This window comes from Notechis scutatus, chromosome 5 (assembly GCF_049901735.1).
Source record: "Notechis scutatus isolate UNSWTSFEM ecotype Mainland chromosome 5, rNotScu1.2, whole genome shotgun sequence".
Taxonomy (NCBI): Eukaryota; Metazoa; Chordata; class Lepidosauria; order Squamata; family Elapidae; genus Notechis; species Notechis scutatus.
Window position 1 is genome coordinate 19,813,655 of NC_142013.1, and position 144,179 is coordinate 19,957,833.

The following is a 144,179-nucleotide window of genomic DNA, read 5'->3' on the forward strand; positions in this document are numbered from 1 at the left end:
TAGTTACAGAAGTAACATAAGATGAATCTGAGATTTTTCCGTGCAAAAAAACACAAAGGAAAGTTCTCTCTTCCCCCCTCCCTCCCCCAACCATCTCCTGGTTATCTGCAAATGTCCAATCAGGTGCTTGTATAATGTTCAGGAAACAGGTGCTTGGTTCCCAGCTCTGCATATTGTTACTTGACACACATACACAGCCACTAATGTCAGGCTGTCAGCTCATGAAGCTTGGATAGGTGAGATGCAGCCATGACAATGCTTTTTAGATGTCAGTGAAACCATTTTCCATAAATCATTTCAGTACTACCACTATTAAAAGATTTTTTAAAATTATTGGCAAGTTTGACATATATTTTTATGCAGTCTTTTGTTACTGTTCCAGAAGTTTCCAGTTATGTCCTTTATGCAGATCAGCTCCCCTATATCATCTCTTAGAAGCTGTTAAGAGAGACTAGACTACCAAATACAGTTGGCAATATATATCAACAGCAAATTGACACACCTGTCCCTATAATAACTTTCCAAAAATTTGACCAACAGTAATTTTTTCAACTATACAAGGTGGTTCTGTTTTTCTAAGTTTAAGATTGATTAATCTTATAATAAATTCTTCTTAAATATTTTTCATTAAAACTAGAATACTTGCTTCTTTATTTTCAAAACTGTATGGGGATTATGTGATCTAATAGTATGGTTAAGTTCTTTACACTTGGTTGCAGGTTTTTTTCTTCCAGTGATTCACACCAATATTTTACTGATTAATACAAGATGTGCATGTTGTGTTTATTTTGAGTAGCTTTCCTACCAGTATCAGAAATGTGGAGATGTTAATTTTTCCAAAACATTTGACAGTGTTGCTCATTACGTTATGATTAGCAGGTTAATTATTTATTGGCAAGATGGCATGTCTATTAGGGAATTGGCTTGAAACTAATCTCAAAGAAAGGTCATAAAGCTTCCTGAACAAATTAGAGTGAAAGATCAAATGGAATGCCACAAATTTGGTTCAAGACCTATACACCAAAATTTTTAGGTGGAATGAATGCTTACCAGATTCACGGGTTACACAACTGGGTGAGTAGCTACTACAAGAGAAATGGTTTGAAAATAAAAGTGAATTTTAATTGTCAAATGAAAGAATTATTTAGAAAAAAAATTGTTTAGTCTTTAAAAAGGAGACGTGGATTTTGTTCCTAATATAGTATACAGCAATGTTAATATAGAAGCATTAGACATGAGTTTTAAAAATTATTTATTAAGAAGTTCATTACATGTGTACAAACATAGAGCTTTTAGATTTTTATGCAAACAAGACAACATCTAGAAAATGTAACAAAGAAATGTTGATAAATATTAAGATACAGCAAAACATAAACATTCAGGGATGAGTGTCCATGACAACATCACCATTCTTATTTTTAACTCTTAGTCTACCAGAGGCATATTGAGTCTCTTGATGTCCATCAGCATAAACAGTTTTGATTGTGCCATCAGGATACTCACGTCTTTTGAAATCAGCTGTATGCACTTCTTGCTGACCGTTGCTGAACTCTATAATCTTACTTCCATCTCTGAATTAAAATACAAAAGAATACCAATACCTCATCTTATTAAATTCTGCGGAAAAGAAAAATTAGGAACTGGGAAAAAGAATATGATTTTAGCCTAGTTACTGTTTGAGTTCAATTGCTATGCAAGGTAATTTTCTATAAAATGTGCATACTTCAAATACTATTTTGTGTTTCTGGTATTGATAATCTTCCTGTGAGACCCAGGGTGGGATACAAAATAAACACAGTCCCAAAAAAACAGGTGAAGCCCTTTTTATTCCTTCACTTTCCTTCCAAGCTCCAAATATCCTTGACTGGAGACAAAAAACTCTCACACAAAAGCAGTTACAAGAAGGAGGAAATGCCGGTTAAATAAGAAAGAGTAAAAAAACAACACAAACCAGGCAAGATAAGGGCTAGAAGACATCCACAGATATCGGAACACACACTGGGAAGGACGCCAAACTCAGAGAGGAACAATAAACTAGAGATATTTCCATGCTTTGTTTCCAGCACTCGCCCATACACATGTCCGACAACATTCAGTTGTCACAGCTGCAGCCCATGAAGAGGATTAAGGCCCTCTCCTCCCCAGTAAACCATGTCTCTCCCTTATCCTCTCCTCCCTGCGTGCCCTAGGATGGAGAGGGGATGGGCCTGGGTCCTTCTCAATTGCCCAGCTGGCCTCTGCCCTTCCCCAGCCTCCTCCATACAACCTCCGGAGCCACATTTCCACTCCCTGTAGGCTGTTCCTCCTCTCCCACAGAGTCAGTCTCCACCAGGGGCATGACACTTCCGGCTATATATTTTCCTTTTCTCTTTTCTCATTTTGCCACATTATGTGTCTATTATGCTCAGTTGTAATGACTAGAATCGGCCTAATTTTTTTCAACTGTTTACATCTCAACTGCCATCAGTCCAAGAAAGTAGTTAATAATACCGGAGTTGTCAAAAATATGTGGGAGGATACATTTAGAATAAGTGGTAACTCTGGCCCATAATTCTTCCTCATCCTTTTTACTCTTCAATATGGGCAAATGGCTGTGGATTCAAAACAAATGGTCACTTGAAACACTACCAGTGGAATTTGATTGATTATTCTTCCCACCTAGCACTTACCCTGGGTTGCTCCCAAAACTAGACTTAATGATATCCCTCCCACCATACGCTTGCAATTGAATTTAGATCAAACTTTCTTTAAAATTATATTTTATCAGGGTAAAAAAACTTACTGTTGCATGTGGACAATAGTGCCATCAGGAAAAATGTTTACTTCTCGCCCATCTGTGAATACATTCTTAATGGTTTGATCAGGGAATGTAATTTCTTTTTTTCCATCTGGGAAATGCTTTTCTGCAATATTATATTCATCATCAGATTTCTCTTACATTGTATGTACAAAAGAAATTGAATTCACAATAACGGCATGCAAGTACTCCCTCAGCTTACCTATCTGTCCATTTGAGAAATGGAGAACCTCTAAACCTGTAGGATAGGTGGTATGTGTAGTTTTTGCATCAGCATAATAGTATATCTGTTGAGAAACGTTTTAAAGATAATGTTAATGCTAGTGCATAGTTCTGATTATGTAAGATTTCCATATGATAGATACATACAACTCTCTGATCGTCCAGGACTTGTTTTACATCCCCGTTAAAAAAGGTTACAGTTGTAGTCTTTCCATCGCAGCTTACTTCTTTCCTTGTGCCATTAGGGAAGATAATAAGATGGCAACCATTTTTTAATACCTTTTCAACCTGAAAGGAAGCAAGTAAAAGGTTTCACTACTAATAATTCTAATCAAGGAAAGTTTAAATGAAGCATCATACAGATTTGCTTTTATAAAGTCACACAAGATTCAAAATGATAAACAATCCCAACATTTTAAAACAAAGAACTGGAAAAAGAAATGTCTCCTTCTCCCGCAAAGAAATTAATCTGATTAGGATCAGTTTCCTCCCTAATTCCAAAAAATCACGGATAAGACTTGCAATATAAAGTATTACTATTTTGACTCCTCCAGTCTGGGTTCAGCCTAGGCCACGAGTCAAAAACACTGGTTAGGCTTGTGGATGAGCTACAGTAGAAGTTGGATGGGTGTGATATTTGTGCCTTTATCTTACTGGATCTCTTGGAAACACTCAAACCAATTTTGGCGCACTTTTGGACCATCTGAGGATTACGAATCAAGGTAATTGCTCCTCCCTGAGTGGGCAATTCCATGTGGGTATTAATGGGGAAAATGTTGGACTATGGATGTATCGGTGTCAAGATCCCCAAGCTCTCTTTTTGTCAATAGCATGAAATTCCTGCGAGAGCTTGTGCATAGATTTTGAGTTAATATATCAGTTTGCTAATGATAACCAGCTATATATCTCCAAACTGGAGATATAGTGCAAATCTTGAATCAAATCCTGAAGAACTGCAATAGCAACAACTGAAGGAGGTGATGAAATATAAGAAGCAAGATGGAGTTCCTTTGGTTTGGCAATTGTGACCATTCTTGGAATAGGAAACAGTTATACTCATATACATCATCTCTTGAAATGGAAAACACTTATGAATCTTTGCATTTACTTGTTTATTGCAAGTATTTGGATGCTGCCTACTCCATGGGATCAAGGGGGTTTACAATCATAAATTACACAAGTATAATGTCAGTTGTTTAATTGGGTTCTATCTAATTTTAGCGCTGCTCTGGAGAGCAGATCACATCTTAGGTCACCTTTTTTGACCCTTTTAAATTTTCAGTATTTCTGAATACATGAAAAGCTTTGTAATATTTTCCAAGTAGAATGTAGCCCACCTTATATATTACCCCATCATGGATATACAGCAAAAAGATAAGTGCTTTCACATTTCAAATCTTAAGAACAACAATGAGCTAAATTGCAAATGTTCAACATTTAGTTCTGCATCTGTTCATTGTAAAATTATATTGGGGCCAAATATGAGCAGGTTCCATGTACTTGGCATTGCATGAGAATAGCTTCAAAGATTGGGAAAATGGCCACCTGCTTTATTCTGTTCAAGATAGCTCAAACTTAAATTCCATGTTGTGAAAATTTACCAGACTGAGTAAATAAACTAGTACGCTTTGAGCCAGTATAAAAATCTGTATTGTGTCCATTCTGAGTTTGAATTTCAAAACTTCGAGATAATGTAGCACCCTATTAGACTAGATATAAAGGATCTGCAAGATTAGCATTCTTTATAGGTCCAGATATGGAACAAGGAAATGTTCCCACTGTACTTCATGTTTTAGCAAACGAGAGAGGAACTTACCTTTCCATCAGGATGACTGGCTTCTCTCTCAACTTCTTCTTCGCCTTCTGAAGAATCAAACGTTACTGCTGCTGATTCGCTAGTTCCATCAGCAGGAAAATTCTACAATGATAAAAGCAATAGTTTGTAACTTCCCAAGGAGGCAAACTACAGTATATTGCTATGGATTTTGTGCAGATATGATACTGAGAACGTTTAGATTGACAGGAAACTCTGCATGTCATGCAACTATAGAAATCAACGCTCAAGAAAATAGTGACCTCATTTTCCAAAGAAAACAGTGTTCCAAGAATATATCATGAAAATCAAAGGTGAGAGTAAAAATTATTTAGTTGAATTTCTGTCATATCTGAGCTCCTCAGAGGATAAATTCTGCCTATTCATATTCTAAGAATAAAAACTAGGGGTTTCTAAAGTACATCTTTATACATCATGTAAGTATCAACCAATATTTCTCTTAACACTTTTTACAATTTCATCATGGTTAAAAGTTGCATATAATGGGCATAAAGATATATTTTGTTTACACCATTAAATTATCACTGCCATAGTTGTTGTAGTCATTCTGTGGTCAGTTTTAGGTATCAAATACTAGCACGCCCACTTTCAAGAAAAAACGAACTTACTGCCATAAATGTTTTGGAGGAACCTTCAGGTGTGATTACCTTTTTGTCCAAATAGGCTTCATGTGCTTTTGTTGGTTCACATTTTGGTGACAAGCTTCCTATTTCAAATACAGATTCATTAATTAATAGGAATATAAACCTTGCAAAATCTTATCAATGACATTAATCCACTTACATAGAACAATAGTAAACACTGATAATTGATATGGCTGAACATATTTAAAATCAAATGGATTTTTTTTTTAAAAAATGATTGTTTAAGCCCAGGAAAGAAAATGCCTAGCAGCTTCATATACTCATACAGACAAACATAAATCCATTCTAACACATTCAAAATTCTGAGGGGATAATAAACTGCCACATCTGGCTACTAGATCCAACTTTTAATCAAACAGTTTACCTTCTGATGGCAAATCACTTTTGACATTTATTTTACTGCTCTTTTCTACTTGATTCATTGAAGATCCACTGTGAGATTTTGGCAATGCTGCAGGCAAATGCTAGAAAGACAAAAAGAAAAAAAGGATTTCTTCTTCAAATGTCTACTATTCCAAAAGTTAAGATTCCTCAAGAAACAAACATTGGTTAAAAATTCACAAACCAACAAAATATGGTAAATATTAATATTCATGTTTGTATATTTAACAAAAGCAATCAAAAATAGAATTTTATAATAAAAACATTTAGAAATTATTTTAAAAAGCTACAATTTTTGTACTTCAGTTCTGGTCTTTCTGCAAACTTCACCAAGATCAAAGTGATCACAAAAATTGCTAATATTTCTAGCTGTTTACACAGAACACTGAAAGGCAGTTTATATTGTACTATAACAAAAACAACATTGGATTTTTAAAAATCTCCTGATAGCTGGCAATGCATCGCAATACAGATCACTAGGGGCTCAACAAATATCCTGGAAACAAAGCCATATTTTTAAAGACTTATAGGATGAGAGCCTGCAAATCTCTAGGAAAATGCTATTCCAGAGGATGGGTACTGTACAAGAGATGGCACATTACTGGAGTCCCATTGATGGCACTATTTAATCAATGTGATCCAGAGCACCTCTGCTTATCTTACTGGCCCGACAGAAATTACTGAGGCAGTCCTTCAGATATCCCAACGCTATCAAAATACAGTAGTACCTCAGGAGTCTTTGCTAATTGGTTCTGGGAGGTGTGATGAGTACCAAAAACAAGTACTGAACAGATTTTTCCCGTAAGGAATAATGTGAATCACCAGGCAACCAATACCTACAAGTTCTAACTTGTGCATTAAGTACCAAACAAACAATGAATACCAGGACAAAATTTTCATATCAGAAATTAGTTGAGTACCAAATTGATGAGTTTCAAAGCAGTTGAATACCAAGGTACCACTTACTTTACTCAGGATTGCTTTAATAGTGAAACATACAAATGCAATAAAGTTTGTTATCTTTGTCATCTTTGTTATAAGAGAGCAAAGCAGATGCTTTTAAAGAAACAGCTGTCTGTAAAAACCACGAGTTGAAATGTAAACCACTTGTCACCCATTTAGGGAAGCATTCTCAATTTCACCTGTTCCTATGAAGGAAAGCTGCATATGTATCAATGGACCTATCACTTCAAACTCCGAGTTGGGAATATGCTGATGCCATGGTTCATAGAAAATGAAAAATAAAGTGCCAACTAGCTCTGAAGACTGTTTTTGCTGCAATTTGATACATGCAGTGGAACTCCAAATAAATTCTCTCGGGTCTGGAAAACGTTGCATGCCATGGGAGCTTCTTTTGAAGCAGTACAAAATCTTTGTGTCTCTAGTTTTCTGAAAACATTTTTTTCCCAAAAAGAAGAAACTCACTGTAGGTTCATGCTTGTCTGAGTAACCAGAATTACTATTTTTCTTTTTCTTTGTGCAGGCTTCTTTTCTCTTCCAGGCCTCCAAACGGAATCTTTCCATAATTTTGATTTCTTCTCGCAGTTGTGTATTTTCTTTCGTTAAGGCTTCAATCTGATCCCTCAGACGAGTGTGAGTTGCTGACCATTTTGTTTCTCTCTTTTTTACATCTTCCTGCAACGTTGCTATTTGTTGCTTCAAAGCCTTAAGAAAAAAGACAGATGAACATCTTTCAAAAAAAAATCAAAACGATATTAGAATTACATTTATTCACTTCAGATACAACCAATGTACTCTTCCCCGAAAGACTTCTACACTTTGGTACTTGCTTTTCATTAACCTGTGTTCCTCACTTTTAACACATAATTGGATTTCGCCCTCCACAGATTGTGAGAATCACGAGGTAAAATTGCAGAAAGGATGTATCAGGAGGCGCTCGCAGCAAGGCCTATTGGACTAGAAGAGGGGAATAAGCTGCAAAGCATAATTGTGCCAGAGATACACAATCACTTCTATAAGCAATAACTGAAGCAGTCTTTAAAAAGTGGTAACTGCCTTCCATCTTCCAAGGCAAGTGCTGGTGTAGAAACAGTTATAATGCTTCAGTTGTGGTGTCAGTGATAAGACAACCAGGGAGCGGCATCTACCAACTTCCTGTGAAGCAGCTGCTGTGAGAAAAGTCCCTTAGCTCCATCACCAAGTCCTGCCTGCCATGGTCATTCAATTTATGATGCAGAAGAGACTGGACACTGGTTTCTGCAGAGTATCTATCTGCATTAGGTCTTCACAAAGTACTATTTATAGACCCTCCTTAATATTCATGGGCATACTAGTTTTCTGGTATTAAATGAGTCCGAGGATCTTTTTCAAGATCAATAGGCTTGTTTTGAAGAAAAAAAAAAGGGGGCTAACAAATTTACCACAGATGTGCCATTGATTCTCCCCTAATTAATGCCTAGTAGATTTTTACCCACTTTTGCAAACAAGGGATTCAGTCTGGCCAAGCTTCTTAGGTTTCATTATTCTGTTATATTTCACTAATATTAAAATATATATGTAAGTGATTATTCAGTAAACACGACAATGGATTTTTACAGGGATTAAAATAAATCGAACATAATTTTAAAAATAGAAAAAATAAGACCTATGTAAAATATAATTCAAGTTGTTAAATCTAGAGTCTACAGAAACACTTCATCTTTTCATTTTTAGAATATAAACATTTCAAAAAGTGGTAACACATATCTGGAATTCATTATTTTAACATCCAAAAATATGTTTCTTGTTTCTTTACATCTACATAAAATAATTGCTTTTGCTGGACTGGACTGTTTTATTACTGAGGGTGGGACAATACACCATTTCACATGTGTCCGTGGAATACCTCCATGAGGTATGGCTAACTCCTTCCCAGCCTTCATTGTGAAGTGAGAGCTGGATGAAATTCAGTGCTAGCTTCCCCTTTTGGCCCAAGTGAATGGAACTGATGTCCAAACAGTTCTGGTGGCAACTGTCCCAGGATGAAAGGAGAGCTCTCTCCTTCCCAAGGTCTGTCACCTCGTCTACATTTTGACACTGCCTGTTTTTCAGAAAACTGGTAAACCAATCTGACTGGTTGTTATTAATGCTCACTCTTCCCATAGGCAGCTTGAAACATGTCATCCTTTTAGGTACACATCCATATGAACTAAGCCTCTCCCACCATAGTTTGATCTAACTGCTAGTGGTTTGTTTCTGCCAGTTAGTGACACTGGCCAGGAGAAGAAATAAAGATAGGAGAACTGGCCAATTACTGTCTTTAAATTCTTCTGTAGTAAAACTGTCAGAACTACTTGCAGCCCTCATTACTGAGGCAGATTAAAGGCCAGCGATTGGAACAGGACAAGTTGTGCCATCTGCTTCTTTGTTGATTCAAGGACTGGAGAAATGCATGGTAGCATGGCTGTGAGGAAGGTCCCACAGTCATCCATAATTGGGATAATTATTGGCTGAAGAGATTTTAGCTGTAATTAAAGTAGGATGTACTCTGTTTCCAAAGACTAAGAAGAAACAGTTCATATAGCAATAGTTTCACAGGTAAGCTTATTGAATGAGACAATTTGTTCTAGAACAGGGGTGTCAAACTCACATCATGGTGGTATCACATGACATATTGGGACTTTCCCCCTGTTCATTAAACCGGGTGGGGTGGGGCCAGCATGTGACGCATCTGGCCTGCGGGCCACGAGTTTGACACCCCTGGTCTAGAGGTTAAGGCACCAAGCTGGAAAGCAGGAGATTGTGAGTTCAAGTCCTGCCTTAGCCATGAAAGCAGCTAGATAACTTTGGGCCAGTCACTCTCTCAGCCCAACCACTGGGTTTTTGTTGTAGGGAAAATAAAAGGATAAAGGTGTGTTAGAAATATTTGCCGCTTTGAGTTATTTGTAAAAAAAATAATAAAGGTAGAAAATAAATGTTTTCTCCTAAAACCTTCACGGTTGGAACAATATATAGGAGTATAATAATTGAATCTACTGCAAACCACATTGCCTATTCTTTTTATTAGCAAACTAGTTGTTTCACAGGAAAAAGGTGAAAACAGAGAAATGAGAGAAATCTTTTCAACTCTTGATGCACTGTTCTGGTCACCATGACATAAAAAAATGAATTTCTTTGGTATTATGGTCATATTTGCTCTTGTGAAAAAATGTCAACTCCCCCAAAATGTATCTGATGCTTTAATTTCTGTTGTTAGGCTGAAGTACTCATTATTCACTTCCCTCAATTAGGTTGATCATTTATGTTGCATTCATACCTGAATTTCATCACGTTCTTTTTTATCTGGAATGGCTCTAGCTGCCTGTGCATACTTCTCAAAAACTTTACGTTCTTTCTGCAGTTTTCTTGCTTCTTCTTTTTTAAGTTCTTCTATTTGAACAAGCTCTTGTGTTTTATGATGTTCAAAGTCAGATTTTTCTTTTCTGGAAGTTTATAGAACAAAAATTACAAAATATTTATCACACAAAATTCAGACACAATATAACTTGGAAACATTGGTCCATATTTTTTTAAAAAAAGGATGTGTACTGAAGTTGAATTCTTCAAAGATTTTAAGAAAATCATTTTCATTAATTTATAATAATAGGCTTGAGATACTTTGAGAAATCTGTCCACAGATTGTTGGCTGGAAAAATAAAAGAGAATTTATATTTATATTTCTCTCTGCTAAATCAAAAAATGTTCGAAGTAAAAAATTCTTAGATAATTGATGAGTGAATACTGTGCTAATGTATGATCAATTCCTTTTTTTAAAAGACCCTTATAACATTTGAATATTAAATTCATACATTAATTATATTATTTTTAAATCTGGAAAAAGTTACATACTTTGACAAGATATAGAAACAATGACTGAATTTTGACATGTAGTGTTGCAGAACATCGAAGATAAAACAGCCTTTCCTGTTAATTATCTGGAGTAAATGAGGACGCCAAAGTCTCTTGTACAAAAAGACATAACTTGTTAATCATTAATGATCCTCTTTCCCTCTCTGCATAAAGATGGAATAAAGGAATAAAGAAAGAAAAGTCTACAGGGGAAAACATAATCTGGAACATTTAGCCTATAGAGACAGTACTTAAATTACCTAAGATTTTCCAGGGCAGTTTCATGCTCTTCTCTAAGTTTTGTTAGGGATGCATTTTCAGTCCTGAACCTTTCAATTTCCATTTCCAATTCAACAAGCTTCTCTTTCAAGAGCTGTGAACGCACACTTTCCCCTAAATGGAACAAATTATACAAATTATACAACATTTGAATATGTATCAAATCTCATCTACTCATCTTAAAATGGGATTAATACCTAGAGCTTTGCTGAGGATTTTATAAGATTAATGGAGTTTTAAAAAATCATTATTTAAAAACAATATTCTAGGTGTAGCTATTATAATTAATGAACCATAAAATCGGAGAGGTTCTAACAGGTCATCAAGTCTATGCCCCTACTCAGGACTCAGAATTCAGAGTTCAACATCTTGTTCAGAAACTAATAACACTCACATTTCAATCTGGAATTTTTCTGCATCATTGAGAACTTGGTCCGGAAGCCATAAAGGACAGACACAAGTATTTATTTACTAGTAAAGCTATAGTTTCCATAACCTTATCACTTATCACTTGTTGCTTGTGTGTATACTGAGAACTTATGCACCAGAGACAAATTCCTTATGTATCCAATCACATTTGGCCAGTAAAAAAATCTATTCTTTAACTGGACAAAGTGATATATCATAGGACAACAATATTTGTATCAGGGTACTAATGGGTTGGATTACAGTGTGTGTCCAAAGTCCAGGAACCATGACTTCCATGGAATTGAAACTGGGCAAATTTTATAAAACATTTTATGATATCTTATCATGAAAGAGTTTGTGACATAATACAAAATGTCATAAAACATTCCCTGTGCTAATCAGGGGTGTCAAACTCAAGGCCCAGGGACCAGGTCTGGCTCGGGGGGTGCTTAGATCTGGCCTGCAGGGCTGTCTGGAAATAGGTGAAGGACCGGCCTGCAGTGCCTCTGCCAGCAAAAACAGAGCTAGGGAGGACTGTGTATGGCCTGCCATTTTTGCTTGCAGAGGGTTGCAGGTCATCGCAGCCGAAAAGGGAGCTTGGGAGCCCATTTTCACTGGCAGAGCACTTGGGTCACCACAGGCGCCCCCAAGTGATGTCGAGCTGGCCGTGCCCATCCCAGCCACACCCACCTCGGCCCACCAAGGTCAAACACAACCCTGATGTGGCCCTCAATGAAATCGAGTTTGACACCCCTGCACTATATGGTTCATCATGAGTTATTTTCAAGGCAGATACATGTCTGAATGTATCCCAGCTTGTAAAGTGAAGGTAGAACATTTGAAGTTCTGTCATTGAGCAATCTGCTAAGAAAATAACTGAAAGGATCATCTAAGGGGTCATGGGTTGTCTAGTTTTGATTAAAACCATTCATGACAGACTGCAAAATATGCATCAAATAGTTCCCTAAAGCCTCTATGTCTTACATAAAACTGCTACACAATTTGAAAACCATGCTTTATATATGCATTCCATAATTTCTGGCTCTTAACAGTGGTTTATAGTGCAATGAAACTAGCTTCATATAAAAAAAACCCATACATATGTATGACATTCTGTATAAAATGATATAGAGCTAATTCTTACATACGGTAACTTGATACTTCTCTCTTCCTTACCACTTGATTCTTCCTGAATTGTATTCGATTTGCTCTCGTGTCTTGATAGTGCATCTACCTTCGGTTTAGGTTTTAGGGAAGGAAAGAGTTTTAGCATCAGATCTGAGGTAGGAGGCTCGGTTTCTTCATTAACAGTCATATTTTGTTTCAGCAAAGCATCTCCTTTCTTCACCATGGCAATCTTTCTCTTTATTACTTTATCATGAAAAGGCGTCTTAGAACAATCAGGAGTCAGAGGTACTTTAGAAAGCATATCCCCATCTGGAATTTGTGTACACAGATTGCTATTCTCAAAGTCAGTCCATGAGATTTCATCATCAAACTGAAATTTACTTCTGTCACTACAGAACACACTTGGATATGCAGTATCTCTACATAGCTCATTAGACTGGCCACCGTCCTTTTCTTTTGAATCAGGACTTTTAGCACTCTCTGTGTTCTCTATTTGTTCTCTGCACTCTGAAAATTCAGGATAGTCATTTTGGTTTTTCAAAGTGGTCTTTTCGACTCCCTCACTTGCAGGTTTTATGGTAATCTCAAATTCTTCTTCACTTTCAGAAGTCATCTCACTGCTTTCATCAGAGTTATCATCATCTAATTCAGTGTTTTTAGAATCTTGAAATTCAGCTGAGGAAGAAGTTTGAAGTGTTTCATAGTCAGCTGAACTTCTATGAACCATGAATGGTTCTGATACTTGGGAATTATCCTTGTGCCTTTCATGGTTAGATACTTGGGAACCCCAATTTTTTCCATTTAGTTTAGCTGCAGCTGTGACATTTAGCACATTCATTTGCTGCTCCTGCAACCTTGATTTAATAGGAGTAGAAGACAGTCTGTGCCCTGATGAAATTTGCTGGCCTTGATCCAAGATCCTTATTATGAGTGAAGAGTTACTGGCAAAAGATACTTCATCAGCAGCCTGCTCTAAAAACAAAAATTCATCCAATTCCTTTTTTTCTTTTTCTTTTTCGGTTTCCCAATTTCCCAACTTCTTTTGGAAAGAAAGTTCAAAAGACAGCTCTTGGTCTCTTTCACCTGGATTTATAAGAAATTCAGTTACTTCTGAAGGTGCTTCTTTTCCTACTGGTAATTTGATATCGATTTCATGCAGCTTTGCAAGTGGCATTATATTTTCTTCTTTCTTTTCTTTTTCTCCATTTATTTCTGATCTTAGAGAATTTCTCAGTACTTCCGATTTCATTTCATTAGTGTTTTGCCTTGCAGATGAAGAAACACCTTTTCCAGTGCAATTTTTGAGTCTTGATGTCTTTCGAGCAGAAAAAGACACATTCTTTTTTGTTTTAATATTCTGATTTACAAGTTTAGGCACAAAGTTGTCAGAAATTTTATTCGAAGAGGCAGTTTTCCGATGAAGCTGCAGTTTGTCTGCTTTAATTGTATTTTTAATTTCTAAGGGATCAGGCTGTAGAATTGTCTTACTTTCTTTTTCTTTAGCTACTTTATATTTGGCATTGGTATATCTATTTAAGCCTTCACCTCGTTTTAAAAAGGGTTGTTTTGGAACTGGTTTCTGGAATGCTGCTTTTTCAGCAACCTAAAAAAAAAGCAATTTATATATATGTAAGAAATTATATCTGTTAATTTATTGTTATCAAAATAATCTGAACAGATTCCAGATTTGCTAAAATCTGTACAACAGCTACATGAAAAAATTATTCTCACATTATGAAACTGGTAAATTTTGTTTACTGTAACTATTAACCTTGAGATTTGCTTTTTCATTCAGCCTCTGTTCTTCCAACCTCATCTGCTCTTCTAAAAATTCTTCAAAAGTTTGCTTTCTCTCTTGCATACTAGCAATAGGCCTGTTTCAAGAGAATAAAAACATAGTTATAATTTTGTATATTTTTCTTGTTGTAATTTGTTAATTAAAAGAATTAAAAATTTTAAATCCTGCAGCACGATAACACTGTTCTAATGCACCTAATATCACAAATAAGGGCAAATATACTGCCCCAAGATTATGTTTCAGGATCCAATCTGGGTCGAATGTGAAGTTTCCTGAGGAGAGGCTCCAGCAGGAGTCTGAAAGCTCAGAAGACTAAACCTCTGGTCCCAATGACCAATCTAGCTTGGATCCTGTACCCAAAGCTATTGCTTGTTTTAATACATTTTAACCTTTTTGCCATTTATATGATGCTATTACTTCCCTCTACTACAAATCTACTATTAGTTAGGCCTTTCCTTCAGAAATAGATTTAACACAACAGCATTGACTGGTATATTAACTCTGCTCTTTCCTGGACAAATGCAGCCTAGTTACAATTGTTCGTGTGCTGGCCACTTCATATTTAGATTGCTACCATATCCTTCATGAGCTATCTTATGCTCGGTTCAGAGATTGCAACTTCAAACTATCATAGCCAGATTACTGAATGGAGCACTTGACCATATACTACCTACTGAAACAATGAGTAACTTATCCAGAGAATCAGTTATGTTGTACAAGGCCATCATTATTGCTGTTTTGATTGTAAATTGCTTTGAAATTCTGAATCATAAGAAATGCTATATTAATATATTAAATAACTAATAATATTTAGTTCTTTCTTGCTGTCAGCCTTCAAGATCTTCTACTATTGCTTTGCATCTTTTGGATGCCATAAGTAATGGGGGAGGAGGGGATAAAGTCTGGGAAGCGAGCTGGAGGTGTTACATTCTACTGTTGTGTAAAATGAGGAGGGGGGAGTATAAATTCTTGCTTAGGTTTCTATTTCTCGCTTAGCTTTCTTTTCTCTGCGCAACTGCAAACTTTTATCAAAATATGCCAAGGTCAACGGACAGAGGCCTCATCATCACCTGAAGATGTCCACATGATCATATTCACAACTTTTAATTGGAAGAATCATTTGAACTATTGGGGGTGGGACCATTTCCATCACTTTGTATATGTGATTTGCGCGCCTAATTTCCCAGATTCAGAATTCTATGGTTTCTGCCACTTCAAATTCAGTAAAAGAGATCTTTTCTCTAACCCAGAGAGTCTAAGTATTTCTTTCTTGAATTTTGAATGGAGCTCCATTTGACATTTGCTCTCTTTTTAAAACTTGGTGTTACATTGACTACCTCCTACAATAGGTTACCATTTTATTATCCATTTTAATGAAAAAATGCAAGTGGAGACTATTCTTGCCCTGATAGTTTAAAATTTCAAAATGGATATAAAGATTCTGGAGTAACCTAGGATATAGTCAAAATAGTAGTACTGAGCTTTTTAGTAATAGTATTCCATTTCTCCCCACCATTTTATAGATCAAATTTTAACAAGATTATCCTTTTGAAATTCTGCTTTTTTAAAATTTTATATTCCTGCAGGTGTCTATGGAGATTCTCACTCCTCCAGCTCATGGTTGTCCCAAAATTGCTTTTCAAAAGGCAACCGGACTTTTCTATTTTTTCCCTTGAAAATAATTTGCTTCTTGGCTTTTTTTCGTTGAAAATGTTTCACTTCTAATTCAAGAAGTTTTCTCAGTTCTGGCTGAATGGTGGGGAATAGAAGGGTTTACATTCTTAGTAGTTATCTAGTCATTAGTACTCTGAAGGTTAGTTGTTAGCTTTCAGAGATTTGTTGAAGCCATTTGGGGATTTATCTATACCCTCAGGATCACCTGCATCAGGGTGCCAATGAGTATGGACCTTTTTGGGATTGCTGAAAGGACTGTGTTGTAGTCAACAATTCTCCGAGAACTAATGACCAGCTTTCAGCCTGCTAATGACCAGATGACTGCTAAGGAATGTAAGTCCTTGCATTCCCCAACATTCAGCCAGAACTGAAGAAGCTTCTTAGATGACAAGTGAAACGTTTTCAATTAAAACACCAAGGAAGTCCAGCTGCAGCACTTTTGGGATTCCTGCAGATGGATCCACTGGAATTTTCTTCCAGGCAAATAATTTTGCTGTTGCCATTCTTTCAGCTTCAATTAAAATAAATATAATCAAAATTAATAAACTTAATTGCTTTTACATTTTTATTAGCATTTGTAACACTGCACTTTTACTTTTTTACCTTTCTTCTTCATTAACAACTTCTGAACACTTCCCTGCAGTCAGATTTTTAGAAGCCTCCGTGTTCCTCTGATCTTCACAATCGCTGTCTCCTTCTATACTTCCTTGTAGACTTTGTTCTGGAGATTGTTTAGATCTGCCTACAAAAGTAAAAGTCATGCATAGCTATTCCCCACTGTCTTTTTATGCACAAAAATATTTCTTGTGCAAGCTTTGTCAAGAAAGCAGTGAGGATCTTGCCCTTCTAGCCAAGATCTTGATTTTTCTCTTTTCTAGCTTTTGTTAAAATTAACTTTATTTTCCTTAGAAAAGAAATCTAACTACAGAAACAAGGTGAGGGACATATGACTTAGCAATAGATAATAAAATATATTTTGAAACAATATCAGAGGATAAATGACAGGATTTAAAATTTTAAAATATCATAGAGTAATTTATTTAAAAGATTGAAAAACAAATTGAGAGCAAGTTTTGATGTAGTGGTTAAGCCATCAGGCTAGAAACTGTCTTAGGCACATAACCAATTGGATGACCTTGGTCAAGTCATTTCTGAAAAACCTTGTAAGAAAATTGTGCAGGCTTGTCCAGACAATCCCCAAGAATTGTACATGTCAAAGGGGAGAAAAAAAAGAAATCAAGACTCTAAAAAATATTTTTTCTATAAACTGGGGTAAACAACGATAATTTGGACTATTAGGTTTTGCAAAAAGAATAACTCTTTCCCAAACTAAATCAAAGGTAACTTTTCTAGTATATCCCAGCATCTGCTATCTTTTATGCATCAATTTATGAGCTTTATAACTAAATTTAGTTATTTAGGAGCATAGAAGCCTTGGATATTAGACTTTTAGAAGATTTTCAAATCTGTTAATGGTCGTGATTCTATCCTATTATAGATTTTATTTTTAAGAAATCCTCCCCCATTTTACCACTCAGCAGGCAATTAAAGTTCATACGTGACAGTTACTGCTTTAAAATATCTTCTGTATTAACATCATTGTCTCCACACATTACTGGATAGCCCTGCTAGGTTTTTGGAAAAAGTGCCACGATCCTTAATAGGTATTAATGAAAAAGGAGCCAGAATTAATTTTTCTCCAATATTTCCAAATCCTCAGAGAACAGTCAAAAAACTTGTTAATACATGTTGGATTTATCCACTTTTGAAGTATATACAGAGCAATGTACATCTCAAAGATTTTCACCATATTCTTCAATCAAAGGAAGTTAAATTTGGTTTATACAAGAACAAAGGAAATTGTCTGTTCCTACAATCTAACAGTGTAACATGCAGACCATGAAAAGAAAAGAAAAAGTATACAAGTATCTGAGATTCTGTCTCATGGTAAATACTCTGGATTTTTAATTGGACCGCTTCTTTCATCTATATTATGAAAATCAGAAATTAATCTGTTTGTTAACCTTTGAGTACATAGAATTACTTTACAGAAATTATTTTAAGAAAACCCATGTGTCATTTATATAAAATAGAAGATCCACTGACTTCCTAAGACCCATGTCTGTGAAGATGTGGAAAACAGGATAGAAAATTGAATCTTCTATATAAATTCTCATGTATTCAACTGAGAAAACAATGCCAAATTATTACCAAGGTAGAATTGGTTGAATTTGGGTTGAAAAAACAAAAATAAATAACATTCTGAGTAGCCTTCATTGCTTGTTTTTAGAAACTTGTCCTTAGGATTTGGAATACATTTCCTAAAAAAGATAAAATGAATCATTATCGTAAATCTGAACACCTCTGAGGCTCCAAGCTCACCATATCTCTCCATCTAGCTCCAACCAATATAGAGAAAGATATGGAAGCTATTTCCTTATGCTGAAATTTGTAAAGACTCTGAAATAAAGAAAAGATTCTCACTGAATTGAACTCTTAATGCAAAAACTAGGAAAAATCCATTTTTTGCAAGATTGAGGGAAACACTGGTAATCTCCCAGTAAGAGAAAATCATAATCTCCAATGGTAAACAAATTTCTGTATCATTACATATATTAAATTAATATCCCTAAGTTGGCCAGTGTTAGACATACATGTATTTTTAGTTAGGATACAGGTTTGCTTTACCTGAAATGGTCTTTTGGTCTTCAAGTTTCAATTCATTGTTTCCTTTCAAAGAAATGTCTGAAGACTGCTTCTTATAAAAAGGGTCTGCAGAGTGGTTTTTCTTCAATATTTGATTATTATTGAAATTTTGTAAATAATCTCTTTGGTCCACAGGAGAAGAAACACGAGATGCACTGTCCCAATCAGTGTTGCCTCTACTGGGACATAGTGGAAAATAAGGGACAGGAGACAAACAAACCGATCCAGCATAGTTCTGGGTTCCATCATCTTTGGTTGCAGGAGAGCCTTTCATTTAAATACAAAATGTCAGATACTAAATTGATTTATGGAAAACTGGAACATTCACCTTTTCCATTCCTTTCTCCATCTGCTATTTATTATCAAGGAAAGCCTGAAACACTCAATACTTCGCAATTTTACAGATACATATTTTGAACTAACTGTATAGTAGGATATATCTATCTACAGTAGAATAAATCTGAAAATCTTGGGCTGAGAATTTTTTGCATTTTCATTCATATGTCTCTTACCCTAATTTTTAAAAATATTTTCAAAAATACAAATGTACCATTTTCCTATAGTCAAAACTATTGGATCATGTGAATCATATTTATTTCAGAATTCTGAATTTTCCACACCTATTTAAAAAGAAGATCTACAGGTAATCCTTAACGAATGACTGTTCATGTAAAGTTACAATTGGAAAAAGTGACTTATGACCTGTGCTTGCACTTATGACTATCTCACCAACCTTGCGGCTATGTGATTGCAATTTGAGTGTTTGCAATTGGTTCACATTTATGACTGGTTGCACCTTCCTGTTATCAAGTAATAATCACAATTTCCAATTTTTTTGCTGACAAAGAACTCCACACACATTGGGGATGTTGGGGATATTTAACAGCCCTGTGATTCACTTAACAACATGGTTTCCTTAAAAACTGTGAAACTGTAAAAATGTCATAAAATCGGGCCCAACTCAAGTTACAATAATGACTTACAAAAGAAATTCTGCTCCTAAATTGTGTTCATAAGTCAATACAGTCACCTGCATTGTGATTTTTATAAGAAGGGTATGTCTTAATAACATGAATTCTATACATGAATTAAAATCTGAACATTTACATTTCTAGAATTTGTTATGTTTAAAACAGAAAGCTATAGGTCTTAATAGTAGCAGCCACAAAATGTCTTTCTAATCAACGCTATGGAAAAGGGCCATAGGGTGCTTAAGCAAGTATATAATAAAAAGAGAATTATGTCACATATTTATACACTAATAGGGATGTCTGAAAAAAAGAGGTATCAGCATCCATTTTCCGAAAATCTTTAGCAAGATTCATATATCTCAATTTAGATGTTTACAGATTAGCTAGACAGCAAGAAAAATAGATTTTATCAACTATCTCAAAACACATAAAAGCATATGTAAAATGAATGTCTACTAAAAAATTTAAAATTAAGTCACCACTCATTCACCTGTGTGTTCTTGCTGCTCAGCAACCAGGGAAAGTAAGTTTTGTTGCTCTTCCATTAATCTCTGAATTTGCTCCATTTGCTGCCTTCTCAGAAGTTCCTTCTTGTGGTGTTGCAGTTCTTTGAGCTGTTTGAGTATAATTAGGCAGATTTATTCTTAGATCTTATGCATTAGACTAATTAGCTAATACAGTTAAGTGAAACGGTTTTCAGAAAACTAAGAATATACTTTAAAAGCATTTCTAGCATTGAAGGCTAAGCACAAGTACCACCTGACTCTTGCAATTTGTACAGTAGATTCTAGCATTAAAACAGGTGAGAAAATATACTTCGTTACTGGTTGATAAATACCAGACTGAAATTCAAATGAAACTATAACATTTCTCCTCAGATTTGGCAAGAGTAGAGAAACCATAACAAAACATAAAGAAGTGGGTTCATGAAAGTTTCCCTGGCAAAAGGATAGAGCTATATACCCAGTTTTCACAAGGAAGAATATTTTTAATATGTATGTCTAAAAAACATACAAAATCATCTTAAGTGTTTTTTTTACCTGCTCCAGCTTTTGTAAGAGTAATTCAGTGCAGCATCCTTCATCCAGATCATCTAATTGATCAGAACCAGGCTTAGTTTCAGTGGCAGTCCAATGAGCTGGGACATCTTTAACCATTAATGTTTGCTCTTTGTTAGAAGCTGAAGTTGAAAAAAGTGTCTTGGAGGAATCCACTTTTTCCTCAAAAGAACTTTTAAGGTCCAGCGTTTGCTCTTTATGCATAGTGTCTTCACTTGGAGAAATGCTACTTGATCTGTGTACCAAATTAACACCATGACCCGATGAGACACTTTCAGTACTGATTGCTTTGGTGGTTATCAAACCAGGGAAAGCAGGATTTAATATGACTCCAGCACGGGCAGCATTAGACATCCAGTGCGAAATCAAGTTTTCCTCCCAATTCAGATCTGTGGAGGTGGCCATCTGGAAAAGTAAAACAGTCCAACCTTAAATAATCTTATTGCTGGAGAAGTTTGAGAAATCCATTGTCTCCCTCTCAGTTCCTGAACAATTTTAAAAAGAAAACAAGAACATAATTCACATACAGATAGTTATGGTGGCAATTGGGACTGGAATTTTTGTCACTAAGTGATGGGGTTGTAAAGCATGATGGCAATCTCTGTCGTCCCAATTGTCATCCTTAACTAAATCCCACCATGAAAAAGCAATTTCCATCCAGCTTCGCATAATCAAAGTCAGTGGGAAATCTGGCAAGATGCTGCAAGTCCCAGGCCAACAGGTATAATACTAATAAATAGTATTATTTTTCTGTGTCCAGAGCTCATATGAAACCCAAAGGTGATATAATGATGTTTGTGTGCAAATTCTTTGCTGTGTCAGTATTCAGCAAAAAATTATGCAAGTTATGTTTGGTAATTCTTGAGGTAGGATGGGGATCTGGTGATTTATCTAAAAATTGCATACGGATTCAGGCTAACCTGCTCCATTATACAACCCCTTCCCCCAAAAAACAAAAGAAGCTTGCTATAGGATCTGGATCATTACCACAACTACTAGAGAAAAAAAAGAAAGCAAAAGACTAGTGTCAACCTTGAAGTTGGCCATATTGTGGCCATTTTCTTCTTTGTAGTTTTCTCTGGGGAGGTTTCTCTTCTCACTGCTTCCGGGCTGACACAGCCTGGGGCAAAGGGGCCAGAGAGGGGAGTGTAGGCAGGGATAGCTGTGGTTTTGTAGCTTAAATAAAATTATTTCCCCTGGGAATCAAGGATGTTGGTGCAGGTGTTCGAAAGGTGGAGACTGAGGTCACCTAGCAACTGGGCTGTACGCTGATTGGACCATGTGACTGGAGACTGGGGGGGGGGAGTGATAAAGTTTTACTTAGGTGAAAAACTGGGGACTACTTAGAGCCGGTTTTCCACCATAAACCTGTCCAATAAAATGTTCTTTAAAGAATTTGCCTGCCATGGAGTTCTTATTGAATGGCATGCATTACTTGGAACCTTGACAACTAGTTCATGTGCAGCAATTTTTTAAATCAAGATGAAGGATATTATATAAATCTTATACTGCTAAGGTTGAACTATTCAGAGAATGTTTATTTCCAAATAATTGTCTCCATCAGAGATTTGCTGATTATCAATACACAATTGTACTTTTTCTGTGTTTTGGCTGATGCTAACAAACAAATTACAATGCAGTTGAAGCAGGTGTTAATTTATTAGAGTTTAGGTGGAGTTAAAATGTATTCATTCACCCAGGCCTTTTAATGTTTTAGTTTAATTGTTTCATACGCTACTTTCAGGAGCAGAATAGCTTTAGGGGAGCAGAATAGCTTGAATAAAAGTATCTGCAAGACCACCTTCCCCTACCCATCCTATCATCCAGCTAGGATCCCTTTGTTAGGAATATAAGTCACCTAACAGGTATTTGGGTTAGAAATATATAAACCAGGATAAACATTTTAGTACTATATCTTTAAGGGAATGCAAGAGCATGCAATTGGGTGTGGTTACTCAAACGGCCATAAGATGGAGCCAGAAACCTGGGTTGTTTAGTCTTAGTCTCAGAAGAGAGTGTGTCTGAGTGTATCTCTATTTCCTTCTGTTGGAAAGTTGCCGTTGCTCCATTTCTTCTAATTCAGTGGGCCCCAACCTTTTTGTACCAGGGACCAGTTTCAAGCACAAACACTTTTTCAAGGACCGGGGGAAGAGTCGAGTTTGGTGGTTTGCTTGCAGACGTTTCATTACCTGACTAGGTAACATCTGATGTTGTTACCTAGTCGGGTAATAAACGTCTGCCAGCAAACCACCAAGTTCAGGAGCGCCTCGGCCCTGCCTCCCTCAGCCCCATCCCTCAGGTGTCTCCCTCCCTCCCTCAGGTGTCTGCCTCGTTCCTCTCTCAGTCGCTCTCTCGCTGCTCCACCAGCCCAGGAAGAAACTGCTTCAAAGAAGCCGGGGAGGGGGTGGCTTTCCTGTCGCCGCAGCTCCTCCGAAGCGCCCGTTTACCCCCACCCCGCCCGCCGCGCACGGTTCAATCCACAGTGCTCCGTTCTGCCTGCCTGCCTGCCTGCCTTCTTTGTTTCGGAGCAGCTTCAGCTGATAAAAGAGGCGAATAGTTATTATTCTCAGCCAAAGCTGCTCCCAAACAACCAGACAGGCAGAACGGGGCACTGAATTGAACAGCAGCGCGGGCGGGCGGGGTGGGGGTCCCGGTGGTTGAGGACCCCTGTTCTAATTGACTGATATTACTGGATTTAATGTAAGTCTGATACTGAACTGTTTCTGACACTGGAATTTGATATTTGGATTATCCCTGGATGAAAACTGACTGATTTTACCTGTGAATGACTTTGGACTGCTTATTTTGGACTTTGCTTAAACCTTTCTGGAAGTAAAAACCTACATTTACTGTACAGTGTATCTGTGTGCTCTGTGTGTATTATTCCTACACTACTCTCTATACGTCTCCCTGTATGCGCTCATTCTCCTAACGGGGAATTACCTTAACACCCTTCCCACAAATCTTGTCATCTAATAGAAGCGAGAAAGCATGCCAGCAAGGCAGCCCCTGTCTTGCAGAACACCTTATTCCTCAAAGTTCAGCAGGTCTCCACCCATTTATTCATTTATTTATTAAATTTATTTGTTGTCTAATTCACCATGGAGCTACTCTAGGCTGCTTACAAAAATAAAAACGGAGAAATGAAAAGAAGTGTAAAGACAACAGTAGTAAAGGAATAGGTCAATAGACAAAACAATGAAATAGAAAAGACCTGGCTTTTCTCCAAGCAATGAGAGGATTAGATGATCATCGTTAGATGATGGCACGTTAACACGGATTGGCACCAGGTTTTGTTTTTTTAATGTTTCATGTTTTAACTGATTGTGTTTTATAGTTTTAAAAATGATTTTATGTACCTTTTAAATTTTGACCAGGAACAGGTCAAAGTTGCCTGAAAGGTGACCAGCTATATCAAAAAACAAACAAACAAAATACCCTTCTAGATAGCCCAAGAGCTTTGGAAATGATAAGTTTTACTTTGGTCATCTTCCTCTTGAGTGGATGTTTCACTAAGTAGTGATGGAGAAAAGAGAAGTTAAGTCCCAGGGCCTTCTATTATGGATGCCCCAGGGTTAATAGATTTGCTCCTCTTATTTTATATCTACTGTACAAGAACCACTGAGAGTTCATTTGCTGACAAGTCAGGTATGATTTGTAAGCTAATAAGGATTTTCCTATGTGAATGAAAGCAGCCATGTAGTGCCTCCTGGTGGTTACTACAATTGAAAATACCACACAGTATATACAGTACCGCGATCCCCCACTAGGAGGTGGTGTAGAACTCAAGATAAACCCCATACATAGGAAATGACATAATGTAAGGATTGGTAGCTCTCTTCATAGGGAAGGACTTCTATATAATACTTCAGTAAGTTAACTCTCAGATGAACATCATGACTGAAGGCAAACAAGAGAAGCAATTGTAGGTCTTTCCTGATGCCTGGAAGCTACTAGAATACGGACAGAGACAAACACTTAGTCTCAAGGCAGAATTACTTTGTGCATGAAGGCCTTCTGATACCAAAGACCATCTTAATTCTGAACAGGCCATTCGCAAAAGTAGATTGTAACCCACAGTTCCTGCTGAAAAACCAGGTACTTTGCAGGGACCTTTACAAAGACCTTTCTTAGATTAGGACATCCTGATCAGTGTCCCTCATGCCTTGGTTACTCTGATTTGGACTATTGCCTCCCCCTGAAGACTAATCCGAAGCCTCAGCTTGTCCAGAAGAACACTGTGGATACTTAGGGGTGCCAGTCAGTTTGACCCATTTAACATTATTGTATTAACATTAGATGTAATTTGAGGTAAGGATTCCCACCTATAAGACTGGACTATCTTCAGAACCGTATTCCCAGCTGCTTTGCTGTATGTTTTAAAATAGGAAAACAGAGTATTTTCTGGGCCCCTACAGCTAGAAAAAGTCATTTCTAAAGACTATCAGTCATTGCCCTCTTTGAAATTACCATACATCCGCCAGAGGTCAGGTTGGTTTTCAAAAACCCAAGAGAGTTGGGGCCAATTAAAACTTGCTTTTTAGTAAACCTGAAGTGAACCCTCAAGATCTGATGTACTGTATACCAGAGGTCTCCAACCTTGGCAACTTTAAGACTAGTGGACTTCAACTCCCAGAATTCTCCAGCCAGCATAGCTGGCTGGAGAATTCTGGGAGTTGAAGTCCACAAGTCTTAAAGTTGCCAAGGTTGGAGACCTCTGCTGTATACAACAGGAGAACTGTTTGTATTTGAATTGGTTGTTCCCTAGTACTTGGGATAATTAGATTATATAAATTTTTAAACTAAGTTTTAGTTCTATTACTTAGGTAGGTAAACCACTCAGAATCATATAAACCAAGAAAAAATAAACAAATACATAATTACTCATGTATTATTTTTCAGCTTCTTGGACCATATTATCAGACTCATAAGGGACAATTCTGAACTAATTTGGGCTGCCTCCTCTTTTGATGGAAATATAATTTGACGGAAATATAAAAACAATAATTAAGTGACCAGTGTTTTACAAATCTGTTTATATTTGTGTTTATTTGGCTACCAAATTTATTTATTTACAGTATCTTAATGCCAGCCAACCTTTCAGTTCTAACTGGATTACAATTAAAAAATAATTTATGAAAAATCTATAAAACATATACCAAAAACAGATAAAAGCAATATGATAATATGATAATCTCACAAGATAGACAAGTAATCCATATTGCTGTCCAGTTGGTGTGGGACAGAAGTTACTGTTTCTGCATTTCACAATTACCTTGACATAACCTTGTTTCACATTCTGATTAAGGTAGCTTTCATAAAGTTTTTTTGTGTTGGTTCTGATAATATTTTTTATTTATACATCTCCAGAGTTTGCAGTGTCTTTCCCCACTTTATATTGTGTTGTTGTAAGTACTGTTTGGTATCATTTTAACAGTGACGCTTATATAATCAAAGATAATTAACATTCTACTATTTAGATAGTTTAGAATATTGAGAAAAGAGACGAAAACAAAAAGTTATTATTATTCCATTAACATTATTTACAATTTAGGATGTCAATATTACAAGCATAAAATTATTTGCCTTTTTCATCTAAAGTTGAGTAAAACTTTGAAAAAAACACAACTCATATCGAAGTATTTGTTGTATAATGTTTTGATCTTAAACCAATTAACGGTTTAAAAAAACAGTACTATTGTACTGGCTTTCTTATTATGTGCCTTTACTATGTGCCATCAAGTCGTTTTTGACTCCTAGCAACTAGATATCCCTCATGACCTATGCTTAACCTCCTGTCAAGTCTCCCAAATGGTGCATTCATCTACACAGCACTGTAACTGAGTCCTTGCAAACAATTATTAATAATCGTGGATTCTATTGTGTTCATGTTAATGAAAGGAAAAACAAATGAGGCAAATTTAACAATAATTAAATATCAAACAAGTAGAAAAAAAGAAACAGGATTTTTTTTAAAATGGATTTCTTTCTGAAATCCATTATATGCATCTGATTATTTGCATGTTTTTAACATGGAAAGATAAAATAGAAGCGTCATCCCATAAATACGATATGCACCCAACTAAATCATAAACTTTTAAAACTCTGGTATCTCCAAGGACAATGGAGTCCCAACTCCAAGAATTCTCCAGATCAGATTTATTCCCCATACATTTGGATGGCACCATTGCAGCCGTCCCGAAGTGCCGTGCCTGACTCAGTACCATAGGGATCATGCCAAAGATGCCAATATATTCATTTGGGGAGCCTTGGGGCCTTTTTGACTTCTTAATTAAAAACTCTAATCATCTGGTGCGAGAACGAGAGGAGAAGGCAGACAGGAGGCAAACACAAACGTGGCGGCTGGCCTAAAAAGTGGGCTAGAAATCTAAATAAAAGTGGGCGAGTTCGCCGTCGCGACCGTTTTCCTCAAACCCTGAACACGAATATATCTTGGGAAAAGGTAGAGGAAGAAAAACAAACTACAACGGCCTCCATATCCAGTCTCTCAGTCTCTTCACTCACCTCGCTCGACGTCCAACCTTTCCGCAGAAAGTGCCGACAGTCAGATCCTTTACAGTACAAACCTACCGCCACCTTCGAAGCGATCAGCGCCACAGGCTGAAGAATAGGGAGCGCAGAGCGTTCTGGGAGTCGTAGTTCGCCGCCGGGAAGGTCACCGTTCTACGAAGCAGGCCGGCTGCCGCGTAGCTGACTACGATTCCCAAGAAGTTTCGGAAAACATTGCTTGGCGTCATGGCTCTTGGCAGTACTTAGTGGCAGTTGAAGGGAGGGGTGGAGGCCCTCCTTTTGAAGGAAAAGGGTAGCTCTAGGCGTGCATTATTGTAAACATCATCACCACCGCAACGATATTGAATTTTAAAGTGGGGAAATAATTTTAACGTGCGATGTAAAAGTTTAGAAAGCTTTAAAAAAGGATAGCAAAATATTGTGGTGGTCTGTCAGGGTGAAAATAAGTTGTGTGTTGCCTTCAAAACCAAGAACAATTTTGTTCTGTTGATTGTGATGTTGCCTAAAATTTTAGACTTCATTATTAGCGTTTTAAAAGGTGACATTAAGGCACTTAAAAGGCACTTAACATAGCAGTCTAGACCTCTTTTTAACTTTAGGAAAACACAGGGTATTTTTTTTCTTCTTAACAGATTTAACAGATAATCAGAGTTGGAAGGGACCTTGTAGGTCATCTAGTGCAACCCTGGCCCAAGCGGGAGACCCTACACCATTTCTGACAGATGGGAGTCCAATCTCTTCTTGAAAGTCTCAAGTGATGGCTCTCCCACAACTTCCAAGGGCAAGGTGTTCCATTGGTTGATTGTTCTCACTGTCAGAAAGTTTCTCCTTATTTCCAGGTTAAATCTCTCCTTGTTCAGTTTCCATCCATTATTTCTTGTCAGTTTCTATCCATTATTTCTTGGCCAATGCCAATTTCTTTTGATATGCAACAACTTGTCATTTCAGCGCTAAAAAATAGATATTGCATTCTGAAAGTCCTTGAATAGATTTGCAAGTTTTATGAAAGATACAAACCCAGCTGGGAAAGAGTATAATCCATACATTTGCACTTGTGGAATGTTATCTAGAATCAACTTTTTCTATGCTCAAGTATCACATGTAATCAATGTCTTTTATTCTTTAATCACTTGCTTTCTGTTGTATCACACATTCAAATACATGTATCATTTGTTTCTGTACCCTAAATGCTTTTTGCTTTGCCTGAATTACTTGGTGATTCATATTTACTGATGGGGAAAGAAGACTCTTTTTCAAAAGTAAAACTCTCAAAATCAGGGATGAATGAATGAATAAATTCTTTATTGGCCAAGTGTGATTGGGCACATAAGGAATTTGTCTTGGGGCATGTGCTCTCAGTGTACATAAAAAGAAAAGAGACATAGGTCAAGAATGTCTGGAATACTCTACCTGACTCTGTGGTTTCTTCCCCAAACCCCAAAAACTTTAACCTTAGACTGTCTACTATTGACCTCACCCCTTTCCTAAGAGGTCTGTAGAGGACATGCATAAGCGCACCAACGTGCCTACCGTCCCTGCCCTATTGTTTCTTTTTATTTTTATATGTATCCATTTCATGTATCCATAACTATGTTTATACTTATACCTGTTATCTTATAATTGCTTGACAAAATAATAAATAAATAAATCATAAGGTAAACACTTAATGATAGTCATAGGGTACCATAAGCAATCAAATCATACTAGGAAACAGTCAATAAAAATCATAAGGATACAAGCAACAAGGTTACAGTCATACTGTGACAAGTGGGAGGAGATGGGTGATAGGAATGATGAGAAGATTAATAGTAACAGTAGTGCAGACTTTGTAAATAGTTGGACAGTGTTGAGGGAATTATTTGTTTTGCAGAGTGATGGCGTTCAGGGGAAAAACCGTCCTTGTGTCTAGTTGTTCTGGTGTGCAGTACTCTATGGTGTCATTTTGAGAGATCAAGTTCTTATCAGCCCCATGCTAAACTGGGAGTGCAACAGTGGGGATTATGAGTGCAAGAATGAATCTGGAGGTAGCAGTGGGAATTGTAAACAATAATGGTGAAAATAATACAAAATTAAATACAGTGACTATGGTTTTCCAAACATATACTACTTATTTGCTTTGAACACTGTCTTTCTACCTGGCAAGTATACCCTTGGAATAACTTTAAAAAGAGAACTAGTTTGGTCTAGTGCAAGGAACTTCAAACTTGGTAAGTTTAAGACTTGTGGACTTCAACTCCCAGAATTCCGGAGCTAACATGACTGGAGAAGGAATTCTGGGAGTTGAAGTCCACAAGTCTTAAAGCTGTCAAGTTTGAAGACCCCTGGTCTAGTGGATAGGTCACTAGTCTAGAAAGCAGGAGATTTGAATCCTAGTCCCATATTAGAGATGAAAGCTGGCTGGATGACTTTGGACTGGTTATTTTCTCTCAACCCAACCTACATCACAAGGTGATTGTAGGAGAAGGAAGAAGCATTATGTATGTTCGCTGGCTTAAGTTACTTGTAAAGTAATAGAGGCATGATTAAAAAATCAAAATAAAAGTCTCATTCTTTGAATCATACAGATGTGAGCCTTATCCAGAATCATGTTTCTGGTAGGTCAAATTTCATTCTGCTTTATGTGCCTCTCAAATCTCCATAACAAAACTCCAGAGAATCATTAGATGGCAGCAGAGCTTTATTTATTTCTTTGCTGCAATCTCTTGGTCATCTGGATATTTGCAACTTAGATCTGGCAATCCTAATCTTTGAAATCTGATCAAAATGGTACCTTAATACAAACAAACAATTATTTGCAATATTGACAGAATATTGTTATTCTTCTTACTATTCCCCTGAGAGATTTTTCAGAATGAACAAAATTCAATTTCATACTATGGCTGTGTTGGCATAATACAGAGTACCACAAATGTAACCAGCTGCATTTCATTGTATAGTATTTATAGTATTGTTTGAAATAAACTTAGATGATATTTATAGATCTGTGTGTCATACAAATTCAGAACATGAGAGAATTACTTTATCAGGGTAAGGTATCACTTTTATGAAATATTTTACTATTGGCCAATCTCCACTGTAGACCAATGCTTTCATTAAAATGTAAGATAGCCAAAGTAAAAAAGAGGACGAAGAATGGAGAAGAAATCAAGAAGTCTAAAAATTAAGCCAGATGATTCAGCCAGATTTGACAGAGGGGTTTTAACTTGCATTTTTCCCTTCTACTAAAACTTCTTGCAACAAATTAGCTTCCATCTAGGACAAGGGTCTTCAAACTTGGCAAGTTTAAGACTCGTGAACTTCAACTCCCAGAATTTCTGAGCTAGCCTGACTGGAGGAGGAATTCTGGGAGTTGAAGTCCACAAATCTTAAAGCTGTCAAGTTTGAAGACCCCTGCTAGGACCATACTAAATGCAGCTAATTAAGGATAAAATTAACAGAGTAGGGATGCTCTGACTATGTATTAATTTTGCCACAGGTTTCCGCCCCCTCCCCTCCGGCTTTACAGGGTAGGAAAAATGAAATATCCATATAGCTCATGAGAGGGCGCACGCTTTTTTTTTTTTTAAGTTTGTTGTTGATTCGCAACCTGGAACAATTTTATTGGTGGCTTTGCTTCCGTAAAGCTGAGTGTAGCGCCCTCCCTTTCGAAACCTAAAATAACTTGGTTTGAACTTCCCTTGAGGTAAAGGAACCAGGAAGTCTCTGCTGCGAAATTGGAATAAAGCATCCAGCAGGCAAGTAGCTTTTTAAATCTCACTCTCGTTTGGATTTTCAGATGAATCCCTACAGGGGGAAGGGCATTTTAACTGAATCTCATAATTTGCTGAAACGTGATGTTTTGTTTGATAATTTTGCAGCTGTAGGACCCCGTGTCTTCAATAGTGGAATGATAAGCAGGAATTTTACAGAACTAGGCAGAGGAAAGTTCATGCAGAATGCATACGTGATCTATAGACATTAAAAGAACTAATTAAGACTGGGAACAGCACTACATAAGGTGAAAGGATCTTGTTCCTTTTCGGATTGTGTTAGTTTTTCTTATAGTTGGTTACCAGAATCTTTCATTAATAAAGTATATGATATGAGAATTATAAATAAAAAGAATGTGAATTAAATTAAGAGGCACCTCTGTATTAATACTAAATAATATACATACTTGTTACCTACATTGAAAAACATACTGTATATACTGCAGTGTCAGTGCAACAAAGAAATTTTATTAGGAACCGCAAAATGTACAATCAATTCCCCTAGTCAACAGTTATTTTACATCTATTTTCATGTTTGCATTAATCCACTGTAGCCTTTTGCAATAATTAAATCAGAATACCTGGTTTTGCATAACACTAATTTTTGTATAACTTTAGTTAACATAAATGTTCTAATAATCTTATAATGAGCTTTGAACTGTTCTATTGTACATGCTGACATCCCCCCCGCCCCCCCCAAAAAAAATCTCTACAAAATGACATTAAATTAATTTTGGCTCAGGCCTTCATTGTGTGAAAAACACTGTTAAGTATATATTGGTGAAACACCCACTTCCCCTCCTTTTTTCCCCTCCCCTAAAGTACTTTAGTTATTGGCACAAGTATGGCAACATGATAGTATTTTGTATGCTAACAAAGAGCTGGACCAAATAAACCATATTGCATTTTCATAACATTACTTAAAGTGTCCCTTAAAGCAGGGGTCTCCAACCTTGGCAACTTTAAGACCTGTGGACTTCAACTCCCAGAATTCCTCAGCCAGCAAAGCTGCCTGGGAAATTCTGGGAATTGAAGTCCACAAGTCTTAAAGTTGCCACGGTTGGAGACCCCTGCCTTAAAGTGTATTCTGTGATATTTTCATCTACAATTTTCCCCCCTTCAGGTAGCAATCCTAAAGATACACATTTACCTTAAAGTGTTACACTCATTATGACTTCTGAGTAAATAAGATTTGCTTTCAGAAATAATATAGTATGATTACTCAAAAATAAGTGGCACTAGAATTAGTAGTGATTGTCCTAGGCATTGTACCAATGAAATTTAGAACATTTGAAAATATTAGAAATAACTGAATTCTGAAGACGGGAGATTCACTGTGTAATACACTTATAGAACTTTGTCCTAAGGCGTGTAATGTTTGCTCTTATTAATCAGTTTTTAAATGACTCTTGAAATCTACTTCATTTCACTGTTAAAATGTACTGGATTTCCAACTGATATTGTTGCTAACTAATTCAGATTGCTTAACTTGTTAGACATTCACTTCTGGACTATAGCAATATTGGAAAGGGAATATTATCTAGAAATTTAACTATCTAGTATTTGTTTAATTTTCCTCACAAGTTTGTTCCCTAAAGCTTTTCTGTTGGATTCATAAATGACACAAAGCTGAAAAAAACCCATTGTCTTGTTCAAATTTGTTAATTCATTTGTGCTTAATTCAGTAAACTATAGATAATGATATCCTAATTTATCCCAGGATGTAAGCCAAGCCTCTATTTTAATGTACTTTCACATTTTCTTTTGTTTTTTACTGTTGTTATTCTTTAACTCTCTGGAAATGGAATCAATTTATTGCTTTATTTATTTATTCCTCCTGCCTGCTAGTAAGATACAAATCATTATACAACAATGGAATCTGAAAAGTACAGATATAAAAACTAACATCAAACCATGATAACAGTTTAGGCTAAAAAACTAATACAGAAAACAAACCAGTTAAATAGAAGTTGTGCTTTGAATGCAGAAACTCACAGTTTCAGTCCTTTGCATCTTCATGTAGGAGTGAAAAAATGGATTAAAACTAGTCATGCCATCCTGACAACTAATCTAACAATTAACAATTCCAACCAATTTTCCTTTACATACTGAACCTTTAGATCAAGTAAAGGGAGTTCTCCCCAACTAAATGATAATAATGCTACCAGCTAGCTTAAGGGTCTTCAAACTTGACAGCTTAAAGACTTGTGGACTTCAACTCCCATCATGGCCCAAAGTAATTTTTAAAAAATCTTGCTGGAACTATTCTGATTTGAAATTTGCTTTGCAGGATGGCAGTTGCAATTTTTGCCAGCTGTATATTCTTTCTGAAAATCAAAAAGTTAAAAATTATAGAAAAGAACAGACTGAAGATGTCCATCAAGGAAAATGGTGGGCAGATTGCATTTGGATTAAATCAACAGGTATGTTTAGCCTTACATCTTTGGGTCTTTGGTAGGGAGAGCAGCAAATTCAAGAAAAAAGTTCAGTATAGAATTAATCACAGTTGGATAAACAGAAAAAAATATTTACTTAAACTAATGCTAATTATGACTGATTTAGTTTAAGCCCCATGTCTTTTCTGTTATAGAGTAGATTTTATGTCACAGACACAACTTACTGCTTCTGGGATGTCAAGGCTGCAGTATCTAGAATTGTAGGCAACAAGGGAAAACACAACTCAGCCTGTTCTGGTATAATAGCACGCCATGATTTACTGTTACAGAAATGAAGAAATTTGAATTTTTGTAGGAGTTCCATAGGAAATGTAAAATCTCTTTGTATTCTACCTGTTATGAGAAAAGTATTTTAAAAAAGTTATCGACGCTATAAATTAGGTATTTTGATACACATTTTTAAATAAGGACATCTACTAGAAAAGCTGAAATTTAAAACATATATTTTGGGTTATAAGATTTATTTCGTAAATAAATTCCTCCCAAAACTAAGGAAGAGAAAACAAAGGTGAATTAATCACTTTAATACTTTGGTAAGAAACCTTCAAATATGATTCAAGGAAGAATTTACTTTTTTCTAAGAAACAGACAGATAAAGAGATGCATTAAAATTCTGTAAATGATTAAACAGATTGTCAGTGAGAAAGAAAGTATGTTAAAAATACGTCTAATTATTTAAAAACAACATGTGGAACCTGGTTTTGTAGAAGCATGGGTCAGTAAGGGTTATGCTCCATGTGATGAATTAAGTCTTAATGTAATTTTAGTGCACTCATGTTGTCACTGAAGATGCTAATGCACTCAGCCCCAGAAATCTGAAAACCATCCAGAAGTATGAGCTGCCTATAGTAAATGTTGATTTCATATGGGATTCCATCAAAGAAAAAAAACTTCTGCAATGTGAGAACTATGAGCTATCCCAAACTCTGCCCTTTAAAACAGGTAAGAAAGCTTCTTTTGAATTAGATACATTTTATTCAAAAGAATTTCCATCTATACCAGTAACCTAAAAGTACTAAACTGTGTGGCAGATAGGTAATCTCCCCATTATTGTATATGAGGATATGAAGTTAGAATTTCAATAAAATCTTCCCGGTCTAAGACATTTTGCCACAAGAAGCAAAAACCTCATATGGCACCCTTCACTCTGTCACAGCAGCATCATAAGCACCCTATTCTCTTCATGAACAGTCCAAAATTACTTTAAACCAGAAAAAAAATTAGTGTCCTTTGTGGCTGAAATGCTGTCTTACTGTGCCAGATGTTAAGATTGGCCCCGGTAATCCATCTTCCTAAGCTTTTAGAGCATCTTCTGGTTATATTTCTTATGTACTCATTCAAGCTAATAGATATAAAGTAAATATTGCATGACAAATAGGTACGCAGATGACTTTAACGAGTGGCGATGATGACAGACCTAAGGAAAAAGATGTTTCTGAGGAGAATCACAAGCATAAATTGGATGACCGCAGAAACTTAGAAAAACTAAGGTAATTCCTTTATGTATCATGTTTGCTTAAAAATGAAACCAAGTTCTCCATGGAAATCTTTTGGGGATAGGAGAATTCAGTGCATTATATGCAGAATATTCTAGTATGTTTATTGTTAAATCTTTTTTTTTAGCAGCAAAAGGCCATATAAAGTGTAAGACTAATATGATGATGTCAGTGGAAGGGATCAGGACTAGGGTTTTTGTTATGTTTATGATTGTACCCAGTAAACTCAAGATTTATTAGACTTCATGCTAATTGGGGATCATGCGTATTGAAGTAAAATAATGGAGGGTGCCAATTGGATCATTAGATGTCCTCTCTCAGCCATTGGGAATATTCTGATAAACTGACCAAAGCCTAAAAGCTTCCCCTCTATTGTTATTGTTAAGCTTGCGTGTTGCCTGATTCCTAACAATTCTGGGTGATGGACACAAATCTAACCAATGAGGGAGTATTAAATTGTTATAAATGACTATGATGTTTGTTTCCCCCCCCCCCACTTGCATCATAGTTATTGTAACAGACAGGTTTTTAAAAGTGCAGGTAATTAGCTACAAAGCTGTAGTCCTCAACTTATAACAGTTCGTTTAGTGACAGTTCAAAGTTACAATGACATTGGAAAAAGTGACTTATGACCATTTTTCACACTTACGACCTTTGTAGTATCACCATGATCATGTAATCAAAATTCAGATGCTTAGCAGCTGGCTCATACTTATGATCGTTGTGTCCCAAGGTCATGTGATCACTTTTTACAATCTTTTGACAAGCAAAATCAATGGGAAGCCAGATTCACTTAACAACCATGTTACTAACTCAACAACTGCATGATTCACTTAACAACTGTGGCAAGAAAGTTCATAAATTGGGGTAAAATTCACATAACAAATGTCTCATTTAACAACATAAAGTTTGGACTCAATGGTGGTCATAAGTTGAGGACTACCTGTCTACCAGAATTACCATGCAACTCTAAGGGCTTAATTGCTATGGAGAATGGAGAGAACCAAAAACTCTGGAAGTGGAAATTGGTGAGCTCTGGTCAGTAGGAACTGCACCATTTCCTAGCTTGTCAGATCTCCTGTGTTCTCAGTTATCAATGGGAAGCTTACCACAGCTGAGCCTGAAGAAAATTAACTTCACCTTGACAACATGTAGCACAGTTTTGGAGAGTAGCACTAGAGCCCTCTGTCACTGGCTTTGAAAAAGTTAAATCTCATTATTTCCATTAGCCTTCTGATTATTTCCAATGGTCTTATCAGTATTCAGCAACAAATAAAAATCTGACTTTTTTAAAATTCCAGATGGTATTCAGATAACGATGAATATGTTCCATATTTTCCTAAAGAGTTTGAGCTTGCAAAATATGACATCCTTGAAAAGGTAAATTTTTTTGTTAATGTTTTTCTAACATAACATACACATAAACACATCTTATACAAATTTTACAGGAACACAAAAATAAACCATACACGCATCATTTTCAATCTATAAATGTATTAAGCCACTGATTTTTGCTTGCCATTCAAACTACGTATATACGATATACTCGGGTATAAGTCGGACCGAATATAAGCCGAGGCACCTAATTTTACACAAAAAACTGGGAAAACTTATTGACTCGAGTATAAGCCAAGGGTGGGAAATGCAGCAGCTACTGGTAAATTTCAAAAATAAAAATAATTAATTTGGGAAACGATCTCACTATCATGAAAGGTTTAATTGATTCACTAACCCAAAAGAAGAAGATGATGATGACAGCGGGAGGCAGGAGTCACTCTCTTCCCCTCCCTCGGAGGCCCCTGAGTCAGGAGTCGCTACCGCCGGCGCGGCCCCAGTCCCGCGTCGCCTCGGGAAGGAAAGGCAAAAGGAAGAGCCGCGGCAGCGCTTTGCAACAGCGGCAGCGGCACCGGAGGCTCAGGCTCAGCAGCTCCTGGTTTTGCCCCACCCTTCCCAAGGCAACGCGGGACCGGAGCCGCACTGGCGGCAGCAACTCCCGACAGCCCCAGCCGGACACCTGAGCGGAGATGTAGGGAGAAGGCAAAAGCGACGGAAGATCCTTCAGGGGAAACTGAGGGGAGACTCACCCTTGGTCCAGATGAGCCCCCTTCCCGCCCCTAAGGAAGCAGAGGCAGCCAGCAAGGGCAGGCAAGCCCCGCTTCACAGACTCCGTCTGTCCTCACTCCCACCCACCCACCCACCCAAAGCCACGAAGTCCCCCAATCGCGCAGCCCAGAATCGCCCTCCCCTCAGGGGCAGCAACGACGCCGGTTTTTCCCGAGACAAGAAGCTCCGCCGTGCAATGAAAGAGCCCTGGCTCTAGGCTCGTGGGCTCAGAAAACAACGCGAGCCGAGGTTGCTTCGGCTCCGCTCGGCTTCTCCAACATCCGGCACCGCCCTGTTCTATGTGCCGGGCCCGGCAAGTCCGAGCAGCCAGCGCGTGGAGCAGGGACGGCGCCGGAGATCATTGGCTGCCTCTTTCGCAGCACGGGAGGCCTCCCCGCTGGCCAGCTGCTCTCCTCCTTCTCTGCCTGTTTGTTCTGTGTGACCGAGGAGGAGGAGACCGGCCAGCTGGTTGGGGGAGGCTTTCTGCGCCGAGGGAGGCGGCTGCTGGTGTCCGGCTTTGCTCCGCTTCTCCGATGGTCCGGTGTGGCCGTTCTTTACTTGGGCAGCCGGGCGCCCGCAACGGCGCCCACGGCGGCAACAGGCAGTTCCGCCCGGGCTCTGTTCAGGTGTCCGGCTGGGGCTGTCGGGAGTTGCTGCCGCCGGTGGCGGCCCCAGTCCCGTGTCGCCTCGGGAAGGGAAAGGCAAAGCGGAACTGCCTGTTGCCGCCGTGGGTGCCGTTGTGGGCGCCCGGCTGCCCAAGTAAAGAACAGGGCCGCGCCGGAGAAGTGGAGAAAGCCGGACACCAGCAGCCGCCTCCTTGGCGCAGAAAGCCTACCCCAACCAGCCGGCCGGTCTCCTCCTCCTCGGTCACACAGAACAAACAGGCAGAGAAGGAGGAGAGCAGCTGGCCAGCCGGGGGAGGCCTCTCGTGCTGCAAAAGAGGCAGCCAACGATCTCCGGCGCCATCCTGCTCCACACGCTGGCTGCTCGGACTTGCCGGGCCCAGCACATAGAACAGGGCGGTGCCGATGTTGGAGAAGCCGAGCGAGCGGCCTCGGCTCGCGTTGTTTTCTGAGCCCGCGAGCCTAGAGCCAGGGCGCTTTCATTGCACGGCGGAGCTTCTTGTCTCGGGAAAACCGGGCGTCGTTGCTGCCCCCTGAGGGAGGGCGATTCTGGGCTGCGCGATTGGGGGACTTCGTGGCTTTGGGTGGGAGTGAGGACGGACAGAGTCTGTGAAGTGGGGCTTGCCTGCCCTTGCTGGCTGCCTCTGCTTCCTTAGGGGCGGGGAAGGGGGCTCATCTGGACCAAGGGTGAGTCTCCCCCTCAGTTTCCCCTGAAGGATCTTCCGTCGCTTTTGCCTTCTCCCTACATCTTCCCTCTGTTAAAATCCCCCCCCACACACACACACACTTATTTTTCGGGCGGATAGATTTCGTGTCTGAGCATTCTCACATCACGGTGGGTCTTTCCCCCCCCTAAAAACAGTTAAAAAAAGAAAAAACAATATATCCTCATGCAAGAACTTTTCTGCTTCTGATTACCCCCATGCTTACAAGTTGCAAAGGAAACACGGAAGCAGGGAAGCGCCTGCCCATCTCCGCAGCTCCACACCATTTTTTTTTCAGAGGGGAATCTGACTCGAGTATAAGCCAACGGGGGTTTTTTCAGCACAAAAAATGGGCTGAAAAACTCGGCTTATACTCGAGTATATACGGTAGTTATTCTAGTTATTTCTGAAACTAGAAAGTAGTTGCACCATCATAAAAGAAATCAGGTAATTGTATAATAATTGCTGTACTAATAATTCCAAGAAGCATAATAAATAATCTGCATCTGGAAAACTAATAAATTGATGAAGAAACATATACATAATATTCTTTCCTATCCTATACAGAAGGTCTATTTTATATTCATTTAATATATTCAGATATGATTTAGCATTATACAATCTACAGAAAGCTCCAAACACTTCATTCTGTCCTCTTTTAATAAAATTCCAGAGGTGACCAGAAACATTTATTTTCTACTTTAAATTAACTTCAAATTGCTATGCTATTCTATGCAAACAGGAATTTTCATTCATTGCAATTAACTATAGTAAGTTGATCAGTGGAAGCCAGGATCAGAAATAGTTTGTTGTTTCGGGATGTAAGAACAAATTACTGAACGTTTTTTTCACCATTGCATTTATCTGTCAGATTTTTAAAAAAGCAGTTGGAAAAGAGGGCATCCCATGGAAAGAGTTCCAAAGCAAGAAACATTCCAAAAGTTTGCCACCAAATATTTTTAATATAATAGAAGGAGAACAATAATTATTTAGGAATAATTACATTGACTAAACTTAACTAATATATTTAATATATCAATAAATTAAACTAATTTCTGGTTTAATTTTTGTCCTTAATTGTATTGCTTGTAACTGAATACATTTAATGATAATGGCTTTTTTTTTCCAGATTGCAGCACATGGTGAATATGTTGTTCTTGAAATGCAGTGCTTTCAGCAAGAACGCAGTTACCCATTTTGTATAAGAGCACATTACAGCATGCTGCAAGGACACCCAGTAAGTTTGGAAGGCTTTTATAAATACGTATTAGCTTTTTTGTTATCTTGAGTACTATTGAATATGTATTGTTTAGATCAAATTTTTACATTGCTCTCTTATGTTCTGGACTTTAAACAACTAATAGTTTTAGTTACTAATATAGTCAAGTTTAAATAAAAAAAAATCTTTACTTGTTATCCTAGTAGAGGAAGCCTTTGACATGGCTTCTTTTCCTGAACATGCCTTCCAATTTTCCTGAAGGTATTTCATAGCTTGACATGGTCAACACAATCAAAAGCCTCTCCATAATCAATGAAGCTTCTCTCTCCTCCCCTCCCCTCCCCTCTAACATGCATCAGCAGTAATGTCTCTGTTCCTCAACCTTTTCTACAGCTAGCCTGGACATCTAACATATCCTTATCCATGTAGGTCTCTAATCTGCACTGAATTAGAATTAGAATTAGAATTAGAAGAGAGGAGCTGGAAGGGACCTTGGAGGTTTTCTAGTCCAACCCCCTGCCTAAGCAGGAAACCCTACAACACTTCAGACAAATGGTTATCCAACATCTTTTTAAAAACTTTCAGTGTTGGAGCATTCACAACTTCTGGAAGCAAGTTGTTCCACTGATTAATTGTTCTAACAATTAATGATCCTAGGCATTATAAGTTTGTGTTGCTGTTTATAATTATGTTTCAACTTTCTTCATCTGCAAAATGTTCAGCAATTCAACTTCCTTTATCTGCAAAATGTTTCTGTTAAAAGTAGGGAATTTGGTTAAAGCAGTAACTGCAGCACTCATTGTTACGGCAAGCCAATACTTATCTATTTATTCCATTTGTGTCCTACCATGATCTAAATGATTCTTAGCAGACTAATTAATTATAGAAACATTAAAACATTCATGATAAATCTTCTGTATCTCCTCAGCTCTCGCCAATTCCTGGTAGTGGGGCAATGAGAGCAATTTATTCTTGGCTTACCTAATAGTTCAAGCTGATACAGGTTGGGGAAGGTGATCATACAGATGCCCACGTGCTAAGAATCTGTTGGTATTAACTACTCCTCACCTCACCACTTCCCAGCTAGTTTCTTGTAGATTATTAGTATGCTGTGTCAATAACTAGATTTGTCAAGAGAATTATTATTCTCAAATGCAGAAGTTTAGAAACAGAGATTTGAAGCAGGCACCATCCTTTAAAAAAAAATGACAACCTTTTAGATAATGCCATAAGATAAATAGTGGGGTTTCTATGAACTTTCCCCTCTTATTTTTAAATTTATAATTTTAATGGCATACTTTTTTCTTAGAAACAAAAACAACTGATGCCAGCTAAGACTTCTGAAGAAGCTAGAAGACTCTATGCCCTTTGTATTCAAGATTTAAAGAAGACGGGTTTTGAATTAAGAAAAGACTTTCCATATCAAGCAGAATATTTAGTATCAGAAAAATTACAAGAGGTTAGTATATTTTTTTAAACTTCCTTATTTAATGGTTTCATTAAATTATGAAGACTTTAAAAATTTCCAAGGCTTAGATTTCAATGTGCTGGTTTTTTATGTAAAGCAAAATGCAAATACTAGTTTTTCTCCTAGCAATTGTTTATTTTTAGTTGCCAGAATTAGCTTATGTCATCCTCAGTGTCTTTCTAGTTGCATGCAGAAAGGAAAAGAAACATACCAAGAAGACACTTCTGTTTGTTTGTTTAATTCAGAGGTGAAATCTGACAGGGTTGTTATTTGAAATCAGATCCAGAGCATTTCACATCTTATACGAAGTGGTTTTGTCATACCACAAGCAGCCATAAGCAGTCTATCTCACTGGCACTATTATGCCTGTGGATTGTACCTTACTAATAATGCAAATAAAAATAGATATTTTAAACATTGATAACCTATGTTTAGCTTTGTTTCAGGAATTTTAAACATATTTTAAAAATGCATTTGAAGTTAAAATTAGAAATAAATTGATTTTGTTCATACTTTTTTAATATTTTAAATATATTGTGTAGTTTATCCTGAATGCAACCAATTCGTGCAGTTAATTAGTGAACTGGATTTATTTTCAATCTTTTTTGTTGTTGTCTTTTAGCATCTTAGTTATTCTTTATTTACAGATGCTTATAGCAGATGCAGTCAGTTCCAGTGTCTTGTCTGAAGAAGTTGGTAGGTTTGTGGAACTTATTTGGACTGAAGCAGTTGGACACCTGAATGGCCTGCTAGATAAACCCGTAACCAGAATCAGCCTCAATGATGTATGCAACTTTGCTTGAAAATATTAGTTCTTCTAGAGTCTAGAATCTAGAGCATGTGAACAGTGAAGTGTTAGGCAAACATTTTTTATCTCTAAGTTGTGACAAGGTTCTCCACAGTTGGGATTAGTATGTCATGAATCATGCATATCATGTAGTTGCATAAATTATTATTTGTCTTATTGAAGCACACATACTATTGTATGGAAAATTACTACATTATGTGGCTGTGGAATATGTGCAGATGCTGCACTTAAATGATGTCTCTTTTTTTAGTTTAACCTACTTATTATTTTGTGGCACTTAACAACCACAGTTCATTGGGAACTCAAGGCAAGGTACTTAGGGATTCATTCTCCATTTTTTTTACTCCCACAGTTCAAAGGGAGTGACTGCTTGAAAATTATCCAGTCAGTTTTGTGATCAAATGGGGACTTGGACCCAGGTCTTTCCAGTCCAGTAACCTCTCCAGTCTTCTTGCTGGAGATTGGTCATTATAGATTCTATAAGCTTTTCCCATCCTCTCTGCTCTCAGCTTCTAGAATCCCAAGCAATGTGTCATGGTTCTGAGCAATGAACCAATGAAGTGAAAGTAAATATGACTTCGGCCGAAATAGTTTCAAAGTTGACACAATGATTGTGCTGCTACTGAATTTTAGAGGCTGAAATCCATGGAACTGGCTAGTGCCGCACCACAACTTACGTATCTAATATAGCTACATGGACTTAGTTCACCTACAACATTACACCATTTGAAAAGCATATCCAGTAGTCTGAACTATATTCTATTGGCTAATGATAGAATTATGTTTTAGTATTCTAAAAGATCAAGTTAGGATGTGACTATCCATTACTAGTACGAAAAAATATTTTTCTCTCACAACATATGGTTAGGTACATAGAAGTTCACACATCTGTGAAAGGCTTTGTGAAGGGAAGTTCAGAAGGTGGTGGGAGAGTTCCCCAATTTGTTCTTTGTATATATCATAATGTTTCTTTAAATAAAGCCTTTTAATACAATATTTCCTTAAAAGGTGAGCAGAGCTGAAGGCATTCTTCTTCGGGCAAAGACGACTTGGGAAGAAACAGGATCTCTAACAGAGCTGTCTGCAATCATGTCAGAATTCTATAAAGTCATACCCCACAAAAACGTTTTGGATGATGAAGTTAGCAAAAAGTTGATATACATTAAACGGGATCTCTGTCAGGTAACAGTATCAGACTTTATTCAACTTTTCAATGTCTCATATATGAGAACAGTCATAAATATAATAGATTCCACAACAGTTAAATTGCAAATATGACCTTATGCTTGAAGAATACTCCAAAATTGTTATTAGTCAAAATCACAAAAAGAAATAAAAAAATCACTTGAGATATTGAGATCACGAGTTGAATTACAACTCTCAAAAATATTTAATGGTTGATTTTTATATTGGTCCCTCTGTGAGGAATGGCCAATGGCTAGGAATTGTTCGAGTTGCAGGTACATTTATCTGGAACATATATAAGGTGGGGAAGTTTGGCTTTTAAGTAGACATTCCTTTGTGCCTTATGTTGGTGAGTATCAGCTTTCAACTTCAGATACTTGATTGAACATCAGCCAGTGCCAGTATTTGCTGATCACTTTGTAAAGTTGATTTTAATCTGTAATTGAACAGTTTAGAAATAAACATCCCAAACAAAATGATATTAAAAAATAGCAAACAAAAAACATCTATATTCAGTAGAACAAGTTAAAATTTAACTGCATGGAATCATAATAGTCAGATTTGTCAAGACATTGATTAAAAAAATTAATATGTAACAAATACAAACATGTCTGTAATTCAGGGTTTTCAATCAAGTACCATAGAACTTTTTCAGTTGGAATGAGATAATCAAAGCTGCTGTACACATCAGCAATGTCCTAGGACAGGGCTGTCAAACTTGCTGCCCACAGGCCAGATGAGTCATGAGCTGGCCACGCCCACATTTAGCGAAGGGAAAAAGTCTCGATACGTCACATGATGCCACCCTGACAATCAGTGGTGGGATTCAAATTTTTTACTACCAGTTCTGTGGGCGTGGCTTGGTGGGCATGGCAGGGGAAGGATACTGTAAAATCTCCAGTCAGAGGTGGTATTTTCCAGTTCTCCAAACTTCTCAAAATTTCTGATACCGGTTCTCCAGAACTGGTCAGAACCTGCTGAATACCACCTCTGCTGACAATGTGAGGTTTTTTTTTAAATAAATTTTTTATTAATTTTCAATAAACAAACATACACAAACAAAACACAAAACATGAAAACATAAAACTTATTTTTGGAAAGCGGCAGAAAAGATAATAGATAATTGAAATAGAACAGACAAAAGATACAAGCATAATGATTTAAATTGAGATGAAATAAATAAAATAGAATTAAGAGAGTGCTGACAATGTGAGTTTGACATCCCTGTCCTAAGGAGATTAAAAAAATCTCAGGATGGTGACTTGCAACAATGATTGAAGCCCATTCCTTTATATTTAACACTCAAAAAGAGGTGAGCTTTTATTCCATGGTGGTTCATGTTTATATTACGATAAGTTCCAAATTTTGCAGATGTAATTTAATATTACAGTCACATCACTAACCCTTATTTTTCCAATACCTTAATTTAAAAAAAAAATTATAGAGCTGTACATCTTAAGCAATTCTGGGTGCTTTGCATTCTTTACATTAATCTAAAATGATATCATTGCAGGAATATACCCCAAACATAAGTCATATATTCCCATATATTAGACCAGGGGTGGGATTCAGTTTTTTTAAAAAACGGTTCTGTGGGCGTGGCTTAGTCGGTGGGTGTGGCTTGGTGGTCATGTGACTGAGTGGCCATGGCCAACTCAACATCACTCATGTCAAGGGGCGCTTCTCCTCGCCTGGCCTCTCATGACAGTGGGGATGCTGCAACGGTCATACGTGTGAAAAATGGTCATAAGTCACTTTTTTCAGTGCCACTGTAACTTTGAATTGTCACTAAATGAACTGTTGTAAGTCAAGAATTACCTGTACAAAAATACAAAAAGCTTCTTTGCTTGCAAAAAGCTGCCCTAAATACCAATCATTAGATTAAAAATACCTGCAAGCCAGAGTTACAAATCAGGCAGGGTGCCAGAGCACCTTGAGGAATGAAAATATTTAAAATGCATTGATAACTATCAAGCAGCCATCTCTTGGTCATAAAGTGAAACCTTTTAGCAGAGAGGTCAGTTAAGCTCTCCAGAAAAAGCAGACCCAAGAAAAGCAATCCTTAGATCCATTTGCACCACTTAAAAATACCAGCTGGTCTCACTCACCTCACAAGATATCCCAAGGAAATCACCCAGATTTTAGGAAAGGTCACATGCCTCCCTCAGAAAGGCAGTAAAAAAAATCAGTGCCAAGCCTCCATCCTGCCTCTTGGAAGTGTACCCCAAAAGGACAGTGCCAGATAGTATTAAAGCAGTGAAGGAAGACCCCTCCCCAAATAGAAAAAGAAATCATGAGGCAAGAAATAATTAAAACACAATACAAATAATTAAATCACAACAGTAGCTGTTGCTTGTTGAAGCTGAATAGGGAAAATTGTCCCATCAATAAACACAGGATTAAATTTCACCAAGCACAGAATGAACCTTCACCAAAACCCAGTTTTAGACCAAAACTTAGAAAGGGTATGTAAAGAGTATGTTAAAAAAAAGATGTTGAGACTCTAGAAAAAGTACAGAGAAGAGCAACCAGGATGATTAGGGGACTGGAGACTAAAACATATGAAGAACGGTTACAGGGACTGAGCTTGGCTAGTCTAGTAAAGAGAAGGACCAGGGGAGACATGATAGCAGTCTTCCAATATTTGAGGGGCTGCCTCAGAGAGGAAGGGGTCAAGCTATTTTCTAAAGCGCCTGAAGGCCAGACAAGGAATAATAGATGGAAACTGAACAAGGAGAGATTTAATCTGGCAATAAGGAGAAACTTTCTGACAGTGAGAACAATCATCCAGTGGAACAGCTTGCCCTCAGAAGTTGTGGGAGCGCCATCACTTGAGACTTTCAAGAAAGAAATTGGACTGCCATCTGTCAGAAATGGTGTAGGGTCCTTCCACTGATTACGCCGCGCGCCGGGGCGCGGGGGCGGGGGGGGGGGGGGGGGGGGTGGGGGGGGGGGGGGGTGGGGGGGGGGGGGGGGGGGGGGGGGGGGGGGGGGGGGGGGCGGGGGGGGGGGGGGGGGGGGGGGGGGGGGGGGGGGGGGGGGGGGCGGGGGCGGGGGGGGGGGGGGGGGGGGGGGGGGGGGGGGGGGGGGGGGGGGGGGGGGGGGGGGGGGGGGGGGGGGGGGGGGGGGGGGGGGGTTGGAGTAGATGACCTACAAGGTCCCTTCCAACTCTGATTATCTGTTATCTGTTAACTCACGTTTGAATGTCAATCCTTCTAGCTAGCCAAGAAGCCTTGCTGAATGTCACTCATCTTGGTTCCCTGTCACTGAAAGCTTTGCTTCATTATTCAACTATTTCTTCAAAGTGCTGATTGTCCAGGGAAGTATTTCCTCCTAACAGCAGTGTAAAATCTTAAAACAACCCTTCCCCTTTAAGAAAGCCAAGCCTCACAAGCTCCGGAGACAGGAAGTCTAGGCTGTCTGCCAAGAATGTAATAAGGGTGGAAAAAAACAAAGGAGATTGCTTCTAACTACCAGTTCTCCCAACTGCTTAGAAAGTTAACAAGGGGTTCTATAGAACTGGATAGAACCAGTAGAATCCCACTCCTGCTTCCAACATACACAAGTTGAAACCCAGCTCTTATTATACATTCCATGGAACATTGGGTAGAGATAAAAATACTTCTTAGGTGAATTATACTTTTAAAAAGTAGGCCTTTTGTTTAGCATTCTTTAAGATTCTGGTCCATTGATTTGTTAAAATGAACCTATTTCATTACTTCTGCCTAGATCACAGACCTATAAAATCATAATTTAAGGGTCCTTTATTGATACTGTTCTGAAGACTCCAAGCAGCTGCACTGCCTTGCTTCATACTTTTTGGTTTTCTACAGGCAAAGGGTGGAATAAATATCTTAATCATTTGATAAGTAGGCTTTTTTGTCAAAGAAATGTAACAACTCTAAATTCCATCTTGCTTTTACAGCTGATTAGAGATATGCTGAATATTAGTGAAATAAACATGTCAGTTCTTAACCTGTCATCCCTTTCTAAATATCGGGCTTTGAGATGCAGGATTGATGCTCTAGATGTGAAAAATGAAGAGTTTAACAGTGTCAAACACTTGCTGGAACAAAACACCAGGTAACTTTTAATTTTGGTATGAGATTTCAGGATTTGTATTGTGCAGGTTCCATTTTTTTCTTTATGATACTCTAATACTATTAAGAAATATCTGAAATATTTTTGAGCATATAGATAAAATGTAAAATCCTCCGAATATATAATAGATATTGTCTTGGTTCAGGTTTCAGTTATATACTTGAACACAGTTGCTTTGGATATTAGCAATTTATTTCAAAGTTAAACAGGTAATAGTGGACAAGGAAAATAATAAATCAACACAAAAGTCTCTGAGGAAGAAAACTTGCCTGAGTGGTTTTTCTTTCAGTGGAAGTAGAGTCCAAAATCTAGCCTGAGTTCAGAAAGCCAGATAATAATAATAATAATAATAATAATAATAATAATAATAATAATAATAATAATAATAATAATAATAATAATAATAATAATAATAATATATTTTATCATCATTGTATGTATATACACAGTGTACACATACAACGAAATTCACGTAAGACCAGACCCAATATGCACATATGACAATCCCCAAACACACCCCCACCCGCCAAAATTCCCCGCCAAAATTACATAAACAGTTTCCACAAGAACAGGGGTGTCAAACTCGATTTCATTGAGGGCCACATCAAGGTTGTGTTTGACCTCAGGGTGGGGGGCATGGTCCAGGGGCATAGCCGGCATGATGTCACTTGTGTTGCGGACGACTGTGGTGGACTGAGTGCTCTGCCAGCAAAAATGGGCTCTGGGCCCCGTTTTCGGCCGTGATGGCCTCCTTTAGCCCCCCGCCAGCAAAAACAGCTTGGGGGGGGCCATGAGCCCCCAAGTTCCATTTTTGTTGGCAAAGGCTGCAGGAGGCCATCGTGGCCGAAAATAAAGCCTGGAACGGTTGCATGTGGCCTTCCCCAAGCTCTGTTTTTGCTGGCAGAGGCATCACAGGCCAGTCCTTTGCTGTTTACAAGGCGGCCCTGTAGGCCAGATCCAAGCACCCACAGACCAGATTCTGCCCGCAGGCCTTGAGTTTGACACCCCGTATGAGAATATCATGCAAAAGCCAGAGATCAGACAGTTGTTTCCAACTAAGAATCATGAATCAGGGCTGCCTCTTAAATTAGGCTGCAGCCAGCTACTTTCCATTACAAAGACTTTTCCCTCTGTTTGTCGAGAAACCCCATTGAGCATTGTTGTTCTGCTCTGTGCCTCATGCGCCGGGTGCAAGGGCTTAAGAGTCATACCTCATCATCTGACTCTTCCAGTTGTTCAGATAGCGCCTGCGCCTGTGTTTCTATCAGCCTCAGGTGATTCTTGGCTTGATGTCTCCTGATGCTAATATTCCATAGGTTCAACTGAAGTAGTGTCAGACTGAATCCTCAGCCAAAACAGGTATTGTCAAAACATAGCTGCCATAGGGGGTGTGGTCATTCACAGCAAATAGTTCTTTTGCTAGTGCTGAAGGATGACCTTGCTTTCTCCAGAGGCCACATTTTTAATGTTTTTGATTGGGGTTGAGGCTCGTTATGCCAAGTGATAATGAGAATGTAAATGCCTTTCTAAACTGAAAATACGTTAAGTCAAAAAGTAAGGTGTTGTGTTTAGCCAGTAATGTATCAATTGTCTAGAAAGTTCTTACTGTAGAGTAACTGTTCCTGTTCTGCAAAGTCCCATATTGAATTATCATGTTCTGTTAGTCCTTATTCAGCCTTTGTTAATAATCCTGTTCCTTTGACTCTTTTAATAACTCTGCCCCAGGTAAATGTACTGTCTTACTTCCTAAATTTTATGATTGAGAAGCCATGAAGCAACTTTCTTTTATTTGGACCGTGCTTCTAGCATAAGCCTAAACCTTGTACAAGAATATGTTATATACATGTTCTTCCTTATGCCGGAATTTGATAATAATCACAGTGACTAAAGCCTGAATCATAAATAAATACAAACTAGCAAAAAAAGCCACATTTGGAGATTGTGAAATGGGAAAAGTAGTTAAGCTAACATATTTTCAGATTAGAAAGGCACTGTAAGGGCTTCTCATAATCACTTGACATAAATGGTGGAATGAAAACAGATTTTCTGCTACCTGGGTCCAAAACTGAATTGTGTCAGTTTTGTGTCACCTGTATGTAACCTAAACCTTTAGGGTTTTGGAAATGCCCCAAAGCTTTTACTAAATAGAAATTGTTATTGGGAGAGAAGAAAGAAAATGACAATCCAATTAAATGAAATTTACTGTTGATCCCAGCCTCAGCACTGTATTTTGGAATGTGGCCCTTAACCAAGGACTCAAAAGCCATGTGTACTCCTTGCTGTTGAAAAGATTGTGCTCCTGTCATGGCTACTTACTTGTGGAAATCTCTCTATCTTTATATTCTACAAGAGATAGATCCTCAATGGCGTTAGGGATTTTGTAATTGAAATTACCGCGGCCTGGCTATACGTTTTTAATATGAAAACTAATGGAATATTTATTTTCATTTTGATTTTTCTTGCAGTGAAAATCTAATACAGGTTTTGAATATATATAAAGTCAGCAGAACAACTGAAAGTATGTTGTTTGAGAGAAATCTTGGCAATGTTCAATCTTTATTCCATGGATCGTCCGTTTGCAACTTTGTGGGAATCCTCTCAAGGTAACAGCTTGAATTATATTCTAGCTCTTCAGACTTTGAAGAGTTTGCTTTATTTTGTTTTTCATTAAATGGGACTTAGCTATAAGGCAACTGGCCAAAATAACAGTCTTATATGTTAGACCAGCTCAGAGATACCTAGTACACATCTTCTGCTAAGCTTGGGCTAAGATGGGAAGGATGAGAACATCACCAACCAGATTCTAAGTTGAATTGTGATTTCCTGAAAAAAAGGAATGTCTATGTAACAATTGAAGCAGAGGGAGCATTTCTTTCCAGGGTTGTCTAGTGTCTATTGGAATAGGAACTGATGCTTTAGCTGAAAATCTCATTTAAATTCCTTTTATTTTGGCGACAGTTATCTCTAATTTCCTTGTATGACTAAAGGAAACATTTTAATTATTGACAATCTTCAGGGATTTATACTAGCCCTTTGTGGTCTTTTTACAGTTTTGTTAAATAATTTGGAATATTTGGAATATTTTTATAAAATTTATTGGATTATTTCCTTGTTTCATTCATTTGCAGTTTATCCCCAAATAAGAAGGACATTGTAATTTATATTTTTCCAATATTGACAATCAAATTCTATATTTAAGGTCAGAAGCAGCTTTAAAATTGTATTCTCTTGTTAATGCAGTTTAACTGTCAATCAGAGTCTCTAGTTTGCTAGATTGGTTTATCTCCCATGGGTGGAATAGTCAATAGCTCCAATCTCATACCTTGACTCCAAACAGCTAAGAGGTAGCTATAGATTTTTTTTCTTTTGACTTTTACCTGATTGCCAGAAAGGTAACAGGATAGCGGAGTCCTATCTCTCTGGAATTAGAAGAGTTGATGCCAGGTGAGGCACTCCCTAGAAGATGACTGATGACAGTGAGAATTTCAAAGCTCTTTTCCCAAGGGTTGGAAATGATTAGAGTGTGTAGACTCAGAGTACTTCTAGGAGAGGAGATTTGAGATTCCATCTTACCACTATTATTTAAAATAATAATAGATTTACTATAACCCTCCCATTCTGAACCAAGCTATATTCCTTTATAAAATTTACTTAAATATGCGATGACTTGATCAATTGAGTCCAATGGATATTTTGGTTTTTTTTAAAAAAAACCTCTCCTAAATATGTTAGGTTTAATGAATATTTTTTCTAAAATAAAAAAATGGAAAGGCAAGTGTATCTTACGTAATTATTTAGCACATGTGGTTTGAGTCTCACAGATGATGATGGTGATTATTATTATTATTATTATGCAAATAAGTGTGAAGGACAAGAATGGGAAAAATGTAGAGTGTGTATGTGCTGTTTGTTCCTTTTTCCTTAGTTACCCAATGCCAAAAGAACATCTGTTCAAAATTAACTTGCTAATAGAGAAACATTTGCTTCTGTATCTTAATATGTTTTACATGCTAATCTTTTTTTTTAGAGGATTACTTTTGCCAAATGTAGCTGAAGACTATGCCTTAGAAAGAACAGATTTTGGGTACTTGGGCAGTGGCATTTATTTCAGCAACTCTGTAAGGTAACATTTGAAGTCTTTTTTTTTTTTTTTCAGAACATCAGTATTGTTTGTTTGTGTGTGTGTCTTTTTAAAAAATATTCTAGATTAAGATGCAATGAATTTGTAGATTTTCCTGCATAAATACTTAGGGGGAACAGGGTGATGTAATGAACAAAGAATTGGCATTGGACTAGAACAGATTTTCCCAATCCGATGCCTTCAAGGTGGATTGGAACTATAGCTCTTTGCATTTCAAAAAAAGGCACCAAACAAGATATATTCTAAGAGTTGTAAACCCCAACGCATTTATAAATACAGAATTGATTCAGATCAATTTAATGAACTTTGACCAATTGCCTATTTTCAAAGCAAGTATGATTCTTGGTATAAGCCCATTTCTCCCAGCGGGCTCACCCTGACTTTGCATTAGCTTCACATTTGAGTTAAGGCCAATGGAGAACAGGTAATCAATGATCTATTGGAGAGAATAATTAATTGTAAAGATTATTTAAGAAATGTGTAAAAAACAGTGGTGTGATACACCTAACAAATATTAACCAGGTAAGCTTTTATCTTTCTACCAGTCCCAACACATTGTCCAAACGACATGTGACTATGGTCATTAAAAAGTTGTATATCCCTGCTTTAGAAACTGTTGTGGAAGACACATCAGTCCAAACAGAACCAGGATCAGACTGATGTGGTTAAGACAGCAAGACCAATTGGCAAGCTAATTGGCCTTTTGCTTTAACTAAAATTTAAATGATGGCTATGAAAAAAAGCATTTGGAATAAGCAGATATTTCTCTCTCTTTAATAGAACAAGCATTAAGTATTCCCAGCCATGTGAAACAGATGGAACTCGACTGTTGGTCATTTGTGACGTAGCACTTGGAAATTGTTGGAAGACTAAGGAATACTGCTATTGTTCAAGTGAAGGACCACCACTGTGTCATGATAGTGTGCATGGAGTCCGTAGTACAGAAAAGGAAAAATCTATTTTTGAGGTATTTGATCTAGCTAGTTGTGAATAATCTATAATAGGGTTCTCCAACCTTGGCAACTTTAAGACTTTTGCTGGCTGAGGAATTCTGGGAGTTGAAGTCCACAGGTCTTAAAGTTGCCAAGGTTGGAGACCCTTGATCTAGAATAGAAGAAGGAAAAAAGACAAACTAATTGTAACTAATAGTAAAAATGTTAAAAATGAATATAGAGCCAGTAGCTAAAAGTAAAAGCTGTTATCTTAGTTTAACCATTATTAATTTTAAAATCTGATAGGCTTCCAGGGAAGGTAGTCTTTTGAGCCATCAACTTTGCCACAAATCCTCATTGAAAGTCTTCAAGTGACTTCTTGTCTAGAAGCAGTTCACTAAAGTTCATAAGGAAAGCAATAGTTTGTTAAATTGGTATAATACTTCAGCATTCTGAACTTTTCTCTAACTAACTTGAGGATCAGCTTATTGTATCTATATTTGTGCTCTGGTAAGGTTCCTAAAATACATGTTTTATTTTGTTTTCTTCCAATAAGGATGATGAATTTGCAGTGTACAGAACCAGTCAGGTCAAGATCAAATATGTGGTTCAATATACATGTGTTAATGACATCATTAAAGAATTCCAGCCAATAATTCAGAATGAATTAGAAGACCAGAGATTTTCTTTTGAGGATCATGACCAGCCTAGGGGTAAGAAATCATATTTGAAATTTCCCACAATAACAGTCAAGTCTGTTTTCTTGGCATTTTCTGAAACTTTTTTATTTTTGAGTCTCTTGATAAAAACACATCTGCACTAACTTGGCACAAATATGCATAGTATAACAATAACAATGAATGATAAATATCAATTTTTAATTGTTGCCCCCTTCACAAATAAAGTCATAAGTATATTCTCTAAGCCCGTGTCTAAAACCTCTTCTTTTCCTCTACATTTTTAAAATAGGGAAAATAGTTATGTGGAACTAAATGGTATGTAGGTATTCTCTAAACTGCTTTTTGCGATGGTGCAGTGGTTAGAATGCAGTACTGCAGGCTACTTCTGCTGACTGCCAGCTGCCTGCAATTTGGCAGTTCGAATCTCAGCAAGCTAAAGGTTGATTCAGCCTTCCATCCTTCTGGGGTCAGTAAAATGAGGACCCAGATTGTTGGGGGCAATATGCTGACTCTGTAAACTACTAAGAGAGGGATGTAAAGCACTATGAAGCAGTATAGAAGTCTAAGTGCTATTGCTATTTCTCTGAATATGATTTTTTTTCCTTATACACAGAAGTTTTTTTCACCAGAACAGCAATGAAATGTCTGTAGGCTATTTGTGACTTTCTATTTCTATGTTGCTCCCTTCACATAATACCAGGATTCATAGTGAAGTTTTACCAGCAGGTTGCCAATTCTGAGCAATATGACTTTTGAACTTGCATTTTGTTTTTGTTTTCTACAATCTCAAACTTAAAAGTGTAGGTGTAAGTCTTAGTACATCTATTTTTAATTCCTCTGAAAAAGGCTGAAAGTGAAGTCCCCTATCTAGCCTGTGACCTTGCAGCCACTTGAACAATAAAAAATAGAGAAAAATAGAAAAGAGATTTTAACTGCAAGAAAGGGGGGTTTCCCCTACCAAGAGGATGTCCCCCTACTAGGGGATCAGGGCATTTTCCACTAATTTTGCATCAGTTTCATAGTTCCCAGCACTTACAGTTTGGTGGTTTTTAACTGTCTATTGTCCTTAAACAAATCTTTTGGAAGAACTAGTTAGTTTATTGTTCTTATACATATTTTTATAAACACTCTTCATGCCTCTTGTGATATTGATTATGCTTTTCTTTCTTTTTGGGATTAAAAGTTAAGGTCCAAAGATTTGAGAGTTATATTTATATAAAAGTAATGCTGAGAACCACTTTGAATAATGCTTTCAAAGCTGAGCTATTGAGAATAGGTTCAGGACCCACAATGCAAAAGGCACCCGCATTTCATCACCCACACCCATATTTAAATTGCAAAGTCATTGGGAGAAAGGAAGGCAAGGGGAATTGAGAGGTGAGGAACTAGGGGAGAATGAAGGAGGCAACTTTTCAGGGAAAATAAAATTAAATGCCCAGGAAAAGCAGAGAGAATGTTCTCTAAAGAGACCACTAGTTTGAGACTCTGATTACAGTATGTGTGTACCTTTGATTTGTCTTGTTTAGATTATACACTACCGAGTCATGATCTGTTGAATGATATTTCTGCTGGCCTACTGGACAGAGCTGGAAATCCAATTCCTCTTAAAGATATTCAAATCAAAGGAAGAATAATAGACTTTGTAGCAGAGGTAAAATGTTTTTGTTTTTTCCTAGAAATGCTTCAAAATTCTTCAAAATTGTATTTTTAATTCTTCAAAAATTGTAATTTTAATTCTTCAAACATCTTTTACTACCACATTTTTAATTCAGTGTAAAATCAGAAAATGAGAACAGAAATAACATTTTTGAGCCAAGAGCAGAAATGGAAAAAATATTCAGGGAATTAGCCTTCATATAATATCCAGCTGAAGTATACCACAACCTGACAAGTAAGGCAATCTGCCACAACTGGTTGACTTATGGTTTTTCCGAATTCTCTTTCTTTGGGTCTGTATTCAGTTATGTTGAAAGTGTTAATCCTAGTATGGAAGCTACATCTGTAAAAATCTTTTTACTGAAAACCTTTGTGTTGTCCAAATGAATGCATAAAATTTATTGCATTATATTTCAGGTTGTGGTGTTTCAGACCTATGAAAATGAAACAGAGAGTCCCATTGAAGCAAAATATGTCTTCCCTTTGGATGATACAGCTGCTGTATGTGGATTTGAAGCATTCATTAAAGGAAAGCATATAATAGGAGAGGTAAGCTGATGCTGTTGCAGAAAGGCAGATGACTTTAGGTCAACATTTCCCAACTTGGGATTTCTTGGGGACAACCTCCTTTGCTCCTAGGCTTTTGGGAAAGACTTTTCTAGGCTGTCATGAGAACTGTGTTAACATCCTCCAAGCTAGCAATCTATTGTTTTGACAATGAAAACACATAGTTAACTGTTTTGGTTGATGCTTGATTTTTTTATACATATTATCTTGTATTGGTCTTCCTATTGCTATGGATATGGTAGATAAATCACCATATAGAGCAGGGGTGTCCAACCTTGGCAACTTTAAGACTTGTGGACTTCAACTCCCAGAATTCTTTGCTGGCTGAGGAATTCTGGGAGTTGAAGTCCACAAGTCTTAAAGTTGCCAAGGTTGGACACCCCTGATATAGAGTATTGGCTTGGGGGATTCTTTGACCATCCTAGTGATCCAGGTAATGGCCCAACTCTACCAGGCCCTGATATTGCTTGAAAGGGCAATGAAAGGAAAATTTCTCTTTGTATTTTGCTAGCTTGAACTGCATTCGGCAAAGAACAGTCCAGTATTTTAAGAGGAAATATAGCGGTGATAGAGCAAGATAATTTTGGACCCTAGATACAGTAATGGTAAAGCCTCTAACTTTGTAGTAAGCTACATTTTTATATGAGAACAAGTGCTGTTGTGTTCTAGAAAAACTTTTTTTAAAGTAAGAAATAATTAAGTGTGTATCTATAACAAAGTATATGCACAGCTCTTGATTATAAAATGTTTAAAAAAATAAGAAGGAAAGATGCTACATTGAGCATTATCTGAGTTGTGGGGCTCAATTTTATTCTGAGGATGTCTCCTTCTGCTTAGGAGGACATCATTTCTGACAGGATCATCTAAATTCGATTCAAAAGAGTTTACTATATCTTTGTTCCCAATAGATTAAAATGAAATCATTCTCTAAATAGCAACTTATTTTGAGATGCAAGTAAACACTTAATAGGTTAGCCCACCAACTTCTCATATCTTGCTTCCCGAAATTTATTACAGAGTGTGACACGATGATGTTTGTTACTTTATTTTTATTTTCTTTCAAACCAAGATAAGTATTGTATATTATTCAATGTTAATAGGTTAAAGAAAAGGAAAAAGCACACCAGGAATACAGAGAGGCCATCAGTCGAGGTGATGGAGCTTATCTGATGGATCAGGATGCACCGGTAGGTGATATATAGATTTATTGTACAATTTATGACAATACATGTTGGACTCCATTTTTTGAAGTTACATTAGTCTCTAAACTGGAAATATTAATAGGCATACATACATACATTCTCTAGATGTAGAAATCAAATGAGACAGCTATGTAAATTTAGCTCCACTCAATAGACAGTTATTAAGATAGAAGAGCATCCAAGTTGAATAAGATAAACTGTGTTTTGCATATAGCAAAAAATCAGCAGAAAGCTTTTGGAATGGACAGAAATTTTGTTTATTGCCAGCTTAGGGAAATAATATCACGGGAACCTTCTCTACAGTTTCCTGAAATAAGTAACTGTATGCTATGGGGAGTTCTACTTGCTCAACATGTCTTCCTAAAAGAATATGTCTACATGTTCAGAAGACGCTCTGGGATATCCAAATTTATGAAGAAATATTTGGCATTATCACAGGCACTTTATTTTGAAATTACAGTTTTCACAAATCCCACAGAAAAATCTCTTCATAGAAGTCATTCCCTTGTGCTTTGTTCTCTATGGTTCTTAAGTAGCTCACAATGCACTACAATATATTTGGTCACTGCCAGTTACGCAATTAATGTGGCTTTATCATATGCTGATTGTTTGTTTTCTGAGAATGTTCTGATGATGCAAACATTGAGTAAGTGTATTGTTCTCTGTTTTAAGGACATCTGTTCAATGACACTGGATATATTGGAAGCAAATACTATTGCCATCAGATTTATAATCTTTACATGGACATTTACATGGACATTTTCATACATTTCATGTTTATAGCACTAGATCCAACATTATGTAAATGTGGACTCAATCATCCAGACCAAAAGCATGTAAAAGGTTAAATCATGGCAACTGGACCAAAGATTATTAAAGATGTTTGAGATGTTTCGTTACTCATCCAAGAGCTTCAGTCAAATTGCAAGTTAGTTCATTGCAACAACTCTCTATGCCTAATGAAAAATTGTCATGCTGCCTGAATAACTTACTTGGATGAGTAATGAAATGTCTCAGTTTAATAAACTTTTCTCTAGCTGCCATTATTTAGCCTTTTACATGCCTAGATCCAACATTCAAATAATAGAGCAGATTCCTCAGAAAGGGCTGGAAGTCACAGCCCTGATTCTCTACATGAGCTTGAACTTCTGCATAGATCTAAAATAAGATACAAGTCATTCCTGGTAATTTTCTTCTTCTCCATTAAATAGATTTCAGGGTTAAAACTAAGTAAGGTGCCTTATATCAAATCAAAAGCATTGTGGCTTGATCCTTTGTGTTTGTAAACAGTAGTTTATGGCCTGTGCAATATGTAAACCATCCAGTAAATGTTTATTGTAAGGCATGATTAAGCAAACTGTGCAACATGGGATTTCTGGTAGAATGTTGTTTGTTCTAGGTCAGGGGTGTCAAACTGGCAGGTCATGGTCCGCATGCGTCACATACAGACCATGCCCGCCCCAGCTCTGCGAATGGGGAAAACATTGTGAAATGTCATGTGATGGCAATGTGATGCAGTGTGTTTGACACCTGTGTTCTAGGTTATCAGCGGCCAGCTAATAGCAACAACTATCCAGATTTTCAGAAAGAGATCTTCCTCTGCCCCACATTAAGATGTCAGGGATTAAACCTAAGGCGTTTTGCTTGCAGAATTATGCTTAAACTATGTTTCATTAATAACATTTACTATCCAGTATTATTCCCTGTGCTATTGTTTGTAAGATCACATTTTTGTAAGCAACTGAAACATCATTTCACAGGACATTTTTACTGTTTCCGTTGGAAACTTGCCGCCTTCAACAAAAGTGCTCATCAAGATCACCTACATCACGGAGCTCAGTTATGAGAATGGGAATCTTTGCTTTCACTTGCCAGCTGCTGTAGCTCCTTGGCAACAAGACAAAGCATTAAATGAAATCACTCAGGTTGGCATGCTTTTACTAATTACTACATTGCTAATTAATGTTGCTAATGACCTTCTGGTTTAATGAAATGCCATGCGAACTCATTTATTCTTCTTTGAAGACAACTGAAGGAGACATGGTTGACTGCTGTAAAGTGTAGAACTCTATGGCCGGAGCCCTAATGTGCTTAATGAAATGGTTTACACTTATAACCGCAAGCAAATTATCTTTATAATACCATGGTTCACTTTGTTATGGATTTAATATGTTTAACAGGAGGAATGTGACTTTGGGGGAGCCCTACATTAGTGTAATTTATTGATTTATTTAATGTAATCTTTGAGGCTTCAGGGTTGCCACATTTATCAGCTTTTCTGGTAAATCTCTCTTGTATTGGAAAATCCAAAGTAATCAATAAAAGAAGGAATACGTTTTACTAATATACACTTGCCAAGATAAATGTTATTTTCCAGAGCATGATGTTTCATATCTTTATCTTTTGACCAGGACTCAGTAAGGAAAATTTGTGTTAGACAAACAGAAGCAAAAAGGTGAGTTGGTGAACTGCCACAGTTTTGTTATTTGCAGGTTAAAACTTAGATAGAGTTAGTCCTCAAGGTTACTAGGGACCCGGGAAAAATTACTTATGACCCATCCTTAAAGTTATGATTGTTGCACTAGCCCTGTAATCAAAGATCACATTTCAGGTGCTTGACAACCTCTTTACACCTATGACCGGTTGCCAAGCATCCTGCAATCATGTGATTTTCATTTGTAATCTTCTCTGCTGGCTTCTCCAAAAAGTCAGTGAGGAAGCCAGCAGGAAAAGTTGCAAGTTGCTGCTTCCTGCAAAATGATTTCCCATGTCCTCTATGTACTTGGAGGAGAGAGGACTTGTGGGGGCTGCAGAAAGCAATATTCAGGTTGCAAATTTTTCTCCAGCCTAGTTCTGGAGTTCCCCGCCATCCCCTGTTCAGAAAAGAACTCCAGCAGTGAGCCGGAGAAAAGAAGCTTGCATCCCGAAGATTCGATCTTCCTTCCAGCCTTTCTACCATTCAGGAACATTGTGAGAAGTGGCGCTCATCTTACGATTATTCTGAAGCAGGGGTGTCAAACTCAAGGCCTGTGGGCTGGATCTGGCCTGCGGGGTGCTTAGAACTGGCCTGTGGGCCTCCCTGGAAAGTGAAGGACTGGCCCACAGTGCCTCTGCCAGTGAAAATGGAGCTCGGGAGGGTAGCTGGCAGAGGGTTTCAGGAGGCCGTCACAGCCGAAAATGGAGCTTGGGAGCCTATTTTTGCTGGCAGAGTGCTCAGGCCACCACAGGCGGTCCCGACACGAGTGACGTTGAGCTGGCCACCCCATCCTGTCCACGGCTACCTCAGCTCTCTGAGGTCAAAGACAACCCTGATGCGGCCCTCAATGAAATCAAGTTTGACACCTCTGTTCTGAAGGCTAGGTGAATGGTTAACCAGATGGGTAGATAGACTATTTGACTGAATGATTGAATAATGCTATTTTTCCTAAGAGAAAAAAAAATCCAAATGACACCCTGCTATTGAAAATATAATAATAAATATAAAAAACTTGCCTTTCATTGAGACCCAAAATCTGTTTCTCTGAATGGGATATCTGCTTAATTATTTACCTGAGCATCCCAGCTATTTATTAACATTCTGTATCTTCCCTCCTTGGTATATTATAGAAGTGGTTTACCATTGTTAACTTTCATCTTTCTAGTCTAGCTGGCAGCCCACAGTTTCTCTCCAAAACTTAAACAGTTATAAGATGTGGCTGCTCACCTTTCATATCTGGGTCCTTTAATTGATTATTTTTTTAAAAAAAAATCTGCCTACTTATCTTAAGTTTGTGTTATGCCTTAGCTGCATCCTAAACTGTATGTGGATTCTCTTTATCTTATGACAGAGAGTTCAGCTTAGAAATGTCTATTGAAATGCCCTTCAAAATCAATAACATTAGTAGTTGGACACATCAGCTTAAAATAAAGGTAAGTAAATTGCTTAACGCAACATTAACATACAGTATAAATAGCTTGAAAAACCATGAAGGTTTCTAAACCAGGCTCTGCGCAATTTCATCAAAACAAATCCTTGTCTGGCACTACTGCACAGTGTTTTGTATTAGGCAGCCTTGCTAGAATAATTATTTTTTACTTCCAAGGTTAGACTGTGAATGTTGTTGCTGAATTATTATCACCTTTTCACAAGAGAAAGATATCAAGAGGCTTGTGGGGCACTCTAAGGCAGAAGCTCTCAAACTCTCTCAGGCTGCAGAACCTGAGAATTTAAATTTCCTAGAATTAATAATCAAAAGGGTAGTTAGTAATCAGCTGCAATGATAGCAATTTGGCTGTGTTCAAGTGACTATTTTTCTTAGTTGCTCTTATTTTCTCATGGAACCTTATCAAATTAATCAGCTAGACACTGTTCAAAAAATATTGCTCTAGTGTTTGTAGAACTTTAAAAAAATTAAGTGAAAATCTAAAGGGAGATAATCCCTACTTTGTCAAGTGTGTGGGTGGAGGAGTATAAAAAAAAATAGAGGACAAGATTTCAGGATTGTAAAATCCTATTTTGCAAGATTTTGTGCTCACACACTTATCAGTGCCTGTGGCTAGCTAAACAGATATGTCTCAAAAAATCAGGTTGTAATAATTCAGGCTGTCTTACAGCATTTGTTCTTTTTCTTTCTTGCATATTCCCTTAATTTAGAAAACAGATTGCAAAGCAGTGGTTTCCACAACTGAAGGCAGTTTCTTGGACGCTAGTGGCTTTTCAATGGAAATCCTGATTGGTGATGTATATTTGCCGAGAATGTGGGTAGAAAAACATCCAGATGAAAATAGTGAGGTGATTTTTTAAAGTTATTTAAAAATATACTGTGATATATAACTTAGCAACATAAATTCTGGGCTCAATTGCAGTCATAAGTCGAGAACTACCTGTACTGCTTGCTTTTTACTGATTAGAAAAATCTGTAAGTCCAGCTTGGATATAGTGCTATCTGTAAGAAACTCTTAATTATCTCCACAAATTCCGAGGCAACTCGTATACAACAATAAGTGAGACAGCATTAGTTAGTAGCATTAAACCACCAGCCATCCATGTATTACCTATTTCAATTGCATACAAGTAGTCCTTGATTTATGACTGTTCATTAAATGACCATTTGGACTTACAATGGCTTCAGAAAGGATCTTTATGGCTTGCAAAGCATTTCCAGCTATCATAAAATGTGTCAATTTATATGTGTTCGTCTGAATACACTTTAGGCACTTGGCAACTGGCTCACATTTACGACCAGTTGCAGCAGCCGACGGTTAAACGATTGTTATTTGCAATGCTTTTTGCTGTTTTCTTGCAAAAAAAAAAATACTCATTTGGGAGAATGGATTCAGATTTACCACCTCATGAGTCATGGTAATCATGGTAAAAGTGGTCAAAAACTCAAGTCTGGTCATCTGGTGCCTTAATTTGCAACCAAATTACAACTGAAATTCCAGTTCCAATTGTAGTTGTAAGTTGAGCACTTCCTGAATTCAGACTGATTTTCAGGATGCTGAATTCAAATCACTTATCTCTCTCTGAACCACAGCAAATGCCAGTTTATGACCTGTGGTGAGTCTTCTGCCTTGGCTGGCATCTGCCTGTCATTTAAGATGGATGCTTTTGGTTGATATTTTTTCTCCATTTCCTTCCTTTCAGGCCTGTATGCTTGTATTTCAACCAGAGTTTGAAGTTCCGTTCGATCATTTAAGCCTCCATGGTGAAGTTGTCATTTGCCTAGATTGTTCCAATTCCATGGCAGGTTCAGCAATCCAGCAAGCCAAGGAGATTGCATTACATGCTCTGAACTCATGTCATTTGACAAGAAAAATAAGTGTACTCAAATTTGGGACAAGTAAGACTTCTTTATGGAATTATGTCACCTTTTCTTTTTTTTGCTCTAGTACAGGTAGTCTTCCACTTACAAAAAATGGTTGAGTGACTGTTCAAAGTTAGCACAGCCCTGACAAAAGTGAGTTTTTTCATGCTTATGACCATTGCAGTATCCCCATGGTCACATCAGAGATGGTATTCAGCAGCTTCTGACCAGTTCTGGAGAACTCGTAGTGGAAATTTTGAGTAATTCGGAGAACTGGCAAATACCACCTCTGACTGGCTCCGCCCGCATCTATTCTCTGCCTCCAGAGTCCCAGCTGATCGGCTGGGACTTCTTTTGTTTCCCTGCATAGGAGAACGGAGCTGGAAAGCAGGTTAGTGGGGTGGGGAGGGAATGGGGATTTTGCAGTAACCTTCCCCCAGGAGTGGGGAGGGAATGGAGATTTTATAGTATCCCTCCCCTGCCAAGCCCACCAAACTATGCTCGCCAAGCCACGGCCATAGAACCATAGTAAAAAAAATTGAATCCCACCACTGGGTGACATGATCAAAACTCAGGTGCTTGACAACTGGCATGTATTTATAATGATTGCACTGTCCTGGGATCATGTGATCACTGTTTGCAACCTTCTCTCAAGCAAAGTCAATGGGGAAGCTAGATTCACTTAGCAACCATGTTACTAACTTAACAACTGCAATGGTTCACTTAATCACTGGGCTAAGGACGGTCACAAAACTCATTGTATTGCTTAGCAACAGAAATTTTGGGCTCAACTGTGATCGTAAATTGAAGACTACCCATATATTTATTCTTTAGAGCTCTGTCCAGTTTCCATGCAGATTTTTTGAATCCTCATTTGATCATCCTAACAATTACCCAGGACTAAGCTCTGTGTTATCAATGAAACTTATTTCTGAATTGTGGGATTGTGCTCTGAATTTTGCAGCTGTAATTATTATAACATGCCTAATAAAGAGACATTATTTATATATTATCATATGTAACACTTTTTGCCCTTCTATAGATTTTGTAGAAATTTGTTCCAATCTTGATGATTCCCCAATGGATTCCACAGCTTTGAAAGAATTTATCACAGTAAGTGTATTATTAGAGAAGGATGCCTTTGATACCAATTGTCTAGTATCCCAAGGCTGTATATAGTTCCATAAAATTACGATCCTAAAGTTCCAGTTATAGTCAGTTATGGGACTTGAGGCTTGACACATCTGGGAGAGGATGGTGTTAATTTAACTTTTATTTTTAATTTTTAGTCAGCTACAGCTACAATGGGAGATTCAAACTTATGGAAGGTACTGCGTTATCTGAGTTTGCTATACCCTACTAAAAGCAAGCGCAACATTATTCTTATATCTGATGGACATATTCAGAATGAAGGCATGACCCTGCAGGTTGTGAAGAAAAATGCACTGCACACCCGAATATTTACATGTGGAGTGAGGTAAGTGCAAAGTCAGTGAAAACTGACATCCAAACAGAATTACAAAGCATATCTGGCGCAGTGTTTCTCTGTCTCAAAAGTTTTAAGATTTGTAGAATTCAGCTGTCAGAATTCCTCAGACAGCATCCCTAACTATTTTAAGAATTGAGATCTATGCATTTTAAAGTTGCTGGGGTTGAAACACATTGCTCAGGGGTTTCAAGCTCAGTTTCATTGAGGGCCGCATCAAGGTTGTGTTTGACCTTGGGGGGCAGGGTGGGCGTGGCCAGATCGACATCACTCATGTCGGGAACACCTGTGGTGGCCCAAATGCTGTGCCAGCGAAAACAGGCTTCCGAGCTCTGTTTTTGGCTGTAACGGCCTCCTGCAACCCTCCGCCAGCGAAAACAGAGATCAGGAGGGCCACCCGCACTCCTCCTGAGCTCCATTTTTACTGGCAGAGGCAGGCTGGTCCTTTGCTCTTTCCAGGGCAGCCCCATGGGCCAGATCTAAGCACCCCAGCCCCCAGGCCTTGAGTTTAACACACCTGCTATAGGGTAATAATAAAGATAAGCAAAGATAAGCAAAAGCATCCTTTTAACCAGAAGACAAATAGGTGAGGTTATATTAGCCGTGTCAGGTAGTCCAGACAAAAAGCACAACCAGGAATACAATCTTTACTGTAAGGTTACATTAACAGTATCTTGCAGGACTGAAAGTATTTCTCTCCCCACCCACTCTCCTTTTACTCTCCAGGGAACTAGGGAGGGTCCCTTCTGAAATTCTTCCCACATCATCTTTCCTTTTGCAGGCTGAGAACTCTTTTACTTGCCAGTTGTCCAGTCTGTGTCTCTTCCTTCTAGTATCTGCAAGATCAGTCTCACATATCATTAACCCTTGCCATTTTTTTGGACCTTCTCATCCCCACTTTTTGGATGCTCAATCAAAGAGCACTGATACTAGTAAAAATTAGGAGTAAATTTGATGTGTGCACTAATGTAACTATAAAGGAGTCCCTGCGTATTTTACTTCGCTAGTTGTGACCAACCTTAATGGGCAGTGCTCATTTCTGTTTTAAGGCCATTGAGCCAATGCTACCCAAAGACATTTACACAATCATATGGCCAGTGTGACATCATGCTGCAGGGCAGAGTGTGCAGCAATACACAAAGCTGTAACTATGCCGGAGGTGGTATTCAGCCAGTTCTGGAGAAACGGTAGTGGAAATTTTGAATATTTTGGAGAACTGTTAAATAACACCTCTGGTTGGCCCCGCCCCTATCTATTCTCTGCCTCCCGAGTCCCAGCTGATCGGCTGGGTCTTCTTTCGTTGCCCTGCACAGGAGAACAGAGCTGGAAAGCAAGTTAGTGGAGTGGGGAGGGAATGGGGATTTTACAGTATCCTTCCCCTGCCATGCCCACAAAGCCACGCCCACAAAGCCATGCCATCCCATGCCCACCAAGCCACGTCCACAGAACTAGTAGTAAAAAATATACTGAACTATGCCCAGTATATATTGCATATAACAGTCATGTTTTCCTGCTCTGATTGATTCTCTGTTCCAGATTTTTATATATTGTAAACCTTTATAAATCATCTTAGTCCTACAGCAAATCGTCACATGCTGAGATCTTTATCACACTATGGAGCTGGAGCTTTTGAATATTTTGATGTGAAATCAAAATATAACTGGGAGAGAAAGGTAAGTATGTTTTAGTATTTTTCATAAGCAGCAATCAGCAAGGGAATGGGTTACATTGCTTAATCTACTTATTAGTTACTTTTCAGGATGCTTCCATAGTACAATGTTCCCTTTCCCCAGACCCTACACAACAATTTGAAAGCAACCTACTATCATTTTGGGGAGGCAACCTGTTATCATTTTAATGTCAGTCCTTCAAAGTCAGAGAACAGGCAGGAACATCATAACCCAAATCTTGCTCTTCTTCCAGCTAATCAGCAGTGTCCCATCTAGAATAGTACAACTCTGGAATACAATAATATATCAACCTTCTTCATGCAAAAAAAGAATGAAATTAATTTGAACCCTAATTTTACATTTCTACATTGTTAAGCATATTTGAAAATAATATTAGCATTTCTTATTTTAAAAAAAAACAATTGCAAAGCACCAAGACATTATTACTCTATTGCAGTTCAGCCCAACCTCTTTCACACAGTTGTTGTGGGTATAAGATGACAAGAGAACCCCATAGGTACTACCTAAAGCTACCACAAAAAGGGTACAAATAAATAAACATCTCTTGATAGGCAAAGAAGGGCATTCTGACATTTTTTGTTACCAGGAGTTTTGCCAATATAGGTAGTCCTTAATGATCACAGCATGGACTAGCAAATTGTTCACTAAGCAACAAGATCATTAAGTGAGACATCAGTGACCATGACTTGTGATTTTACTGTTCTTTTTCATTAAATCTGTTTGTCAGAAGCCAATTGTGAAGTGTACAAATGGCATCCCAAAGGTGCTTTTTCAGGAAGCAACTGGACTTGAGTTTGAGATGCAGACAACACAGACTCATCCCCAGCCCGCGCCTGTCTTCAACAGTGAAGGGACACAGGGCAGAAAACATCCTGTAGCAAAGAAGGTTCCATACCCATTTGCGCTACTCAGGTGACCCTGAGGACACAGATGAACCTCCAAGTGGCCTCAACGATTCTCTAAAAAGAATGCAAATGACCAGTGGTCCACAAGCAATATAAATCTTTCCATTCCCCACCATCCAATTAGAGCTGAAGAAGCTTCTTGGATGAGAAGCAAAACGTCTTCAAAAGAAAAAACAAGAAAGTTCAATTGCCTCCTGAAAAAGCAACTTTGGGACAACCATGATCTGGATGACTGAGAATCTCCATAGACTTGTACAAATGACAAACACCAGCTAGCAGTCAGAAGACATGATGAAAACTCCTTAAATTCATAACACATAGACAGACTTAACTGTAGTTTCAGCTGGGAAATTGAGAGACGAAGCTAAATCCAAGAATACTACAGAATTCCTGGCACTCAGATAAATCAACCATCAACAGGAACATAGAGATAAACAAAATTTACATAACATTCAAAAGAGACAATTAAAAAAAACCTAAAAAGGGAAATAAATCACAGCTTCTCACCTTCAATCAATTCTCAGATAACTAGATTGCCTTTCACCAGGCAATCAAACAGAAAACAATAATCAAGGAACTACAAAGGAGACAATCAAGCAGACAAATATTACCCCAATTAAGGAACTATCAAGAAGAAAACCACATCCCATCAACATTGAGAGGGCAAGCTATTCTTAACAAGAAGCAATCCCCACTTCCTTCTAGCACTAAAATGTTACACAATCAGGTAACAAAACATCAGCCACCAACCAAACTCAAAATAGCACCAAAGGGCTTTTTGGAAAAAATAATTTTAGCCCTTTGCATCTTTTACAATTCATTTTATCAACTTCAAGACTCTAGACTAATTAATTTTAAAAAATATGGATGTGGTTAAATCACTTGATGAAATTCCCTGTAAGATAGCATTTCTTCATATTTGTTCTATTTTGTTGTGTATTTACTGCTCTATGTAAAATGATTTAACCAATGCAACAAATACTAATTTTCTGTTTCCATCTCTGTGCAGGTGAAAAGCCAGACAACTAGAACGCTTTCTTCACAGTGCAGTTCTATTTCCATTGAATGGCAGACTCATATGACAGAAAATCCTAAACTTAGTTTTACTCCTGCTCAGATAAGTGCTCTATTTAACCACGAGCGTCTTCTAGTCTATGGATTTATCCTCAATTGCACAGAGGTAAAAAGCTGTCCAAAGAAGCTTCTCTCTTCTTCCCAGTTTGAAAATTTATATATTGGCAGTATCTCTTTCAAGTGAATGAATAATGCATTTAATTTAAATAATTTAATTAATTTAATTAATTTAATTTAAATAATACATATTATTTAAATCATGGATTTTCCAAGAAAAAGAACCAATCAGAAAACCAATAAAGGAACCAACAAATTCTATGGTCAGAAAAGCAATAGAAACAGGGATAGGAAAACAGAAAAATTATAAAGGCTATGCATATATAGCACTTTCCAGACCTCCACTTATTTGGAAAGGACTATAAGGATTATCAGGAAGTTTTACATTATATTTTTTAAAAATCTAGGCATGTAAATTACACGCGTTATGATCCTAGTTTCTGTAACAACAGAAAATTGTTTCTGATCAACTCCTGTATGGTACCCTTTTGTACAGTATGTCTGAATACTGATATTATGACTCCCCTCAGTCTTCTTTTCTGTAAACTAAAGATCCTAACTTCCTTCAGCTTATCCTCATAGAACATAGCCTCAAATTTGTGTATTGTATTTATAGCCTTCCTCTGAAACTGTTCTAACCCATCAATACCTTTTTCAAAATATGCCTGGAAATGTACACCAAATACCACAGTTGTCATCTCAACCACGTAGAGCAAAGGAAAATAAAAGAATACACACATCTTAAAATGTTGTGAACAAATTAGATTGCTTGTATAGTAAGCCTTTTTAATATTTTAAGCCACCCAGAGTTACCTTGTAGTAAGATGGGCGGCTAATATGTTGTACAAATAATAAATAAATAAAACCATACCAATGCAAATAACAGCAGTTATAACATGGCTTAGCATTATCACATGCTGATTATGTCCATGAGATATATTAAGCAAAACAGTAGATTGAGCATAGAACAAAATTTGGAATTTCTGAAGCAATGGAAAATTATGGAAAATGTTGTACTTTCTGCATGGGTGTCAAACTCGCTGCGTCACGTTGCCATCACGTGATGATTCATGACGTTTTCCCCATTCGTGGAACTGGGGTGGATGTGGCTTGCATGTGACATATCCAGCCCGCAGGCCACCAGTTTGACACCTTTGTGAATGCTCAACCTGAAAAGATTCTTCCACCTGCTGCCATAACAATTTAATGATGTCAGCCACTGATCTGAGCTTCAGAATGTTTCAGGTTTAAGCTAGCTTTGAATTTACACATTTCAGCTGCTTTCATTCTTTGTGCATATATGTTAGAGCTGGGGTGTCAAACTTGCGGTGATGTATCAGGACTTTTCCCTCCTTTGCCAAACCGGGCATGGATGTGGCCAGTGCATGATGCATCCAGCCCATGGGCCACAAATTTAGAGTGGTTTTTTTAATGTTTGATTAAGCTATAGTTAATGCAAAGCCTGCTTTGAAATTCCATACTAACCTTAATTTTATATTTTAGATACCCAAGAATCTCAAATCTTGATAAATTAAACAGCCATTATATTGCACTAGAGTTAAATCTTTTTTTAAATTGTTTGGTGTATTCTCATAATTAAGTCACAACAAATGTTCCATTCCACCAGCAGATATGTCTGTATTAGCATCACCCTCTCTGTAAACAGGAAGAGATATCTAAAAATAATTATAATAAATGTTGCATGCAGCTTATATTGTAAATAGAAGCACTTGCTTTTCCATAAAGTAATAGATAAACATGCTATTACATGATGTGTATGCCACCATTCTTAATTTAAAAAACAATAAATTAAGACGAATATTCTGGTTTTTTTCTATTTCAGGCCATTTTAAAGGCACAAGTAGACAATCAGGAATTGTATACACTGGTGTCTACATCTGAACTGCAGAAGACCACAGGAACTGTGAGTTAGGCATTGATTGCTCAAACCATAAACTTGTCTTGAGCTCTTGATTTAATATTTTAAAATGGAGCACTTGGGTCCCTTCTGTTGATGAATCTTTATTAGTTACAATGCAGCTGTAAAAGACATTCCAAAGGGCAAGCCCTACTGGACATAGGTAGCACACATGAGAATAACAGAATTGGAAGGGACCTTGGAGGTCTTCTAATCTCTTCTTAAAAACTTCCAGTGTTGGAGCATTTACAACTTCTGGAGGCAAGTTGTTCCACTGATTAATTGTTCTAACTGTCAGGAAATTCCCTCTTAGTTCTAGGTTGCTTCTCTCCTTGATTAGTTTCCACCCATTGCTTCTTTTCCTGTCCTTACTCTCTATAGGAAGGAAGGTACACCAAATGTGAGAATGCATGGGTCTTTTAGCCAAGGACAATTTAGCACATGGATTGAGGATGAAATGAAGGCCATGCCATTGAGACATGGCATTTACCATGGTTAGATGCAATTGGACAGTTACATGGGATCTATGAAGATGTCTATTTTTTTCCTGCTGCAGTCTTTGACTCTGAACTGGGGCTAGGCACTTTGGAATCTTTATATGGCCAAGAAATGAGAAAAGCAGTGACAGAATCAATTGTGTCAGAGGGGGTATTCAGCAGATTCTGACCTGTTCTGGAGAACCGATAGTGGGAATTTTGAGTAGTTTGGAATACCACCTCTGACTGGCCATGCCCCCATCTATTCTCTGCCTCCTGAGTCTCAGCTGATTGGCTGGGTCTTCTTTTGTTGCCCTGCACAAGAGAACAGAGCTGGAAAGCAAGTTAGTGGGATGGGGAGGGAGTGGGGATTTTACAGTATCCTTCCCCTGACACGCCCACCAAGCCATGCCCACAGAACCGCTACTAAAAAAAATTGAATCTCACCACTGAATTACATCTCTGAGGTTGCCAATCCAGAGGTCCAGACATTGCTTTGATACAGAGGCAAAAAGATGGTTTAAAACATTTGTCAGCACAAGTGCAGCCTCATCTCTTATGATATAGGGAGAATAATTCTTTTCCAATACACTATTTACATTCGGAGGCAAACTGCTCAATATACATTTGACAAGACCAAACTATTTAATAATTGCTTTAATATTACTGATTGCAATGTCGTCTTTTATATCTGGTACAGATACTCCACAAACTTGCAGCAAGAGCCTTTATTAGAGAGTATGAACAAGGGATGCTCGATGAGAGTGAAACACAACATGAGGTGCGCTCCCCCGCAAAAATAAAAACTGTGTAACACTGTATTTATTATCCATTTTAATTATGACCGGCACCTATAAAATTGCTATGATTCTCTTATGGGATTAAATTAAGTGTTCTCCTATAAGCCTGGGGTTTTACATGTTTTTATTTTTATTTATGTTGAGTATTTTTTGCATTGCCACATACTTTTAATTCTCATTTTGTTTGTGAGCCGTCCAGAGATGGTTGTTTTTTGTTTGTTTTTTTGGATGGGTGACTGTCTAAATTTGCTAAATAAATAAATAGAATAAGTTTGGAACAAGATACATAGTTCTGAGGCTTCTAGCCCAAACAATGGCTGTGATGATCTGACAGTGGCTCTGTATTGCTTTGTCCTAACATATGATGAGATAGATTTATGGATGTATTTGCTAGTTAAACTGATAAAAGTCTGCTTGAGAAAATACAGGAAAGACATTTACAGTTTTTTCTAGGATCATACAGTAGAATAATTAGCAGAAATTCCTACCTCATTCCATTTTCTGGCACTTCAGAGTACCTCCTTTTCCTGTCTGCAGAGGGGTGTTGTTGTGCCTTGCCAATCTCTCTTGTCATTCCTAGACAGTCTGAGGGGCAGATCTTCTCTATAATGGCCAATTTCTTTACTTTGGAAACATGTATGCTAAGAGGAAACGAATGAAGCAGTTTGCTGACTGCATCTCAACTTTTCTACTCAATGAGTTTATTCAACAGCAAGTTAAGGACATTCATAAGATAGCAGAAGGGTGATTGTATGGTTTGGGGGGAAAGTGCACTTGATATTCCCTTTCTGTCACCATAAAACATTGCTGATAGGATGGCTAACTGCTCCAAGATACAATATATTATTAGATACAATAAAATGAATGCTCCATATGACCAATGAGGTCTACATTTATTTATTTGATTTATATCCTACCCTTTGTAGTGGAACTCAAGGCAGCGTACATAGTTCTTCCTTCTCGTATTTTTATCTATAGCAACTTGTGAGATAGATAGAGCTGACAGAAATTGATAGTCCAAGGCCACCCAAGAGTTTCCATACCTGAGAATGGATTAGGACCTGTATCTCGCCACTCCTATGCCACAATTTAACCACTGAACCAGCATGGTGTAGTGGTTTAAATGTGGCATAGGAGTGGTGTGATACAGGTCTTAGTTTACTCTCTAATCTGAATGAATGCATGAACTAACAGCTTCATGCATTTAACAGTAGCTTTTAATTGTAGAAGGATTTTTCTGTTTAGCTATGCTAAACCAAAATCTTATCAAAGACTTGGCTAGCATGGATGTAGTCATCCAGTCATAATTTATATTTCCACTTCCTTTCAAACATTATAACTGATAATGATAGTTTCCTTTTTGTGGATCCTCACAGTTTATAATATCTTAATAGCACACAATAGGGTAGGGTAGGATAGGGTAGGGTAGAGTAGAGTAGAGTAGAGTAGAGTAGAGTAGAATAGGAATAGAATAGAATAGAATAGAATTGAATTGAATTGAATTGAATTGAATTGAATTGAATTCTTTATTGGCCAAGTGTGATTGGACACATAAGGAATTTGTCTTTGGTGCATATGCTCTCAGTGTACATAAAAGAAAAGATACATTCATCAAGAGTCAAGAATCATAAGATACAATGCTTAATAATAGTCATAGGGTACAACAAGCAATCAATGTGATCCTGATTTGTTTTGTTTTATGATATTGTGCTTTAATGAACAAAATACATTTGACTATAAAATATAATGACAATATGATTTAAAACATGCTTGAAAATATATATTAAAAACTATAAATGAAATGTTGAAGATCTGCCACTTCAGGAACTAAACCAACTTGTATAGAAGTTACTGCTATGGCAGAAATCTGGATAAAATACTCCACTAGCCTGGCTCTCTGTTCCGTTCATGTCAGAGGCACTGCTTAAGGCACTTCTGGGTTGAAGGGATTAACTAGTGACATCACTGTTGCCCAGGCATTGCCCCTGAAGGCTCCTTTCATGTCCTTGTTAAGGAGCTGGAGAGATTGACAGGAGCTCACCCTGCCTTGGAGCAGCACTTGGGTCTTGAACATGGCTTGCTAACTTCCAACTCAGCATCCTCACGATGTGAGCCACCTCACTCCTCCTAGCCCAGCTGTATATCACTGACAAAGATTATAGATAAAGCAGGAAGTAACCAGATGCCCTTTAGATATTTTGGAGAATAATTCCTAAACTTCTATAAATGTGTCCCACTGGCTATAGTGGCTTGAGCTTATAAGATTTGTAGACCAAAACATCTGGCAGATATCAGGTTGCTTGTCCCTGCAGACTCTTTTTAACATTTGCCTGGACCTTACTATTTAGATGAAAAGAGAACAGCTGAAGTCCAACATCATTGAGCTCAGCCTGAAGCACTCCATTGTTACCCAGTTTACAAGCTTTGTGGCAATTGAAAAAAGGGTATGTATGTTCATCTTCAAACCATCCTTTCCCCCATTTTTTTCCTAAGATAGGGCTGAATTATGAAATCTGGAAGGCATCAGAACATATAGTCGAAATTGTCTTAATTTCAATGAAAATTAGAGCTTAGGTGAAGATTGACTGTGCACTAGAATATTAATGGGTAGATGTATTGATAGTCCAAGGCCACCCAAGAGTGATGGATGCACTTTATGCTTCACCAAGAACCAATAAAACTCCAGTCTAGTGGTGCATGGATGGCAGCCTTATTAACCAGTACTGCCGGAAGACAAAGTTTGAGGAAGTGGCAAGATCCCAGCCATCACAAACACATACTGAAGAAAATGGTACCTCAGATTATGAGCGGGGGAGTGAAGCAAATTAGAAAGAGTAAAGGGTGAGAGAGAATAGTATGTATCCATGACGAATGCTAAGAGGAAAAGTCAGTGTTCTTTTGCGGGCTTGAAAATAAACGACCCAGAGAAAAATGTAATGGAATATAATAAGAGAATATAGAATATAATACAGTAATAACAATAAATTATAAACCCTGAATTTAGTGGTGATGAGTAAAGTTCCAGTAGGCCAATGCTAGGAAATATTCAGGTCTGAACTACAATGGGATGATAAATTCGCTCTTAGCAATCTGATCAACAAATGAGAAATAGTATTCAACTGTTTTAGCAGGAAAACATTTTTCTGTTGAACTTCAGGAATATGTTTTGTTTCTATCTGCTTGCAAAGCAAGAACGTAGTCATGTTTCTAAACGGATTGCAGATTAGTTGCCCTCAGAGAGAAAATTATTTCAGAAATCATTATTTTCTTTCAGTCTAGTTGTATACTGGACAACTATTCATTCAAAGAAGACATCCATAAGGGCTATTGTTTATTACTCTTTAGTAAACAAAGGTCTATGAACAATTAGCTGAGAAAAGTGAGCCCTTTGTAGCCAATATTTAATGAAAGAATAATTCAGTTAATAAACAGTATAAAATTTATTATAATTTTTATAAACAGTTGAGTAATAATTAAATAAAATCCAATATTATTTTCATTTACATTTTGCACAATTATATATAGGTAGTCCTCGACTTTCAACAGTTCATTGATGACTGTTCATAGTTACAACTGCACTGAAAAAGAACAACTTATGACCATTTTTCACTCTTATGACCATTGCAGCATCCCAATGGTCATGTGATCAAATTTCAGACACGTGGCAACGGACTCATATTTGGATGCAGTGTCCCGGAGTCACATGATTCCCTTTTGTGATCTTCTGACAGGCAAAGGCAATGGGGAAGCCAGATTTACTTAACGATCGTGTTACTAACTTAACAACCGCAGTGATTCACTTAACAACTGAGGGAAGAAATGTCATAAAATGGGGCAAAATTCACTTAACAAATGTCTCACTTAACCACAGAAGTTTTGGGCTCAATTCTGGTCGTGACAACTTCCTGTACTCCTACCAATAGAACAATCTTTCAGAATTTCTCAACCAGCAAGTCATTTGAAATCTTGAAGTTCATACATGTGGATGGAGCTCAGATTAGGGAAAGGCCTATCATCGCAAACTGGCCATCCAGAGATAGTGGGACCAGCAAAGTTAAGGAACTGGGAGATGATGTTTGGGCAGTGGGATGGAGGAGCTGATTCTAAGAGAACTATTTTTAGCTTTTCAGATTAATTCCAAGGCACATGTATAATTAACTGCTATTCTTAGCTTTGAATATTTAACATTATTGATTCCTTCTCATGTATTCTTTTGGTACTTCTCAATTAGGAGGCAGATGAAGACCAAAGTGGTGATGCTTTAGATCACTTGGAGCCTGTAGCTATACATGAGGTCGATATTTTACCCTATATAGCATATTCAACAGAAGAAATTCTGGAAAATGAAAATATGGTATGTATATTGACTCCCCCCCCCACCCCACTTAATGTAATGTGATTTAATGTTTCTTCTTTGGTAAAGATAAGACATTTTCCATGTATATTGGGACTCAAATTCTCAAAAATGTTACAAGGACTTGCAGCACTATAATTTCAACACTTGTGGAGGGCAGCCTTTTAGAGAAGAAAAGCCAAATTTCTTTCATATTTTTTTCCTCAGAAGATACAGAGATTGTATAGAAATGTTTGGAGTTGAAACCAAACCCATCCAGAGTAAGATCAGGATGGTCATGATGTGTTCCTTTGGCTGTGTGGCAGAGGAGTGGAAACTAAATTGATTTGCCTGAACTACATATACTTTTGTGATATATCAATGTCTAATTACTGTAGATGCACAAAAAGGAGATGAAGTTCTCCAGCAATTGATGCAGAATATTCTTTGTGTTGTAAAACTCCCAGTGACCCTGGTGTGGGGAAAAGCTGTATTGCTATGCTTGCATAGGGACAGATTCCTAGTAATACTAGGATGAGTAAAGGGCCATAGTCAATGCTAGGAAATATGAATGTGATGATAAATTCTACAATGTGATGATAAATTCGCTCTTAGCAATCTGATCAACAAATGAGAAATAGTATTCAACTGTTTTAGCAGGAAAACATTTTTCTGTTGAACTTCAGGAATATGTTTTGTTTCTATCTGCTTGCAAAGCAAGAACGTAGTCATGTTTCTAAACGGACTGCAGATTAGTTGCCCTCAGAGAGAAAATTATTTCAGAAATCATTATTTTCTTTCAGTCTAGTTGTATACTGGACAACTATTCATTCAAAGAAGACATCCATAAGGGCTATTGTTTATTACTCTTTAGTAAACAAAGGTCTATGAACAATTAGCTGAGAAAAGTGAGCCCTTTGTAGCCAATATTTAATGAAAGAATAATTCAGTTAATAAACAGTATAAAATTTATTATAATTTTTATAAACAGTTGAGTAATAATTAAATAAAATCCAATATTATTTTCATTTACATTTTGCACAATTATATATAGGTAGTCCTCGACTTTCAACAGTTCATTGATGACTGTTCATAGTTACAACTGCACTGAAAAAAACAACTTATGACCATTTTTCACTCTTATGACCATTGCAGCATCCCAATGGTCATGTGATCAAATTTCAGACACGTGGCAACGGACTCATATTTGGATGCAGTGTCCGGAGTCACATGATTCCCTTTTGTGATCTTCTGACAGGCAAAGGCAATGGGGAAGCCAGATTTACTTAACGATCGTGTTACTAACTTAACAACCGCAGTGATTCACTTAACAACTGAGGGAAGAAATGTCATAAAATGGGGCAAAATTCACTTAACAAATGTCTCACTTAACCACAGAAGTTTTGGGCTCAATTCTGGTCGTGACGACTTCCTGTACTCCTACCAATAGAACAATCTTTCAGAATTTCTCAACCAGCAAGTCATTTGAAATCTTGAAGTTCATACATGTGGATGGAGCTCAGATTAGGGAAAGGCCTATCATCGCAAACTGGCCATCCAGAGATAGTGGGACCAGCAAAGTTAAGGAACTGGGAGATGATGTTTGGGCAGTGGGATGGAGGAGCTGATTCTAAGAGAACTATTTTTAGCTTTTCAGATTAATTCCAAGGCACATGTATAATTAACTGCTATTCTTAGCTTTGAATATTTAACATTATTGATTCCTTCTCATGTATTCTTTTGGTACTTCTCAATTAGGAGGCAGATGAAGACCAAAGTGGTGATGCTTTAGATCACTTGGAGCCTGTAGCTATACATGAGGTCGATATTTTACCCTATATAGCATATTCAACAGAAGAAATTCTGGAAAATGAAAATATGGTATGTATATTGACTCACCCCACCCCACCCCACTTAATGTAATGTGATTTAATGTTTCTTCTTTGGTAAAGATAAGACATTTTCCATGTATATTGGGACTCAAATTCTCAAAAATGTTACAAGGACTTGCAGCACTATAATTTCAATACTTGTGGAGGGCAGCCTTTTAGAGAAGAAAAGCCAATTTTCTTTCACATTTTTTTCCTCAGAAGATACAGAGATTGTATAGAAATGTTTGGAGTTGAAACCAAACCCATCCAGAGTAAGATCAGAATGGTCATGATGTGTTCCTTTGGCTGTGTGGCAGAGGAGTGGAAACTAAATTGATTTGCCTGAACTACATATACTTTTGTGATATATCAATGTCTAATTACTGTAGATGCACAAAAAGGAGATGAAGTTCTCCAGCAATTGATGCAGAGTATTCTTTGTGTTGTAAAACTCCCAGTGACCCTGGTGTGGGGAAAAGCTGTATTGCTATGCTTGCATAGGGACAGATTCCTAGTAATACAATTCAGAAGGATGGTACGATATCATAGTGTTCTAAATTTTCCTAGCATACTTTTCATCTCTTTTATTAGTTGTAGAGAAATAAAGGATCATAAATTTGGAAGGAGCTATTTGGGCTAAATTATACCGTTCATTATTGCAGGAATTCAAATTAAAGCATCCCTGACAAATCTTTATATAGCCTGTTTTTTGAACATAACTGGAGAAGGAAAGTTCATTTTCCTCAATAACTGGTTCCAATGCCAAACTGTTCATAGGTTAGAAAGATTTTTCTAACTTATCAGCCAGAAAAGGAAATTTTTCAATCTTGAAATACAACAGTCAATATCATTTAAGCAAAAGTGAAATATTTTATGCTGGAAGATATTGTTTCTCCCAAAAAATAGATGCAGAAGCCATAAAGTATTACAGGAGCTTTTAAACAGTATAAAAGAGTTTATTGTGTGAGTGATATGTTAATTTGTCATTGCACAAGTATTTAATATTGGGAAAAGAAAAAGAGCACTGAAAGATTTTATTTATGGTTGGAAGCTAACATCCTTCTTCCATTCACATAAAAGAAGTCTCCTATCACTTATCTGCTGTTCTGAACAATATTTTAGAATTTATGAATCTAATCTAAATCTAACAAACATTTATTTAACAGTTGGAGCATGACTTTATACCTGAGCGTCTTAACTTGGCACCACGTGAGGTCAGTAGTTAATTTTAAAAATTGTCAATGAATATTCTATTTTCTGCCAATCTTTTGTCAAACACCAAATTGTAATCAACCATTATCTTCAGGCAAATCTGTTAAGATGTTATTTTTTTCTATAATTTAGATTGATAGAGGAGGAGATTATGTATTTCCTGGTTTGAGACAGCAATTTGGGATTGTAAAATAGAAATTCACAGGACTTTTGACAAGCTGCAGCTTCATTCAGAAAAAGTCTTAAATATTCAAGAGTTGGCCAAAGGCTATGATGATGAAGACAAAAACAGAAGAACAGAACTTCTAAAGTGTTGGTTTTTTTAATTCCACAGATACTTCACTTCTGCAACATGCCTGCCCACGAGGATGCTACTTCAGACTCTGCTATTCCAGTTCAGGTCAGTGCTCAGATAAAACTCACAGGGCCATCAAACCTAATCAACTTATATTTCAATCAAAGTGCCAGTGTTTTTACAAACTTGGTTTTGATTTTCAGGAATTGTCTGGAGTCTTGTGCGAGTCAGTCAGGGAAGAAATTGCTTTGAAACCACCTCCCAGACCCCTTGTTTGTAAAACTGTTCCACACGCAAAAAAGAAAGGTGTTACTAAGAATCTACTTGCATTTCATTCAGAAGAAGAAATATTAAAACCTTCAAAAAAAGAGAAGCAGATTGCCTTTTATAAAAGAAAGGCAACTGCTTCTGAAATGAAATTAAACACAACTCATTATGCAGCTAAATCTTCAGAAAAGAATTCATGCCAGGTAAATTGTAATACATATTTAATACAGTTATTTCTAATATGGATGTCCTTATATGCTTTGTTTATATGAGGGCTGAATGAAAAGTAATGTATCCATCTCCTTAACTTTAGTTTAAATAGGGATATTTTAATAAATGAAACAGGAGCCCTTGAAATGAACTCTATTGCTACTGTATTTATATCTCCACATAATTACCACCATTTACTGCACACATTTGTCAATGATGGACAAGCTTCTTAATGCCAAGAATCCCATACTTTATATCCTCATCCAATTCCTGACAGTCCTTTCTACTAGTCAAACAGTTGCCCAAAAATCCCTTCAATTTTGGCAAAAGGTTTAAATCGATGCACCAGGTTTGGAATGTATGATGGATGGGATAAGACATTCCTTAATTATTCTTTCAAGGTTTTCAATGTGGCAGTGTAACACACTGAATTGATAATGGTGCCAGGTTCAAGAAAATGTATGTGAATAACATCATCTGGGTCCTCCCAAACTGCAACCATGAGTTTTCCTACTAAAGCCTGTGGTTTGAGCACTGGGTTTTCCGATAAAATTTTGTGATGGTGTTCCATGTACTGACATTTAATTTATTGATCATAAGATAAGCCTGTGGTTTGCCAAGTATTATGATGCTATGGAAGCTTCCATATAAGCTTCCATGTCAGAAACAATAACAGCAGAGTCTGTTATCGCAACCACCTTCCACCAAATGAAGTGAAAGAACAGACACTAAAGAATATCAGGGTTTCTAGTACATCCATCCTTCCGAGTTCGGTAAAATGAGGACCCATTTTACCCATGGAGACCCATGGGGGCAACATGCTGACTCTGTATACCGTTTAGGGAGGGCTGTAAAACACTGTGAACCAGTACATAAGTCTAAGTGCTATTACTATTAGTACTACCATCTGGGGGCTTATAACATTGGAGGCATTACTTTTCACTCACCCTTTCTAATTTTATTTCCCAAAGTGATTCATGCTTTTTTTTTCATAGTATATTATCAGTTGACAACAAAATAAATTTGTTCTTGATTAAAGGTGAATCATGAAATCCATACTGAAAATAGCACTGATCTTATAATTTAATTATGTTTGAGGAATAAAGGTAAAGTTTCCCCTCACACATACGTGCTAGTCGCTTCCGGCTCTAGGGGGTAGGTCTCATTTCCATTACAAAGCCAAAGAGCCAGCGCTGTCCGAATACGTCTCCGTGGTCATGTGGCAAGAATGACTAAATGCCGAAGGTGCATGGAACGCTGTTACCTTCCCACCAAAGTGGTCCCTATTTTTCTACTTGCATTTTTACATGCTTTTGAACTGCAAGGTTGGCAGTGCTCATTTATAAATAAGAATTTATAAAATTCTTAGAGAACACAAGAATTGTAACTAGTAGAAATCTTTCCTCTGCCATATCCAACAGGTTTAATTTTTGACAAGAATGCTGTGGATTGCTCCTTTTCCTGCCTTCCCACTTATACTTTAGTGGTATGAAATGACCACTTGAAGATTATTTTGCAAAATTGTTTATGTTCAATATTTTTAATCCTCTTCCTTCAAAATCTGTTGTTGCGTACTTTGATTGTCCACCTTCCCTTGAATTTGCAGGATAGAGTCCCCAGATCACTGAGGGCACCCTTAAGTTCTATTGACTGGCCTCAGCTCTTCAAGCTTCAAAATCAGGTACTACTGTGTTTGTATTTGATGAAAAAAATATGATTCAGTTTTAAATAAGCATATATTGGTTTACATTTGGTTCAATTTCCAAGTGTAACCTACTTTGTCAAATTGTAATTATAAAAAAGTGGGGACATGAGAAGTTTTAAAATTTTTATTTGGTTGTTTTTATACTTTCTCCATGTATGCATATGCATGTGAAATTCCATTTCTTTTCTCTAGGAACATTGAATTACTGGATCCATTTCCCATTTTTCTTGCCTAGTGATAAGGGGATTTCTTATTATCATTATTGCAGATTTTAAAATTATCTAAGTGATGTGTTATTGAAGCAGAAATCACAGAAAGGAATGAATTTGGAATGTCTCCCATATTATTATGATTTAAATGGTGTTCAGTGGCGAAAGATGCCTTGTTTTGTATAATATCCATTTGGATAAAGTTTCCTTATTTAGTTATAAGATTGTATCACAAAAATGAAAGGACAAAAATATTGTAACTTTGTTTTATAAAACAATAAGTACAATTCTTTCAAATGTTGGTATTTTATTTTATAGGATGGATTTTGGCAACTTACCTCTGAGCTTGGGATGCTTTTAGATCTTGATGTGCATCATTTAATTAATGTTTCACTTGCAAAAAATGGAATTCAGTCACTTGGTAAGGACATTTTCAATCATTTTAACCATATACTTTCCAATATATCCAGGAAAAATAGGCTATTCAGATTATTTGAGAAGAGAGGATTACTTGTCAAATTTGATTTCAATTAATACTTCTTCCTCATGTGAAAAGTTAGCTATGGTCCACTGTTTGTAATGGACAGTTTATTTGCTTTGGGTTGAAACCATAATACTTAAAATCGGCTCCTTTGAAAAGACCCTGATGCTGGGAAAGATTGAAGGCAAAAGGAGATGACGAGATGGTTAGATAGTGTCATCGAAATAATGCGCATGAGTTAGAACAAACTCCAGGAGACAAGGGAGGACTGGGGGCATGGCATTCTGTGGTCCATGAGGTCACGAAGAGTCAGGCATGACTTAGCCACTGAATAACTAAAAACAATAACGCTAGGTAATGGATTTAGTTTGCTGGGGGGGAAAAACCCACATCTATTTTTATGATAAATCTTTAATTAAAAAAAAAACTTTATTCCAGGCCAGATTAATAGTTGTCAGTGTTACATCTTTTTAGAGGATATGGAGTAATAACTGAATGTCAATACACTAAGAATTATAAAAGTTATCCAAACACAAAAAATGCATTGCCATTGTTTTATTTATATAGATTCTTGCAAATCCTGCATTGAAGCTGTGTACTTAAAATTCCTGTCTTCTAAAGTGATGATCAACAGACATTGAATATTTTTTTTCATGATTTAAATTTCTGGCTTATTGAGGTATTTTCACCTCTTCTTAAAATAACGTCAACAAGATGAGGGCACACTTGATTTGATCTTAGTACAGAGGTGGTATTTCAGTGGGACGCCATCAGCATTAAAAGCTGACTGTGGCAAACTGCTTTTGTATGGTTGCTAAGAAAATTGTAGGGATGTCCATGTAGTTATCTAGAGCTTTATCTGAGGGTATCTTTTCCTTTTTATATCTACAGGGATTGAGGGATGTATATAATCAAAAATTTTGGATATTCAAGATTCATATAAGGCTATGCTAACAAGCATGACCAAGAATTAGCTGTTTAAAATGAAACCCACAAAACTTCATTATTTCATTTTTCCCCCACTCTAGGTACAAAAGGAAAAGAGAAACTGTTACAGCTGATTGCTACCCTTCTAGTGCTCCAGGCTATATATTTCAAACAACTGGAAGGTCTTATCTTCAAATCTCTAATGAAATTGGGAGATTCTCCTCCATCATGGTATACTTGAGAACAAAACACAAAATAACATTCAGGCTATTTTAGAAACATATGACGTTTAAAGTGTTATACCATTCATCTGTAGCTCCTGTAAGAAAAATATATCCATTCAAAAGCAATATAGAAATGACAACTAAATTCATAATGTCCCCTAAAATTAAAAACTGAGGGATTTTAAGAAAGTCCTGTTTTGGGACCAAGTTCTCTGCCTCATTATATTATTATTATTATTATTATTATTATTATTATTATTATTATTATTATTATTATTATTATTATTATTATTATTATTATTATTATTATTATTAATTATTATTATTATTGTGGGTAGCTGGCAGCGTACATATGAAAAGCCTAATCTGTGGCAGCATTTATTTGTCTGAAAAAATCTCACAACTTCTTTGATGGCTAGTAGGCATTTAAAAAATAATCAACAGTTGGTTACTGCAGCCTAAATCTTTGTTTGCAAGTGTGTTTATCTTTCACGAAAAAGACAAAGATCAGCTGGGGTAGTAGATGGCATTCATGTGGGCCAGAATGAAGCAACTGTATCAGTTACCTTTCTGGTAAAAGCATGTTATGTGACTGATTATGGTGAGTGTGGTCGCTAGTCTGTGAACAGATGCCTTACCAGGGGTGGGATTCAAATTTTTTAACAACCGGTTCTGTGGGTGTGGCTAGGTGGGAATGGCCATGTGACTGGGTGGGTGTGGCTTAGGTTTTTTTTGCAGCATCCCCCTCCACCACCACCCCGGGTTTTTGGGCCTTCTGGGCCTCAGGGAAGCCTCCTGGGGGGCATTTTTACCCCCAGAAAGCTCCCCTGGGACTCAAAAAGAAAAAAAATGGAGCCTGGAGGGGGCGCGCAGCACACACACACACACCGTTTATTTTGGGGCCTTCTGTGGGGCGCATTTTTGCTCCCATAAAGCTTCCCTGGGGTTAAGGAAAGGAAAAAAACAGAGGCGGTGGGCGTGCAACACCCTCCTCCATTTTGGGGTCTTCTGGGCCTTGGGGAAGCCTCCTGGGGGGGTCTTTTGCTCCCAGAAGGCTCCCCTGGTGCTCAGATAGAAACCAAATGGAGTATGTGTGTGTGTGTGTGTGTGTGCTGTGCCCCACACCCCATGTTTTGCCTTCCTGGGCCTCAGGGAAGGCTCCTGGGCGAAGCACTAAGGAGGGGAATCCCGGCACAACTGATCAATAGTAACAGCTTATGGTTGGGAAGGAGAAAAGAAATCCCTTAAGGAGTGACTGGGCAGGGAAGAACCCAGTCAGTGATGTTGGGCGTGCGCATGATGTTGTGCATGAACGACAAGGACTGACTCATGTGGGGAGTAGAGGGGCGGGGCCAGCCAGGGGCATGATTTGCCAGTTCTCCGAACTATGCAGAATCATAACAATTGTTTCTATAGAACCGATCGGAACTGGTAGAATCCCCCTACCGCCTGCCCCCCCATCCAATAACAGCCAATTCCTAAAATCCAGGGGTGCCTATTAGCCTGCAAAATTTAGCTTTTCCTATATGAGCTGATAGGTAGAAAGTGGTTTTTCAGATAAACTAGTTCTAAGTCAATCAATCCTTCAATTGTTAAAAGCATTGAAATTAGATCCCGAAATGTTCTGTATCGACTATATTGGGCATTTCTAAACTTTGATTTAAATGTGAATCCTGTTTGGAGATGTATAAGTCTCAGAATAATTTTTAATACAATGTGTACATCATGTTTTTCATTACAGATAGTCCTCGACTTACAACCATTCGTTTAGTGATTGAAGTTACAATGGCACCAAAAAAAGTGACTGATGGCCATTTTTCACATTTATGACTATTGCAGCTTCCTCGTGGTCATGTGATCAAAATTCGGATGCTTGGCAACTGGCATGTATTTATGATAGTTGCAATGCCCCAGAGTCATATGATTGTTTTTGTAACCTTCTGACAAGCAGTCAGTAGGGAAGCCAAATTAATTTAACAACCGTGTTATTTAACTTAACGACTGTGGTTGTTACAAAAGGTTGTAAAATGGGGCAAAATTCACTTGACAACTGCCTTGCTTAACAATGGACATTTAAGGCTCAATTATGGTCATAAATTGAGGACTACCTGTATTCCAGATTGAAGTAATTGAATCAGTATACAGTAATCTGTTTTGCTGTTGCTGTTTTGCAATGAATGTTCTTATCTGTTTTTCTTTTTTCACCACTGTTTACAGGGTACTTAATCCAGTAAGGAAAGCAACTGAGTGGGCAAACAGAACCGACCGTGAATTTGCAGGTATTTGCCAGCGTCTTCAGCTTGGAAAACACTGGGATGATGCCACTAAAAAGCTCCTGGGTATTTAACTAATGAACACAACATACTTCATGCTTCTTCTTCTCTTAATAATTGAACACTACTAAGTTTGTTCTTGTCTTACTAATGAACATGACTCACAATAAAAGCACACTATCACTGATTTCCTTATTTAAGATAATAATTATGCTGATATTCAACTTAGCACTTTTTGTTATCTTTATATATTTCATTATGTGTCCATTGACTTTTCCAATGAACTTGCATGCATGACATGGCCAAAGTAAATCAGACATCATCTTTTGATTTTGAATTCCAATGATATGTCTGGTTTTATACAAGCAGTCAAGAATATACTTGTATAAATAATGGCTTCCGGTTTTGCAAGGCTTCGGCGGCGGCAGGAATTCGCGATCCTCCGCAATTCCTGCTGCGCTCGCCGCCGAGGTTCCTCCAATCCGAACAGATCCGGAGGATAGGGCTGCCCCATAGAGGCAGCCGAAGAGAGAGGGGATCCGGATTTGGGTTTGGGGGTATCGCAAACCCCCTCCTCAGCCGGCAAAACCCCTTTTTCCCAAGGCGGTGGAGCGGCGGTCAGCAATGGCCGCCACAAAGAAGCCTGCAGCCGGGTAAGATTTGTGCTGGAGGAAGCAGGTGAAGGTGAAAGTTTTGGCTGAACCGGGACTACAAGAAACCTCTAAATACCCTGAAAACTGAAACATTCAAAGGATACATTGTCTCCCAAGGAACATCGTAAAAGCCCCGAAAAAAAAAAAGCTGAAAGGGAAAGTTACTTTCTTTTATTCTCCCTTCCCACAGAAACAGTAGTTGGAAATCTGGAAAACCTGCTTGGGCATAGAAGGTAAACTTGAAATTTTAAGCCAAGGGGATAAAGGATTTCTGGAATTAAAAACTTAAAATTCTTTTTATTTGTTATAAGTGGAAGGGAAGAGGTAAAGATTTATTTTAAGACTGTATTGAAGGAGACTGCTTTGAGCTTATAAGATCAAAAATAAAAGATATTACGACTTCTAGAAGATTACTTTGGAACTGTGTATTTGAATTCTACCCTAGGAAGAGAAAATATAGAAAGAAGAAAGTGCTAAATGGAACTGTTTGTTTTGATTTGGTTTGCTTTGTGACTTTGGGATCTTTGTGAACTACTTCTTGGAAGATTAAAGATGTTTGGGTTGTTTTAAAAAAGGGGGAAAAATGGCATTATCTTTTGAAGATCTACAAATGGAATTTCAAAAATTGAAAGAAGAGGAACAGGAAGGCATGGGCTCTTCTGGATCTATTTTCCACTTTTTAGAAATGGCGATTTCTACCTATCATGAAATACAACAGCGACAGGAAGACTGGGACCAAGAAGAAGAAGAAGAAGCCATCTTTAATGGACAGATACTTTTAGTGGAGGAAGAAAAGCGTAAGGGGGGTGAAGAAATGGTGAATTCAGGACTTAAAAAAGCAACCAAGAAAATTAAGATGAAAAATCGATACGATGTCAGAAAGCAACAGAAAAGAGAAATACAACAGAGAGGGAAGATTAAGAGAGTGAAACTTGAGAGATGGGGGGGTGGTCAAAAAGCCAGAATTGATAAGAAAGGAAGGGAAAAAGGAAAGAGAAGTCATAAAAGCTTTAAACAAGATGCCAAAAAACAAGTTTTTTTTAGAGATAAGGGGTAAGATATAATTTTATAAAAATGATTCTGCAAAAGTACATAAGATTGTATGGTAGATATTAGTATTTGAAATTGAATTAGAAAATTAAAATATTACATGAATTAATAATGCATTAAAGAGAAGCTTGAAAATGTTTAAGATTTGATAACAGAGTTTAATTTACTATGAAATATCGCTTTTATTATATTATAAACTCAATATCCCTCTTTTTGGTTTTACTATTACTTACTAAATTTAATATTATGTGTTTGTCTTATTATTTTGAAATGTAGTACTTAGAATGTACGAAGCAGAATCAGTATGGAAAGTATGTATTATTTTAAGTGTAAAATTTAGGGGAAAGATAAAAAGTTGTCATACTTCAACCAGTGGTTACAGGGAAAATATTGTATTAGAAAGGAAGGAAAAATAGATGATTGAAAAAGAACGGACAAAAGATGCAAGTATAATTATTTAAATTGAGATGAAATAAATAAAATAGAATTAAAAGAATGAATAGAAGAGAGAAAATATATAGAAAATATAGAATGTTAATTAAGATATGAAATAGTATATTATGTGAGCACGAATTTGATTTACGTCTGTACAAAAAGATCTAACCCGGGATAAGCCACTTCCCAAAAAGAAGTTTTATGTGTTTATGTTTTGTGTAATGTTTATGTTTGAAAGGATGTTGGAAGAGAACTAATGAAATTATATATAATGAATATACATAATTTAAGGTAAAAGAAATACAATCAAACAGAAGGAAAGGGAGCAGTAAAGAGAAGTTGGGAAAGGATATGAAGTTGAACAGATAAGATAAATATATATATTAAATTGTGTTGGTATAGAAATGTGATAAGTTGGAATTATCTCGCTCTTTAAATAAGATATTCTATGTGTTTTTTAGAAAAAGATATTTTATGTTACTACATCCTTGTTTTGTTTGCTTGTCTATGTGTTTTAAAAAAAATTAATAAAATTTGTTCAAAAAAAAAGAATATACTTGTATAAATAATATCATGTATTCTAAAAACACTATCTAGACAACACTTTGAGTATATACAAAGTTTTTTTATTTAGTTTTTTTATAAACTAAAACAATACAACAAAATAACCAAAAAACATAATCATTAAAAACATTTTAAAAAGTCTGTGAGAGAGCACACTCAAGTTTCCCTAGCAATGCAACCACTTGGCAGGCTATACCCACATGACAGGATCCTCATCCAAATGGCAAAGCCATGTTTTCAAAGTTAGGGGATAAAATCCCAAAGATTTGGCACCCGTGGCAGAAAAGGATCTCCTCCCTGGGACCAGATGACTCCTTTGTGAATGGACTCTGCAGTGTGGGCCCTTCCTGCCATACCTGAAGAGACAGGTAAATTGGATTGGGAGAGGTGAACAATCCCTCAAATTACCCAGCCCCAAGCCACATGAATTTGGAAATGAAAACATATTTTTTTATAAGCAATAACAGTATGTTATTTTAGAGCGGGGTTAGTCAATATCCCTGATCAGAAAATGGCATTCTTCTCCAGCTTGCCAACTTCCTGCAGCTAATTTCAGCTTGTTCCTCATTCAGATGCAGATGGACAGGTAGTCCTCGACTTACAATGAAAATTTTCATTTGTTAAGTTGCCCCATTTTACCTTTCTCGCTACAGTTGTTAAGTGAATCACTCGTTGATTAGTTAGCAACCCAGGTGTTAAGTGAATGTGGCTTCCCCATTGACCTTGTTGGTCAGGTGGCAAAAGGTGATTGGGGCACTGCAATCGTCATAAATATGAAGCAGTTGCCAAGCATCTGAATTTTGATCACATGATCATGGGGATGGTGCAAAGGTCGTGTGAAAAACGGTCATAAGTTAACTTTTTCAGTGCCGTTTTAACCATGAACGGTCACTAAACGAACTGCTGTAAAACGAGGACTACCTGTATAGGTGGGAAATTAGTTTAAGCTGGGGGGGGGATGCACCCTAAAGCCCTCAGCTACCAAAAATTCAAGACATGCCGTTCTTGCGTGTTACAGCAGATCTGGAAAAAATCCAAACTCGCTACTCGGTTATTAAAATCACAGAGTGTAAAAAACTAGATCGGGATTTAAAAAAAAAAAAAGCTGCTGAAAGCGCCCAGGCGCGTAACCTGCAAAACTCCAAGGTGGCTTACTCCGCCCCGCCTCCTTTCCCATCGCGTTTTCTGATTGGCTGTTTTCTGCCTTTACGCGTGAGTGCACTTTTCCGACCCTTTGCTCTGATTGGCGGCTGTTCCGCTGGCCGATTTGTAGCGAAGGCCAGCGCCGCTCTCTCAGCAACCTATCAGGGCCTTCGGCTGCCTCCACACGCGGGGCGGGGAAGCGAGATGTTGTCGTTCAAGGTTCGGCCTCCAACATGGCGGCGGCCGTGAGTGGGGCCGAAGAAGAGAAGGAGGCGATGGCGGCGAAACCGCCGGCGGATGGCCGGACGGGAGAAAGCGGAATGCAGCCGGGGACGGCGACCGTGGCAGCGGGTGCCGGTGGAGGCGGTGGCGGCGGCGGCGGCGGCGAGAGTGAGGAAGAGGAGGAGGAGAACGTCTACGAGGTGGAGAAGATCTTGGATATGAAAACGGAAGATGTAAGTCCGGTGAGGGGCGGGTTTTGCAAAGGCAGAGCGGAGTTGAGGGCTGCAGGATATATAGACAGCCAAGAAAGCAAACCACAGAACAAGTCAACCAGAATTTTTCTCTGAGACCCAAATGACCAGGCTCAAATTATTGTACTTGGGACACATTATGCAAAGACCCATAAAAGGGCGAGAGGCCAGGAGAGCGGGACAAGAAGGCCCCGGGGCGAAGGGACAGAAAGAGAGGGAATGCCATGAGGAAAAAAAAAAAAAGGCTTTCCTGTCGTTTCCCGCCCCGTTTTTTCTCTCTCCTCTCTCTCTCTGTGGCTAATACAATGTTGAAGGAAACGCGGCGGCCTCTTGCAGCTGAGGGGAGGACTGACTCTAAATTCAGGAGACAGTTTTCTTACCCAAAAAGGGAGGAAAGTTGCAAAAAAAAAAAAAAAAAGAGGAAAGTCGACTAAAACATATGAAGGAACAGTTGCAGGAATTGGGTATGGCCAGTCTAGAGAAAAGAAGGATTGGGGTGACATGATAGCAGTATTCCAATACTTGAGGGGCTGCCACAAAGATGAGAACGTCCACTTATTTTCCAAAGCACCAGAATGCAGGACAAGAAATAATGGATGGAAACTAATTAAGGAGAAAAGCAACCTGGAATTAAGGAGAAACTTCCTAACAGAGGGAACAATTAACCAGTGGAACAGCTTGCCTTTAGAAGTTGTGGGTGCTTCATCACTGGAAATTTTTAAGAAGAGACTAGACAGCCACTTGTCTGAAATGGTATAGGATCTCCTGCTTCAGCAGAGGGTTGGACTAGAAGACCTCCAAGGTCCCTTCCAGCTCTATTCTGATTGATTGATTGCAGTTTACATGAGAAACCAAGGAATTGGGCCAGTTCGGTTAGTCTGCCTTTAGAGAGAATTGTCTAGCTTGAACTGAAATGGACAAGTGGCCTGTCTAGTTCCCTCAGCATTAGCCACTTTTGTCTGTCTCAGATTGAATAGGTTTGCTTTGCAGAAGTTGGGCTTTATGGAGATCCCAGGAAGTTGGGCTGAGACTTGGTCTGAAGAGCTCCTCACCTGACCTGTATTATTGTGAAGGTTTAGGAACTTGACAATTATCTTTGCCAAACTACAGTACAGGGAGTCTTCAATTTAACGACCACAAGTGAGCCCAAAATTTATGCTGCTAAATAAGAAAATTGTTAAGGGAGTTTTGCCCTATTTTACCAGTTTTCTCACCACATTTGTTAAGTGAATCACTGTAGGTCTTAAATTAGTAACCAGGTTGTTAAGTGAAGCTTGTCTTCCCATTGATTTTGTTTGTCATAAGGTCGCAAAAGGGAATCATGTGACTCCGGGACACTGCATACAAATTTTGGCACTTTGGGCACTCCATTGTAAATGTGAGTCAGTTGTGAAGCATCCAAATTTTTATCATGTGACCATGGCGATACTGCCATGGTCACAAATGTGAAAAATAAGTCACTTCTTTTCAGTGCTATTTTAATTTTAACGGTCACTAAATGAACTGAGGTAAGTTGAGGACTACCTGTATAATAAAGTCCTCATCAACCAACTGTATGTTCAGTGACTATAGTTACAACAGCACTGAATAATTGGCTTTAGAACTGGTCCTCAAACTTGTAGCATCTACATGGTCATATGATCATAATTGAGATGCTCCAGAAGTGGCATGCGCTTTCAAAGATTGTACATCCTATGGTCACACGATTGTCATTTTCAACTTTCCCTCCCAGCTTCTCACAAGCAAAATCAATAGGGAAGCCAGCAGGACATCACAAGTCAGGGTCATGTAATGTCTTCCTTAATGACCTATTGTAATTTGCTTAACCATAGTAGAGCTGACATAAGCCTAGTGTGGTCATGTAGTGTTTTACTTTATGGTTGTGTAGCACAGAGTAAGTGAAGACTCCACTTTCCCACCCTCTAGGCTACTGTAATAATAACAAAATACCGTTTTTCTGATATGAAACTTATGAGTTGAAAATAGAACATTTCCTCACATAATTCTTGTTACTGGTATTGAAAAATAATTGCAGCTATATGGCTGTGGCAGTGGATAGCATGTTTAAAATTTGAAGAAATTGCTCCAATCTTTCTAGAAGTTCTGATTGTTCTGGGCATGATCAAACTTTGAAACAGTTCTTTTTCTGATTCAAATCAGAAATTGCCAAAACATATTCACAACTTTTCTTCAATAATTTTCTATAATAGATTTAACTTGAGCCTCTCTGAATTCAAAACTTTCACCAAAACTGTACCAGTCTATAATGTGGAATATTTTCTATTGTTAAATATTTTGTTTGCTATTTACTTTTTAACCATTTCCCTCTCAATTACCAGGGTTAATTAAAATATATGGACATCCACGTTAAAATACAAGTTGGGCATGTTTAACAATAATAAAATCCAGAATTATATAAATCATAAAACCAAATCAAAACCCAGTTCCTTAGTCATTCTCTGGGGATGTCCCACAACCAACTCCAAACATCCTTACTTTATCCTATCATTGAAAAAACAGTAAGAACTTGATAACCACCCAAAAGACTAAAGGGGTTAGTGACTGCTGGATCATCGAGGGGAGGGTGTTCCATAAGGGAGGGGCAGCTATGGGAAAAGGCAGACTTCCAAGATCCAGTTAAATAGCAAGATTTCAGGGAAGATACCTAAATGAATCCATGTGTTCATTGTGACCATCTGCTAATTTATTATTTATTCTACTCAATGGGATGTCATGGTTATTATGCACATATGTAACTTTTTTTCTGTCAGGGAGAAGTGAAATACAAAGTACGGTGGAAAGGCTATGCACCAGATGATGATACATGGGAACCTGAGGAACATTTGAAAGACTGTAAAGAAGTTCTTCTTGAGTTTCGAAAGAAAATGCTGGATAATAAATCTAAACCTGTTAAAAAAGAGATACAGGTATGTTTGGTTTCATTCCCATTTGCTTCAACCCATTTTTCATAATCATGGATCCCGCCCTTTGCAAAGTGTCAATACCACCACCATTAACCCACTCATCCTTGAAGCTCTTTCCCTATTGCTTTTTCTGAAGTATAACTCATACCGGCTGGATAGTCCTCATTTACCAATCATTTGTTCAGTTCACAGTCAGTGAATGAGTGGTATTTAGAACCAGTCGTTGAAGTTGTAACCATACCAGGGAATGACCCAGTAGTTGGCAACTGGCTTGCATTTAGATGGCTGCAGCATCCCATAGTTATAGTATCATTGTGTGCAATCTTCCCTGCTGTCTTCCACAAACAAAGTCAGTGGGAAAGAAAGGTTGAAAGTTGCTCTGACAAGTCACTCCTGCTCCTAGCTGGTATATGGGCAAGTGTGGCCACGGCCCAGCCTGGCTCCATTCAAGCCACACAATATCCCCCCTTCTGTATTTGGGCCATGTGCCCATGGCCTCACTGCAATTACACTCTGCACTTCCTAGCCTTGCTGCACTTGGGTCCCACTATGCTGTACATCCCCTGGCCTTACTGCATTCCCTCCATATTGCAGCACCCTCTTCTTGATTGAACTTCCTTCCTGGTTGGGAGCTGCCTAAGGAAAAACTTGTCATAACCAAGACTTGTGACTTCCTACTAGCTTCCTCGTTGATTTTGCTTTTTGGTAACTGGCAGGAAATCACAAGTTCCAGCCATATGAGGTCCTTGCATAACAATCCATGATTCTCACTTAATGATGGAAATTGGGATTGCCAATGATGCACTAAATGATGCACTTATATGACATTTTGCTTTATAATCGTGTTGTTTAGCAACAAGACTGTGTTTCTCCATGTCATATGTAGGTATATGCATATTTTTTTATTTTATCATGTTTATGTAATGTATTATAGGATATGGTGACCCTTTGAGAGCTGCATGCAATAAAATTTCATTTTAATTTATGCCAATTAGTGTACATTCAAAGTGACAATAACATTATTCTAAGATAAGAGAAATTCTGCACCTAATTACCATTGTTAAACAAGGACTTGTATGACAGTTCTGATCTTAAAGCATTTTAAAAATACCTTTTCCCTTTGCAGTTTATGATCTCCCTAGATGTTTACGAAAAAGGCTGTCTTAAAATGATGAATTTGAATTTGTATCCTGTATGATATTGCTTGTAAAAATATTTCTAGTGGAACCAAAATTTTACAAAATTAAATTGGTAAAATGATTTTCATTTATGCAAAAATTACTCATGCTACCTTTAATAGACATTAATCTGTTAAATTATATTGGTCTCATCGGGATTCAGACAACATTTCAGACATTATTTCTTTGGACTTGTGAAAAGGAGAATTCATTTGGTCATCTTGATTTATTTTGTCCTTTATTTAATCTACATATTTTCTTCTGTGTACTGAAATAAACTCCAATCATTATAAAGAGGATTGGATAATACTCATAATTATTCATTTAAAACAACATACCAAAAGGCAAATTAATTGGAAAAAAAACAGAAAACAATAAACCGAATCAAGGAACTACTAAGGAAAAAAATCCATACTGCCACAACATTGGCAGGATTTTATTGTATTGTACATAGACAGAGAGCAAATGTCACACTCACTAGCAAGGATGATATTACCTAATCAGGTAGTAAAACTCTACAAGCACACAACCTAAGTCAGAGAGCATCAAGGACTCCATAATTGAAATCTTATTAGCTTACTAGATATTCGAGCAATCTTATATCAGTTTTGTACTTTGGCTGTTTTGGTTTTCAGACAGTTTAAAATGCTGATATTGAGTTTCAAATGTCTTTATTGTTTGGAATCAAGCTGCTTAAGAGGTAGCCTATATATTTAAATGCCTGCCTACTCACACACTGAAAGGGCTACGGAGACCCTGGATGTATAGATGGTGATGCTACATAAAATATCAGGCAGAACTCTTTGCTGGTACCCTCTATGTGCAGAATTTTATCCCTGGTGTTTTCCTTTAGAAAGGTATAACATTCAAAACTGCTTCTAATTAAGAAAATAACTTTGTGCCTATTTTTAATACGCTGCAATTATGGACTTGAAATGATTTAATTGCTCTTTTTCTGATACTTTTGGTTTTTAATATTGGTAATTTTAGATGTGATATTTATGTTGTTGTGCAAAAATATTAGTGTTTTGGTCCAAAAACTCTAATATCAACAGGTGGATGGAGTTTGGACTTTTTCACTTGAGTTGATTGAATAGTTACTTTCTCAGCCATGTGGCAACTCTCATAAAGTAAAGGAAGCCTTCAAAAATGTGTATATGATTGGTCAAAGGAAAAAAAAATTAAATAAAATCTTTGAGAAAATAGATAATTTGATCTCAGATCCTTGATTTTGTTTTCCTCCATATAAAGATCAAATTTGAAACCATTTTTGAATATACTAATGTTACTGTAAGATCCTGTGCTATCCTGTCCTACCCTATCCTCTATCCTATCCGATCCTATGCTATCCTAATCTATTCTATATTCTATATTAAATGTTTTAAGTGTCCCTTCTTTTTCTCCCTTTTGTAGAAACTGCCTTTAAATGATGATCTTTTTGAAGCAGATTCTGAAGCAGATAGTGATTGGCAAAGTGATACAAAAGGGGACCGATCACCAAAGAAGAAAAAGAAAAAATCTAAAGACAGAGAAGATAAAAGCCAAGATGAAATGCAAAAGAAAAAAAATAAACTGGGCAAAGTTAAAGAAAAACCATTTCTAGAATGTGAAAATTCTTCTGACAGTCTGGCTTCAGATTCAAAACCAAAGAAAAGGACTTCAGAGTCAAAGGAAGAGATTAAAGATTCCAAAAAACAAAGGCGAGAGGATATAAAAGATAATAATAAAAAAAAAGAAAGCAAAGATGGTAAGAAAAAAATGAAAGAGGAGAGCAAAGAAAATAAGCATATGCAAAAGGGGAAACACAGTATTAATCATTTAGATGGTGAATCTAGCATGCAAGATGATTCTTTTTCTCAAGCTGCAGATTTTGAAAGTGAAGATTTAGATTCTGATAGCAGTGAGGAAAAACATAAGACACCTTCTGGCAAATACTGGTTAGAAGAGGTTTCAGTTCATCAGGCTGATAGTACTTCAAGCACAGATGATAGTTCTGAAATAAGGGTTAAAAAGAAGAAAAAGAAACGCAAAAAATCTGCGGAGTTAGACGAAAATAGAAAAGTAGATAAAAGTTTGGAGAAGAAGAGCACCCAGAAAAAGCAGAAGGTTCCAGAGAAAACAAAGGCTGCTCCTGAGGTCGAAAATAAAAGGCCATTTATATCTGCTCCAGCCCAGAAGCCTTTGAAATTGTCAGTTGATGAACGGGGATGCAGGCCCAATGATACAGGAGGAGAGGGGAGCAATAACACCAAATGGAAAAGTAAAGAGGCGAAGGCAGTCCAATCTTACGGCGGGAATATGCTTCAAAAGGCAGCCATTCCTGAAAGCAAAGAAAAGAATACAAATTGGAGAAGTGATGAGGAGAAAATAAAAGAGAAGCCTTCTCAGTATTCTCTAGGGGAGAATCTTTTTGAAAAATTTATCATGGACATGGAAGGCAGTAAAGGAGGGAGCATGGTTGTCAAGAAGAATCTCTCCAAAATTGAGCTGAATGTTGAAGAAATCCCAAAGGAAAGAGGCACTTTACCTAAGGTAATCAGTATTGGATGACACAAAATTAGGATTTATTTACCAGACCTTGTTTTCTTTATTCCAAATCTTCATTTAATCATATGTACCAGCAACTTCCTTTTTTTCCTTTTCTAGGCATTTCCATTCATCTTTTCCCCCTACTTTTAGTATTTTAGGAGTCAAAATAAATCATTTTGAGGCAGTTTGAACTGAAATCGCACCTAAATTTCCTATCCTATCTGTTCTGTGTATTCTGCCCTATTATACTATTTCCACTCCCTAGATTATGTAAGTAATCTCAAAGCAATTTGATTAATGCAAGATAATCAGGCTGCTGTGTAAGGCTTGGTTGAAATGATTCTGCTATTTTTACTCCGGTGAAGTATTATCTAAGGGCTAAATCTGCATTAACCTACTATTTCATCCTTTATGAGTAAAAGGGTTTAGTTACCAGCTTGTGTGATTTACCTGTGAGTAAGTTAACATGTTTTATGAAATCCACTGATTATATACGCCTAGAATTCTTGTGTCTGTAACCATCAGTTGGGTGAAATTGGAAGGCATAGGGCCGCAATTACTGAACCAAGGTAGATTAAATGGGCTATTTTAATAATATGCCCCCATGACCCCTATGGATATGAATTGGGGAGGATGTAGTGCTTCAGTGCCACCACAGTCATGTGAACCTCATTTTCAACAGTCCCTAACAGCTGCTCAGAAGTTACTGTGGAAACTGGTAGGAATTTTAAAGTAGATCGTGGTTGCTGAGGCTTCTTACCACTTCCCATTAGCAAAGTCTTTGCTTGTGGGGAGAAAATCAAGGGGGAAGCTGGAAAGGAAGATTGCAAGTAGCTTGGGTAAGCCTATCTACCTGCAGAACCTCCCTCAGTTCTTGTTCACTCATGCCAGCCACTTGTGCACCCATTCTCTCCCTCCATCACCCAGTAGTAGCCATGTAGGGGGAGAGAGGGAGGGAGGGGAACGGAGAAAAAAAAGGAAGAAAATGAGGAAGCCGATTTGGAAGCTGCTCCTGCTCCCAATGTTTGGGGTTTTTTTTTTGTCCACTTGTGGTCATTCTGTTTAAATAAGGAAATATCTCTGAAACGATGATGCATTGGGTCACAGGTTGATGTTTGTTATAGAACTGAAAGTACTTTAGACAAAATCCAGTAAAATAAGTATGTGTCCAAAGGTTTGGGAAATTTAATTTTCTGAGTGTATTTAATTTTCCATTCCAAAGACAAAAAGCTGCTTTGGTAATAAAGGTATGTACTTAAATGCTGAAGAAAATACTGTTGCATATGTTTAATGCCTCTTACACATCCAAAAAAATTTTTTTTATGTTCTGGACTTCACATTCATTTTAGTGTGGTTTAAATTACCCTTATGTTCATGCATAAGCTTTGCTCTGTAACTGGTTAACCATTAGTTTCGCTATGTTTTGCTCTTCTTTAGGCTACATGGAAATGAATGCCAATTCCTAATACTTTTGTAATAAATTGAACAGAAGAACGAATTTATATATTTTAAGTTGTGTTAGCTTTTGTTGCCATCTACATGCATAGCACTCTTGTTTGTGTTTATTTTTCACTTCTAGGAAAAGGAAACCAAAAAAAGTGAAATAAAAGAAAAACTCCAGAAGAAATTAGACTCTGAAAAGGAAGAAAAAAACAGAAAAGAGCAAAGGCAATTTAAAAGTAAGGCTGAAATAATAAATTATAAAATATCTTTTGGGAATACCAGTGTAATATTGTTTCAGTCGTTACAGTACAATATGTACTATTGTTGAAAACCTAATGATTTTTTTCGTCATGCTTACCATTAGCCATATTTGGCACTAATGTTTATTCTCATGGGTTGAATTCAAATGTAGGTGGATGCAGAGGAGCAAGTGAGAGCTTTTTTGTGTGGTATTACATCACAAATGCTTCACAGTGATTCAGAAGACCATGTTGAATGAAAAAGATTGTGTTACTGATAGAATGTTACTGATAGAAAAGAAGTAGGAATTGTTGCATGAATTTGACTTTTAAAGACTGCCCACTAAAATATAGTATGATGCTCACACTAAACTAATAAATTTGTTTCTGTACCTTGTGAAGAGATAAACATCTGTTCAGATAGAGATGAATTACATCTTAATTTAATTGCTGGTAATATATAAAGGCTATTTTGGGCGTAACTCCATGTAGATAAATCTGCTTTCATCTCTCCTGTTATATAAATTTAAATCTTGATTTATGCGGTATATTCTTGTCTAATATTCTAAATGCTTAAACTTAGTAATATTGTTGTATGGTACTTCAGTTCCAGTTCCTAGTATGCTGAAAAATTTATTATGATGTTAGCTTGATGAAAACATCTTTGCAAGTAGTGTATTTTAGATGTTAAAGTTTTATAATAAAACTTATCCAGGCAGTGATTTGAAGAAGAACTAAATCATCAGGAAATGGTTTAATATATTCTAAGGCACCAACTCGTATGCTGACATCAAAGCATCAGTAGAACACTTCAAATACTAGACCATATTTTAAAAGTTTGCTTTGATTGCTTTCCTGAATGAAATATGGGAGCGTGCCTTTCAGATCTGCAGAAGCAAGGGTTTCATGCACAGAGGCATGTCACAGAAAGAAGCATTCTCCATCTGACCCTTTCCTCCTCCTAGTCTTACCAGGTGGTGGTGAATTAAGTATGCCTGTTTGAGCTGATCACACTGGATGGCTTAGTTCTCTTTAAAGTAGGCAGACTGAAGGTGCTTACAATGTTGGGGTGGTGGTGTTATCCGTTAAATCAACACATATGGAAATTTATTTAAAATCAACAGAACAAAATGATCCTACTTGCTTAAAAAGTGAACTTGTAAACATGCTGTAATAAATGTTCCTGTTAAAAAACTGTAAGGTGATGTTTTGCTAGCTTTTTTCCAGTTCTAAAGAATCATTGAATGCCTTTCAAAAACTTAAAATTCCTTTGACTCTTCAAGGCTTTTGTAGATGCATATTGTAAAGAAGGGTGATTCTCACTTTTACATAAACATTGTATTATATTAACCTTAAAAGTAATCATTATATCCCACTCTCGCTATATGGTCCACAAAATAATGGGGTTTTTTTTGTTTGTTTTAGGTTTGAAAGAGATTAGGAGTGCATTTGATGTGTTTAGCATCTGTTCAGAAGAAAAAAATGAGTATTTGGACAGTCGAAAAAAAGAGGAGTCAGCCCACGAGCCTAGATCCACAGATGAATTTAGATTAAAAGATAAGCAAGGATATAGCAGGACCAGCAGAGATGAGACCGATACTTGGGCATACATTGCAGCAGAGGGTGACCATGATATAACTGAGGACAGTTCTGGTAAGTTAACAATGTGTCACTGAGGACAAAAGTTCATTTCAGATGGCTATATATCGTGATCCACAAATAGGTAAGGGGACCAGCATAATGGTCTTAAAGTGACCTTTGAAGAATCCTCATCTATTTAATTCTTGGAAGCTCAGTATCCACTATCCATTGCATTAAGTATCGCTTGTAAGTCAAATGTTCCGTAGAACGGGTCCCCAACCTTCTGAGCACAGCCCAGGGCTGTGATGCACCCTGTTAGGAACCAGGCTGCAGAAGGGATGGGTGAGTGCATGTGTGTGTGAAGCTGCATTTATGAAAGTGGTGCACACACACAAAATCATTTTCTCTTCCCGCCTCCACAATTCCACCGAGCTGGCGACTGTTGACCTAGAGCAGGGGTGTCCAACCTTTCACCTTTCCTGGGCCACATTAGAAGATGAAAATTTGGTTTGGGCCGCACATAATTAAATTAAATAATAAATTAAATTAAATTAAATATTAAATTAAATTAAATTAAAATTATTATTAATTATTTATTTTTAAAAAATTATTTTTATTTTATAATTTTCCGGCCAAATTTTGCGGGGTGGGGGAGGGGAAGAAAGCTCACCCTCCTCGCGCCTACCTCTCCTCCTGCAAATTATTTATTTTTATTAATTTTCCGGCCAAATTTTGCGGGGAGGGGAAGAAAGCTCACCCGCCTCACGCCTACCTCTCCTCCTGCAAATGCAGCAGCGGTGGCAGCGGTGGCGGGGGCAGAAGCAGCGGCGGGGGGCAGAAGCAGCAGCGGCGGCGACGGGGCAGAAGCAGCAGTGGTGGCAGCGGCAACAGCAGGAGGTGGCGGGCGGGACTTTTGGGCTGCGGCTGCCCGCCTTTTCTGTTGCTCGCCTCGCCCGCCTCGCACCTACCTCTCCTCCTGCAAATGCAGCAGCGGCGGCAGCGGTGGCGGGGGCAGAAGCAGCAGCAGTGGCGGCGGTGGCGGGGGCAGAAGCAGTGGCAGCGGGGCAGAAGCAGCAGCGGTGGCGGCAGCAACAGCAGGAGGTGGCGGGGCGGGACTTTTGGGCTGCGGCTGCCCGCCTTTCTGTTGATCGCTCGCCCGCCTCGCGCCTACCTCTCCTCCTGCAAATGCAGCAGCAGCGGTGGTGGGGGCAGAAGCAGCAGCGGCGGGGGGGGCAGAAGCAGCGGCGGTGGCGGGGCAGAAGCAGCAGCAGTGGCGGCGGCAACAGCAGGAGGTGGCGGGCGGGACTTTTGGGCTGCGGCTGCCCGCCTTTTCTGTTGCTCGCCTCACCCGCCTCGCGCCTGCCTCTCCTCCTCCTCCTCGCTGGATCTTTCATGAAGGTTGGGGTGGGCGTTGGGCCGCATTACGAGGTGACCTGGGCCGCAGGTTGGACAAGCCTGACCTAGAGCTAGGTTAAAATCCTCTGTAGACCTTTATGTTTTGAATACTATTGAGAAAAGGTTTCATTAGCAGACAACAACTGTGTGGTGAAATTCTTTTAGAATTTCTTACTGAATCATGTAACTTGATTAATGATCAATGCAATTTTTTTTGAGATTACGGAGGAAGGCACAAAGTATCTCAATCCTGGATCAGTAGTGCTAAATGCTATGATCAATAAATATATTCATTCAAGTATATCCAAAAATAAATAAATATGTCCATTAGGAAATACAGTATACATTGATTTATCACTAAATGTGACTCTAGCATGTTTGAGCTATATTTATTTCACAGAGGATTCAAATACTGTGAATTTTATAATTGAATTTACAGAGATAATAAGCAGAATGTGAATTCAGACTATTATTTCGTGTTCAGAACAACGTTTTTGAGTATGAGACAAGTGGCTTATCTGTTACAATCATTTAGGATGGATGTCAGATTCAAATTTTCAGAAGGTTTGAAATAGTTACTCTGTCCTCAAAATTCAAAGTGGTTCTTGTACACCAGTAATGAGAAGGAAGGATGTCTGCAGAAATAATTGTTTTGATGATGGGAAAATTTAACACTTTTTTTTCTTTTCTTCTAAAAAATCCAAACATGATAGATACCAGGCAACAGACCATGAGTTTAGGTATGGACATGCAGTTAGAGTGGCTGTCACTAGAGGACTTTCAGAAACATCTTGATGGAGAAGATGAAGAGCACTCGACAAAAGACGTGATATCATCAGGTGAGCAACATGCAGAGACTGAACAGCTGCATATCTCCATTTCTGAAACATTAATTTCTGTTGGATGCTTTTTTTCTAGTTCAGCTGCGAGATGCTGTTAAAAATGGAAACTATACTATGGTAAAGATGGCACTTAATTCAAACGAAGAATATAATCTCGATCAGGAGGTATGTTTCCTAGATTACATTATTATAATCATACGATAGTAATGTAATCTGAAGTATATTATTTAAAGATACTGAATCATAGATAATGTGTTTCATCATGTTTACGATTTCTAGAACACAAATTTGTGTTTGTATTTGCATAGAGAAGGCTTTACTTCAGTATGACTGCTTCACAATTTATTATTTTAACAAATTTGTATATCAGTTGTATTAATAAAAATACTACTCATCTGAGAAATTATTCCAGTGTAATCAGCGTATTTTTATTTAAAAATACATTTTAGCATATCAGAAAAATTGATATATCAAAAATGACAAATATTATTCAAGCAAAGTTTTTCGTTTTCAACACAACACAAAATATCTTCTGAATTCAGGAATATAGAAAATATAGTTATTTTTCTACTTGTGTAATGCTTGTGAGTATGCTATACATAGTCAATTTACTTAACAGCAGAACACTGTAGTTAGAAGTTCTCTTCAGATTCAGCTCAGTTAAATTGCTGTTACCTTTGTAGTAACCATGTTGGACATCTGTTCTTCAATAATCAGTTACTTCTTTAGGAAGGTATTTTTATTGATAACTGACCATTATACATCACTGTTGCAGGATTCAAGTGGAATGACTCTGGTGATGCTGGCTGCTGCAGGAGGTCACGACGACATTCTTCGACTTCTTATCCGGAAAGGAGCTAAAGTTAATTGCAGACAAAAGAATGGCACAACTGCATTAATTCATGCAGCTGAAAAGGTCTGTTTCCTGCCGCCTTTTTATGTTTATTCTTTTCTCTAAAATTATGGTAGTTAAACTTGGCTTTTGGGGAAGATCTAGCCCACAGGGCCACCTTGGAAACAGCGAAGGACTGGCCTGCAATGCCACTGCCAGTGAAAACAGCTGGCAGAAGGTTGCAGGAGGCCGTCACAGCCGAAAACGGAGCTAGGAAGCCCATTTTTGCTGGCAGAGCACTCGGGCTACCACAGGAGCCCCCAACACAAGTGACGTTGAGCTGGCCATGTCCACCCCAGCCCCCCAAGGTCAAACACAACCCTAATGTGATCCCTCAATGAAATCGAGTTTGACACCCCTGGCTTAGATTATTGGATCAACTTTACTGTTGATTTCTTTTTCTACTGCTTTTTCATAGTAAGCCAAACTCATAGGTGTTCTCAAGAATATTACCTTGCTTCAAGACATAATACTATTTAAAGAGTCATACAAATACGTAGTATGTTTCTCATAAGTTTCTGTAAGCAGAAATTCTTGAAATGAGTGGCATAAATCTGCTTTGAAGGAAGTGAAAGTAATTTCTATGTGTAGTGTATACTGATCTAGTAGTCTTGTAAGTGTTGTTGCTTGATGACACATTCCGTGATAGTTTTACTATTATGTTGTATACTCTGCAATATTTACCTTTCTAACAGAATTAAAAGAATTGGAAGGCACCTTGGAGGTCTTCTAGTCCAACCCCCTGCTCAAGCAGGAGACCTTATAGCATTTCAGACAAGTGGTTGTCCAATCTCTTCTTAAAAATCTCCATTGATGGAGCACTCACAACTTCTGAAAGCAAACCATTCCACTGATTAATTGTTCTAAGTCTTCATAAATTTGACCACTTTATCAAGGAAATAGTACCATACTACCTTATTCTAAATCATGACATTAAGAAGTGTAAAATATTAGATAAATAATCTTACCTTTCGGTCCCTCTCCATTTTCAGACATTCTTTACAAGTCCAAGTAGATTTGAATAAGAAGCTTGAGATTAAATCTGGGATCTTCTACTGTACGTGCGGCGTCAGAGAGTCATTAAGTGACAGTGTTCTTTTCATCTTGAAATCATTAACCAAACATTTTATAGAAAATAGAAGTGGATCCTACTATCAGAGTAGGGAGATAAAGAGCTACTTGATCTTTTTCAGCCAACATTTACTTTAGCATAGTTGATCAGTATTTCTTTTATCAGTTAACAGTACAATTTTGTATTATTTGAAGAACATGCTGCACAAATCATGCTTATTCCTAGAATTGCTGATTTAATATTTACACATTTATTTTTTAAGGAAAAACATATTTTAAACAAATGAATGTTAGAAGCTAATTATTTGTAGTACAAGTAGTCTTGATTAATAGCTGATAATTTAACAACAGTTCAAAGTTATAGTGACCTCAGAAAAAGAGATTAATGATCTGTTATGGCCATTGAACCATCCTTGCAGTCACATGATCACAATTTGTGAGGTTTGGCAACCAGCTCACATTTACAATCTGCAATAATGTGATCATATTTTTCAACCAGCCAGTTTCAGACAAGAAACATAAATTGAGGAAGCTGGATTCACTTAAGAACAATGTGATTCGCATAATAGCTATGGTGATTCGCCACAATAAAAATAGTCATAAAATTGGGTCCAGTCATGTGATGACTTGCTTAACAACCCAAATTCTGGGCCCAATTGTGGTCCTAAGTTGATGCCTGCCTGTACTTCTGGTAATAAGCAATCTGGATCAATGGTCCCCAACCTTTGCAGCTTGGCGCTGCTTGGAGGGGGGGAAAGAAAAGAAATAGGATACACAAATGCTGGGCTGGCAGGCATATGCATGCATGCAGACTGATATGCACAATTGCCCATCCAGGCACATGTGTGCGTGCAGACTGATGTGCGCAAGTGCCCATTGGTCCACTGCTTGTGCAAGTTGAGCTGAGCACACACTGGCCAGCCACTCATGTGGCCCAGTTCTAAATAGGCCACAGCCTGGTAGTGGGACCCCTGATCTAGATTTGCTGCAAAGAAAGGGGTGCTCCTTTTACAAATAGGATTGCTGGTTACTTTGAGTTCCACTTTGAAAGAAAATGCAAATTTATATCTAACAATATTTTTAATATGTAATGTCTAGTTTGGAACCCTAAACTATGTTCTTTGAGTAACGTGAGAATTCTTCATTAGAGAGTTTAGTATAATAAATAAAACAATATATAGCAGCAAATTCACTGAGTTTGCATTTTTATTTCTCTCTTAAAAGAAAGGAAAATCAGAATCCTTGTATCACCAAACATAGTATAAGTTTGTATTTAACCTTTGTATAGATCTTTGATTCATTATTTTCAGTTTACCTATGTTCCCTTAGGTTCAAAATATTCATGTGTGAATCATTTTGTTTTTGTAGAACAATCTAACTACTGCAGCCCTTCTCTTGGAAGCTGGTGCACATGTGAATGTGCAGCAAAAGAACGGTGAAACTGCATTAATGAAGGTATTTGTTGTTAACTTGAGTAAACTTGAAGAATAATGGTAAATCTGGATATATTTTCATCTAGACAAGTTATTTTCTTTAATAATTCTAATACATTAGTCACGAATTTAATTTAGTCACGAATTAAATAAGATTTACATGCTAATTCATAAGTACAAGAAATGTTCATATTTGGGGATAAAATAAATACGATAATGAACTATAATGTTATGAAAACATTATATGTTGAAGAGAAATCAACATTTATTGCTAGATTATGGACTCGCACGTTGCACTGAGTTAATGTTTGTTAACTTAAGCTCAGACCTGAGTGAATTAATCCTGTATGATATGATATGGACAGATGAATGTGGGAGAAGATGATCCCTTAGTAAACCTGGTCTGGAAATGTGTAGGGCCTTTAAAGGAGACAACCAACGTATTGTAGCACACCCAGAAGCCAACTGGCAACCAGTGCAGCTCCTAGAGTGAAGGGTTTGCCCTAGGATATCAGGATGTATCCATTTCTGCCTAGGCCACTACTTTTTGTATTACTGTAGCTCAGTGGTCCCCAACCTTTTTGTACCAGGGACCAGTTTCACGCAGACACACTTTTTTCAAGGACCGGGGAGTCGAGTTTGGTGGTTTTGCTTGCAGACGTTTCATTACCTGACTAGGTAACATCTGATGTTGTTACCTAGTCGGGTAATAAAACGTCTGCCAAGCAAACCACCAAGTTCAAGGAGCGCCAATGCCTCCTCATTGCAACCCTGAGCGACAGATATTCTCTTCTATTGGGACATTTAAAACGGAGGGTTTCAGATGCAGATTCAGGAACTGCGCCTGGCCGAGAAGCGCCTTCAAAACTGAGCGCTGGGCGGCGGCGGCCCACGGCTGTCTCCACGGCTCAGGACAAGTCCCTGCAGGATGGCTGAGAAGCCCCGCCTCTTGCCTCTGCCTCCCTCAGCCTCATCCCTCAGGTGTCTCCCTCCCTCCCTCAGCCTCATCCCTCAGGTGTCTGCCTCGTTCCTCTCTCAGTCGCTCTCTCGCTCCTCCACCAGCCCAGGAAGAAACTGCTTCAAAGAAGCCGGCAGGGTGGCTTTTCCTGTTGGCGCAGCTCCTCCGAGCGCCCATTCACCCCCACCCGCCGCCACGGTTCAATCCAGTGCTCCGTTCTGCCTGCCTGCCTGCCAGCCTGCCTTCGTTTCTGGTTGTTTGGAACAGCTTCGGCTGAGTAAAAGAGGCGAATAGTTATTATTCTCAGCGAAGCTGCTCGAAACAACCAGAAACGAAGGCAGGCAGGCAGAACGGAGCACTGGATTGAACCTGGATTGATTGGCGGCGGGGTGGGGGTGAATGGGCGCTTCGGGAGCTGCGCCGACAGGAAAAGCCACCCTGCCGGCTTCTTTGAAGCAGTTTCTTCCTGGGCTGGTGGAGGAGCGAGAGAGCGACTGAGAGAGGAACGAGGCAGGAGGAAACCGAAGCCACTGAGCCAGAGAGTAGGACAGGCTTTGGTTGCTTCCTCCCTCCCCTTCTTTCATTTGTGTCCTTGATCCCTGATCCCAGCAGCATTCACCGAAGGCGAAGAAAGCCGCCATTTTTATTTTATTTTTTATTTTTATTTTCTTTGCGGCCCGGTGCAAAGTGATCCACGGACCGGTACCGGTCTGCAGCCCGGTGGTTGGGACCCCTGCTGTAGCTGATGAATTATTTCCAGGCCCAGCGCTACACAGAACCCAGTAAATCTTATGAAATCCAGTGCTATTAGCATCTACCCCAAAATATGCATGTGCTTTAACTGCCTTTTCATAATATCTCTTGGTAAACTCTCACATGTAGGCTTGTAAGAGAGGAAATTACGATATTGTCCGTCTTATGATTGAAAATGGAGCTGATTGCAATATTTCATCAAAGCATCAGAGCAATGCTGTTCACTTTGCGAAACAGTGTAATAATTTATCGGTGTCCGAACTCCTCAGGAGTCACCTGGCTATGTAAGTCCTTGAATTGGAGGTGGTTCGATTTCCTTAGTGAATTGGGAAACATTGATGTCAGTTTTATTTTAATTGGAAGATTGTATTTCTTAAAGTTATTTTAATATAATGCTTAGTTAGATGATTCCTTTCATGCTTATTTTCCTGATTGTTAGCTTTTAGGAACATATTGCCTTTATTAATAGTTTCAGTCTGTGAGGGATTTTTAGGTCTTTTCAAGTTTGAAGGATTTTTAACATTGTTTTATGCAAGCCAAAACTTGAATTACATTTCAAATCCAGAAAATTCTAAAGTTATTTTTTTTATTTACTATATTTTTTGGACTATAAGTCGCTCCAAAGTATAAGATACAACTAGCTTTTGAACAGGAAAAAAACAATCTACTTTTGTCTCCCTGCAATTTGCCTCCTTGCAGCAAACAGCCTGGTCAGCTTCAGCACAGCCTGATTAGCACAAGCAGCTGATTGTTGGTTGGATCGGCCTCTCTACGATCAGCTGTTTCAGGCTGCAGGGATTGCCATTGACTATTGCTGCCTCCGCATGCCCCATTTAGCGGGGATCAGAACGGGCCAATAATGGGGTGCATGGAGGCCGAAAACGGGATGCGGAGGCCAAAAATGGGGTGCGTGGAGGCAGCAATAGGTGATGGTGATCCCTGTAGCCTGAACAGCTGATCATTGGGAGGCCGATCCAACCAACAATAAGCTGCTTGTGCTAATCAGATATACTGAAGCTGACTGGGCTGTTTGCTGCAAGGAGGCAAATTGCTTGGAGGCAGAGGCTGATGGGTGAGAGGTGGCGGGTGGGCAGGGCTTCAGCAACATTTGCAGTATAAGATGCACAGACATTTCCATCCACTTTTGGAAGATTGGGGGAGCATGTCTTATACTCCCGAAAAATAAGGTGTATTTGCTTCAGGATTTTTTTCTTGTGAATGAATATATATTTACATGTCTAAGAAGACATGTAAGACAAATAAGTCATAATAAATATATAATAAACTATTTTAATTTAATTTTTAATAATTACTGTTAGGAAGTTTTATCCAGGCTTCGCTCTTATATGAAGAACTTTTTGTCAGAAAGCCTGTTGTTTAATTTTCTAAATCTTGATTTATTTAGTACATTTATGGTGATTAATATATTTACCTATTGCAATGAGTATTACAAAATTAAAACACAATTATGTCAACCAAACCATCCAGAATCCAATAAAAATATCACATTAACAATATCTAAAAAGAAAACTAACTCCATCCATGCATTCTCTGTGGAATTCAGCTTGGGTAGTTTAAATCCAGGGTCTTAGTGCGCAGAGTAAATAGCACTCTGCTTAATCATGACGTGATGAAGATATATTCAGTTTCTGGAAAACAAAGAGGAAGAGGCAAAGAGGCTTTTACATGAAAAAAAAAAAACTAAGAGGGTGGAAGGAAAGAACTTGGCTTATCTGCTGAATAGAGAAGAAGCTACTGTGCAGAAAAGATTCTTTAAAAATGAATTAATGGGGGCTGTTTGAGTCGGGGACTTTTATTGACATTATTTATATAAGTCATGTTTATTGCTTTTGTTCATTTATACTTAACATTATGTTTATAAGAGGTAAATGAAAGAAAAGAACTTAGCTTATAAAAAGTCTCAATTTCATCCCTTTGAGGGCAAAGACTTTAGAGTTTTGGGAAACAAATGTAATTCAGTTCTAAATACTGAATCCAGAAGTAGATTGGATTTATAGTAGTGGCTGTACAGTGTGAAAGACGGGATGAGGAGGGCTCCTGCACACATTTTTTTCTGTGTTTTTTCTGGCCGCCTTTGTTCTTTCTGTTTATTGATATTCTCGGGTGCTCTGTGGATAGAAGGAGGTCATCAACTGGCATATTATTACTCATTGAAAGTAAACTATGACCCCTTTTCTAGTACAACAATTACAAGTTCTACTTTTGCTTGATTTTAGGCTAACCCGTGTGGCAGAAGAGACCATCAGGGAATACTTTGAAGCCCGTCTTAGTTTGATGGAACCAATATTTGATATTGCATGTCACCTGCTTTGTGAGGGACCAGATTATTCTTCAGAATTCACCTATAAGGCCCCACAGAATGTGCCTGAAGGTTGTATTTGGAGACAAGTTTGATCAAACAGTGAAATGAATTCCAGATATTTAAGGGTGTGATAAGGGTGTGATATCTACCTTATGGCTATCAGCCAGTTGGGATATTTAAATGAAACATGTGAAACTAAAATAATATGTTAAAGATAATAGATAGAATTTTAAAATAAATGAAACATTAATATTGGCAGGTTATATTGCTTAGATATTCTTTTTGAGAAAGAGAGGGAGACAATATAGTATATAGTATAGTATATAGTATAGTGGTATTAAATTTATCTGAATCTTCCAAGTGCATAGAAATTGTGTTATTAGAGAAAAAAACAGGTAAGATTTTTTTTTCAGAATTATAATCCTAAAAGTTAGATTTTCCAAACTTAAAATATCTGATTTGTTTAACAATACATTAGAATTGTAAATTAATGAGTTCTTTATTTAATATTCCTACATACAAAATGTAAAAAGAAATTAGTCTTTAAGAGTCCCAAATCAATTCGTATTTCTTTAAGCATTTACTTTCCAGACTATCTTTCTGAATCAGATTTGGACATTTGTTATGAAAGAAGGGTTGTGATTTGCAGTTACATGGCTTAAGAACTTTGAAATATAATCTGTAGAGCTACTTTTTAATATTCAAGGTATAATTCAAGCTGCCATCTATTTGTGTATTAGAAATTAGATTATAACTGGTTAATCACTTTTTCATAGGGAGATGGCAGTTCTTTTTTTTTGGATGCTCCCGAAATGAGTGTTCATTGTTTTTCCACAGGATCTGGGATTCTTTTATTCATTTTCCACGCAAACTTTTTGGCGAATGATGTCATTGCTCGACTTTGTGGACCGTGCAGTGTGCAAGCTGTAGTTTTGAATGACAAATTCCAGTTGCCTGTGTTTTTGGTAATTTTTTCCATCTCTGGTTACTTTATATCATCTTTAGAGATGTATGGGTTTTTTAAAAATTTCTAAGAGTTAACAATTCATCCTTTTAACAGAGGAATCAAGACTCATTTTAAACTTAATCTTGTATTACGGGGGATACCTTCAGGTTTTTGAAAATTTGGGAAATCTGTATTTGAGCTCATATATTGCACACAAATATTCTCAGTTTCAATCCTTGGTATCTCCTATTTGTTGTGAAAGATTTGCCTGTCTACTGCTTGTATATATAGATCTATAAATAGTTTAAACATGGTTTATTTCATGTGTATCTTAAAATGGTTATATGTCCATTTGTGAGGCCACTAAAGGCAACAGTTTACATTTTTAGCTGTGAACTTTTATAATTCCAAGGAGAATGTGTCAGTCCTGCTATTTATATAGTATATCTTTCTTTGCTTAGGACCTAAAACAATTTCAGAATGGGATATAGAGGATCATCAAAGTTAAATAATTGTGCTGCTTATTGGTCAAAATATATAGTTGTATCTGCATTTTTTGGTAAATATTATTGATCAGTGCACTAAGTGTACTCAGTAGCTCTTTTTCTCCCCATCCAGCAAATACCAAACAAGCATATTTGTGCACATATCTGCATCACATTGTGCACATATCTGCATCACATAGATTCTATTTTTTTTATACAGCAATTATTTATTGTGCTTGTTCCAGCATTCCTTGCTACTTTTTTTCCACATAACAGGCAGTAGTCTGTTATTTAACTTTGTTACATAAGCCTATAAGTAACTTCGTTACTTAAAGCTATAAGCTGTAGCCCTTTGCTTTCCAACATCAGGCTTTGTCATTGCTTCCCTTCTCATTATCATTTAATTTAATATTCAGCTAGTAACAATTTTCAACATATATGAAAGTTTGCATGTTCTTTAATTGGCTAGAACAGATTTACTACCCCCCTTTTTACTGAGTAGCTTAACTCTATTTTCTGTGAGAAAGGGATGGAGTTTGGTGTGCAATACCAAGTAAATATTTCTTTCTGATTTTAAAAAAAGTCTCTAAAATACATATAGAGACTTTTGGTCTACCTTTAATAGATCTTGCAGAGAAGCTAGTGTGACAGTAGGTGGCAGTTTTATTTAGCAATGTATAGTTAAATATGATATATAATACTTGTGTGTGGGATAGACAGGATACACTTTAGAGCAGGAATGGGCAAACTGTTGCCCTGGGGCAAATTTTGGACTGCCTTTGGCCTCATTTTAGAATCTCTGTGCAAGGGAGTTCTGTCTGTCCCTACCTTGCAACTAGGAGACAGAGAGGAAGAGGGAGGTCAGAGAGCAAATGGCTATTCCCACTGCCATTCCCTTTTGGCTCTGGGTCCGCTTATTGCTTGCTTCAGTCCCACCGACATTATGGCCTGCAATGGGGAGGGGGAGAGATTGCCCACTCCTGCTTTAGAAGCTCTGCAAGTGATCTGTTTGTGAAAGATAAGCCAGGAATAGTCAAAAGTCTATTCCGCCTTCAGACAGTACTTGAAGGCGCTCCTGGTACATTATTTGGCTCCAGGTAGAGAGTAGAGAGTGCCCTTTGCCTTCATCTCATCCTTTCCCCTCCCTCCCAGCCCAACAGAGCCTGCCATCCTGCCCCGACAGAGCAGCTTACTCAGCGGATCTTACAGGTGAGTGGCTAGGCTACCTGTTAGGGCATTCATGCCAATCTTATCCAGCCATACGCTCTCCCTGCCTTTGGGCTTATTTTACTGGGAGTTACACGTCCATTTCCTGTACTAGTCTCTGCCCGTGCCAAACCTCATGCCTACTTTTGGGCACTTCCAACCATCTTAAGTTGGTTTCCAGTGATTAAAAATACTAAGACAAGGCTTGCTGGATTTATGTCCAAAATTCATATAGATTAGTGCTTTAAAAACAACTTATTTAATTTCAAGATTTCTGCGTTTCTTTTCCTGTTCTTTTTATTTTATTTTTATACCTGCCTCCTAGAAGCTGCATGTGTTTTTATTGGTGCTGTGGCTTTTATGGTTGGCATTAGGTTTTTTGCCATGCAAGTCGGTAACAGGCTTAATTGGTGAACAAGAGTTAACATGCATTAAAAGATATTTGGGGGAGGCTTTTATATTTTGCCTGGCTTGTGAGGGATGTTACATCTGTGAAATGGGTTCATTTCTTTTTCCTCTTTATTTTAGGATAGTCACTTTATTTATTCCTTCAGTCCTATTCAAGGCCTTAACAAGCTCTTCATACGTTTAGCAGAAGCCCCAACAGCAAAGGTGAGAACTGCAAATGAAGGGCATTATTCGAATGAATATATAAAAGTTCCCCAAAGGCAATTTTGAGCTTACTAAAATGTTATGAAATGCATAATAGTGTAATCCATATTCTGACTATTTATAAAACACTAGTAAACATTTGAAAACATATCACATGGCTTTTCTACAATGTCTTGATATGAAAATGTGTAAAAAAGCAAGCTTCTAAAATATATTGAATGTATGAAATGCTCTATATTATGAGATACTGTTATACTATGTGAATTTATTTAGAACCTGCTATGAGGTCTCTTGTGTATTTTATACATTGAGATGGAAAGATTTTGTCAGTGATTTTTTGTTCCTTACAGGTTAAGCTGCTGATAGCTGCCTATAGAGTGCAATTACAATGACTTAATGAATGATGAAATTTTATTGGACTTTTCCTCATTTGAGTCTCATCGAGAAGTATGGAATTCCTGGTGCATTCAGTGTTCTGTTTAATCTTACTTCATTTTGTTTGAATGCTATTTAAATGTGAAACTTTCCATTAAGTAGCAAATACACTGCTTTAAAAAATTGTGAGAGATTTTATTTTGTAGATATATATATATAGCTGTATTTGTGTCAATGACTGTAATTCATCTTGTAAGGCTCAGCGTAACATTTCCACAATGTGGAATGATAGTTTTTATCTTGGTTGTGTATAAATGCTCACATTTTGCCCTGATTTTGATGTTTATATTTAAGGTGTGTTGTTTTTTTTAAAAAAGCCAGCTATAAATTTCTATTACTGTTACAAAAAAACTTAATAAAGAACTTCTGTGACTATTTTATCTGAGCAGAAGTTTAATATAAGAGAAATTTAGGATGGATCATTTAGAAAGTATGAACAAAATTTCTATGAAGAGATATGGTAATGTAATAGTGTTTTATTATTTAGGTTTAATAGGTACAGGAGAAAATAGTTTTTCAGATACATTAGGGCTATTTTTTTAAGGCGGATTTATAGATTTATGCTGAACTCCGGCCATGTAATGCTCCCCAAATGATTAAACTATTGCCCTGATCTAATCTATACTGGTTCTGAGATAACAATGTAAGATATGCATAAGTCCTATTTGGGTGTAAAAATTAAACTTTTGTTAGTTACTTCAGCTTACATCTTCTGCTATTTATTTTTGGTGTCACTGCATTTAAAATAGCTAATAGAGTAATGGAAAATAATAGTATGCAGTATTTAACTTTAAACTGCTAAATGGCAGCGCAGGTGTTATGGTCGACATTGGGCACATCAACTTCTCTACAGGCTGTTCCCTGTAGAATTTTTCTACGGCTGTTGGCCAGGGCAATTAGGTCTCTAATTCTCACCACAGTAATTGAGATAACAGGGCCAGGCCAAGTGTCTTTTTCTTACATTTACTTTATTAGATTCCATAATGATATATTTTACTGCTGTAACGATGCCTCCAAGGAGTGGCCAAGTGCAATCAAAGGCTACAAAAATGAAACTGCAGCGTAGACAAGAAGCTCCCAAGGAGAGGAATAGAAGACTTGCGACGCTGTGCGCGAGTGCTACTACATCTAGAACTTCAAAGACAGAACAACAGCGTGAGGCCCAACTACTATAGATATAATTCATTCCTTTTCCTGTTTAATACAGGATTGGGATAAATACTCGAGCAAAGCAGGTTATCAGCTATACAATATAAAATATACATGTTCTGAAATAGTTGTAATTCATTATAGTGTATTTGAAACTTTTTAATCAATTTCTAGAAATTAAGAGAGTTGCTTTTAAAACTGAAGTTTCTTAAGCTTTCCCATAATTTTTTATGCTGTTCCCACTTGGCCATTACTGCCTTTGAAGGGAAGACAGAATGAAATACTTGATACCTTGAAAATAGATGGGACTGATTCAATGTTACAAAAATAAACTGTGAAGATTGTCTTCAAATCTCTAGTCTCCACCACAGATCAGACACATAAAATAGTACATGTGTCTTTCACCAAGTACATACAGAGGCTTATTCTACTCTGGAAATGCAAGGAAATATAGCGTACAGCCACTTCTCAAAGCAATATTCTGTACACTCTGAATATCATTTTCTTCCAGTGGTGGGCAATCAAAAACCTTGTAATAGCTTAGGAAGGTTTCTCTCAGTTGAGACATCTCTACTTACTTCTTGAACTAACACTTTATTTTTAAAATTAAAAAACTGAAGGTGGTAAATTTATTTTATTAAATGTTAAGTATTTACAGCCTGCCCCAAGGAGAAAAGAAAAAAAAACACACAATGGCAAAATAAAGCAAAAAGGCCCAACCAAAACAAGAGCAAACATTCCTATGATATGGGCCATTCAATTAACCAGGGAAACGAATGGGAATGGTAAGGTGCTACTTCCTTGCAAAATGCAGGAAGTGTTGGGGTGATTATCTCTGGAAAGTCTGTAAAGGAGGAAGCTACCAGTATGAAGGCCTGTGACGTGCGCATGCATCTGCTGAGAAGTGTGGTGGGGTACAGATATTGGATTCTCAGCAGGCCTTCAGTAGATATTCAGGCTACATTGACATTCAATTCTAGCAAGGCGCTGGCTGATTTATTCCAGCACTGTATTGTAAAGGGCTATAAAACAACACTTTAAATAGGGCCCAAAAGACTTTATAACCAATGCAGTGACTTCAAAAGTGGTGCTACTGTATACTTGCAGTGTTTCCCCCAGCAATCTATAGATCCCAGTTACTGTATCTAATTCAGCTAGGTCACTGATGGTGAATCTAGGACGCACGTGACATGGCATGCTTTGGGTGAAATGCCAGTATTCACCAACACCCTGTTCTCAAAAGCATGCTCTGTTCGTGCATGATTTTCAGAGGCTGTGGAATGGAATGGGATGTATTTTCGCATGGCCTCTGGAGTTTCCAGCAGTCACATAAGAGCTGTGCTCTTGTTGCATGGCATCCAAAAAGCATGCAAGAATAAGGTGTGCTTTCGCATGGCAGAACAGCATGCTCCAAAGCCACTTGAACGAAAGCCTTTTGTGACCAAATTCAGCCTCAGGTAGGCCCCATGGGCCTGTCAACAAAGAATACCACCTGATCGCACCATTCCCCAAGGCTTGTGCACTTTAGAAAACAGCAAGGATTGAAATTGAGTTTTAGGCCTCCACTTCAAGCCCAGCCTTGCCATTGCCATTGTTTAGGGTGGCACAATAGGGGGAAAAGCAGATAAAATTTGAGAATGTTCGGCATCATTGAGCTGAGTGATAATTGGGGCACATTAATATCTAGGTAGTCTTACCTGGTGCATCAGTTAAAATTGTGTGACGTACCTATCCTGTCACCATGTTCACTTGGTGCTTAAGCAGCATCCTAGATCTCCATATCACAAAACTCTTTCAGAACAATGCCATTCAGAATGCCACGGTCATTTATTGGATTGCTACATTTACTGACAAATTGCAATTCCATCCTGTAGTATCTGAGCTTGTTTGACCTTATCCAAACCCTCATGGCTCCAAAAACAAGTTCAAGATGTTTCATGCAGACATTTGTAACAGGTGAGAGCATTGAGTTCTAGGTTTCCAACTGTTCATGGATAAAAGCTTTCCTCACCATACCACTAGTGACCTACATAGAACCATTGTAATTCAGCACCCCAACCTTTGCTGGTGGTCCAGAAAAAAAATATGTTTAATGGTACTGAATGCTGAGTGTCCCACCTACCCACTTTCCATTCCACATGTCCTGATGCTCATTCAGAAGACAGACTAGAGTTGTTTTAGTCCCACAACCGGGCCTAACTGAGACCAGTTGAAATACCGTGTTTCTCACATAATAAGGCCGGGCCTTATTTTTTTTTGAGCCCCAAAAAAACGGCTAGGCCGTCTTTTCGTGGGGTGACTTAATTCCCCCCTTGCATCCTCGCCACCAGCCGCTCCTAACGGGCAATCATGGCCAAGCACAGAGAGCTCCCTACTCCCACCTTTGCTGCAGACACCTTTGGCACCCGCCGCTGTTGCTTTCCCTTCTGCCCATTACGCCGCCACGTTTGGAGCTGCCGCTTCCGTGTTTGGAGTGCCGTCGCCATTTGGAGCTCCAAACGCGGAAGTGGCAGCTCCAAACATGATGGCGGCCGATCTTTTATTTTGGTCCGCACGAAGTTCAAAGCGAGCAAGAGAGGGAGACTGCGATGCCTCCATCCGAGATGGCAACCTCACTAGTGGATCACAACGTGGCTGGAAGCCCGAATCGGCGGGATATGATGGCGATCTTTTTGGAGCAAGAGGAAAGGGAGAGAAGAGTTGCGGCGTAATTTGCAGGAGGAAGTGGGTGTACCCCACGGCAGGGAGCCCAAGGAAGAAGGGCTGGTAGGCAACGGAGAGCGTCCCGTAGCTCCGGAAGCAGCCTAGAGACGCGCCCGGGAAGAGGCACAGATGCTGCCTTGTAGTCCCCAAGCCAACTGCGTGCGCCGCCTTTAGTTATGTGCGCTCCGCGCTTTGGACATCGTGTGATCGCGACCCTGTCCTTTCCACCTGGCGCCCTTGCTGCTTTCTGGCTCTTTAGCAACCGGCTTCGTGTTTGGAGCACTGCCGCTGTTTGGAGCTCCAAGCGGCGGCGGAAGCTCAAATGCGGAAGCTCCAAACATGACGGTGGGCGATCTTTTTATTTTGGTCGCGCAAAGTTCAGAGCGAGCATGAGAGGAGCAAACGTGGCGGCGTAATGGGCAGAAGGGAAAGCAACAGCGGCGGGTGCCAAAGGTGTCTGCAGCAAAGGTGGGAGTAGGGAGCTCTCTGTGCTTGGCCATGATCGCCCGTTAGGAGCGGCTGGTGGCGAGGAATTCCGGCCCGCCGGGCGCTCCTAACGGTAAGTCTCCCGCCCTTCCCCCTTATTTTGCATATTTTAAAATAGGCCTAAATTTGGGGGGAGGGGCTTAATTTGATTTTATGCCAAAAAAACATGCTGGGCCTTCCTATTGGTGGAGGCCGTATTGTTGGAGAAACACGGTAATCAGTTTTCTACAACAATTGGTTCCCTAAAAGGAAAGTTGGAGATGGTTGAAGTTATCCATTAGAATCAAAGAAAGACCAATAAAAGACACACCACTGCTTTTTTCAAAGAAAACAGCTTCTTTTCTTCCCTCTGAATCCAACCAATCAACAGCTAGTCACCCAAAGGAACCAAGAAAGTATCAATCAAGCCCACAAACCGGACTGCTTGAAGTACACTGCTCAAAAAAATAAAGGGAACACTTAACACAATGTAACTCCAAGTCAATCACACTTCTGTGAAATCAAACTGTCCACTTAGGTAGCAACACTGATTGACAATCAATTTCACATGCTGTTGTGCAAATGGAATAGACAACAGGTGGAAGGCATAGGCAGTTAGCAAGACATCCCCAATAAAGGAGTGGTTCTGCAGGTGGTGACCACAGACCACTTCTCAGTTCCTATGCTTTCTGGGTGATGGTTTGGTCACTTTTGAATGCTGGCGGTGTTTTCACTCTAGTGGTAGCATGAGATGGAGTCCACAACCCACACAAGTGGCTCAGGTAGTGCAGCTCATCCAGGATGGCACATCAATGCGGGCTGTGGCAAGAAGGTTTGCTGTGTCTGTCAGTGTAGTGTCCAGAGCATGGAGGCGCTACCAGGAGACAGGCCAGTACATCAGGAGACGTGGAGGAGGCTGTAGGAGGGCAACAACCCAGCATCAGGACTGCTACCTCCACCTTTGTGCAAGGAAGGACAGGAGCACTGCCAGAGCCCTGCAAAATGACCTCCAGCGGCCCACAAATGTGCGTGTGGCTGCTCAAACGGTCAGAAACAGACTTCATGAGGGTGGTATGAGGGCCCAACGTCCACAGGTGGGGGTTGTGCTTACAGCCCAACACCGTGCAGGATGTTTGGCATTTGCCAGAGAACACCAAGATTGGCAAATTCGCCACTGGCACCCTGTGCTCTTCACAGATGAAAGCAGGTTCACACTGAGCACATGTGACAGACGTGACAGGGTCTGGGGATGCCGTGGAGAATGTTCTGCTGCCTGCAACATCCTCCAGCATGACCGGTTTGGAAGTGGGCCAGTAATGGTGTGGGGTGGCATTTCTTTAGGGGGCCGCACAGCCCTCCATGTGCTCGCCAGAGGTAGCCTGACTGCCATTAGGTACTGAGATGAGATCCTCAGACCCCTTGTGAGACCATATGCTGGTGTGGTTGGCCCTGGGTTCCTCCTAATGCAAAACAATGCTAGACCTCATGTGGCTGGAGTGTGTCAGCAGTTCCTGCAAGATGAAGGCATTGATGCTATGGACTGGCCCACCCGTTCCCCAGACCTGAATCCAATTGAGCACATCTGGGACATCATCTCTTGCTCCATCCACCAACGCCACGTTGCACCACAGACTGTCCAGGAGTTGGGGGATGCTTTAGTCCAGGTGTGGGAGGAGATCCCTCAGGAGACCATCCGCCACCTCATCAGGAGCATGGCCAGGCGTTGTAGGGAGGTCATACAGGCACGTGGAGGCCATACACACTACTGAGCCTCATTTTGACTTGTTTTAAGGACATTACATCAAAGTTGGATCAGCCTGTAGTGTTTTTTTCCACTTTAATTTTGAGTGTAACTCCAAATCCAGACCTCCATGGGTTGCTAAATTTGATTTCCATTGATAATTTTTGTGTGATTTTGTTGTCAACACACTCAACTATGTAATGAACAAAGTATTTAATAAGAATATTTCATTCATTCAGATCTAGGATGTCTTATTTTTGTGTTCCCTTTATTTTTTTGAGCAGTGTACAAAGAACAGTATACACTAATTTGGTTTCTGAATATGAATTGTACATTATTGTTATTGTTGTACGACTGCAGTTGTTTTTCTACATACAGTAACCAAGAAAAAAACAATTAACAACCCAGCACTGGCAAGGCAAGCTACTGAATTTAAACAGTGCAAATCCCACACTAGCACTGATTAGATTATCTAGTTAGGCAATGAAACATCTGTAAGCAAACAATCAAACTCAGCACCAAGGACTTATTACGTATATAGAGATATCCTTGCACTAGCACAGATCTATTCCTTTAAGGCTGACACTTTGCTGGATACTACAATTTTGGGAGCTAGGGATACACAAGGCAGTAACTTGTGATTAAAAGGGACGGGGCATTGGTACTTACCTGACACGCCCTTTCTGTGGGCTGTGAAGAGAATCCATTGTTTGGAATGATGCTTCTGTTGCTCGTCTGATAGGCTGGGCTTTAATTGAGAGGATGCTCCTCCTCCTCCACGGGACTCCTCCCTAGTGTCCTCAGTTTTGGTGAAGTCGAAGTGATGAAATATTTCTTCTTCACCCTTTCTAATACTTGGTCGGAATAGCATCCCACCAGACGAATAAGGGTGGGGATGGATGCTCTTCACAGCTCACAGAGAAAGGGCGTGTCAGGTAAGTACCAACGCCCCTTCTCCAGATGAGCTGTTCAGAGCATCCATTGTTTGGGACATACCAAAGCTTGGCGTGTCCTACGGGAGGGCTTCCGTCTGGTTCGGATTCCCCTTTTTCTTGCTCCCTATGGACCCTTTGTAACACTCTCCTGTCAAAGGCAGCCTCCATAGAGGCGAAGACATCATTCTAATAGTTTCTAAATAAAAGGCAATTGTGGTGGACTCCCATGGAAAGGATGAGACACAAGCGAGTGAACTCGGGATGAGAGTCCAGAGCAATTTCTGGCGTCCCATTTTATTGAGAATTTTACACATAGTAAGCATTCACATTGTGGATTTCAATAATTAAACACAATACACATAATTGTCTGAGCTGCTTAATTGTTTCTGGTGTTTGCTTTTAATTTCCTTGTTTTATCTAGGTGACCTTTAGGCAGACATGTATGTGTAAGGTCTTAGATTAATCATTACTAAATACTGGAGTCAGAGTTATTCCCACATCTCCCCTGTTTTAGTTTTTTGATGATCGCGGATGCCTCGGTAGCTTTTCGCCATCTGCAACAACAGCTCTCCTTCCGTAGGCTTCACTCGACACATTCCTAAAAGTCCAGGGAGACATTGGATACAACAGCATACACAAAGAGAAAGTATAAAAACAATATCACTCCAACAATTAAATGACGAATCCATGAACCATCTGGCAACCAGGACCAAAGTGTAGACCACACGTCCAGTCCTCGTCCTCTGATCGTAATGGATTCTCATTCAGGGTTTGTTCCATATGCTGTATAGTAGCTGTAATGTTTGGAGAAAACTCAGAGATATACATACAACAATGCGTATGAATCACAGCGCAAACTCCCCTTGCGCTGCCAAAATAGTGTCCACCATATCTGGTTTGCAGGACAAAGTCAAGGATTTTTCCTTGCTCTTCTTTAAGCAGCTTTAGAGTTTTAATGGTTTCTTTAAACATAGTAATTGTCCAATTGTTTAAACGATGTAAATCTCTATAGTTCATCATGACTCCTAAAGGAGGAATAACTCCCTTGATATTTGTGTCCAGTAGTCATGAGTCAAAACAGAGTTTATTTCCGTTGCGGCACGCGCATTGCGGATATGAGCAGTCCCCAATGATTTTTGAATGAAATGAGATGGGATTACTTTCCCAAAGGTGCAGACTCCTTTCCATCCTGCTGGCATGCGATCATAGGCCATCCGTCCACACAGCAACCATAGATTTGCTCCCAGGAGATGACCAACCGTATTTGGTTCAGCATAGATTAATTTTGCAAAGGATTCCATTAACATAGCCAAATAAGTGGATGGTGGTGCATATTTCCCATTCGCACATTTGGGCAACTGGTTTTCTCTCGTGGTGGGACAACATGTGGCAGGAATATATGGACACCTATTTTCATTGATCAAAGATGTGATATATCGAGAAATGTTATGTACAAAGTAAGTGAGATTTTTAGTTTTCATATCATTAAAACCGACTTCCATTGCTAATAACAATTGTTTTTGTTGCAAAACGGATATGTCCCCAAGTAAGTCATATTTTCTACTGTCTCATTGTGGGTCCAACAGATACCCGCCACCTCTTGGATTCGGCTCCCAAGATGCAATGTATTTATGTTACTTTTAGTCCAACTGTAAGCCCACATCCCCGAACAACCATAACATTGTCCCTTATACCAGTCACCTTCGGCCAGAGGTACTGCAACCATTGGAAGCCCTGATGTTTTGTGAGTTGGCATGTGCATACATATCTAACAATCAGTTTTATTATGAAGGTTTGCTAGCTTCCCCATGTCCTGGATCAACGTGTTTTTTCCATTCCCCCAAATCCATCCCCTTGCCCCTTTGGCTGATGATAAGGACCAACACAGCGAGCAGGAACCCAAACAACTGTCCCCTCATCTTCAACAGCAGCGTATCCTCTGCCCCAAGTTATCAGCGGGACAGGTCCTCTCCACGTTGGATCTGGCAGTCTCCTATACCAAACTTTCAGTCTTGGTGTACCTGCAGAAGGGGAGGAAGCAAAATGCCTATTGGCTGCCGTAGCAGCGGGAGATCCTGTCATGTTTAAAAATTTAAAGTATATAATGTAATATTAAGAATGTTTTGTATGTAAGGCAAGCCATATCCATCCATTTCCCCGTTTTTGTTTTTGTGTGAAGGAGTGCTTTTTTAGCGTCTGATGAGCTCGTTCCACAATGGCTTGAGCAGTGGAATTGTAAGGAATGCCAAATTTATGTATAATTGACCATCTATGACAAAATTCCGCAAAGGCGGTGCTAATGTAAGCAGGGCCATTATCGGTTTTGATCTCCATAGGTGGCCCACATGTGTGAAGGTGCGGAGACAATGGTTGACTACATGTTTTGTAGCCTCTCCTCGTTGAGGTGTTGCCATAATAAATCCTGAATAGGTATCAATCGTGACATGCAAATGGTGCCATGGTTTGAAAGGAGGGTGTTGTGTGACATCCATCTGCCATAGCTGACAAGCAGATGTTCCCGAGGATTTACTCCTTGAGGAAGAGCAGTGGATTGAGCACTGCAACTAGGACATTGCTGAATAATAGCTGCAGCTTCTGCAGCAGTGAGACCAAATTGTTTACAAAGAGCTTTGGCATTTTGATGAAAATAGCTATGTGAGTCCCATGGAGTAACAGGAGAAAGCGAGAGACAGGACATGGCCGAGGCTGCTGCGTCAGCCACATCATTCCCTTTCTGCAGCTCCCGGGAAGTGGCTGGTGGCTGCGAATGTGTGCGATATGCAAAAAATGTGTGTGAGAATGAAGACAGTTTTGCAGGGCTAAAAACAAACTCATAAGATTAGCATCAACAGAAGGAGAAAGATAAGCAAATTCAATGTTAAGTATCAATTGATAAACGTAAAGAGAATCTACAATAATATTTAGCGGTTCTTGTGCAAATTCCTGTAAGGCCAAAATAGCAGCAGCTAATTCAGCCCTTTGTGCTGATTGTTGAGGAGGGGTAATCTTTGTTTTCCATACCCCTTCCTGTCTCCATGCACAAGCGCCATAGGTCTTGCCACCGTCCGCATAAACGGTCACTCCATCAACTGGCTGCTTAGCAATAACTGAATTAAAATTTACAGATACGTTTCAAGCAACTGGAAACGAGGGTCACTGGGGGTGTGGCAAGAAATCTTCCTGGCCAATTTTCAAGAGCAATTTGCAATTCAATGGATTGACTATACCAAGTTTCCCACAAATTGAGGGAGATAGGTAAAAATAACTGAACTAGATCTATGCCATATAAATGCATACTGCGATTTTGCCTTTGATGATTAACTCACTATAAAGCATAGCCATAGTAGAAACTGTTTTTCTGGGAGTGTTTTGCAAATGCAACCATTCAATGATATAAACCTGCGCTTCATGTAATTGAAATAAAGCTGCAGTAGGCAAGGCTGGGGTTTGTAAAATTGCCAAAGCAAATGGAGTATCAGGAATGCATCGATCAACCCAACGCTGCGTTAAAGCCGCATTTACATGTGTCAGTACCTTCCTTTGTTCTGCTGATAGGATTATAGCAGAATCTGGTCTCGCAGAGCCCTTTAGGGCAAAGAACAAGGGTTGTAGTACCGCTGTAGTTAACCCCAGGTAGGGTCTAACCCAGTTAATTGTTCCTAGTATTTGTTGTAATTTTACTAGAGAAATTTTTTCCTCAATTTTGATTTCCGGAATGACCGGATGAGCATAGGTTGCAAAGACCTTATGCCCTAAGTAGGCATATGGCGTTTGACTTTGAATTTTTCTGGGGCAATATGAAGTCCAAATTGTAATAACACCTCTTTAAGGCAAGGTAACGCTGCCTTAACTGTTCTCGTGGGCGGAGCTGCAATTAAAATATCATCCATGTAATGGTAAACCTTCCACCCAGGATGAGAGGTTCTGAATGGAGCCAGAGCCATTCGAACATATGACTGACACATCGTTGGACTGTTTAGCATTCCCTGTGGCAAAACCTTCCATTGGTAACGGAAGGTAGGTGCATTGTTATTCAATTCAGGTACTGTAAAGGCAAATAATTTCTTGTCATCTGCATGTAAAGGGATAGAAAAGAAGCAATCCCGTAAATCTACTACAACTAGATCCCAATTGCGTGGGATCAGGTTAGGGTTAGGCAAACCACATTGTAACGCTCCCATTGGTTGAAGGATGGAGTTAATGGTTCTCAGATCATGCAAAAATCTCCATTTTCCATTTTTCTTTTTAATAACAAATACTGGAGTGTTATATGGACTAGAAGTTGGCTCAATGTGTCCTAATTGTAGCTGCTCAGCTACCAATTGATGTAAAGCTGTAAGCTTTTCTTTTGGAAGTGGCCATTGATCAATCCAAACTGGCTGAGAGGTTAACAATTGCAATTTTTCCATTATCCAATAACAATTTTTGTGCGAAATTGTGATAGCAAATCTCTACCCCACAAGTTTATATGCAAGGGCAACACAAGAGGTTGAATCCTTGCAGTCTCACCAGTTTCTTTATGCAATGCCTTCAACCAATGTACACTACTTCTTGCATACTGCATACCACCCACTCCACGAACAGCCGGAGAGTCCTCAAGCGCCCATTCATTTGGCCATTCCTTTTGGCGTATCACAGAGACATCTGCTCCGGAATCTATAAGGCCAGAAAATGATTTTTCTTGAATTTCAATTGTCATTTTTGGTTGGTCTGTAGTCAAATTTTTTGTCAGCGCTAGCAATTCTGCAGCAACTGGAGAACTGGTCATTTCAGTGGACCCAAAACCGCCAGTTCGTGGGATCCCAATTAAAGGATTCATAGGAATGTATGGAAGCAATAATAACTGGGCAATAGAGTCACCGGCCATTAATGATGTAGGAGTATCAGTGTATAATTGTACCTTAATAACCCCTTTATAATCCTGATAATTCCTGGAATAACAAAAAACCCTTTTTCTGATGCAGAAGACCTGGGAAGTATTAATCCCACTGTTTTTTTCTGGCAGTGGCCCATGTAAATGAGTATCCTCAATGTATATTTGATTAGGAAAAGTCACATCAATTGAGTTCAGCATTTTTAAACTCAAACCTGCATTCCCAGTAATTGCAGGCGATGCTTTTGTGACAGCCTTGGGAGCGGGGCTAGCTGCACGCCCCAAATTTAGTTTCCCGGATTTTGATTCTGATCAGAGCGACATTGATTTGCCCAATGAAACCCTTTTTGCATTTTGGACAGACTGATTTTGGGCGAATGTCCTTAATTTTGTTTTTGCTAAATGCCATTCCCCCCCAGGAGCACGGCACTGAGCTTTAAAATGGCCAGGTTTCCCACAATTAAAACAATTCCCTGTAGGTTTCATCCCTTTTTGTAATGCCATAGCCAAAGTCTCCATGTTGTAAGCCTGAGAACCCACCACTGCACATGCTTTTAACAGATCAGCCAGAGTAATCTCACCTCTAGCCATCAAAGGCTGTAAAATACGCTTGCAGTCAGCGTTTGCATTTTCAACTGCCAATTTCAGCAAAAGTTCCTTTGCTGCTTCTTCATTAGAAATTTGTCTGGTAATAGCCAATTGCAGCCTTTCCACAAAATCATTATAAGACTCAGATGCTGTTTGCTTAATTTGAGAAAAAGACTGTGCTGGGGTTCCCACATCCTGGATGCGGGACAATGCCCCAAGGACAGCTGCCATAACCACTGGAAATACATGATCAGGCAAATTAGCAGCTTGATCAGCAGTGGATTCAAACAAGCCTGCCCCATAGATTTGGTCTGGCGTATACAGCCCCCATGAATTCCTTCCCCTAGTGATAGCTTCTCTTTGGTATTCTGAGTCAAAGACCACATACTGAGTAGAACTCAATATCATTCTCATTAAATCTTTCCAGTCACTAGGAATCATGCGTGAGGTAGCCAAACTTGTCAGAAGCCCCTTTGTAAAAGGACTTTGAATACCATAATCTTTAACTGCTTTTAAATTTCTCTAAGAACAGCTAAAGGAATCGGAATCCATTCAGTTTGCATATTTCCTTGAGCGTTTATTTGCCTGTTTACTGGAAATAAATTTATCTGGGTAATCTCATCAGGCTCTAATTTTCCTTCATTGAAAGCCTGATGCATCATTGCTTGAACTTTCCCCGTTTGTGATTGGATTTTATCCTCTACAGGCGTAAACGCTGTTGGGGTTGAGGAGGCATATTCCAATTTAGAAATTGGGGGTGCAGCACAACTCCTTCATAAGGAGGAGGTTCAACTAAAGATTTTAAAAGAGGCTGTTGCTGGATTTCTAAAGCAGTCATAACAACCTTCCAATATATCAAAATTTTAGCTGTTGCTCGTGGCTCTTCATGAAGGATAGTTCCAATTCTCCTCCGTGTGTCTAACTTTAAAGATCCCTTCTCTGGATAGTAGGGACACTGCCGCCAGATCTCTTGCAGCAGCTCTTTCACTTTATCTTTTGAAAGAACTATTTGCTCCCCCAGAGGGTTTAAAGAAAAAGGAGCTTGTCCTAACTAACTTCAGCAGCTCACTAACATGCCGCTCCTGTGGCTGAGAGAGTTTTCCCCCATGCTTCCTGAAAAATCCTATTGTCCAGCAATAGTTAAGTACGTACTTTACCTATTCCAGGAGAGGAAACACAGAGGTCCGGACACGTACCACCTGCAGTGATCACGTCGGGTCACCACTTGTGGTGGACTCCCATGGAAAGGATGAGACACAAGCGAGTGAACTCGGGATGAGAGTCCAGAGCAATTTCTGGCGTCCCATTTTATTGAGAATTTTACACATAGTAAGCATTCACATTGTGGATTTCAATAATTAAACACAATACACATAATTGTCTGAGCTGCTTAATTGTTTCTGGTGTTTGCTTTTAATTTCCTTGTTTTATCTAGGTGACCTTTAGGCAGACATGTATGTGTAAGGTCTTAGATTAATCATTACTAAATACTGGAGTCAGAGTTATTCCCACAGGCGATGGTGAGGCCCATGTTGTTGCCTTGTAAATTTCCTCTATTGGCGCTTGTGGCCCATGTTGTCAACATCACAGCGCTCCAGGTCAAATGAGCAGTGATGCCCCTGGGTACAGGAAGAGACTGTGTCTCATAGGACTTGGGAATTGTGCTCTCAGCCACTTACTGGTCATTGAGGAAGAGGTCTTGCACACAATGGTGGGTGGTTGAAAAGAAATGAAGAGAGCCTTTGTTTCCTAACACACATCGTGTGGTTGAAATATATGCAGAAAGCTCGCCTTACATCTAGATTGTGGCATTGTCGTGCCAGATTTTATGTCGGTTTCAGACAAACGTATAGAGTATCAGTTCCTATGGTCTGTGGAAACCCAAATTTATCTATGGGTGAAAGATGGATCTGGACTAAGGACCACTCTGTGTGAAAAATACAGAGCTCCTGTCTAACTGACAAGGCTACTACCGTGTTTCTCCAACAATACGGCCTCCACCAATAGGAAGGCCCAGCATGTTTTATCGGCATAAAATCAAATTAAGCCCCTCCCCCCCAAATTAAGGCCTATATTAAACATGCGAAATGGGGAATGGCAGGGGGGGGGCTTGCCGTTAGGAAGTACTTTTGTTGCATACCCAGATATGGTGCTGCCTGTGTTGACTTTGGCGTTGGTGGGGCACTTCATATCAGGAGACCTTCCTCCACTGTTGCTTTCCCTTCTCCCTTGCTGCCGCGGTGTTTAGAGCAACGCCGCGGCGTTTGGCGCAGCCACGCGCAGCCAGCCAGGGCTCCTCCCTGCAACCGGAGCCCGGCGGAGACACTCGGCTTCAGGCACTCCTGTCGCCGCCTTCCCTGCGCCTTCAAAGGCAAAGCCAATTCTTTTAAAAATGACACACTACTACCGGTACGACAAAGCCTCCCCTGCCCGAGAGGGCAGCCCAACCCCAGGTGAGGAGGCGAATCTCCCGGGGCCGCAGTGCAGGATTGGCCCACCCCGGGAGAAGCACCCAGCCACCATCCCTGCCTGCCATCTCGGGCAGGGGAGTCTTTGTTGTAGTAGGGCATCACCAGGGAGAGGGGAAAGCAACTCTGTCTGTGTGAAGAAGGGAGAAGGTCTCCCGATACGAAGTGCCCCACCAACGCCGAGGTCAACATCCAAGTTGTCGCTACCCGCCCACCCGAGGATGCAAGGGGGGGGAATTAAGTCACCCCTGAAAAGATGGCCTAGCCGTTTTTTCGGGGGTCAAAAAAAAATAAGGCCCAGCCTTATTTTGTAAGAAACACGATAGATCCAAGATGTAACTGGCCGATGTAATGGCAACCAAGAGAACCACCTTGTACGTTAGGAATGGAGACTCATGGTCTACATGGGCTCAAAGGGAGTTTTCTTGAGTGCGGTAAGGACCTTGTTGAAGTCCCACGAGTGATATCAATGCACTACAGGAGGCCATATGATTGTAGCCCCGCGCAAGAAACTTGCATATGCATGGGTGATGAGAAATGGACTGCAAGTCTCTCCTGGTGATGCTAAGGCCTTCCCTTTGCCTGTTTATATGAACAAGATAATAATGAAATGTCATTTAAATAACACTGCCGTCTAACAGGTGTTCCCCTGAGATGGACAGCCAGAGCCATCAGAACCTTCGTAAGAACCTTGGGCAGATGACAACCCAAAGGACAGTGCAATGTATTCAACACGTTGAGTATTATAACAAAAACTAAGAGTTTTGCTATGTGAGGATCTAATTGGAATGTGGGGATGGGCCTCCATTAAGTCAATGGAGGGTAGAAAGTCGCCCCTTCTGAAGCTCAGAAGTACGGTGTTCACTATACTCATCTTAAGCCTCCTATGAACTAGGGATCGATTAAGTCATTTTAAAACTAAAATTGCCCCTGCTGATCCGGTGCCACAGGTCGGTTGCCTGGATCTCCAATAAATGAACAATAGCTGTCTCCATCATGCTCCCTTTAACAGGATCCCTGGAGAGAGGGCAAGTAATGCAAAGGTTCCGGGCAGAGGATGGAAATTCTATAGCCAGGCCTAATCTTCTGATATCTCTAACCCAGGAAACAGAGGTAGGGGCATCCCGTCTGTCCGTGAAAGGCTTGAGCCTTCCACCAATAGGGGCACAGTCCCTATGTTGGCAGGCGGGCGCCTATGTTGTGAGGCCTATGTTGTGCCTCAGAGACCTCTAGATCATGTTCCTCAAGGGATTCTTTGGGTCTGCCCTCCCCTTCAGTATCTATCTCCAGATCGGAAACTATCCAACTGTTGGTGATTCATGCGTCCAGATGGTCCCTGGAGTCTGGAGAGAAGAAGTCCCTAGTAGAGGAAATGAAGGAACCCTCCAAAAAGCTGGGAAGGACTATTTTGGGGCCTATGAAGAGAGGAACTTATTTTCTGCTTCTAGTCTCTATCAGAGATAGGTCAGGGGCACCACCAACCAAATTATCTCCCTATATTGGGAAAGAAGAAGCTTCCATTAGTTGTGTGATATCTGCATGCCAATGTCTGAGCCATAGCAGTAGGCGAGGAGTAACCTGAGATGCCCTGGCTCAAGCAGATAATTTAATAGAGTTTTGCAGCATCCTTGTGTGCCCTGATATTGGAATTTGAGATAATCTCCCTCAGATGGCGGAGCTACCTGAGAGATGATCTAGTAAAAAAAAGGGGCGGGATGCGGCCGACTCCGTTCTTATGCCCACATCAGATCGACATGCCCTACATGGAGACAACTTGACCCTGTATATCCTTTAACTTGAGAGCCTCTTCTGCTTCTGTTGGAATTGCAGAGGAGGATAATAATTGCCACTATTGTTTTATCTACTATCATGGTGATGAGAAATGTAGCAGAATCAGAAAACCAAATTTAAAATTTTCTATCATATCCTGTAAGAGGGGTATACACCACTGAAGAAGCCCCTTGTTTCTGGACGAGGTCCAAGAATCTCTGTGAGACAGTTATGACTTCCTCTTACATTATTGGTTGGGAGATTAAATCGTCTGACCCCCCTTTCAGTAACGATTGCTGGGCCAAGGGAAATGGAATATCAGGGCAGGCAGTAGTTTTTTTTTTTGTTTTTTTTTTGAAACAACGGAGACTTGAAAAAAGTCTGAGGTCGAAACAGACCTGAAGGTTGGTGGTCTGGCTTAATGCCTTCAATGTCTGACATGCCCCCCCTTTTTAGGGGATTCGCCTCTGACAGATTTTGGTCACTGTTGTGATTAGACCCTTCCTCAACCTGTTCCATCTGGTCTCTAGTTCTCCCTCATCCTGTGCATCATGTGAATGTGTAACTGGATTATATAATACTCCCCTGAAGGAGGTACCTTCTGGTAATGAAGGTCCATTCTGCATAGTAACTAAATCGAGTGAGAATCGAGGTCAGATTGTGGAGGCTGCCTAGTCATCAACTTCTACTGTACCCCGGCGGCAATGCCTCTTCAAGTCACCATGTCCCTCCAGGCCTTCAATTTGTCAGGGATATCCTCTGGGAGGAGGAATTCTGGCGTGGCCCCACAACTGTCTGTCAGGCAAGTAGCGCTGCTGAAGGCCTGGGTTGAATCGGTCCCTCTGAGGCTCTCCTGGATGGTGAGAGATCCAGGGATGGAGGCAAAGTGAAATATGGAACACTTCACAAATTTGCATGTCATCCTTGCGCAGGGGCCATGCTAATCTTCTCTGTATCATTCCAATTTTAGTATATGTGCTGCTGAAGGCAGCACTCTGGAACTGAGACCAGCCTGGCTGGGGAAGAGGACTGAGACTTCTGTTTAACCTCCCTCATGCATTTTTTTTTAAAAAAATATATGCTTATCTAATGCATTTTGGCATCTCTTGGCGTCCTTTGTTGCCTTAGAGGACTCTCTAGGACGTTTTGACCTACTTTGAGTTGGTTTATTGTCCTCTGGGGTATTTTTGGTTGCCCTTGAAGATTCTGCCCACAAGGTAAGATACCTATATCTATATGTGTATGCAATATTAATGGACCATTGACTGGTCGAGGCCTGATGTAAACAGAGGCAGAGAATCCTCTTGATATTTGCTCCCACCCCCCCACCCCCGTTTTTTGGTAAATTCAATTTGTTATATATGTTATTATTCATAATAATATTGATATCATTAATATTGTTATTATTGATAATATTTTTGTTTTATCTGTGCACAGCTACTAACATAAATTGTTGTGCTGTTACCAAACTCATAATTAGATGACTGAATATGGAATCAAATTGTGAAGCCTAACAGAGAACACCTTTCAGGACCTGTATTGCAATTGGGTGATCCTGCAGTCACTGGCCCTCAACAGCTTTCTGCCCAGGCAGACACAGGCCTTGGCGCTCGCTATTACTGTGCTGCTATATTCTGTGAAGGCTGCCAACTTAAAAAGGAAGCCCGATAGTCAACCTCAGAAAGAGGTCGGCATAAATGTCCCCTGGACCCTCATGGAGAGATCCTTGTGAGGGGAAGTGGACTCTCAACAGATAATGCCGTGGAATTCTTATAAACAAAATGATGCCGGTGTTGTTTTAGTCATCAAGATTTAGCATCAACCATCACCCCTTATTGTGAGCTGATGCGAATCTAACTAGAATTTGAGAATTTGAGCAGGAGAACTCTGAGTCCTCTGGCTCCACCCGATCAATAGCCCTTGCTTCTTCTATATACCTTGCGGGAGTGTATCTGAAACTACAGAATCTCCTGTGGAGAGATACCTGAGGGTAAGGATGCTCTGTCCTGCTTAGTGACCGGAGTTGTAGGGAATTCCAATCGGAAGGAGCACTCTGTTGTTGGCCAGAGCAGTATGCTGCACCCCCGTAGAGATACATTGGCTTATTGCTAATTCCATTCAGTCTCATCTTTGCGGGGATCTTTTCCGCTAAGTCATCATCTTGACAGAATCTGGCTGCTGTTGGAGCAATGTGGCCACAGAGTCACTTCTTGTCACTTGTACTGACCTGATCTTGTGCAGCTGTGCTGCGTCTGGATTACACTGACAGATCCAGGGGTGGTTGCAGAGGGAGATTGGAGCCGAAGTAGACCTGGAGATGAGGTTTGAGAATTTTCTTCATCCTCCCACGTGAACTTCATGTGCTTTTCTGGTACCTTATGGCACTTGTTAGCGTCTTGGAGGTACCCTTAGAATGCTTCAATTTGTTTTGAGAATTTGACATGGCTCTTGACATGGCACACTTGTCATTGTGACCTTATTAAATTTTACTTAACAGGCATGATATTCCCCTCTGAAAAAAAAAATCGGGGCCGGCCAAAAGAGACCCCCCCACCGCGCGCCAAGAAATCGCTGCCCAGCTCCTTTTTCCTGCCGCTGCAGCGGCCTCCGCCGCACTGCCCGCCCTCCGCCTCCGCTCAGGTATCCGGCTGGGGCTGTCAGGAGTTGCTACCGCCGGTGCGGCTCGCAGCTCAGTCCCGCGTTGCCCAGGAAGGGAAAGGCAAAACCAGGAGCCGCTGCTGCCGTTGCAAAGCGCTCTTCCTTTTTGCCTTTCCCTTCCTGAGACAACGCGGGACTGGAGCCATGCAGAGCCGCGCCGGCGGTAGCAACTCCTGACTCGGGCCTCCGAGGGGAGGGGAAGGAGAAGGGGGGAAAGGGGGGTGATTCCCCAAAAATCGGAATTCGATTTTAATCGGAAGAATATCATGTCTGTGTTAATGAGGCTGAAATGTTGGGCGGTTGGTATGCCCAGGGGCCTGAACCAGCAACGGCCAGGGAACCCTAAAACAATGCTCCTCAGTTTTGTATAATCTTATGTAAGAATATTGAATTCTTATTCTTGTTCCTATTATTATTATCATTTTGTTATTAATATTATTTCCGAATTAGCCAAATTTGGAACACCTCATAGGCCTAGAAAGGAGGAATTGTTGAAATAAGATGTAGGCCTGCGACAGCTTCCTGCACAGGCGGACACGGGCCTTGGTGCTCGCTGTGGTGCTGCTGTTTAATTCTGTGAGGGCATAAGCCAATAGTTTCCTCCTTAATGAATAAGGGTCCAAAATACAATAATTATATCTGAATATCTATATATCTATATCTATATCTAATCTAATCTAAATCTCTATCTATCTATCTATCTATCTATCTATCTATCTATCTATCTATCTATCTATCTACACACACACATTATTGTATTAGGGCGATTTCCCTCGGGTTCCAGGAAGGAGACTCGAGACTCCTGCTTGGGGAAAGAAGAGCCTCACAGTTCCAGAAATAAAATGCAGATCACTACCACATGGTTAGTGAGTCTGCAATGGCACCAGCCGTTATCTCTTTAGGCGCATAATGAGTTAAATCGGCTCAGCAGCACTTCCACGCCTTGTGGGGAGTCGGTACTAAAGTTTCCCCTTGAATAAAAAGGTGCGGTGGGGCAGATGGGCGCTGATGCCCCCACCCCAGCCGGTGTTCCCAAGGGAGAGAAAGAAGCCTCGGACCCTTTTAAAATGGAGCCTCTCCCATTGGGCGCAGGCGGCAGCAATCGTAGCGGCTCGGCTTGAAAAGATCGTAATGGTACGGGCTAAGAAATGTGAGTTGTTAGCCATGCAGCTGAGGGGTTATCGCCTCCGATTGTCCTGGGGACAAGAGATCATTATCTGAAGCTACGGTGAGCTCCATTGGCTTGAAACTAAAAGCTTTAAAGGAGTTGTTTAGAGTTTAAAAGCAAACCTTTTTGTTGTCTCCTTTTGAAGCCTTTGCTATTCCGGCCAAGGGAAAGGAAATTAAGCTGCCTATATCCACGAAGGCTGAGCAAAAAACTGGGGATGCTAGGGAGGAGTCCCGTGGAGAAGTGTCCTCTCAATTAAAGCCCAGCCTATCAGACGAGCAACAGAAGCATCATCCCAAACAATGGATGCTCTGAACAACTCATCTGGAGAAACAGTAATTACATTCTTCCAAGGCTACTTCTATAATGGGATTTTGTAAAACGTACGCTATAATATAGATGTCGCTATTTTAATGCTAACACATAAAATAAGGGAAAATAAAAATGAAGGTGCAAGCATAAACTAATTTTGGAATCATTTAATGACTGAAAGTTTACATAGTTTTCACGAATACTCAATTCAAGCATTGTTCTTATGCAGACATAGTTTCTCCCTTCTGTTTCACAGGAGCAATATATTCGATCAAGTAGCTTAGGACTCTCAAGTTTCAAGAGGGATTCTTCAAATAAAAGCTGAATGAAGTTTTGAAGCTGTACTCCAACCTTTAAAAACAAATAGTCCAAATAAAATATAACTGAATAACCTTTAATGTGATTACATCTTCAGTACATTTTGTTCTGATGGATGTGTACTTCGATTTAGTATTGTAGTTGAAGTGACTTGTGTGTGTTGTGTGTTTTGTGTGCAGTGCCTAGACCAGGGGTGCCAAACTGGTGGCCTACAGGCTGAATGCTTCATGCACAGGCCATGCCCACCCTGGCTCCACGAAGGGGAAAAATGTCACAAAATGTCACATGACAGCTACACGATGCAGTGAGTTTGACACTCGTGGCCTAGATATTTGTTTAGTCCCACATTACAACTTCCAGAAGCATAAAGTGATTAGAAATAAACATGAAACTGTAATTGGAACGTGTACTTTAGGGCTAGTCTCTTTTCATGTGGTTAAAGATGATATACCAAAATGTGATATCTCCTATCGTGGAGGCCTGAATCAATTTTTCTAAGAGAGCTTTCTGCAGTTTTTAATTTTTTAAGTAGGATTTTATACTCCCTTTTTTTGCTCCCAAAGATTTCAGCAATTGCAGTCAGCCTTTACTCTTAGTTGATTTAAAATATTCAATTATGGAGTACTCTGCTGTTTCTAAGACCCAAAATTTCAAGTTAAAAGTTTATCAAGGGACATGCTAAAAGATACAGGGGAGGACTTGTATAAATAACTTAGAGTCAATGGGGGAGAGAGAAAAAATATGCATGGACTAAAAGCAGTAGAACAATAAAATTGCTGTTTTAGCACCTGGGATTTCATCAGACCACGTTTTCCTCTAGTGTTATTCCTTTCTCAACCTGGTTTGGCTACATTTTCCACCATCCCTATTCAGCATGGCTGTTTTCAGTGTAAAGACATTGGAATTTGGAGTACCAAATTTCTCCTTAAATGCCATACTTGTCCCTTTAAACATTGTTACATGGAAAATCACTCTTAACGGAAAAAAATGACTGGTATTTTTATACCGTAGAACTCTCATTCCAAACTGAATAGATAGTTACTTTATAATTTTATAATGGTGTCCTCGTTTTATTCCTGGCCGCGTTCATGATTGCTATTCTTAGAGGATTCCTCCTTTTTGTCAATACAACCCAGAGATCATAGTTGCTTGCTGAACTCTGCATGGTGCAACTGTCCTGAAAAACATTCAACATGTCGTTATTACATTTCAACCATGATAACCTTCATAGATCTGATGGCATTTGGTCTTGTGGGTGTTGACTTGGGGGACAGAGGATGGGACAACAACACAATAATTCCATTCTTTTTTATTTGGCTTAGTCCTGATGGTATTGTTGAAGGATTACACTCTACTGTTAAAACTCAGACATGGACACCAAAATTCATATTACATTAAGACTTTCATCTGCTCCTTCATGCTGTTCAACTGCTGAGGAGTTAAGCTAAAACTTTCCAGGGAACATCATCAGTATAAAGAGATTCCTAAATCTACTGCACTATGTTACCTAACATCAAAAAAGTGACTGAATATTCCCAGAGTGATAATGAGGAAAAAGTTAAAATAAAATCTAAGCCAAATGGAGGTGATGTTATTAAATAGGAAACTATATTAAGATGAAGTTTAGCTTGCACTGAAAGAGGCTTCACTGCTATGAAGAAATATACTGACACCCTAAGTATGCTCCTACATTCTCAGTATTTCTAGTAAATTTAAAAATAATTTAAAACATTGAAAAGTCTTGCCCCAAATTCTCCCTTATTTATTTAATTTTTATGCTGTCCATCTCCCCTACAAGATAACTCTGGGCTTCCTTCCAGGTGTATATGCAGGATATGGTTTAAAAAGTCAAGATGGAAGCAACAATGGTGCAACTAAAACTATTCCTTATGGATCACATGAGTAACGCATGTAAAAAAAAGAGAGCGCCATTTGGACTTCTCTGATGCCCGCTGGACACCCCTGTTCCCTTCAAATATGTTTTCCAATTGGACCCCAATATATTATGGATCTTGTTCTGTCATTCAGTTGGTCATCCTTACCAGTGAAGAGTATATAGCAGCTTCATACAGAGAAAACAATTGCTTCTGGGCATAAATTAAGAAGCTTCTACATAATTAAGGTAATAATTAGCTAATTAAGCGATGTAAGGAGAAAACAAAGATACCTGAAATATAAAGAATTCATCCTTCCTGGGTGATTTTGCATCTTCAGCCATACTTCAGAATCTTAACAGCTTCCTAGAAATAGATACACCCGGTTAAATAAAGTATTCTCATTGTACATTGTTGACTACACACGCTTTACTGTAATCTTCAGTTATTTCTCAAAGTTCATCTAAGAATTATCAATTGCAAATGAAATTAATCCTTCTGGGAGATGGGGTATACAGATTTATGAAGAACTTTAAAATCCATTTCTATCCCAAATAAAAATATAATTTTTCTTCTTCTTTCAACAGTGCAAATCAACTTACCATTTCCTTATAATATGGGAATGCTCTGCATATTCTTCAACTCATTAATTTCCCCACCATCACCCTTCCCATGTATACCTGAATCGCTGACAAGGTTCTCCTCTAACATACTTAGAAAAATTGATATACTTCACATGTTCTGCTCAAAAAATAGGATTGCATTAAAACATTCAAAAATAGGATTATAAAAAGTTGGAAGACAGATAAAAAGCAGCATTTTGAATTGTAATAGTGCTCTTCTTCTAATAAATGACTAGAAAAAAAATTCAGTTAAAACATTGCACTGAATTTGGCTTAGTATGCTTGAAGCGGAGTGGGAGTGACCAGGGCACTGGAATTTCTAAAACAATTGTGTAACGCTGCCAAGAAAACCACCTGTTGTCAAGAACTGAGCTCAAGTAAAGGATCTCTTTAAAAAGCTCTGTGTATTCTGTTCAAAGCCATAAATATAGACTACGGAATTTAATAAACTAATTCTCCATTTCTAGAAGATTTCACTGCAAAGAGAAGTTTGAAAATGTATGGTAAGGAATAGTAATCACTGGGTTGGAAAGCAGGACGCTGCCCATATACAATACTAGCAAAAACAGAATTCAGTAAAATAATTGAATATATATCTAAATACAATCATATATTAAGCACTGAATCCAGCTTTTCTAACCACAGAACCAATGTTACATATAGCCCCAGTTCAAGTAATGCAAACTTCCTTCACTTCTTTTACAGCCACAATTTTTGGATGTTAATTTTCAGTCCAGAGTACAATTAGGAATTTTACTTGCAAATAAGAATCACAATTAAAGCAATGATATTAGATAAAAAAAATTGAATAAACAGATTGTGTAATTTACATAGAAAACTAAATTTGTTTTTATGAAACATTACTATTTTAGATTAAGTAAATGTTTAAAATTTTAATTTAACAATATTGGCAAAATTATGAACGAAGATCCATTATTCATTAAACAATTAAGATTTTACCCTGAAACACTGGGTACAGTCTATGTCAGTATTTTAAAATACCAATTTAAACACAAAGTAATCAAAGCTGTTTAAAGAAAGAGCTCCACTTTAAAAGCAGCAGGAATACTACATAGAAATAAAATCTGAGATGTTTAATCTGTGATAGTATGACAGGGGGCTCTTTGGTTCCAGCAAATATTAGTCTAAGGTTAAAATAGTAAGGATTCAGTGCAGTTACCATTAGGGTGGTAACTACAAATCTCAGAGTCTTTTCATTCAGAGCAACACATAAGCTACTGCATTAAAAGGTACTCCCTCCCTCTGCCCCACTGTATTCCAAAATGTCTTTAACATTATAGCCATGAATTGTATGTATGTGTTCGCGAGTGCGTAACTCCCAAATATAACAGAAGGATAAGTTTTCCATTGTGATCTGGTGCTGGGACCAAATACCACCAATACCACTGAAACGGTCTGAAAAATGCTGTAACTAACTTAGATACTATTTATCTAAGTGTTAGATTTGTTCAGTTATCCAGCAAATCAAAATAAGGCAAACATGTCCCTGCTCCACAAGAGAGTCTTGCAATCAGATACTGCTTTATCTTGATTTCAATTTAAAAATAATGCAGCCCATTATAATTCTAAGGAACTGGAGGTTGGAAGTAATGTTGAGTTATTTTTAATTTTGCTTACATTGGAGTTCCAACAATCCTACCTAAAAAAGCTACACGGGAAACTCAATTAAAAGAGGAAAACCAAGACAATAACCAAAGTTAACAAAGTTTCTTCAATGGAATCTGTATGGTGCTTAATTGCTAATCCAAATACAATATTCAATTAAGGCAACTGCATTTTTAAATAAATTCAGCTATTGTATATATTCAATTTTAAACTGCATTTATAATTTATCATTTGTTCTTATTAAAATGTCATAAATACCACTGATGATCTGATACTGCATGATGGTTAGAAAACCCAGCTGTGAAATGCTTAGTTCACATCTTTCCTGAATCATAAATGATAAACTGAGACCAACTATAACAATCCCAGTTCCCTACATGTGATATGCTGATAATACATAAATTTCATAATGTAATCTACAAAAAGCATATTATCATGTTCATCTTTTATTTTAAAAAAGTTTGCAATATCATTCCATTTGACAGTGATCTCCAATATTCTAAATATAGACTCCCTTCCTCATTTCAAGATTCATATTCGGAAAGCTATCTGGAATCCTTTCGCATTCTTATATCAATCCATTAAAATTGTTACCTTTTACTTGTAGCATTTCAAGCAACCGTATCCCCATTATGTCCTTTCCCGTCCACACTTTTCAACTTTATTTAAGGAGGATGGCGTATTTGACTTAAGTCAAAAGACTTGCTGAAAGAGAGATATAATCTGTTGCATCTGTTGCATGGTATTTCCCTTTTGGACCAAATCATGTGTTTTATGAAGAAAGGGAACAAGACTGATTGGATACAATTATTTGTCATATTTTCACAAATTTCGAATACATGTAGATGACAATTTTTTAAATTTTATCGCAGCAGGTATTTTCACTTTCTGTCAAGAGTACTCTGCAAAACATTCAAATTCTTTCCTTTTAAAAAAATAATAAACAAGTATGCATAATATTACCTATTTATTAAAGATATTTCCATTCCAGTTCTACATATATCCCCATCGCTGTACTCCCCCTTTCAGGATTAGCAACAAGATACAAAGATGCAAAATAGTGTTAAGAAGCACAAAAAATTTAAATGAGACGGAAGAGGAAATGAAACATATCTAAAATTAGCTTCCACCAATATCACTGATATTTTGCAAACCAAATAGTGTACTTCCACATGTCTGTACACTAGGTGTTATATACTTGCTCTTACTTTTCCCACAAGGTTTCTATATTCATTTTAGATTTCCCACATTTTTTTCTCCTCTACTGAACCGTTTCATGCTTCCTTTAAATATTTGTTTTCCAATTCAGTCCTCATTCAAATCTCTTTATATACCGAAACCATTTAGCATATTTCTCATATAATGGTTCATTTTTGTATTCTGTAAATACATACATACCAGTTCCACACATGGTCATTCATTCTTGTGTCTTCAATGGCCTAATTACCTGCTTTGTATTTCTTTTCTTGTCCCTACCCATCCATTCATATCCCCTAGCAGAACAATTTTTCTCTTGGATTGATTTCAGCACAGAGTAAGCTTGTTTTTCCAAACTATCACCAGTTCATGGATTCCTATTTGCATATTTACAAATATATTCACCACAACGTAATTCATATACATTGTTACTTTCTGACCTCCAGTTTAGCCTTTTCATTTATATTTAAACTGCATTTTACCCTTTGTAAGTTTTACATCTTTTTTCTTTCAGTTGCATAGTATTTGCTTTTTTAAATTCATTTCCATGTTTTATGATTATAAAACATCCCAAAGCAATTTACAGTAAACATAACTTTGAAAATAAAAAAGATAAAAACAAAATAAAACAGAGTATCTCTGTATTGGTACACCTTGGTACCTTGTCAATACACAATGCAGGCATCCATCTAGAGAAAGTCTAGTTGCGTATTGTTGCCAGAAAGCAAAAAGAAAGCTAAGGAAGCAAGCAAGAAAACAGTGCACTATCTCGAAAGAAGCAACTTGACTCCAGATATGAACAGTGAATCATGAGGAACAGTTAAGGCAAACCTATAGATTAGGCAATGAGAAAAGTTAACAGAATGCCTAAATCTGAAGTGCTTTCATGTGGATTCCTTCACTGAACAAGGGATGGCATAAATGGCCCGTTATAATCTTAAGTTTCTATGAAATGAGAAATCTGCTCAGTTAAGTCTAATATGCATTTATTGTACAAATGTATGGCAAAAACATATGAAATTCTCTTGTTATTCTTTCTGATATGCTTTAGATGAAAACAGAACTATTCTATATATGTAAAGGCAAAGTTTAAGGATAAGTTATAGTACAACCTTCCATATGCTAGAAACTTGCTGAATTGTATATTTGTAAAAGATATATTTTATTTACACTGCTGATTCCTTTATTGTGTACTAGTTATACAACCATTATAATGCCGTGGCTTTATCTGTGGTCCTCTATCCCAGGGGTCCTCAACCACCGGGCGCGGACCGTACCGGGCCGTGGAGCACTCTCTACCGGGCCGCAAAGAATTTTTTTAAAAAAATGGCGGCTTTCTTCACCTTCGGTGAATGCTGCTGGGATCGGGGATCAAGGACACAAATGAAAGAAGGGGAGGGAGGAAGCAACCGAAGCCTGTCCTTCTCTCTGGGTCAGCTCTCTCAGTCGCTCTCTCGCTCCTCCACCAGCCCAGGAAGAAACTGCTTCAAAGAAGCCGGGGGCTTTTCCTGTCGCCGCAGCGCCTCCAAAGCGCCTGTTTCTCCCCACCCCAGCCCGCCCCCGCAGTGCTCCGTTCTGCCTGCCTGCCTGCCTTCGTTAATGGTTGAATCGGAACAGCTTCGGCTGAGTAAAAGAGGCGAATAGTTATTATTCTCAGCGAAGCTGCTCCCAAACAACCAGAAACTAAGGCAGGCAGGCAGGCAGGCAGAACGGGACACTGTGGATTGAAGCGCGCGCGCGTGGGAGTGGGGGTGAAACGGGCGCTTCGGAATAGCTGCGGTGACAGGAAAAGCCCCCGCTTCTTTGAAGCAGTTTCTTCCTTGGATGGTGGAGCAGCGAGAGAGCGAAGCCTCCTTTTCTCTCCCCCCCCCCGGTCCTTGAAAAAAATTTCTGTTTGAAACCGGTCCCTGGTACAAAAAAGGTTGGGGACCACTGCTCTATCCTCTACTTTGATAAAATACTTAGGGTGCTTATCACAGCGGTTATGACCTGGTCACCAATGTACCAAAAAGAAACTCATGGGATTTTTCTTGCCTTTGTATTTAGGTATTTTCTACTAATTCAGTTATTTCGTTTCTGTTTCACAAAGAAAGCAGTGAACTGCAACCATTCATATGAAATACGTGGTTGTTTTTTTTTGGGGGGGGGGGGTTCCTGAAAAATGGGGATATATCAATTTTTAATAATTTCCTCAAAATTAAGATAAAAGAAGTAAATCTGGAAAATGGGTATGTACAGGTAATCTTAATCTTACAATCATCCATTTAATGATTTTTCAAGGGTTATGACATTGAAAACAGTAACTTATGAACAGTCTTCACACTTACGACTGCTGACCATCCCCATGGTCACGGGTTTAAACCTGGATGTCTGACAATTGGCATGTATTTATAACAATTGCACTGTCCCAGGGTCATGTGATCACCATTTGTAACCTTCCCAGCCAGTTTCCGAAAAGCAGCCAATGGGCGAAGTCAGATTCACTTAACAACTACAGGATTCACTTAACAACTACAGGATTCACTTATCACCTGCAGTTATTTGTTAAACTGTGGCAAAATGTCATAAAATGAGGCACAACTCACTTAACTATCTTGCTACCTGTAGCACTTTCTTATAATTTTCCTCAAAACTAAGATAAATTTTAAATATTAAAAACAAGTGAGGGAGAGTTAGCACTAAAGGAGGTGTTTGCAAAGTTTTATCTTAAGAAACATTGAATAGAATAGAATCGTTTATTGGCCAAGTGTGATTGGACATACAAGGAATTTGTCTTTGGTACATATACTCTCAGTGCTGAAATATTCTGAGAAAATATGGTGTTATATAACAGACTTAAAGGTCTGGATCCTTAAACAAAGTTATTGTTCCCTAAATAGATTGCCCTATTTTAAAATTTCAGAAATGATTTTTTTCCTGTACCGATATATTCAATATTGTCAGTTTCAAATCTCACCTGAGTATTTTAAAATGTACATAAAATTATCTAATACTGTATAACAGCATAGCAAAAAACATTTCTACTGTTGTGGGTTTTATAAAGAAGAAAGAAGTACTTTATAAACTGCAAAAATACACATACATAATTTTTTTCACATGGAAAGGAACATTTGTATACTCCCACTTTAATTAATTACAGAAAAAAATAGTTTGAGGCTCAAAAAAAAAGGACCTTAAGTTCTGTATTGTGTTTTTTAAAACTAAATTATCAATAATGAGCAAAAGCACTCATTCAAATTTGCATAATGTGTAATCAACTTATAACAGATGTTCAAGTGCCAAATACAGAAGCAGCTTTTGGTATGTTTAACCAAAAGCAAGAAAAGCAAGTATGGCCCATGAGTCAGTATTATCTCCCTTCTCTTGCTTTACAACACAGTAACTGCAGATAATTTCAAGTCATGGTAACAGAACATACGCTCAGCCAGTATTTTGCAAGTAGAAGCTGGTTTTTAGTTTGGAAGTTATCCTAATTAATTGAGTCAAAGGAAACACATGAATTCATCTCAACATAATTTGTATTCTGTAACTAAAGAAGAACATAGTGCAATTTCAAATATTCAAAACATCAGTAAAAATATATGAGTAGCCAGTCAAAAACTGTTTCAGAAATAAGAGACCATGAATTAACGTTTTACAAAACAGCATTTCAGAAGCAACATTTTACAACATGAAAAAAATGCTTGTGCATTAGTTGGTAAATATATTTTTATTTGTGTGTGTGTGTGTGTGTGTGTGTGTGTCTCCCCTTACACTAAAATCCTTTGTTCTACAAAATAGCAACTGCAAAGTATACATTAGACAAGGAAAAACATCTGGCACAATGTTATATCTAGTGAATTATAAATTACCTGAGATACCTGGATTAGGAGTGCCATTATAACAAGCACTGTATACAGAGCCTCAGGAAGGCTGTATTTACAGATAACAGATTCAATTTAATCACTGCTGGACTAAATAAATGTTCTTTTACCCTCAAGAACATTTATATTTCAATAATTTATTTTTTCCCCTCTGATTTCTTTGAATTAGGTACCATGTATGTAGATTGGAGCAGTCTATCAATATTACTTATAATTAAATGTTAATGTAAATACATTTGTAAATTAGAAAATAATTTATTATTTTCAGCATATGCATATACATATACATATATATATATATAACATTGTTTTCAGATTCTCACCTGTCTATATATCATAAAGATGTATTTAAAAAAATTAAAGAACCATTTTACCAAATGCTTTGCTTAAAACGTGTATGAACACCAAAGCAGAGATCAGAAGAGCCTATCTACAACTTAATAAAGCAGGTATATCCAGCAATAAAAATATGACTTAAGAAACTTGAGTTATATTGTTAATCCTAGAAAAACAAGAATATTTGTGAGTCCAACCTATGTTCAGAAAGTACAGGTAGTCCTCAACTTACAACCACTATTGAACCCAAAATTTCTGTTGCTAAGTGACACAGTTGTTAAGTGAGTTTTGCCCCATTTTATGATCTTTCTTGCCACAGTTTAAGTGACCCACTGCAGTTAAGTTGATAACACAGTTAAATGAATCTGGTTTCCCATTGACTTTGCCTGTCAAAAAGTCGCAAAAGGTGATCACATGACTCGTTCATAGCAACTGTCATAAATATGAGTCACCATCTGAATTTTGATCATGTGACCATGAGGAGGGGCTACTGCAATGGTCATGTGTGAAAAAAGGTCATAAGTCACTATTTTCAGTGCTGTTGTGACTCCAAACAAATACTAAATGAACTGTTATAAGTCGAGGACTACCTGCAAAGACATTTAAAACCCATTCTGGATGCTTCGAAAAATGCCTAATGGGAAATAAAATTCTGCCTCTAAACATTTCACTAATTCTATCTCCTACCAGAACCGCCTGCTCAGCATTTTGCTCACTGTTCCTTAATGACATTCAAAATGAACTTCTTTGCGAAATGAAAATGAAGACATCAGAAGACAGCATTACACAAATAGTAATCTACCAATTCTTGTCTCAATTCAGTAGGAAAATAATAAACTTTCTGATATATCACATTTATAGTTATTGGATTTTTAAATGAAATAAAAGTGCTATTTATTCATAATACGTATTATGCACCATATGCATTTTTCATGTTAAAATCTGTAAAAAACAAAATGAAATGTATTTTTCCCTGAATGTTGATAAATTACATGCTGAAAATAAACTGCGTACTTTGGAAGAAACTTCCTCAAATGGTGCCACTGGAATCACTTATCAGTAAAACGCCTGATTTAGAAAATTAATTTAAACAAACACATGATTTTTATATTTCAATGAACATTTGAAAGACCTGGGTATATTCTGACATTCCTTCATATATTATATTTTACGTACAATTCTTGATATTATTCTATTTTATTTATAATATTTTATAATTCTATAGTTATAGAACTATAACAAAGGAAAGAATCAAATGACACAGAGGGTTAAGGGAACTTAATATTCATACTTCCCTAAAATTGCTCATATATAATATAGGTACAGTACAGTTTTCCAACTGAGATGAAAATTAATTTAGAAATGGACCCTATGGGTTATTATTGAAATAGTCAAATTGCA

General features: G+C 38.4%; 3 protein-coding genes, 1 long non-coding RNA gene and 1 other non-coding gene across 6 annotated transcripts in view; 2 read left to right on the top strand and 3 right to left on the bottom strand.

Moving 5' to 3' along the window:
* Positions 1-1,268: 1,268 nt before the first annotated feature.
* On the bottom strand, positions 1,269-27,336 carry CPAP (centrosome assembly and centriole elongation protein). The gene is made up of 17 exons (XM_026675099.2): positions 27,253-27,336; positions 20,710-21,132; positions 20,160-20,283; positions 18,681-18,965; positions 16,596-16,734; positions 14,292-14,394; positions 12,569-14,123; positions 10,966-11,098; positions 10,134-10,299; positions 7,304-7,543; positions 5,862-5,961; positions 5,462-5,559; positions 4,836-4,937; positions 3,167-3,307; positions 3,000-3,084; positions 2,783-2,903; positions 1,269-1,571 (listed from the first exon to the last, which is right to left on the bottom strand). The coding sequence occupies exons 2-17, from the start codon at positions 21,130-21,132 to the stop codon at positions 1,379-1,381; spliced, it is 4,008 nt and encodes a 1,335-aa protein (XP_026530884.2). The 5' UTR covers positions 27,253-27,336; the 3' UTR covers positions 1,269-1,378.
* Positions 27,337-31,134: 3,798 nt separating this feature from the next.
* On the top strand, positions 31,135-84,735 carry PARP4 (poly(ADP-ribose) polymerase family member 4). Its single transcript, XM_087967487.1, has 38 exons — positions 31,135-31,255; positions 33,298-33,430; positions 34,231-34,405; positions 34,842-34,953; positions 36,261-36,339; positions 39,519-39,626; positions 40,918-41,067; positions 41,724-41,861; positions 42,893-43,066; positions 46,995-47,152; positions 49,636-49,773; positions 51,198-51,293; positions 52,092-52,278; positions 52,800-52,956; positions 54,450-54,574; positions 54,997-55,128; positions 56,247-56,333; positions 58,109-58,273; positions 58,760-58,803; positions 60,176-60,257; positions 60,982-61,119; positions 61,975-62,170; positions 63,177-63,247; positions 63,424-63,611; positions 65,194-65,293; positions 67,226-67,396; positions 69,191-69,271; positions 70,442-70,522; positions 72,890-72,985; positions 74,773-74,931; positions 76,633-76,755; positions 77,912-77,959; positions 78,292-78,357; positions 78,456-78,722; positions 80,336-80,410; positions 80,962-81,064; positions 82,153-82,282; positions 84,493-84,735. Exons 2-38 carry the CDS (start codon positions 33,299-33,301, stop codon positions 84,620-84,622), a joined length of 4,662 nt encoding a protein of 1,553 aa, XP_087823613.1. The 5' UTR covers positions 31,135-31,255; position 33,298; the 3' UTR covers positions 84,623-84,735.
* Positions 84,736-88,602: 3,867 nt separating this feature from the next.
* Positions 88,603-112,488, top strand: MPHOSPH8 (M-phase phosphoprotein 8). Of its 2 annotated transcripts, XM_026675092.2 has the most exons (15): positions 88,603-88,848; positions 91,638-91,793; positions 94,382-95,500; positions 97,077-97,176; positions 98,605-98,832; positions 100,869-100,994; positions 101,074-101,162; positions 101,773-101,913; positions 104,329-104,415; positions 106,234-106,388; positions 108,342-108,496; positions 109,265-109,392; positions 111,011-111,067; positions 111,593-111,676; positions 112,027-112,488. In XM_026675092.2, the coding sequence occupies exons 1-15, from the start codon at positions 88,627-88,629 to the stop codon at positions 112,066-112,068; spliced, it is 2,889 nt and encodes a 962-aa protein (XP_026530877.1). In that variant the 5' UTR covers positions 88,603-88,626; the 3' UTR covers positions 112,069-112,488. The 2 variants fall into 2 exon arrangements, with proteins under 2 accessions (XP_026530877.1, XP_026530878.1); XM_026675093.2 differs by lacking the exon at positions 111,011-111,067.
* Positions 112,489-129,690: 17,202 nt separating this feature from the next.
* On the bottom strand, positions 129,691-129,797 carry LOC113416957 (U6 spliceosomal RNA). Its single transcript, XR_003371554.2, has one exon. It is a non-coding gene; the product is annotated as a U6 spliceosomal RNA (small nuclear RNA).
* Positions 129,798-135,473: 5,676 nt separating this feature from the next.
* Positions 135,474-144,179, bottom strand: part of LOC148130386 (uncharacterized) — an 11,974-nt gene continuing 3,268 nt past the window's right edge. The window contains exons 2-3 of the long non-coding RNA XR_015749732.1: positions 137,977-138,087; positions 135,474-135,499 (exon numbers count right to left, since the gene is read on the bottom strand). This is a non-coding gene — a long non-coding RNA (uncharacterized LOC148130386). The remainder of the gene's footprint in view (positions 135,500-137,976; positions 138,088-144,179) is intronic.

Coding starts and splice junctions, on each gene's coding strand:
- CPAP (XM_026675099.2), bottom strand. CDS start 21,132: ATGGCCACCTCCACAGATCTGAATTGGGAGGAAAACTTGATTTCGCAC. Junction 14,395..16,595: donor GTTGTTAATGAAGAAGAAAG/GTAAAAAAGTAA, acceptor CTCTTGAAACAG/GCCTATTGCTAGTATGCAAG. Junction 14,124..14,291: donor ATGAAAAAGCAAATCTCAAG/GTTAATAGTTAC, acceptor CTTTTTTTTTAG/GTTGCTGAAAAAGCAGCATT.
- PARP4 (XM_087967487.1), top strand. CDS start 33,299: ATGGCAGTTGCAATTTTTGCCAGCTGTATATTCTTTCTGAAAATCAAA. Junction 49,774..51,197: donor TTTGTGGGAATCCTCTCAAG/GTAACAGCTTGA, acceptor CTTTTTTTTTAG/AGGATTACTTTTGCCAAATG. Junction 63,612..65,193: donor ATATTTACATGTGGAGTGAG/GTAAGTGCAAAG, acceptor AAATCATCTTAG/TCCTACAGCAAATCGTCACA.
- MPHOSPH8 (XM_026675092.2), top strand. CDS start 88,627: ATGGCGGCGGCCGTGAGTGGGGCCGAAGAAGAGAAGGAGGCGATGGCG. Junction 98,833..100,868: donor TATAACTGAGGACAGTTCTG/GTAAGTTAACAA, acceptor CAAACATGATAG/ATACCAGGCAACAGACCATG. Junction 106,389..108,341: donor CTCAGGAGTCACCTGGCTAT/GTAAGTCCTTGA, acceptor GCTTGATTTTAG/GCTAACCCGTGTGGCAGAAG.